At 33.7% G+C, this 144,179-nt stretch overlaps 1 protein-coding gene across 1 annotated transcript; it reads right to left on the bottom strand.

Moving 5' to 3' along the window:
* Nucleotides 1-35,362: 35,362 nt before the first annotated feature.
* On the bottom strand, nucleotides 35,363-139,628 carry TECRL (trans-2,3-enoyl-CoA reductase like). The gene is made up of 12 exons (XM_045998376.1): nucleotides 139,395-139,628; nucleotides 112,202-112,253; nucleotides 82,452-82,496; nucleotides 77,995-78,098; nucleotides 64,543-64,658; nucleotides 59,291-59,396; nucleotides 57,952-58,024; nucleotides 53,871-53,914; nucleotides 44,854-44,911; nucleotides 36,939-37,024; nucleotides 36,369-36,414; nucleotides 35,363-35,490 (listed from the first exon to the last, which is right to left on the bottom strand). The coding sequence occupies exons 1-12, from the start codon at nucleotides 139,626-139,628 to the stop codon at nucleotides 35,363-35,365; spliced, it is 1,092 nt and encodes a 363-aa protein (XP_045854332.1).
* Nucleotides 139,629-144,179: the final 4,551 nt, after the last annotated feature.

Below are 144,179 nucleotides of genomic sequence, written 5' to 3'. Positions count from 1 at the left end.
GATGAGCACGGGGTGATGTATGGAAGTGTTGGATCACTATATTGTACACCTGAAACTAATACTATACTGTATGTTAACTGGAATTTGAATATAAACTTTTAAAAAAGGAAAACAAATACAAAAAGTAAACAAGAAGGCAAGAATAACTTAAACAGAGAAGAGAAAAAAGTGAAGAAATGTAATAAGACAAAATTTAATGTCTTTGAAAAGATTAGTAATATAGACATAAGCTTGACATTGCCTAATTTAAAAATGGGTAATAAATACATAGTATAATTTGCCCTACCATTTAATAGAGTAATAAAGACAGTATATGATGGTGGGAAGAATGACTATAAAGGAGGAAAATCAAACAACAACAACAACAAAAAAGTAAATTCTTCAGAATGCAACATACATAAGTGAAATTATGAACTGATGGTAGATCCTAAATGTGAAAATCAATAAGATTAGGAGAATATTTTGTGACATAATGTGCAAAAGGGCCTCATAAATAATTCTTTATGAGTATAACTGATGGAATGAAACTGAAGGGTTTCATTTTAAGAGTGATTTTTTTTTCACTGAAGGACACAGTGATAGATTTTATAAACATATGACAGATTGTGAATAGAATTATAATGTCTGAAAATGAAAAGGGGTCAGTATACAAATGAATGAAGAAGTTAAGTGACTTAAAGACACCAGAATGGAATCAAATACATAAAGGACTTTGAAAGTTTACAAAAAAAGAAAACAAGCTGCAAATATGAAGTCATCCTTAAACTAACCAGAAAAATATGAGAATGAGGTATTGTTTATGATGTTAAAAGAAAAAAGAAATAATTATACTAATTGAGAGCATGTAGAACAAATAGACCTTTCCTAAAGCAGTTTTTAAAGATGCACTTCAGAGTGAAGGAAGATAGTTTCAAGTATAACTTAAGAGGTAAGAACAAATGAAGAAAAAATTAAATAGCATGCATATGTACTTAATTAATGGACATACTTTCTAAAATTATAGTAGTAACTTCGTTTAATTTGGAGGTTTAAAAGGAAAAACTTAAGTTCTCAAAGAAATAAGCACATAAGTGAAAGAAAATGATAAAAAATAATGTGTTCTAAGGTCACTTTATTTTTTATGAGAAGAATCCTCAACTTTGTTATTTGTAAAATTCCTGGCAAAATTTAATGTTTCAAAATTACAAAAAAGAGGGTAGAGCATACATTTCAAACTAGAAGATGAAAAATTTAAATAATAAAGAAATAAACCTCTAAACTTAAATTATGACTCCCTATGTAAAGGAAATAGGAAAATAGAAAGTACACAAAATAGAAAATAGGAAAATTAAAATGATTTAAATCCACACAAATATATGAATGACTACTGTAGTTGTAAATGGGCTAAATGCAGGAAATACATAAAAGTAAAGACAATGGTTGCTTATTGTGGGGAAAAAAAAAACAGCTATGTTCTGGCTATTACACATATACACACCTAAAGGTAAATATCATGAAAAGTAGAAATTAAAAAGATTTAAGGATATTCTAGGCAAATATTGATTATATGGCTATGTAAATATCAATATTTGCTTCTACAGAAAAAATGTTAATAATAAGTAAAGTCACTAGGTAAGGGAAAAATAATTCAACAAGAAGACTGAGCAGTATAAACTTGTATGTTCTTAAGATGATTACCTTAAATATTAAGCAAAAATTGATGCAGAGAGCAATTCATCATCTGATTCGTGTAAATAAATGCCCACTCAATCTGCTGTCCTTTACAGAGTAACTCAAAGTCTGAAGGGAGGGGAGATGAGCTAGATAGGTGTTGGGTATAAAGGAGGGCACTTATGATGGGCACTGGGTGTTGTATGTAAGTGATGAGTCACTAAATTCTATTCCTGAAACTAATATCATGCTGCATGGTAACTACCTGGAATTTAAATAAAAACTTGAAGAAAGTAAGGTCTGGATCAAATACAAAAACAATTAGTTTTGAAGTTCTGGAATGTTAACCAAAACTGGCAATTTCTGGAAGGTTGTCTAATAAGGATGGATGAAGAATGACTGGTGGGGCACCTGGGTGGCTCAGTTGGCTAAGCATCTGCCTTTGGCTCAGGTTATGATCTCAGGTTCTTGAGATCCAGCCCAGCGTAGGGCTCCCTGCTCAGGGGTAGTCTGCTTGTTCCTCTCCCTCGGGCCCTCCCCCTGCTTATGCACCCTCTCTTTCTCAAATAAATACATAAAACATTTTTTTTTTTTAAAGAATGACTCCTAATGGCTACAGGGAGGATATTTTGGGGATGATGAAAATCCTCTAAATTTAGATGGAGAAGCTGATTGCACAATTCTCTCAGTATTCTGGAAACCACTGAGCTACGTACTTTAGAAGGATGGACTTTACGATTTGAGAATTATATACAATAAACTGTTATGCTTTTATAAAAATAAAATTCCAAGGCAGAATCAGCATGGAGTGAATCTTCATTTCCCTTTGATTTTTAGCCTGATGTTAGATCTCAGCTATAGCACTATTTGGGACAGATAAAATTCTGATATTTTTGCCGTCTTTCTGGCTTAAGAATAAAAGAAAGAATTTAGGTAATGATGGCCCTTGGGAAGTGAGTACGTTTTGGAAAGGAAAGCCATCGATGTTGAGCCCACAGTCTGCTTTATGAACTGTGCCCAAGTTTCTGGTTTGACCCTTGAAACAGGCAAGCACAGAGCACGCTTCCGAACCTACTGAAGGCAGGGGTGGATAATAGAAAACAAACACATACAAAAATGAGATTCGAGCCAAAATGTCAACCAAAAATTAAGGAGAAAGACATTTTCAGATGAAAGGAAATCAAGAGAATTCATCTCCGGCAGATGTGCAGTGTAAGAAATGCTGAAGACGTTCTTGAGATGAAGGGAAATCATATGAGAGGGAAAACTGAATCTCCAGGAATGAATGAACAGCATCAGAAATAGCAGGTATTGTGCTAGATATAAATGAGTTTCTTTGTCTTAGTTCCCATAATATTCTTATGTCCTTTCAAAGCAAATTTACTACTATCTATGGATCTCATACATAGGACCTGGGTGACATAAAGGACAGTGAGTTTGGAATATGGATATATACAGTGGCAAGGTACCTATATTTCACACAAAGCAGAATAATTTAATGACGTGTACCATATAAAGTTAAGTGTGCGTATTGCAATATCCAGAGCAACAAATAGCGATAAGCACCAAATAGGCATAGCTATCAAAAACTAAAAAAGGAACTTAAAATAGATTAATAATCACAAAAAAGGTAGGAAAGGAGCAACAGAAGGAAAAACTGGAGGGGATAAATAAAGGACATTTTAAAATAGTATATACAAATAAAGCTGTAATAACAATTACATTTAATGTTAATGAAATAAAAATTGTCAGAACAGACAATAAAGAAAATTCTAACTATGTGCTATGTATGAGAAATGCCTTTTAAATACAAAAGAACAGATTATTTGAAAATAACTTAAAGGAAAATTCTGTACCATACAAACCAAAAGAATAAGAAAGATGGAATAGCTACATTAATATCAGATAAAATAAACTTCTAACATAAAAAGTAGTTTCTGAGATAAAGAGGAACAGAGTTTACCATAATAAAAGGAACGGTATATTACTGACCTCAAAACTTATTATAAAACTGCGTTAATCAAGATAAAGTGGTATTGGCATACAGATTAACAAATAGAGCTATAAGTTAGAATAGAGAGCCCAGAAATAGATTCTCACTTTTACAATCATTTGATTTTTTTTTTTTTTTTTTTTTTTTTTTTTTTTATTTTTTTATTTTTTTTTTTCCCCTTTTTATTTATTTATTTTTTTTTCAGCGTAACAGTATTCATTCTTTTTGCACAACACCCAGTGCTCCATGCAAAACGTGCCCTCCCCATCACCCACCACCTGTTCCCCCAACCTCCCACCCCTGACCCTTCAAAACCCTCAGGTTGTTTTTCAGAGTCCATAGTCTCTTATGGTTCGCCTCCCCTCCCCAATGTCCATAGCCCGCACCCCCTCTCCCAATCCCACCTCCCCCCAGCAACCCCCAGTTTGTTTTGTGAGATTAAGAGTCATTTATGGTTTGTCTCCCTCCCAATCCCATCTTGTTTCATTTATTCTTCTCCTATCCCCCTACCCCCCCATGTTGCTTCTCCATGTCCTCATATCAGGGAGATCATATGATAGTTGTCTTTCTCCGATTGACTTATTTCACTAAGCATGATACGCTCTAGTTCCATCCACGTCGTCGCAAATGGCAAGATTTCATTTCTTTTGATGGCTGCATAGTATTCCATTGTGTATATATACCACATCTTCTTGATCCATTCATCTGTTGATGGACATCTAGGTTCTTTCCATAGTCTGGCTATTGTAGACATTGCTGCTATAAACATTCGGGTACACGTGCCCCTTCGGATCACTATGTTTGTATCTTTAGGGTAAATACCCAGTAGTGCAATTGCTGGGTCATAGGGTAGTTCTATTTTCAACATTTTGAGGAACCTCCATGCTGTTTTCCACAGTGGTTGCACCAGCTTGCATTCCCACCAACAGTGGAGGAGGGTTCCCCTTTCTCCACATCCTCTCCAGCATCTGTCATTTCCTGACTTGTTAATTTTAGCCATTCTGACTGGTGTGAGGTGATATCTCATTGTGGTTTTGATTTGTATTTCCCTGATGCCGAGTGACGTGGAGCACTTTTTCATGTGTCTGTTGGCCATCTGGATGTCTTCTTTGCAGAAATGTCTGTTCATGTCCTCTGCCCATTTCTTGATTGGATTGTTTGTTCTTTGGGTGTTGAGTTTGCTAAGTTCCTTATAGATTTTGGATACTAGCCCTTTATCTGATATGTCGTTTGCGAATATCTTCTCCCATTCTGTCAGCTGTCTTTTGGTTTTGTTAACTGTTTCCTTTGCTGTGCAAAAGCTTTTGATCTTGATGAAATCCCAATAGTTCATTTTCGCCCTTGCTTCCCTTGCAAACAAAAGCCCAGGGCCAGACGGCTTCCCAGGGGAATTCTACCAAACATTTAAAGAAGAACTCATTCCTATTCTCCTGAAACTGTTCCAAAAAATAGAAATGGAAGGAAAACTTCCAAACTCATTCTATGAGGCCAGCATCACCTTGATCCCAAAACCAGACAAGGATCCCACCAAAAAAGAGAACTACAGACCAATATCCTTGATGAACACAGACGCAAAAATTCTCGCCAAAATACTAGCCAATAGGATTCAACAGTACATTAAAAGGATTATTCACCACGATCAAGTGGGATTTATTCCAGGGCTGCAGGGTTGGTTCAACATCAGCAAATCAATCAATGTGATAGAACACATTAATAAAAGAAAGAACAAGAACCATATGATACTCTCAATAGATGCTGAAAAAGCATTTGACAAAGTACAGCATCCCTTCCTGATCAAAACTCTTCAAAGTGTGGGGATAGAGGGCACATACCTCAATATTATCAAAGCCATCTATGAAAAACCCACCGCAAATATCATTCTCAATGGAGAAAAACTGAAAGCTTTTCCATTAAGGTCAGGAACACGGCAGGGATGTCCATTATCACCACTGCTATTCAACATAGTATTAGAAGTCCTAGCCTCAGCAATCAGACAACAAAAAGAAATTAAAGGCATCCAAATTGGTAAAGAAGAAGTCAAACTATCACTCTTCGCAGATGATATGATACTATATGTGGAAAACCCAAAAGATTCCACTCCAAAACTGCTAGAACTTGTACAGGAATTCAGTAAAGTGTCAGGATATAAAATCAATGCACAGAAATCAGTTGCATTTCTGTACACCAACAACAAGACTGAAGAAAGAGAAATTAAGGAGTCAATCCCATTCACAATTGTACCCAAAACTATAAGATACCTAGGAATAAACCTAACCAAAGAGACTAAGAATCTATACACAGAAAATTATAAAGTACTCATGAAAGAAATTGAGGAAGACACAAAAAAATGGAAAAATGTTCCATGCTCCTGGATTGGAAGAATAAATATTGTGAAAATGTCTATGCTACCTAAAGCAATCTACACATTTAATGCAATCCCTATCAAAATACCATCCATTTTTTTCAAAGAAATGGAACAAATAATCCTAAAATTTATATGGAACCAGAAAAGACCTCGAATAGCCAAAGGAATATTGAAGAACAAAGCCAAAGTTGGTGGCATCACAATTCCGGACTTCAAGCTCTATTACAAAGCTGTCATCATCAAGACAGCATGGTACTGGCACAAAAACAGACACATAGACCAGTGGAACAGAATAGAGAGCCCAGAAATCGACCCTCAACTCTATGGTCAACTAATCTTCGACAAAGCAGGAAAGAATGTCCAATGGAAAAAAGACAGCCTCTTCAATAAATGGTGCTGGGAAAATTGGACAGCCACATGCAGAAAAATGAAATTGGACTACTTCCTTACACCACACACGAAAATAGACTCCAAATGGATGAAGGACCTCAATGTGAGAAAGGAATCCATCAAAATCCTTGAGGAGAACGCAGGCAGCAACCTCTTCGACCTCAGCCGCAGCAACATCTTCCTAGGAACAACGGCAAAGGCAATCATTTGATTTTTAACAAAGGCACCAAATCAATCCTATCAAACCTTTTTTTTTTTTCATTTTATTTATTTTTTCAGTGTAACATTATTCATTCTTTTTGCACAACACCCAGTGCTCCATGCAAAACGTGCCCTCCCCATTACCCACCACCTGTTCCCCCAACCTCCCACCCCTGACCCTTCAAAACCCTCAGGTTGCCCCAACCTCCCACCCCTGACCCTTCAAAACCCTCAGGTTGTTTTTCAGAGTACATAGTCTCTTATGGTTCACCTCCCCTCCCCAATGTCCATAGCCCGCTCCCCCTCTCCCAATCCCACCTCCCCCCAGCAACCCCCAGTTTGTTTTGTGAGATTAAGAGTCATTTATGGTTTGTCTCCCTCCCAATCCCATCTTGTTTCATTTACTCTTCTCCTATCCCCCTACCCCCCCATGTTGCTTCTCCATGTCCTCATATCAGGGAGATCATATGATAGTTGTCTTTCTCCGATTGACTTATTTCACTAAGCATGATGTCCATCAACAGATGAATGGATAAAGAAGATGTGGTATATATACACAATGGAATACTATGCAGCCATCAAAAGAAATGAAATCATGCCATTTGCGACGACGTGGATGGAACTAGAGCGTATCATGCCTATCAAACCTTTTGAACAGTTGTGTTGGCATCCCCAACTCTGTGGGATGTCCACACAGAAAAAACAAAAAATAAATAAAATAAAATTTGACTCTACTTCAAACCACACTCAAGAAATAATTTTGAGGTTATAAATACATGAAAGATAATATTGAGATTAACTATAAATTAGCATAAATGCTTTTAAAGTAAAACATAAGATATGATCTTTATGATATCGAAGTATATAAAGTATATACAGTTTTCCTAAAGCAACTATAGAAGGAAATATATATATATATATAACATGTATGTATATATATTACTATATATATCTATGGTTATTTATATAACCAACCTATATGTATATAATAGATTATATAAGAATGTAATATATCTATGTAGGTTATATATACATATATATATTATATATTGCAAATGGCTAATTAGACTTCTCCAGAATTAATTTCATTTTTTTAAAGATTTTATTTATCTGTCAGAGAGAGAGCAAAAGCAGGGGGAGCAGCAGGCTGAGGGAGAAGCAAGCTCCCTGCTGACCAAGGATCTCAGTGGGTGAATTGATCCCAGGACCCTGGAATCATGACACGAGCTGATGTTTAACCAACTGAGCCACCCAGGTGTCCCCCATTTAAGAAATTTTAAAAAGCAAGTCACACACTAGAATAAAATTATCTGTAAATTATATATCTGACTAAAATTTATAACATACGGCTATACTGATTTACAGCATATAGTTAAAATACTTACAAGTTAATAATATCAATAGAAAACAATCCAGGGGTGCCTGAGTGACTCGGTCAGTTAAGCATCTGCCTTGGGATCAAGTTACAGTCCCAGGGTCCTGGGATCAAGCCCTGCATCAGGCTCCCTACTCAGTGGAGAGCCTGCTTCTCCCTATCCCTCTGCTGCCCCCACCCTCGGCTTGTGGATGCTCTCTCTCTGTCTGTGAAATAAGTAAATGAGACCTTAAAAAAAAAAAAAAAAAAAGGAACAACCCAATAAAATAAGTAAAATTTTAGCAGACACTCCGTCAAAACCATACAAATGTCCAGTAAACACATGCAGCATTAGTAAACATACTCAGCCATTAAGCAACGTAAATTAAGACCATAATGAAAGACCACCTCACATCCACCAGAATTAATAAAGTGGTAAAGACGTGAAACAACTGGATATTTCACAGCTTCTTGGTGAATATGCAAAAATGACCATATCTTTAGGAAAAATTTTAACCATTTCTTATAAAATTGAACATAAACATTTAAACATTTCTTATAAAATCTACACTGTGATCCAGCAGTTTCACTCATTGGTAGTTACTCAAGAAAATGGAAAATGAATTGGACTGATTTGTGCAAAGCTTTCTTTTGAGAGTCAAACTGGAAACAACTTTGGTATCCACTAATAGGAGATTGGAAGTATGTTTAGGTGGAAAATACACACCACCTGAATGCCTCTCAAAATCTTATGCTGACTGAGATAAACTTCTGAGCAAATAACCTGTTTCCATCTATATGGAGTTCTTAAAATGGATACATATGTAACAAATGTATATAGCTAAATGTTTATGGTTAATCTATGTGATCACTATAAAATTCTCTCAATTTTACTAAAGATTGAATATTTTCAAAATAAAAATCTTACAAATTGATAGAAAAAGAAACAAATTTACTATAAGGAATAGATATTTCAATACCCATATGTCCCACAGGGATTGCCATGCAGATAAAATAGCTTTTTTTTTTAATACATAAGCAGCAGCATTTAATATTGACAAGTACTCCAAGTTGATGCTTTCTTTACTTGGCTCTTAAGAAACCACGTATTATTTTGGGGCACCTGGGTGGCTCAGCTGGTTAAAGCCTCTGCCTTCAGCTCAGGTCATGATCCCAGGGTCATGGGATCAAGCCCCGCATCGGGCTCTCTGCTTAGCTGGGAGCCTGCTTCCTCCTCTTTCTCTCTCTGCCTGCCTCTCTGCCTACTTGTAATCTCTATCTGTCAAATAAATAAATCTTTAAAAAAATGTTTTAAAAAAAAAGAAACCATGTATTATTTTATTGGGGGGGGTCTTATTTTACTGAGAGCTACTTAATTTTCCTTGCTGAATCGTTTCATATTTTTGAAAATCTTTGTAGGGTTCTAGAATTAAGAGGTTATCTTCTATCTTCTGTTTACAAATGTTACCTTGGTAAACTCATTTGGCCTCTTGTCATAAAATACTGTCAAATCACAGTTGTGTATCTCTTGACCAGACCTCTCTTTTAAAACCCAGATTTTTTTTCTACTTAGTATCCCTATTATAATCTGGAGTCTAATTGTCATTAACACCTTAATATCCATTACTGATCTACTGGTGTTTTCTAAAACAGTCTATATCTGCAGCCCTTCCTTCCTTAGTTTATTACAGTATCATCCTTCCAGTTGATGAGGCCAAAATTGTTAGAGTCCTACTTTCTTGCTTTCTTTTTCTCGCAAACCCAGTCCCATTGACAGAGTAGTCCACTGCCTATTTTCAAAATATATTCAGAACCTGGACACTCTATCTCCAGGAGTCCTGTGCTTGTCTTGTAATTGTCTCTTCCCACCAAGTCCATTCTCAATAAAATGGAATTATCCTATGTTAAAAGAGAAAGGAGATAATGTCATAACTCATTGTCTCATGTGAGTAAAAGCCAAAAGCTTACAAAACTATCTAGCTTCCTGTGTCTTCTTTGACTTCATCTTTCATTACTCTCACTCAGGTTCAGTTACCTTTCTACAACTTGCTTTATCTCAGAATGGCTGGGGATATTCCCCGTAAGAGAATTGTACAGGCTGCTTCCTCTGACTGGAAAAAAGATATTTGGCTCCCTCCTTCACAGCTATGACATTTGTACATAAAAGTTGCCTTTCAATGAGGCTAACTTAATCATCTTATAGAGTGCTGCAATCCTTCAATTTCACCACACCCACAGATATTAATGATACTTAATTACCTCATTCCTCATTTTTTTTCCTCTCGTGATTTATTATTTCTAATTTATAGTTATTTGGTGAGTTTCTACGTTGATTGTTTCCTTATTTGTCTTTATAGAACACAAACTCATTGGGAGTTGGGATTTTTAAATTTCTTTTGGATTTTATTTATTTATTTGAGAGAGTGAAAGAGAGAATGCACAAGCTGGGGCGAGGGGTAGAGGGAGAGAGATGAGGGAAGCAGACTCTCCCGTGAGTGAAGAGCCCAACACAGGTCTGGATTCAGGACCCTGAGATCATGACTTGAGTCAAAACCAAGAGTTGGATGTTTAACCCAGGGATCCCAAACCTTCATGACTTTCACACATCTTCAGTGGGGCTGGCAAACTTTTTTTTTTTTTTTTTTGTAAAGGTCAGGCAATGAATATTTTGGAGTTTGGAGGCAATATAGTCTCTGTTTCAGTTATTCAGCCTGGCAGGTGCAATACTAAATCAGTCACAGACAATACATGAAGAGACGATTGTCACTGTGATCTAATAAAATGTAAACAATGCAACAACAATCTGGTAATAGTCCAGAATTAGTCAATGGACTTAGTTTGCTTTCATTTTAGCAAACTATGGTTTGTAGAATCATGCTGAAACAACCGAAAAGAAGAGAATCTGAGAATCTGTTCTACTTTGGATTTTCCTCTATTTCAACTCACACAACCACTGGGTGCCAAAGCATATTTTATCGCACTTGCCCACCTTAATCTTTCATCGCCTCCTAATTTCTGTCACACATTCATCTTCCTTCTGACACTAAGTGACTTAGATACTGCACTTCTGCTTTTGAAATACTCAGCTCATTTCCAATTAAAGTCTAATTCTACATATCAATTGACAAATTACATTGACTTAAGTTCTCACAATCTCTTGTGTATCCACTCATTACATGCTCCAAATATCCTCCCATACTTATTATGGAAGCCTGGTAAATGTGTGGGGTTCCCCTATGGTAAAATGTCAAGGGAAATAGTGATACATGAAATTCAAATTGATGCAGCCCCACATACTGAACTTTAGCTTGTCTAACAATTGTGAGGATTTATTCCCTTTGCTCCATGCTAATAATATAGCACTTACGGAGTGAAAAAGAGAAAGAATAAATGAAACTAGTGTTCAAAGAGCCTGAAGAATTTGTTAACATTCATATCTTGTGGACTTCACCTCTTTTAGGCAATGAAATCTCAGATTTATTTGGTTACCCTTAGAAGAAAACAAATTACTGTGACATTCCCAAAACATTTGTAATTCTATCCACAGGCAGCTTTAGAGCTTCTCCTTCATTAAGGCTGCATTCTGTAGCGGCTGTTGTCTGTTAAAGTCACAGTAAACACTGTTGACAACCAGCTGTTCCTTTCTTATACCATAACTGAACTGCTTAGTGTAGATCATTACTTGGCTTAAATCCACACACATTATTTTTGCCACTCAAACAATAAAAATATTAATCTGCAAATATTCCTAATGTAGATTTTGAGGAATATGACATACTTCCCTAAGAGAATTATATTTCAGGTTACAAAATCCATTCTTAATTATACTCGAGAGTTAAAATACTATTGAATATTGATATTATTACTGTTTCTGCTTGGAATAGTGACTGGTTAAGAGGATTTGCTTTTTTTCCCTTCATGTGACATGACATTATTAAAAACGTTAAAGCACTATCAGTCAACTACAGCTGTCAATTGTTCAATTACACTGAGCTTAAATTTTAGGCGTTTAAAATGAATGTCACCCTTCTTCTGAAGTAAATACTGATATTTTCATCTTTGAATTTAATTCATGCAGATATTTTTAATCTGAAGTTCAGTGAGATACGTGGATGTATTTTAGCATCCTTAAATCCTCTGAGTTCATATGCATAATTGTGCATGCCATTTTTTTTTTTCTAATGGGAATAAAAGTCTGTATATAGACATCAGTAGATAAAAAAAAAAATGGAATGATGAGCCAAAATGATCACTAATAGAAAAATGATTGCTATGACTTTAGTACTGAAAATACAACTTTTCATTTTTATTTATGTTTTAATTTGATTTTGGTAATTTAGACTTGGAAAATTATTCTGCTTATGGATTTAAAACCTTTACATTAACATTTAAAGATAATTTTGATATCACACACAGGATAGTGAATAATATTTAAAAGAAATGATAGTAGACACATGTCATTTGCTGAAATCAATACATAACATTATGTGACAAATAAATGTATTGTAAGACAGAATTTTTCATTATGTTTCTTATAATGACATATGACCCTGTGAGATAGGACAGTTAGAAAAACTTTTCAGGGCTGTGATGTAATCAAACTTTTCAAAGATCTGTGCCAGAGGACCAACTGATTTTTTTACTATATGCCATTTGTAAAATCCCCAACAAGTTTTTGATGGTTGCTTGAATGACTTTGTTCTGTAGATGGCTTTCTCTATCAAAGTATTTTTAAACCATAAACTCAAGCCTTTGGAGCCTGTTCATCTAGCAAATAGGTCTGGGCTAGGCTAGAAGAGAGCTAATAGGGCATATTTCTAATTATCCTTATATTGCATTCAAATTAAAAATAAAATAGAATCCAGTTTCAGAAGAGTGAATAGAAGGAAAGATGGTTAACCTTCCTATACCTTTAGTTTTATCATTTGTAAAATCTCTTCTAACTTGAAAATGCCATGACTTCAGTTTCAAGAAAAGTCTAGCAAATGAATCATAAAAACAATACTGCATTGATCAGTCTAATGGTTTGAATAGGATGTAATGAGTATCAGTGACCCCCTCTGAGAAATCAAGCTATTAAACTTCTAAGGTCAATTCCAGCCATCAGCTATTCAGATATTTTCACATCAGCTACCAGGTACATTTATTTCAGCAGAATCTGGACCTATATACCTGAATCAATAATATACAATGAACACAGAGGAATGATGTCTCAGGCTAATGAAGCAGACTTCATAAGCATTTCCTCAGGCTTATTGGATTGGCCAAAGAACAGTACTTGCTAAATTTTACACTGGGTGGGATTAATCACTCTTCAGTGCTATAGAGCAAGAGAAAAAATAGAAACTCCAGTAGCGGTATATCAGAGATATGAATTTTTTGAAGTGAAATAAATATGTGAGCCCTTCCAAGCTGCGATGGTCTGCTGAAGAAGAATAATATAACTTCTCTTATTTTTTAACTCTATTGAAACATTTGGCTATATATTCACTATTGAAATGTGTAGAAATTTTAGTGATGAAAATTCATTTTCATTTTGTTTATGTTTTATACCAGAAGAATTGACTCGTTTTTTCAGTGAAATAGCACAAATAATTGCTTATATTTAAAAAGATATTCAACAACAATCCTCAAAACTTTCTAAGATTTTTAATTATTGTAGAGAGATAAAGAGAGAGCACACAAGAGCAGAGGGGATAGGGCAGAAAGAGAGGGAGAGAGAGTATCCCAAGGAGACTCCTCCCTTGGTGTGGAGCCCCAGGTGGCTCCCAATCTCACAATTTTGAGATCATGACCCGAGTGGAAATTAAGAGTTGGACACTTAAGTAACAGAGCCACCCATGTACCTCCAATTGTCAATACTTTTTTAAAGTAAGATTAGAGATGCTAATGAGAAAGATTCCTCCATCAAAATATATTAGAAAGAAACATTAGATTAATGAATACAAATATAATATAAAGCACCAGGGATGGGCGCCTGGGTGGCTCAGTGGGTTAAGCCGCTGCCTTCAGCTCAGGTTATGATCTCAGGGTCCTGGGATCGAGTCCCACATCGGGCTCTCTGCTCAGCGGAGAGCCTGCTTCCCTTCCTCTCTCTCTGCCTGCCTCTCTTGTGATTTCTCTCTGTCAAATAAATAAATAAAATCTTAAAAAAATAAAAATAAAAAAAAAAAGCACCAGGGATAAGAATTACAAATGTTAAGAGCTAGAAATCATCACATCTGTTCTCTTTGCCATCAGTTATGGTCAGTTAGAACCATAGATCATCTTTACTGGTTTAACTGTATCTAAGTTTTTTGTTTTTGCTTTTGCTTTTGTTTTTTTAATACCACTCTTTTATTTAAGACCTTTGAGCATCATGGTTTACTTTTGCAAGGTAGGAGGTTTGAGCATTGATCATATTAATGATAGATAAATTGAACATCTAAACTGATTTACATTTAAAAACATATTGCCTTATTGAAGGAAAAAAGCAGATCTAAAATATGGGAAAAAGATGAAAGTGATTCTGTGTAAGAAGAATTACCATTATAAATAAACCTTTGAAAAAATAAATGCAGGGGCACCTGAGTGGCTCAGCGGGTTAAAGCCTCTGCCTTTGGTTCAGGTCATGATCCTGGGGTCCTGGGATTGAGCCCTGTGAGGGCTCTTTGCTCTGCACGAAGTCTGCTTCTTCCTCTCTCTCTGAATGCCTCTCTGCCTACTTGTGATCTCTGTCTATCAAATAAATAATAAAATCTTAAAAAAAAAAGAAAAAGAAATGCATAAAGAGGATATTTAGGTGTTTTTCCATTGTGAAGTGCAGTTCTCTCTTTTGAGCCTTTTCAGAGAACAGGAGAATAATTATTTTATATTACTTTTTAGATATCTGATCTAACTCTTAATAGAAAACCAAGAAAAATTATCTCTGTGATTACATAGCTGTTTTTGTTGCTGTTGTTGTTGTTGTTGTTTTGGGTTCCTTTTTGTATTTTTTTGTTTTGTTTTTTTTTTCCAAATTCCTAAAAGTAAGATAAGATTTTGCTTGGAGGAGGAAACTCAATCTTTAAAAACAGATTTAGCTCAAAAGTCTTTTATTTATGAGAAAGTATATTCAAAAACCAACTCTTATTGAAGGACAATAATTAGTAAATTAAAAATTTTGCTTTCAATTTTAGTATTTTTCCCTAAATTCATAATTGCCTATGTCTGAAAATCTGATGATGAGATAAGAAGTAGAAAGTGTTCTAATCTAAAGTATGACACCCTTCAAATACTGATTAAATTACCTGTACTCTATTCATGTAGGAGAATCATAACATTAAAACTGGAAACTGAAATGTTATTCAACTGTTGAAAGAATAGCCCATTATGTTACATGAAATAGTATATAGAATACTACTGACTATGAGGAATGAACTCATTGATGCACGAAACAACATAGATGAATTTAAATTCATTGCAAGTGAAAGAAGTCAGACTTGAAAATACACATATTATATGATTCCATTCATTTGAAATTCTGTGAAAATCAAAATTATAGTGACAGAAAACAGATGCCTGCTTTCCATTGTCTGAGGATGAGTTGAGTAGTGAAATCAAGGAGAATGATAACAGAATTTTTTGTCATGATGGAATTGTTGTGTATAATTGATTGTGATGGCATATGTTACATGACTGTATGTATTTGTCAAAACTCAGAACTGTCTACTAAAGAGAATGGATTTTTTTAATGGAAATTTAAAACAACAAATTGTTTTTCAGAGTCCATAGTCTCTTATGGTTCACCTCCCCTCCCAATTTTTTTTCTTTTTATAAACACATAATGTATTTTTATCCCCAGGGGTACAGGTCTGTGAATCGCCAGGTTTACACACTTCACAGCACTCACGATAGCACATACCCTCCCCAATGTCCATAACCCCCTCCCCCTCTCCCAACCCCACCTCCCCCCAGCAACCCCCAGTTTGTTTTGTGAGATTAAGAGTCATTTATGGTTTGTCTCCCTCCCAATCCCATCTTGTTTCATTTATTCTTCTCCTATCCCCCTAACCCCCCATGTTGCATCTCCATGTCCTCATATCAGGGAGATCATATGATAGTTGTCTTTCTCCCATTGACTTATTTCACTAAGCATGATACCCTCTAGTTCCATCCACGTTGTCGCAAATGGCAAGATTTCATTTCTTTTGATGGCTGCATAGTATTCCATTGTGTATATATACTACATCTTCTTTATCCATTCATCTGTTGATGGACAGATACTTAGCTATTTTCTGATATTTCAGTGTTATACCTCTGCAAATAACATATTCATACATGTCAATCCCTCATTCTCCATATTTTGAAAAGTTTCCTTAAATATATTCTTTACTGTTTACAACCTCTTTAAAATATAATGTCTATTTGTCTTCTGAAGGGATTAAATTGAATTTTGACACGTCACATGATTAATAATTATATTTTCCCTTATCCAAATTTGATGTTGTCACATTCATTTTCTCATTTTTATTAAAATAAAACACACGTAACATAAAATTTGCCATCTTAACCACTTAAAGTATACAACTGTACTATGCCATCAGAAATTGCCAGAAATTCTTTCATATTGTAAATCTAAAACTCCATACCCATTAAAAAATAGCTCCTCTTTCTCCTCTCCAACTAGACCCTGGAAACACCATTCTACCTTCTATGATTTGAACTACTCTAGACACTTCATATAAGTGGAATTATATAGTCTTTGTCTTCTTGAGACTGCTTTATTTCACTTAGTATAATGTCCTCAAAGTTAATCCATATTGTAGCATATGTGATAATTTCCTTCCTTTATAATGCTGAATAATACTATATTATAATATATATTTATATTATACATATATATTAATTTTTATATATGATATTTTGCTTATCTATTCAACTGTCTATAAATATTTAGGTTGCTTCCATATTTTAGCTATTGTGAATAATGCTACTATGAACATGGGTATACAAAGATATCTTTGAGACCTTATCTTCAATGCTTATGAGTATACTCAGAAGTGCAATTTTTTTTTAAGATTTTGGTTTTTTTTTAATTTATTTGAGAGAGAGAGAAAGAGCAAGTGGTGGGGAGGGGAAGTGGGAGAGAGATAGAGAGAAGCACCCTGTTAAGCAGGAAGCCCAACTCAGGGCTGTATCCCAGGACCCAGAGATCACGATTGAGCTGAAGTCAAACTGCTTAACCTACTGAGCTACCCAGGTAACCCCCAGAACTGCAATATTTTGAGGAAATTTGCTTATTTATTTTTCCCACACCAGCTGTACCATTTTACATTCCTGCAAGAGTTCAAAAGTGTTTCAATTTCTTCACACTCTTGCCAGCATTTATTTTCTATTTTGTTTTGTTTTGGTAGTAGTTATCTTAATGTGTGTGAGGTGGTATCTACTATAAGTTTGATTTACATTTCCCTAATGATTAGTGATGTTGAATTTCTTTTCTTGGGTTTATCTGACACTTCTTGTTCAACTCCTGTGTCTATTTTTGAGTTATAAGCCATCTATTTTTTTTGCCTTTTACTCTGTAAAAGTAAAGATGCATAAAACATTCTTAAATTTCATGAAGTTTGATTTATCTATTTTTTTTTTTTCTGTTGTTTACCATGTTTTGTTGTCGTATCCAAGAAACCATTGGCAAATTCAATGTTGTAAGCTCTGGCCTAAATTTTCTTTTAAGAGTTTCTTAGTTTTAGGCCTTACATTCAGGTCTTTGATTTATTTGAGTTTGTTTGTTTTTTTGTTTTTTGTTTTTTAAGATTTTATTTATTTATTTATTTGTTTGTCAGAGAGAGAGAGAGGGATAGAGCACAAGCAGGCAGAGTGGCAGGCAGAGGCAGAGAAAGAAGCAGGCTCCCCGCTGAGCAAGAAGCCTGATGTGATCCCAGGAGTCTGGGATGTTGACCTGAGCCAAAAGCAGCAGATTAACCACCTGAGCCATGCAGGCATCCCATGAGTTTTTTGCTTTTTGTTTTTTGTTTTTTTAATATGGTGATAGATAATACTCCAAACTTTATTATGTTTTTCTAATGTGAATATTCAATTTTCCAGGTGCCATTTGTTAAAAAAAAACCTGTCCTTTCCCAATGAATGATCTTGAGACCTTGTCAAATCTCATGTTACTATGTATGAGAGTTTATTTATGGGTACTTTATTCTACTCTACCGGTCTGTATGTCTATTGTTATTGCAGTAGTATACTGCTTGCACTTCTGTAGTGTAGTAAATTTTGAAATTAGGAAGTGTGAATCCTTCAACTCTGTTCATCTTTTTCATGATTTTTTATGGGTATCTGAGATATCTGGAGATTTTATATGGATTTTAGAATGGCTTTTTCTGTTTTAACAAAAATTTAAAAAAACTCTAGGATTTTGGAAGAGATTGCATTAAGTCTGTAGATCACTTTGGAGATAGTAATAACATCTTAAAATATTAATTTTCCAATTCATAAACATGGAATATTTTTCCATCTATTTATGGCTCCTTTAGCTTCTTTCAGTTATGTTCTGTAGTTTAAATCATATATGTCTTTTAACAGCTTGGCTAAATTAATTCTTAAGTATTTTACTTTTTGGTGTTTTTGTAAAGGGAGTTGTTTTCTTACAATCCTTTTCAGATTATTCGTTGTTTGTATATAGAGTGGAACTGATTCTTTAGCATTGAAATTGTGTCCTGCTAATTTATTGAATTTATTTATTAGTCCTAACAAGGTTTTTTTGTGGAATCTTTAGGGATTTCTGCATATAAAATCCCATCATCTGTGAACAGAGATAATTTTACTTTTTCATTTCAGTTTCAATGTCTATTATTTCCTTTTCTTGCCTATTTCTTCTTCCACTGCTGTGTTTAATTGAAATGGCAAAGCTGGTGTATTTGCCTTGTTCCTGATCTTAGAGAAAAGCTTTTAGTCTTTCAACATTGAGTATAATAGTCCCTGTGGATTTTTTATATATGGATTACATTATAATGAGGTAGTTTCTTTATATTACATAACTTGTTGAGTGATTTTTCATAAAAGGGTTTTTTTGTTCAATTTTTTGTCAATTTTTTTTCTGTAGCAGTTGAAAAGATCGTGTTTTATCTTACCTCTGTTAATCTGGTATATTACATTAGTTAATTTTTGTTTTTTGAACCATCCTCACATTTCCAGGAATAAACATAATGTTTGTTTTGTTTTGTTTTGTTTGTTTTTTTAAGATTTTATTTATTTATTTGACAGACAGAGATCACAAGCAGACAGAGAGGCAGGCAGAGAGAGAGATTGGAGGAAGCAGGCTCCTCGCTGAGCAGTGAGCCCGATGTGGGACTCAATCCCAGGACCCTGAGATCATTACCTGAGCCGAAGGCAGAGGCTTTAACCCACTGAGACACCCAGGCGCCCATCCAGGAATAAACATAATGTTTAAGTTAGGATGAAATCAAATGTATTACAACCAAGTATAATGCATGAAAAAAAGTAGACATATTAGAAATACTATATTATGGCCAAGGAAATATAAATGATTGTTCTGGCAGAGTGGAACTTGAAATACTTATGACCTGATTATGGAGAAAACTACATCCCAAAGTAACATACAAAAGCTTGTTTATAAACTTGAAAACTCCTAAGATTAGATCTTCAATATTCTCACCTTAGACACGTGAAAGTTATTATGGCAAATGATGAATGATTAACCTTATTCTGATAATCATTTTGTAACATATATTTGTATCAAATTACCATATTGCATATGTTAAACATATACAATGTTATATATCAGTTATATGTCAACAATATTAGGGAAAAATAATCCAACACCCAAAACCAAACGAAAACAAAACTGACCAGTTTGGTCTTAATTCTTGTATTGAGAAAGATCCAGTTAATGGATTTAATTAAGGGAGAGATACATCCAGATAAGCATATGTAACTCTATCCATTTTCTTGAAGAATGTCTATATTGACTAGGAGTGGTTTTAATAATGTCATAGAATATAAACATTACCAACCACAAATTATAGAGAAAAGAGCAATTTATGACATATTTTTAAGAAATAAGTTTCAAGATAAATTTTAAACAAATAATGTATACCTTCTATGAAAATGTTGATTCCAGCTCTACTAATTACTGACAGTGTGATTGTAGACAAATTATCCTATATATTAGAGAGTCTCAGTGTCAGCACTATTAATATTTTTAAATGGGTAATCTTCACTGTGTGTGTGTATGAGGGGAAATGTGGTTGGATGAATGTATCCTGTGAACTATAGGATGTTCAGTGGCATTCCTGGCCTCCACTGTCTAGTCATGATCTCTTATTCACAGCAAAAATGTTCAAAAATGTTCTCAAATATTGCAAAATGTTTCCTGGGGAACTAAGTCAATTCTGTTGTAAACCACTGCTTTATACCCTCTATAAACTCACTGTCTTCAGCAATAATATAGGATCTTATACTGAAATAGATGGTTGGGAATATTAAATTTAAATATGTTGTTCCTGACTGCCATTTAATGCTACTTATGTTATGTTTTCTTTATAATATATCTTAATATATACAGGTGGTTTGTTTACTTTGTGAAATATGTGTAAATTGTGGAGATAACATTTCATAAAGGATATTTCATTAATTAAATATATAAATACATTTTTCTCTCTACTTGTCTGAAAAATAAATCATGAACAAAGGAAGTTATGCTTATGTTAGATTCTTCTGGGGAAAAGAAGATTGAGAAGACATGATAAACTCAGGTCAGTAGGTATAACTCTGTGTTTTGAGATAATGGAGAAAGCAAAGCTCCAAGAAGAAACAATATTTTTTCTTATGCAATTTGAACCCATTGCATAATTCTCTTAAATGAAAAGAAAGCAATTATATGAATGGAAATAAATCATGAATGTAGGTGTACTTATTAGAACCATAACTGAATAAATAATCAGAGAAATAATAGGGTAGCTTTTGGAGCAGCAAAAGAGATGCTAAGAAGATAAGGGGTTCTCTAGTTCGCTCTTTAATACAAATGAAACTCCAAATTATTTATTTGCATCTCAGCTAGACTGTAACTGATTATGATCTACTGTCAAAGAAAGGGAGCTTCAGATGGAGATAAACTCTAAAAAAATCCTCTTATGTTTAGTCTCTAGTTATTGGAAGGGATAACTATATTTATGATGACTAGGAAATAATCTCTCCTGTAGAATTTTAGTGCATTAGTTTGTTTGGGTTGCTCTAGCAAAATACCATAGGCTGGGTGACTTAGAAAAAAATATTATTTCTCACAGTCCTAGAATCTGCAAGTCAGACATCTGGGTGCTAGAGTGGTCAGGTTCTGATGTGGAACATTTTGCAGAATGCCAATGTCTCCTTGTAACTTCATATGGTAGAAAGATGTGAGAGAGCTCTCTAGGGTATCTTTTATTAGGGCACTGATCCCACTCATAAGAACTCTGCTTTTTGGGTCTGGTCACTTCCCAAAAACTTTACATCATAGTATCACATTGGGGGTTAGAATTTTGCAAAGGAATTTTGAGGTGATATAAATATTCAGTTTATCATATTCAGACTGGGTTAAAATTATTAAAAATGAGTGTGCTTTGAAAATTCCTTGTTTTATATATTAAGAATATACTTGATATTTCAGATATTCTCAATTTAGACCACAAATGTTTTTATAAATGAAATTAATTGATGAATACATCTTTAACATTTATGAATTTTAAGTATTATAAGTGTATAGCTATAATTTTATTTCAAAGATGTTAACTCCAAATTTAAAAAAATAGAAATTATTTCTATCAAGAAACTAAAAAGAAGAAATTCATAGTTTCTTATAGTAAAATGCCAAATGTTTCTGAGTTTGGAGCTCTAAATCAGTTACAAACATAAACAGACATTAATCTATTACACACATGAGTACACACACACATACACAAACATCTTTATATAGGTATTTTTTAAATTTTTAATTAATGAGTCCGCTTAAGAGACAAATTGTCTTTCAGAATATGGAGAATGTTTTAGGAAGTTCCTGGCTCAGGAGAATGTTGCTGTAATTAATAGGCACTGCATATAGGTTGTGCGGCCTAGAAATCACTGAATTCCTAATAGAGCTCAAAAATGATATTAAAAGGTAATATTTAATTTTCAGTTGCAAACTGCATTGTAGAATTTAGCATAGCTTGTGACTTATGTCCTAGACTCATTGGAATCAAATAATAACAAACTAAAATACTGTGAATATATACATTTTTTTAAAAATTTGATAATCAAATTTTTCTATTTGAATTAATATTCAAATAAGTTTATACTCCTTTATAGTTTTGAGCTGCCAAATGTTTTTGAGACCTTAGGGATGGATTAAGATTTTTAATCTTCTTTTCTGTAAGAATTGCAAATTTATCAATTCTCTCATTAAAAGTAAAAAACTAACCTCAAGATCAAGCATTTCACACATATAAATGGCAATCTCCAAACGTAAATCTCCTTTGTTGTCAACGAAATGAAAAACAGTCTTATCAATTTTATTTGGATGAATTTTATCTCTTTACTGTTACTGATTTTATTTTGTACTATGAAGCTCATGTTGTTATTTAGGGGACGTTTTTCTGTTCTACTGTTTTATCATTTGGAATTGCCAATGCAAGTCTTTAATAAAGTTTTTCCTTCCAAAAATCATTTTTTATTCTATGTATACTTCAAAAATACCTCTACTTCATCAATTATTTTGTGCTAACTAAATTGTCCCACCGCACTGTATAACTTTTCCTCATACCCCAAACAAGGGTTTCTTTTCTTTTTTTTTTTTTTTAAAGATTTTTTATTTATTTGATAGAGAGAGATCACAAGTAGACAAAGAGGCAGGCAGAGAGAGAGGAGAAAGCAGGTTCCCTGCTGAACAGAGAGCCCGACATGGGACTTGATCCCAGGACCCCGAGATCAAGGCCTGAGCCAAAGGCAGCGGCTTAACCCACTGAGCCACCCAGGCGCCCACGAGGGTTTCTTTTCTAATGACCTTTGTGTTCCCTTTGATTTCTATTGGGAAAACCAACCGAAATTAGCATTGTAATTTTAGTTATATACCAAAAAATTAAAACATATTATTGTGGTATTGGATATGTAAGGCAAGTGAGCCTTATAGGAATAATAGATATAGATATAGATACAGATAGTATAGGTATTATCAAAATAGACCCATGTCTAGACTCTAAATGTACAACTTGTAGAAAATGATTTGGGTGCATCAGAAAAGCAATATCATTTCCTACTAAAATCTGAATTTTTTTCAGTAATATATTCAAATTTTCAGATATGCAAACAAGCCAATGTTATTTGCTGATCATATATATTAATAATGTAGTGTGCACTTTTAAATATTCATAAAACTAAAATTTATAAAATTAAAGTAAACTTACATAAAATGTGCACACATTGCAACATTCACATTTTTCAAGTGTACAAGAATTTACCAAATTAGACCATATGCTGTGTAACAAAGTCTCAAAATTTCAAAAATAAAAAAAGTAAAGAAATCACTTAGAGTATGTTTTCTGACCACATGGAATTAAGCTAGATTAAACAAAACATCTAGAAAAGAAGCCTAAATTCTTAGAGACTAAAAGTCTTCTCTTAAAATTTTTTTTAAAGATTTTATTTATTTATTTGACAGACAGAGATCACAGGTAGGCAGAGAGGCAGCCAGAGAGAGAGGAAGGGAAGCAGGCTCCCCGCTGAGCAGAGAGCCAGATGCGGGGCTAGATCCCAGGATCCTGGGATCATGACCTGCGCTGAAAGCAAAGGCTTTAACCCACTGAGCCACCCAGGTGCCCCAAGTCTTCTCTTAAATTATCCATGAGTCAAATAAGAAAAACATAAATTAAAATATATTTTTACTAAAATGTAAAATGTAAAATAATAAATGCATGACATATCACAACTTTGGTAACACATCAAAAGCTGTGGTTAGTGAAACATTTATTATAAAATTGAAAAAGTTAAAAATCATTTTAGGTCCATTCTGAGAAAGGTAGAAAAGAAAGAACAGGAAAAAAAAAAAAAAAAAACTAAAGAAAATAGAAGGAAAAATATGATCATTACAATAGATGAAGAAATCATTTGAGGAAACTCAATACTCCATCATGTGGGAATCAAGGGCAGGCAGCCCCAAAATAGGCCACTTTGACATGAACATTATTTTGAGTTAAAAGCTATCAAACCCAGCAGATTAAAGAAAATCTCTTTACTTCCCCTGCAATTGCCTCCTTGTACCAGGAAGAGAGCTATTAACAGAGATTCCTCTTTACTAAGAAATTTATCTGCACAGTAAGACAACCTTTGTTTTGGAAATATCTCCTTTCACCTTCCTGACAAGGGTCTTTCTCCCCTTTGTATTCTCTGTTCCCCTACTCCTCTCTGAGCATATGTAAGTATCATGTTGCCTGTCTTTGGAATTTCCATATCTATGTGGAGTCTCCATTTGTTTGCTCTCAAATTTGATTTGCTCCTATTAATCTGCCTTATGTCAATTTGATTCTTCATCCAGCTAGAAGAACATTGAAGGGTAGAGGAAATTCTTCCTCTTCAACAATCATAAACATTTAACAAACTAGATATAGATGTAATATTCCATAGTCTGATAAGGAAGACTTACAAAAACCTAAAGGAAACCTTATAAGCAATGATAAAACTTTGGAAATGTTTCTAAGTAAAAATGAAAATTATCTCTCATTTTATACAATATTGTACTGAGAATATATATATTTGCACATTGCATGATTAATGCCTAGAAAATCCAAATTATCTCCAGAAAACCATTAGAAATAATGTAGCAAATAACAACAACAACAACTAGAATAATGCAAATACTTAAAGGTACTTTTATTTTTCAGATTTTTATTTATTTGACAGAGAGAGATCACAAGTAGGCAAAGAGGCAGGCAGAGAGAGAAGGGAAAGCAGGCTCCCTGCCGAACAGAGAGCCCCATGCGGGGCCTGATCCCAGGACCCTGAGACCATGTCCTGAGCTGAAGGCAAAGGCTTAACCCACTGAGCCACCAAGATGTCCCATACTATTTCTTTTTTAACTGACAAGTGGAAGATTAGAAAGAAAAGATAAAACTTAAAATAGATAAAAATACTTGTTAAAATATATCTAATGAAATTTGTAAAGATCTCTACATGGAAACAATTTTATTGATAGAAAGTAAAGACCATCTAAATAAATTGAGAGATTGTGAATTATCAAACCCAGTATTGCAAAGATCAGTTTTTCTTAAATTAACCTATAGATTCAATAAAATTTCCATTTAAATTCCAGGAGATTTTTTAAATTTGCAAAGTGGTTCTAAAATTCAAAAAAAAAAAAAAATTATGGCCCAAATATAACCAAACAGTCTTTAAGAAGAGGAAGGAAAGTGGGGTTAGGACAAATGTCATGTGGAAAGATGATTAAATGAAGATAAGGTAAAATTAGTGCAAGGTTAAACCTGAAGCCAAGCACAAAAAGCATGTCTAACCCAAGGAATAAAATTGTGGACCCCTAAAATAGACTTACATGTATAGTCACTCAATTTATAAAGATATACATTGGGTTCGGTTAGGGTAGAGCATGAATTCATCTACAATACCTGGTTGCTTAGTATCATGCAGGTCGCTGGAGGCAATGGAAGGTTTTGGCGAAGGGCATAGACCTTTGGAATGCCAAGGACTGCATGATAACTCTGCTGTAGGAATGACCCATGGAGTTGCCTTCCCCAAAGCTTTCTTAGCCCAAACAGCAGCCCTGTGATCTAAGAAATGTATGCATTGTCACCTAGGCAATGTTTAGCAGAACTCTTAGAACATGCAAATTAGCACATCTAGCTTTCTTTACTGTAAACAGATCCTCCTAGTTCCAGTAAAACCCCTTGATGCACATCACGTGCTTGAGAAACAGTGTTAAAGATTTAAGATTATCCTGAAGGACCAATAAAGGTGGGAACAAAAAGAACAAAGGGTTTTCATCTCTGACCATTGACCCTGTTGTCTTCTCCTCTCTTTGAAAGCAAATTTGGAGTACACTTCCTTCCATCCACACAGGGAATACTGGCCATTCCTGGCAGGTAAAAGGCAATGGGTGTTTTTTTTCTTTATAAATAGTTTTAGGACATTAACTATCTGTAATAAAAATGCATTTTGGCCTCCATCTTAATCTGAATACAAATCTATCCATTCCAGATAGATTAGAGCTCAAATGTGTAAGATAAAATATTAAGGTTTATAATAGAAAACATAGCCAAGCATGTTTGTGACCTTGTAGGAGGCAAAAAACATTTGAAAAAGACACACACAAAAAAACAATAACTATACAAGAAAATGATTAGACTACATTTATATTAATGTTGCCATTAAAATATGCATTGAGGGACTAGAAAAGCAACTTACAGAACAAGAGAGCATACTTACTAGTTCATAGATCCATAGAGAAATAAAGAAACAATAGAGAAAATATAGATGGGTATAAAACAAGGAACTCACAACTTAAATACTGAAGACATCCTACATATCAATAAGAAAGAAATTCAATAGCTTTTTGGGTAAAAGACAACTGTTCGCAAAAGAGGATACCGATATGACTATTAAGCATGTGAAAAGGTGCTTAACTTCATTAGCTACCAGAAAAATACAAATTAAATACACTGTGATATACAGTACATATTCAACCAAATGCAAAATGGAAAATACCATATGTTGGAAGAACTGACTGTGTGAAAGCTATTTATTAAAGCTGAAAAATAAGGATACCCATTACACAGCAATTCAGCTGCTAGATACATACTCAATCAGCCTATATATATATATGTATATATCCAAAAAAGTATTAGTATGTTCATAGCTGAACTATTTGTGATAACCTAAAACTAGAATTTACCTAAATGCCCATGAAAATTAAACTGATAAAAATATCAAATCAAAATGAAAAAGGTATCACAAACAAATTAGAAGAAAAATATGTAAAAACACATGCAACAATACTTATTAACCTTGTATGATTTGAATAAAAAAACACAGGAGTAAATCTTAATACTTGCAAAATTAATCTGTGCTATTAGAAGTCACATAGTTTTACTTTTAGGATGGATAGGGATACAAGGTGCGTAGTGGGTAGGGTATTCAGAGCTGCTGGTAATATTCTCTTTCTACAACACTCTAAGTACATTTAATTTGAAAAATTAGTTAATACTTAGAAAAACGATAATTTTTGGTTATATGTATATAAACAAATTTCAATATAAAGTTCAAAAAAAACTTTAAAGGAGTTCATATTGTAAAATAATGTATGCAGATATTTAGCCATATAAAATCACATGAAAAGTTCAACACATGTTAAGTTGATCAGTGATTATATGAACATATAAAATATGAGGAAATATATTTGGAAAAGATGCTAGAGAAAGAAATGTAGGAACCAGCCCATGAAGAATCTGGTATGTTTAATAATGGTTATTCTTTTCTTAATTTATAGTGAAACAGACCATACTTGTACATGCAAAAAAAAATATAGACAGCATAGAACAATAGAAAAAAAGATTAATCTTCCTAATCCAAATAATTCTTAATATTTTGATATCTCTTTTTGTGGTATTCTTGTTTTTATATTATTACTTAGTATATAAATATGTTTGATCTTTTCATCTTTGGTAATTTATTTTTTTTTTACTTTGGTGTTGTAAAATGCCTGTAGGTTTAGATAAAGTGCTTATCCAGTTTTACACTCTGTTTTATTTATTTAATCTCTCATATGAGGATGTAATTATGCTAATTAAAATTCATAGAATATATATTTTAAAGCTACATGGTACTCCATGATTTAGAGCATGAACTGATTTGTTAGATCCATTACCCATTTAGTCCAAACCTTTAATGTCTGCTTATGTATTGTAATTATGCTTATGCATATATATTACTATGCCTGTATCAATACTTTCCAGATGAAATTCTGGAGATTGAAATATTATTTGACGCACAGTGTTAGTTTGAATATATATCCTAATTTTAATATATAATAATAGCCTGATTGATTTTGTTGAGAAAATGACTGGAGGTTTCTTTGGACCTAAAATCAATAACAAGATTTAATTAATTTACCTGAATTTATTTTACCTGTTATAGCACTGTTTGTCCTCATTATGTCCAGCTTTTTGTATAGCAATATTATATGGCTAGTCATTCCAGAACAGTCTGTATTCATGGTTGCACAGTTCAGACTGGTCAATACATATGAAATTGTTTATATATGGGACCTATCAAAATTTTCTGGAGTGGTATCTTCTGCAGGGACAGTTTATGTACCCAGAAAAATGAGTTTTTGTGTCCTTCCAGGCTTTTTAGAAAGATGCATTTTCAGAAAGATGCAGTCCCATAGGCTTTGATAAAGTTCTGCATATTCTAACAGAATGTCATTCAGGGACATGTTTGGCAAACACAAGTGTGTTAGTGGTTATGGAAAGCTCTTATGCTTACAGATTAGACTTACTGATATGGGAATGGTTTTACCTCTGTTTACTCAGTCCAGTAAAAGGACTTCATTTTATTTTTTATTTATTTATTTGACAGAGAGAAATCACAACTAGGCAGAGAGGCAGGCAGAGAGAGAGGAGGAAGCAGGCTCCCTGAGGAGCAGAGAGCCCTATGCGGGGCTTGATCCCAGGACCCTGGGATCATGACCTGAGCCAAAGGCAGAGGCTTTAACCCCCTGAGCCACACAGGCGCCCCAGTAAAAGGACTTCTTAAAGATTCGAAATCTAGGTCCACCTTGCCTTCACTTCAACTCTTCCCTAGAATCGATAATGTCCCATAGATGGAGGTAGGGATCTTCTGAATTTTCTTCTTTATAAAATGAAAGCAAAACCCAGAGCATCCCATAGCAACGAAACATTTCTCCTTTTGGATATTACCGGATTCTTCTAAATGTCCTCCTGTGTCATCTCTTTATCCACAACTTTTTGCACACAAGAAACAATTTTAAAGGGGCACCTGGGTGGCCCTTAAATATATATATATATATATATATATATATATATATATATAGTGACTATAGGTGACTATATATATATGTGTATATATATAGTGACTATAGGTGACTACATATATATTATATATATATATATATATATGATTTCCTTTGTCTAAAATATTCTTTCTGCCATCTTTCACCTTGCTAAATACTCTGAATGTCTGCTAAAAGATCATCCCCTTACAGAGTAAATTCTTGACCACAACATCTGCCTCATCTTATCCCTCATATGCCTATTTTACTTTTTACTTTCTAATAACACATAAATCATTTCCTTATAGCATTGATCACAGTCTAAATTAGTTTGTCACTCATTTATTTGTTATATTCTAATTTTGTACCTCAAATAGAGAGCTCCAAGAAAGAAGATATTTTAATTTGTTTAGGAAAGCTCAGCCCTGTATTTTAGATACCACATACTCATAAGTATATTTAACAAATTAGTAGAAGTTATGTTATATAAAAGGAAACATTGGCCATATAATTCAGACATGGATTTTCTGGTATGTAGTTTTTGAGAGCAATAAGAATTGAAAATAATTTGAATCAACAACAATTTTCTACAAGAATATTCGGAAAGGATGTTATAGGTTACTTACGTCGAATATCTCATTTTAGAGATAGGAATACTTATATCTAAACAGGGCAAATTTTAGCCAGTGTCAGATATTTCACAATAATTCCTAAGGGATTGACTGCTCATTTCTATAAACTTTATAAAGTAATAGTCTGTGAATTTTTTTAATCCTTATTGGATTATAAATCCTATTGTATTCTCTTCTGAACAATAGATGAAGTGCAATGATTTCCTCTACTTGGCGCTTCTGTCAGGAAGTATGAAAAAGCTTGTGGAAAATAAATCATCTGGTGAATGGTTAGTAAGGAGGAAATCAGGAGAGGAAGAATGAACTGTAAGAATGTATCTTAGAAATAATACTGATTTTCAGGCCAGTAGAATTACAAGATACACAGGAAATTATTCTTTGTGATTGTTTTGAGCAATTTCTTTTTAAAGATTTTATTTATTTGTCAGAGGGAGAGAGAGAGAGCACAAGCAGGGGGAGGAGAAGGCAGAGGGAGAAGTAGGATCCCTGCTGAGCAAGGAGACTGATGCTACACTGGATCCCAGGACCCGAGGATCATGATCTGAGCCAAAGGCAGATGCTTAACCAACTGAGCCACCCAGGAGCCCGTTTTGAACAATTCTTATATTTGTTGTAATTAATAACATTTTTCCCCTACCAGTCTTATAGGACCTCATTTCTCAAATAGTCAAAGTGTATGTAAATATGTCTTCTATATGTCTTCTCAATAAAATCAATCTGGGATGATTATAGATTCATTTTTTTAAAATATGTCTGAGCATTTTTTTCTCACATATTTTAAGCACCATTATCAAGCTAAAGTTAAAAACCAAAATCTTATTTTAGCAGGGAACTTCTGCCTCTGGAAATGCTTTTATGCATTTTGTCAACCAAACCCCCTCTGAAGGAAGGCTAATTATAGGCTTCAATATGCACCTGGGTGAAAATTAACTTTTAAGCAGCCTTTAAAATAAATGGTTTTTAATTATTATCATTATGCCAAAGCTGCATAAATGCCCTTAATTGTGCTTATAAAGTAACATTTGCTATAATCACCCTTAATATCCAGGAGGAACATAAAGGTTTTCCTTTCTTCTTTACTAAAATAAAAGTAGAAAGAACCCTTATTATCAATTCACAGGTCATTTTATCTTATGAGAATAAATGTTTTAATTGCAATATGTCAACTACTAAAACTTAACATGTACTGAATACTAGTTACTTAAAATTGAACTTAAAATACTTTGAAAATATGATTAATTTCTGAAGATTAAAGGTCAATATACAAGATATTCAACTATAATGTTGAATTTTCTGGTTTGATAATGCTTGGAGATTAGACATAACCTTTCTATAGGGAAGATAAAACATGCACATTTATAAAATAAGAATATGCTTCATTTACTTAAAATTATTTGACCTGACCTATTTTTTCTCTTAAGAAATGATAGTGCTTAAAATTGCTGTGTGTGTGTCTGTGTGTGTCGGTGTATGAGTCAGAGAACAACTTTTGGTTTCACAAAGCTTACTAAAAAGCAAAATGCACTACAGGTCTATTTTTATTCAAAATTGGAGGCAAGACATTTTTTTTAAACACATGCAAACAAACTGAAAACACCTATAAAATAGCAGCTTGAGGTAGACATGATGAAGGGGTGGAGAGCAGAAGCAGTATGCTGTGATAATTTGGGGTAGCATAGCAGCTGACTTAACTTTTGTTGTTTTCTTTTCATTATTTTCTTTCTCCAGCTACTTTTTATAAGAAATATGTGAGAGATGAAGATGCGATATTTTAAAAACACTGTTTGCAAATTTTTATTTGGGATTAGAAAATGTATTATTCCAGACAATGATTCAAAAAGTCACTATTAGTATAATTATTAGATTAGATGAACTATAGTATTTTGATATATGTAATCACAAATCCAGTACCAATCAGGAAATTCTGATTGTAATTAAATGTAATTACTATGTAATTAAATGATTAATTACATTCATAAAACTGAAATATGTTATTGGCTACCATTCTTAAAAACTCCAAATGGGTGGTGCAAAGCTATAGCTTGACAGTGTTCTTAATAATTATATTCTTGGTGTAAACGATTTGGATGATAGAGGCTGAAATCTGTGATTACATTTTTGCCCTCCTGCTTAAGTTTATTTCCAGCCTTTGTTGGGAATGGGACCCTTATTTGTGAAGACATAGTAAGTTCTGAGTTAATGGAGGGACCCATTTTGTGAGACTCATTTGCAAACCTGGTCTTTTCTACATTGCATAGTTTCATCCTCCTAAAGACCCTTAAACTGAATTTCATCCTCTTAAAGACACTTAAACTGATTTGTCTCTAGATGTGTAGAAGGGAGTTATAAAACATCAATTAAATCAATAAATAACTATGAAGATATTGTTGGACATGATTTTATAGATCTATAACCATTAATGATATATTTTGATTTTTTAGACTTTAGGGGGTTTTGCTCTGTTTTTATAAATGGTATATTCTGCAAAAGTGATCGAAATGAAGAGCAATTTTAAGATATTAACAAATGGCCTGAGAGAAGATTGAGCATATGAATCAGATTCCCAGTTCCATAATTTGAACAGGTGTTTACAGCTTGAGGTAATGTCCATTGATTTTTTATTCATGCAGCCAAAAAGAAAAAACAAACAAAACCTCATAGTATCTTTAGATGTTTAAAATCAGAGTGTAGATGATATTTGGAGAACTTATGTATTACTTTGGAATAGTCATGAAAATACTACCATCAGGCTATTTTTATGTTGTTTTTATTAACCATGAAGGGCTGGTAGGTAGTTCTATATTACTATGTCAGTTAATGGAGAGGAAATACTCATTTTACATGTTTCCATTTGTGAAACATAGAAATGAAAGACACAGACACTGTGTCCCTACAGAAGATTTTTTTCTATTCAGTTTTTCTTCAAGCAAACTTAGCTGTTTGAACATCTCATTTGTACAGTATCCTTTTTACTGAGGCATCATAACCACTCCTCCATTTTAGAATAACAATATAACTGCTGAGTTACTGATTCATTTAGAATAATTATTATTCTTTTTTTAAAGATTTTATTTATTTATTTGATAGACAGAGATCACAAGTAGACAGAGAGGCAGGCAGAGAGAGACGGGAAGCAGGCTTCCTGCTGAGCATAGATCCGGATGCTGGCTTGATCCCAGGACCCTGAGATCATGACCTGAGCCGAAGGTAGAGGCTTTAACCCACTGAGTCACCCAGGCGCCCCTAGAATAATTATTATTCTTGTTCATTAAGGATAATCCTATAGTCTGCTTTGAAATCCTAGGACCCAAGATTGTGTTTTGTTTAATTTTATTTAAGTTTTTATTTACTTCCAGTTAGTTAATATACAGTGTTAAATTAGTTTCAGGAGTACAATATAGTAATTCAACAGTTCCATATACTCATCATAAAAAGGGTACTCCTTGATCCCCATCACCTGTTTAATCCATCCTGGCCCCAGGAATATCAGAGGGTTGTCTTTCCCTTTGCTTGTTTGCTTTGTTTCTTAAATTCCACATAGGAATGAAATCCTATGGTGTTTTTCTTTCTCTGACTCTTTTCACTGAGAATGATGCTCTTTAGCTCCGTCCTTGTCATAGTGAATGGCAAGATTTCTTTCCTTTTTACGGCTGAATAGTATGTCTGTGTGTGTGTATCTGTGTGTACCTATACCTATATTCTTTATCCATTATATCATCAATTGACAGACTTTGGGCTGCTTCCAACTCTTGGCTATTGTAGATAATGCTGCTGTAAACATAAGTATGCATATGTCCCCTTGAATTAGTGTTCTTATATTCTTTGGGTAAATGCCTGATAGTGGGATTATTGGTTATATTTGCAGCATTAATGTGGATAACAAAATGGTGTAAATTTATCAGGTTCTCTTTATAAATTTTTTAATCTTATTTTTTTTCAGTGTTCCAAAATTCTTTGTTTATGCACCACACGCAGTGCTCCATACAATGCGTGCCCTCCATAATACCTACCACCAGGCTCAGGTTCCCTTGTTGAGGCAGTGATTCCTCCAGGAAATAAAAATTAGAAAGAAATAAATTTCAAAAAGCAGTTCATAACCCATTAACCAAGATGTGATTCCCAACTGTACGGAAATGATTGATATGAGATAGACACGAGGGAATGTAGCACCATGGGAAGAGAGAGATCTGTCCTATATGTATCCCATTCTTCCTGCAGCATCAAAGAGCTTCTAGTCCTGTAAGACTGTTCAAACTTCCTGGATTTGTATCAATTAGGATCTAGTTAAGAATACATAATATATTCTTTGTCTTTCACAAAGATAATTATCACAGGTGGTTGGTTACATAGATGTATCCGGCGTATGTGGTTTAAAGCATTAGTACCTCCTTTTAAGACTTTTGCATGATTCTGTGCTACTTTGCTGAATAGATATTAGGGAGTTCAAGTTTGTTGTCTTCCTCTGAGATATTTTAATGCTATACATTTGGGAATGATAATAAAGCTTTTAAAATGGTAAAAAAATGGTGCTTTTGTTATTTTTTGAATAATTTGACACACATATTAATGATAGATACCCACAGATGAATGCATACCAACATTTACCAAAGATATTTAGGCAAATATGCATATAATCTAACAGCTTTGATGAGGATATTTTGATACATATGGAGAAAGACTCTAGAAATTAACAAATCTAAAGAATCCCAATTTAAAAGTGAAAAAAACTGAAATTAAAAAAATATATATATTTAACTGATTTTTCTATCAGTCATCTCCTTATGGCATAATATACATGCATAATCAAATGCACACTCACATATATGCAAACAAGCTTTGAGGGGACATAGGGCATATTTCCACTCTTAATCTCAAAAGATCTTCAATGTACTCTGTCATCTCATATAATCAATTTGAAATATACAAATTTTAATATATACTTATATATAAACATGGTTTATATGGAAATATAAATATATATTTAATATGCAGTATGCATTCAAATGATTTAGTAAAAATGTCTAGAAAATATTTTAATTTTTATAGTTTCAGAATGGCAACATAGAATGTGTGTATGAGTAAATGAATATGATAAATTACATGTTTAACTTTTAATATAGGTAGAATTTTCATAGGAAATTGAAATGTACTTCTCAATAACATATTGAACAATAAAGAAAATAATAAATTACTATCAAAACGTGTAAAATTCAAGTGACTTAAATGTCACAATTTTTTTTTAACTTTAGAATTCCAGTGTTTGTCTTAAGCAAATAGTATTATGAAATATTGAATGAAGTAATAAAATCTTGTTTAAAGATCAACCTTTTGAAAATATATTGGGTACTATTTTTTATTAGTCATATTTGTAGTTTCTACTTTTCATTTGCCTCAGGTTTATTCCTCTAAATTTAGCTAGATTCTACCATTTAATACTTCTACTCAGTAAAAGTACTATAGTTGGTTTTTTTTTAAGATGCTGTTTATTTATTTGACAGAGAGAGATCAAAAGTAGGCAGAGAGGCAGGCAAAGAGAGAGAAAGGAGGAAGCAGGCTCCCTCCTGAGCAGAGAAACCAAAACAGGACTTGATCCCAGGACCCTGAGATCATGACCTGAGTCGAAGGCAGAGGCTTAACCCACTGAGCCACCCAGGCACCCCTCAGTAAAAGTACTGTAGTTTTTGAAATTCTGTTAATTATAGTCAACAATTGCCCATGTCTGATTTATTGAGATTATATACTCTTCTTCTATACACTTTTCCTACAGTATGAATGGAATCATTGCTGATTTTCTATGCATATAAGAATTGAATTTCTTCAAATAAATCTTATGTTTCTTTTGTGCCCACAGAGACATCTGGATACTCATCAGAAGTGTAAAAATCCCAACTAGAAAAAAAAAAAAAAGGAAATAATTATTCTTTCTTATTCCTATGATAGATATAGCAAGTTATATTAGAAAAAAAAACTATCGTATATCTCTTAAAATATTTCTCAAGTACTTCATACTTCCGTATCAATTTTCTTTACTCATATTAAGTGCCTAACATAATATATGTTCAACTATTTTTATGATTGAATAAACATAGAAAGTACATAGCAGAGGTCAAAATAAATCCACATTTTTTTTTTATTTGCCACTGCCACAAAGCATTTCCAAATAAGGAATTTTTAGCTCTCGGAATTTTTCAATAGTAGTTTCCTGTATGTATGTAATATACATCTGCACACACACATGCATATGGCAAACTGCATTAATTATGATTCCAAAATTTTATACAGTGGAACAAATAATGGATGAAATGGATGTAATACATACCCTTTCCAATACATGCAGCTCATTTCAATTTAAATCTCCTATGTGTGTTAAATTGCCCAGCATTTAAGATTATACCCTCATGCTCCCAGCCTTCCCTTCAGAGACATCATGGACACTTGAAGGACACAACACATACACATGTCTGTGTTCATGCATAAGAGAGAGTTTCAAGTGAAGTGCATTATTACGATCACTTCTGTTAACAAATTATTGCTGCTTAATAAATATGTTTGGGCTACATTTTCCAGGTTGGATTAAGCCATGGTTACCTAGATAATTTTGTTTCATTATATTTTAATACGGCTAAAAATATCCAAGATAAAAATAAACATAGAAGCCCAGAATCCTTTTGCATAAATGTCAAACTTTAGCACTATAGAAATTTGTTCTCAGAAACCACTTCTCCCAAAGGTGCATTTACTTAAATATCAAAAAACCTAGGTCTTACCTGGCAGAGTTTGTGTCATGATTGTGAAACTAATCCATGATCCAATCTGTTAGATTAAAACATAAATTAATAAATACCTATGATTAAATGTAGTATTTTTTTCACTTGTGATATTATATAGGTAATGTGAAAGCTTAAAACGCAATAAAAAACTGGGTAGAAGTAAATTTCCCCCAAATAATACTTTTGTTGTTAAAAAATGATAGTCATAATTCCATAAAGAGCATCATAAAACAAAATGAAAGATATTGTCCCAAAAACTTTGAAGATATAAAAAGGAATCCTGAAACATCTTAAGATATTTTATATGAAGATTATGTTTTTTTAAATAAATACATGTGAAAATATTCATTTTTTGCAGGGAAAACTGTGGTTAAATGTTCCAATTTCCTATGCCTATAACTTGAATTGAAATAATATATCATAATTTATATCCCTGTGCCAAATATATAGATAAAACCTGTATATAATCATATATATTAAACTTTAATATATATGTAATTACATAAACATATGCATTTAGTATATCATGGGATAAAGTTTAATTATTTACGTAAATAAATAGCATACCTCGTAGGTGTAGTTAGGACATGAAACCAGGAAAAACATCCATGTGAAGGGGTTATAATTTGGACTTGGAAAACATGCATTAATTCCTTTTAGAAAGAAGGGTAGAAAATATCAATGATGATACATATTGCAAATTTAATCATATGTCTTATATAATTCTAAATTCCCTGGAATAACTTATACTACATAAAATGTCATCACGTATTTATAGAAACCTATTTCCTAAATGACTCAGAAGAATCCCAGTTTCAAATGTTATGACCTTTTGACTCAAACAGAATATCTGTCATTTTCTATGTCTATAACTATGTTACTATAAAATTACAGAACATGCCATGATAATCAGTTCTTTAAATTCCAATATATAAATGTTATTTTGCATAATAGATGCAGTTGAATTGCATAGTGAAATAGTAAATGTACTTTAACAATTGCCTGCCTCTTCTCTTTTAGTATCAAAGAAGATGATGTTTTTCGTTGAGATTATTAAATACTTCAAACCTCCCTTTCTATTTAATTAATGAAAATCCAAGGGGAATTTTACAAGGATGTCATTTATATTAGAAAAGTGTGAAAATCTCTCATAAGAGGATTACAATGAATATCAGCATAGTTAATATTCAGAAATACCACATAAATTACTTCTGCTTAGCAATCAGAACTGTTATTTACAGTTTTCATTATACTTAGCATATTGCCACTTGATTTTTGTGATTTTTTTTGCCTTCTAATTTCTTTCAAGAAATGTTTTAGGTAACAAATTTATAGTGATTTCAAGTTGAGCTTTGAGCAGTGACATTTGTAAAAGTAAATATGAATTATAAAATTACTGTTTATTCTCCATAGAAAATTTAATCAGATAACACATCAACTAATCTCTTTTAGCTATAATTCTAAAGTCATAATGAAATGTCAGTATGTTGTTTTCAGAACTGTAACTATTGTTAAAATATCAAAGTAAAAAATATATTAGGTACTGGGCAGATTTCATGTATGGCTTATTTCAAGATAAGGATAAATACATATACCATTTAATATTACAGATTCTCTTGATAACGTACATGCAAGTGCCTTTTTGTAACATCCATATATTCATCAGAAGAAAGGTGATTGAGGAACCTACTATCCATGTTATAAAAACTGCATTTCAGAGGTGGAAGATGCATAAAAGATAATCTGGGTTAAACCTAGTTTATGACTGTTCAGCCTCTAGTGGTAGTGAAAATGTTCAGGGATTCACAAACATGCATTGCTTCTAGTTTGTAGATTTGATAACCAATATGTCTTGGGACCCAGAAAAATATACGTATATAGATACTATCTCCTGTATCTATTTACTGTTAATGTTAAGATGTAAGTCTAGAGGTTATTAATTTAGTACTTGCATTCCCATGAAAGTTTTTCTCAATCAATAGTTACTATTTCTAATAGAACTTCTATTAAATAAAAGTCAGAAGATTTTTTACATTGCAGTGCTGCACTCCCCAGATTCTTCTTCAGGTATAAGAGTTTATTCCACAGCTTCAGGAATAACTGCTGGCAGAAAACTTTAAACTCTCAGCACCTTCTGTGAAGATTGTCAGGCAGAAGGTTTCAACCTTACACAAGATCACACTCACTCTTTGGTGTAGCCTCAATCCAATATTTGACCAGTGTGGTAAGTTAAAGATTCAACTCAGAATAACACCGATTGTTCATTGCACCTGTAGCATGCCCCATAGGTTCGTCTGAAACTCCCCTTGAAATTGCAGACTCTCAATTTTCTCCCCAAAGATGACTTATTTTTTTCCCATTCATAAAATCACTCTCTAAGAGACTTCCTGAATGCTAATCTCCACTTCAGCATCTGCATCCCAGAAACTAAACCAACAGCATTTTTTTTTTTTTTAGAATGCATTTTAGGGGCGCCTGGGTGGCTCAGTGGGTTAAACCGCTGCCTTCGGCTCAGGTCATGATCTCAGGATCCTGGGATCGAGTCCCGCATCGGGCTCTCTGCTCAGCGGAGAGCCTGCTTCCCTTCCTCTCTCTCTGCCTGCCTCTCTTGTGATTTCTGTCAAATAAATAAAATCTTTAAAAAACAAACAAACAAAAAAAACTTGCTTTAGAATGCATTTTAAAGTTGAATGACCTACTGAAAAGCCTGCAATGACTCCGTCGTTAATAGTAGGTCCCATACAGATAGCTGCCGGTACAAGAGTAGCTCTGCAAATGTAAAGCCTTTTACCAATGGTATGCTGGCATGCTACACTGGTGGAAAGGAATGCTTTATTTGGTCCAATGAAATTAAGTGGTGATTACTCTCAGTGCTCTTGATAAAGGCAGCTGAAACTGAAATTGACAATTGGCAATTAAAATCCAGCTGTGAGAAAGATAGAAGACCTCATCAGAGAAGCTCTAATCTCTTGCAATGAGAGAAAGACAGAGAAAGCTGAAGACCAGGACAAGGACTTACTGAAAGAGTAGTCAGGCTTCAAAGAAAAAAGAACTCTGATCCAAACTAGGTCTGCTAAGCCAAGGTGGTTGTTCACAAAATCTTGGAAAATATAGATTTCCATGAACTCCCTGAACCTGCAGAAGTCATCCACTCCTCTCTATTAAAAGTTAGAACACTCCCTTGCGTAAAGGCAATACATATGCCACTATGTTGCAAGAAAACCCTTCTAGGATCTACTCCATGCCCTCTCTTAACTCCTATGTTATAGGCTAGGGTTACAATACAAAATAACCTAGATGTGGTCTATATACACAATGGAATACAATGCAGCCATCAAAAGAAATGAAATCTTGCCATTTGCGACGATGTGGATGGAACTAGAGGGTATCATGCTTAGTGAAATAAGTCAATCGGAGAAAGACAACTATCATATGATCTCCCTGATATGAGGACATGGAGATGCAACGTGGGGGGTTAGGGGGATAGGAGAAGGATAAATGAAACAAGATGGGATTGGGAGGGAGACAAACCATAAATGACTCTTAATCTCACAAAACAAACTGGGGGTTGCTGGGGGGAGGTGGGGTTGGGAGAGGGGGAGGGGGTTATGGACATTGGGGAGGGTATGTGCTATCATGAGTGCTGTGAAGTGTGTAAACCTGGCGATTCACAGACCTGTAACCCTGGGGATAAAAATACATTATATGTTTATAAAAAAAAAAATTGGAAGGGGAGGCGAACCATAAGAGACTATGGACTCTGAAAAACAACCTGAGGGTTTTGAAGGGTCGGGGGTGGGAGGTTGGGGGAACAGGTGGTGGGTAATAGGGAGCGCACATATTGCATGGAGCACTGGGCGTTGTGCAAAAACAATGAATACTGTTACGCTGAAAAAATAAATAAATTTAAATACTGAAAAAAAAAATAACCTACCTGAGTTTGTTCTGGATCTGATAAGGGAACAACAACAAAACAAAAGATTATGCCCCAGTGGACGTACAGAACCCAGCTACCATGTGCCAGCATATTATGGGAAAATGTACTATGACTGGGGTGCTTAATGAGAAAGGCAAAATATAAAATTGGACAAGGGTAGGTTGATTATGTTGACACTGTCTTCTGGGATATAGGAAATCATGTTCTGCTGAAATGGTACAAACACACTAATGTGCACCTGGAAGCATGAACAGATGTAACATGAACAGAGTAAGTTAGCATGAACAGAGTAATGGCATCCAGTAAGTGAGGAAGAAATGTTAGAATTCCATGGCAAGCGGGGAAAAGGTATCAAATGGTCTGGAAAGCAGGGATCCTAGATTAGTCTATATAAGGCTGAAAAAGGAAGACCTCTTTCTATGGGATAAATTTTTTCGTGTTCCATATCCCCATGTTCTTTTCTATGTTCTTAGAACTTAGAGCATTTTCCCAAGCTATAAGGAATGTTTCCGTGAAAGGGGCACACCAACGCTAAGATTAGCGTTGTTTTTCTGCAGTTCCAGTCTGAGTATAAGTGATATCATCTTAGAATTAGAATGAACTAGTAGTGATTGAGATTTAAGGATCCATACTTCCCCTTCTCCCAAATCAAGGCATTTCTAGTGGCAGCACTTAGCTGTCATAAGCCAGAATGTGTAGTTAATTCAGAAGAAGTTTGATCCACAAAGCATTATGGCTAGTTAAAATAATGAAACGTTCGTAGTGACTAGCTGATGTTTACTCAACACCACTATTTCTGAATTTAGGCAAAATAAGAGATGAATAGAGATGAAAAGAGATTTGGGGCAGCTGACGTAATATAAAATCCTTTCCCAGTTTTTGGACTTCAACCAGTTGTAAGACACTAACCTCATTGGTGGAAGACTGGGACCTCAGGAAAGAAGACCCTGCAACACTGAAAAAAGTATCCATGAAAATTTTATCCTCTAGTTGAGGATCTAGTAGGGGCACCTGAATATCTGGCTCAGTCAGTTAAACATCTCTTGATTTCACCTCAGGTCATGATCTCAGGGTTGAGAGAACAAGCCTCATGTTGGGCTCCATAATGGGCATGGAGCCTGCTTAAGAGTCTCTCTCTCTCCTTCTGCCCTTCCCCTGACTTTAAAGAGAGAGAGAGAGAGAGAACCTAGGTCATGCCAATAGATAATCCCTGAGACATTAAACAAGCATGTTGAGTGTAAAAGGAATCTACCAGTTTGTGGAGAAGAGAATTAGCACAAATCAGTTGTTTTACCAAGACCATGTACAGTGGTTAAGGCTGTGTGCTCTCCCACAAGAATGTCTCTTTTAAATTTCCCCCAGAAAGAGGCCTACTGGCATCTTGACAGGGATACTACCAAAAAGTATACAAATTGGATCTGTGAAAAAAAAAAGAAAGAGACTGTGATGGTTTCTGTGATACACTGTCAAGATCCCTAGCAGGTATGATGGACTTCTTCCCTAAATGCTGGGAGTGCCCGTAGCAGAAAGTTTTCAACTATCAGACCCTCTGATAGGATGATTTTGACTAAAGAGAGCTGCCTTATCCTTGGTCATTCACATTTCCCAGAAAGATCCACACCTAAGTTACCTTTTTTCTACTTATTCCAACGTAAGACACAAGTCAGCAAGATTATCCTAGCATCAGATACCCCTATAGAATTGACTGAGGCCACCATGAGACAGCATCAATTTCCACTTAGCAAAATTCTCCTTCCTTTCTTCTTTTCCATACTCTGTAATAAACTTCTTTTAAACTTACTCTATATCAGATTGTGTCTACTGAGGAGCACATTTTGTGACATCTTATTTAAATGATAAAAATTAAATGATCTCCCTAAACATAACTTAGGACTAAAGCACGTCTAAGGAAGAGATATTATTATAAATTTCAGTTAATACATAATGGGGAGTAAAAATTCAGGAGTAGCAGAAATTTTTCAAAGCCAAGAAAAGAACTGGTATTTTAAAAAAGGAGTTTATGTAAGAAAACAAGAATGTACTGTATTATAGAAATCTTGGATTCATGATAAGAAAAAGAAGGTCTACCCTGAAAAATGGTCTGATATCTGATAGGTCAGAACACTGGATATGAAGAACTAAAATGAGATGAAATGATTTGGAAGTAGTGAGACCAGAAGGTTTTCATCTTAGAAAACACTGCTTCCATGAATACAAAAGTAGTATCAAAGAGCAGTACATGGGGAAGACATTGCTTGGAGGTTTGGAGGAGAAGGAAAAGAAGAAAACAGTTCTGGGAATTGTGAGGTTAGGAAAAAGGAGTGTTTAAAGAATCAAAAGAATCAATAAAGAAAACCCCATCCCCTCCAGAATACACTTTAGGGACTCTAGTTCAAGCTTCCCATCTGTAAAAAAAAAATTGTCATTCCTCTTTGAGGACAATCCATACACTTGAAAATGAACAGACGTTGATCGGCATTCATATAAGCTTTCTTTCTTTTTTCTTTTTTTTTAAAGATTTTATTTATTTATTTGACAGAGAGAGAGAGATCACAAGTACGCAGAGAGGCAGGCAGAGAGAGAGGAAAGCAGGCTCTCCGCTGAGCAGAGAGTCCAATATGGGACTCGATCCCAGGACCCTGAGATCATGACCTGAGCTGAAGGCAGAGGCTTAACCCACTGAGCCACCTAGACCGGCCCTCATATGTCAATAAAATAGGGAGTTATTTTCTCCATGCTGATAAAAACATCCCCCCAAAAAAGAAAATTGAAAAATTTTAACAGAACATGCCTAAACAGAAGCACTTGCAGATACCAGAGAACATAACTATTAAGAATTCCAAAACTCAAAATAGATATGGCCAAAAGAGAAAGAAAAAAAGATGAAAGGTGATTGTATTCAAGAAAGAAATTGTAGAAAAGGAAAAAAGACTCTCAGTAATACAGACATTTAGATTTTCCTAAGAATGGAATGTTCAATAGAATAGGGAATATTAATTAGATGAATAAAAACAGCCAAAAACAAACAAAAAGCTAAATATAGAAAATGAAAGATATTAACATATATTTACATATGAAGATATAACTTATATATAATTTACCCCCTGACAAAGCCCACAATGCAACAAACAAATTTTAAACTTCTAGAACTTAAAAAAAAAAAAAAAAAAGAAAGAAAGAAAAAAAAAGACATGAATCAACCTCCTGGAAGATTGCATCATGTTTTTGGGAAAATTGTCCTGAAATTATGAAATCTAAAACATATCTGAAAAAATTAATAGATTTAGTGGTAAAGAAAAAGTCTTTGAGTCTCAAGGCAAAAGGACAAAATCAATTAATAGAGAAGACAAGATTGGATTGGCATCTGCTTTCTCAAGAGCTACATACAAGCAAGATAAAAGATGAAGTAAACACTGAAGAAAGGAGTCTTTTTCACATGAACAATTCCAAAGTCATGTTTGACTTCAGAAATATAATGACTGAAAATTTTCATTTTCAAGTCATGATACCATAATCCAAATAGATGAAGAGACTTGAGCAAAGTTTTCCTTTGTAATTCTATATATTATATGAAAAAAATTATTTTGGAAAGTGTTTCACCAACCTGCCAGAAATGTGCAAGTCAAAAAAATGTTAAGACAACCAGGTAGATGTTAAAAAACACTTGAGGCAATGCACCTTTATATTTGCAGCTAGACTGATAACAGCATGAATTCCAAATGTTGACCATTGCTATTTGAAATTATAATTAGGGGCGCCTGGGTGGCTCAGTGAGTTAAAGCCTCTGCCTTCGTCTCAGGTCATGATCCCTGGGTCCTGGGATCAAGCCCCACATCAGGCTCTCTGCTCAGCAGGGAGCCTGCGTCTCCCTCTCTATCTGCCTGCCTCTCTGCCTACTTGTGATCTCTATCTATCAAATAAATAAAATCTTCAAAAAATATAATAAAATAAAATAATAATTAAATTATGTATCATACACAAAAAACAGTATGGATCCATACCTATAATTAAACCTGAATGAGAAGATTGATTTATGAAGAATATCTTTATATAAACACTGTGAATTTTGTGAAATATTTTAAACTAACTACTAAATTCAAAATGTCCTCCCTGGCATTGCTATTTCAGAGCTATTGAATTTGTCAAAAAAAGATGACTTTTATTAGAAAAAAGTTTAAGTCACTTGAAATACAGTGGGATTATATAAATTATAATGTAAATTAGATCAAGACTGAGAATTAAGCTAAGAAATTGGCATTTATCCTGGATTTTGTACTGCCTTAATTCTTAACCATCTGTTTGTTTTTTACAGATTTAAGTGAGATTGTCATTTGATGTGAGGGGCATGCACATTTCATTTTAGAGAAACCATTATTAGAAAATATGATTTAGTTCAAATATTTGAAAAAACTAGGCATACAGGAGCCAGAATTGGGACATATTTTCTTTAATGTTCCCAACTATTGCTTTAAAAATTGTTTGCTAAAGGCTTTTAAAAATAGTAAGTAACATTGTTTAGAGAGATAAAGAGAAAAAGGGACTAACCTGTATGATTGGGATGAGCCAAGATTACATTGATGAAATGATTTCCGGCTTCACAAATCTGTAAAATATTTTAAACTTTTCAGTGTGATCTATATGTTCCTCTTTTAAAATCATATTCTATAGGGGAACCTGGGGGGCTTAGTGTATTGGGTGGCTGCCTTTGGCTCAGGTCATGATCCCAAGGTCCTGGGATCTAGCTGCAAGACCGGCTCCCTGTTCAGTGGGGAGTCTGACTCTCCCTCTCCATCTGCTGCTCCCCTTGCCCCTTTCCCTGATCCTTCTCTCTCTCAAATAAATAAAAATTTTAAAAATTAAAAATTATATTTTATAAACTTACCAATATTCATGTGATATATTAATTCCAAAGATCCAAGACATATATTATTACTCTAACTGCAGGGAGAAGGAAATTTGTATCCTAACAATGATGAAAAAAGCCACTGTAGATGTATATTGAATTAACATAATGAGTCACATTGAGCTAGAAATTTTGAAGATATTATTGATCCCTTTTGATAACTAGGTTAAAGTTCCTTTGTTAAAAATCAGGTTGTGCTGATTATATGAAAACTTAACCTATTAATCAAGTATCATATAAGAAGGTCAGGGAATACAGATTTGGAGTAGGTACACAGGCTCTAAATTCATTAGCACAGTAGCAACCCTGTTACTGCAATGGTGGTGGTATGATGCCCACCTGGTTTCAATGTAGTTTAGAAAACTGAGTGTAAACAGTACTGTCCTACAAAGACATGCGCTGCTTGTCTGTGATCCGGCCTTCCCAGTCAATAGGCCACCATGACCATCTAAGAATCTTAAGTCTTACTGACATCTCCAGGGTTGGGATTAATAATGTTCTCAGTTTGCAGCAGCCCTAGTGGCTCAGGCGGTTGGGGATCTGATCCTGGGGTCCTGGGATCCAGTTCCGCATGGGGCTCCCTACTCAGCAGGGAGTCTTCTTCCTCTGTCTCTGAACCCCTGCTCGTGATCTCTCACTCGCTAATAAATAAATAAAATCTTTAAAAAAAAAGTTCCCAATTTGCAGTGTGTCCTCAGAAATTAGTACCCTTTCTTTTGTCATATATACGCATCATCTGATTAACACAAGGTATATATTCAAAATTTCATATTTTGTTTATTAATAACAGATTGTTATCCAAAACCGTTATTGCTTAAAGTCGTCCAAATTTTCACTATAATAGAACCTATAAATTAAGCATGTTTTTGATTATGTGTCTTTCATGCTATTTTTTTTTTTTTTAAGATTTATTTATTTGACAGATAGAGATTACAAGTAGGCAGAGAGGCAGGCAGAGAGAGAGAGAGAGGAGGAAGAAGGCTCCCAGCCAAGCAGAGAGCCCGATGCGGGGCTCGATCCCAGGACCCTGGGATCATGACCTGAGCTGAAGGCAGAGGCTTTAACCCGCTGAGCCACCCAGGCGCCCCTGTCTTTCATGCTATTACTCTCTTACCATATATCTGATTTTGTTCTCTTCAACAATTTCTGTATGGATTTCTTCACATGTAATAGTTTTGTAAGAAGAGGTTCCAAGTTTCTCAAATCCTCATTAGGAATAAAAGCTGAATTTTACATTTTCAGATAATAATTTTATAGTTGAACTTATTTATAGGTGAATGTGGTTAAGAGTGTGAGCCGTTGTTGGATGAATTTGTGCTCAAATGCCTCATCTTTTACTTTTTAGAGATTACATGATTAAGACATCTGAAATTCCATTTCTTCACCTAAATGCTAATATTACTTCCTGTCTCATGATGGTTATTTTAGGATGATTAAATGAAATCAAGTGTCGGATATATGAATTACCCAATAAAACTGTGATAATTTTAGTTACCAATGTCATTAATTAAAAACTTCTTCAGAGAATAACTCTACATTGATTAATCTTCTCTATATTTCTATCTTACAAAATGGTAGTACTACAAAACATGTAATTGCTAAATTAATAATTTGTCATATTTGTTGTCTTCCTATCTTTTGCTCACCTTTCAGTCAAATCTCATGTCATACTTATTTTTCACCACTCACAGGGCCAAATGCAAAATGTCTTATCAAATTATCAAATCATATTTTATCAAAATATGATAAAATGTCTTATTAATAAGCCAATTAACTTACCAAATTTTTGTGAACAAACAATATTTTAAAAATTATAGTGTTTTTCAGGAGTGTCTGGGTGGCTCAGTGGATTAAAGTCTCTGCCTTTGGCTCAAGACATGATCCCACGGTCCTGGGATCTAGCCCTGCATCGGGTGCTCTGCTCAGCAGGGAGACTGCTTCCCACCTCCCCCACCCCCTCCGCCTGCCTCTCTGCCTACCTGTGATCTCTCTCTGCCGAATAAATAAAGTCTTAATTAAAAAATTATGTTTTTTCTTCTGATAAGACATATTCATTTTATGATTATCAATATTTTAAACTCACTCAACCACCAAAGTTTTTTTTTTTCTCTTTCCTACTTTTCACAACACAACTAAATACAAAACATCAATCTTCTACCCAAAGTATAGGCCATGGAAAAATGAGCATTTAGGATTCAGTTAGACCACTAGCCATATACTAATGTCATAATTTGTCAGTATGTGCCCCTTCCCCATAAGACCACAAATAAAACATAAAACACAAATAAATATAAAAGAAGGAGATAAAAAAGTGGTAAATAATCCAACTTTTCATCTGCTATCTACAGATAAAATGCATATCTATATACATTCTAAGGATAGAGAGAGAAAAATCAGCTATATCTATATGTTTAGAAATAGTTTTTCATCAATTTAGCAAATCTGTAATGTATTTTAAAGAGCAATTGTGGGACGCCTGGGTGGCTCAGTGTGTTAAAGCCTCTGCCTTCAGCTCAAGTCATGATCCCACTGTCCTGGGATCGAGCCCCATATGGGACCCTCTGCTCAGCAGGGAGCCTGCTTTCCTCTCTCTCTGCCTACTTGTGATCTCTGTCTGTCAATAAATACATACAATCTTTGAAAAAAAAAAAAAGAGCAATTGTGACTATTTTCAACTTTCACCTTAAGCACTGGCTTTAAAATTCTGAAGAATGAATGTGTCCACTATAGCTTAATTGACCTGGATAAAAGTGGTTGATATAATTTTCTCTTGGGTCAGGCTGAATAAGATTAGGAAATTCAGTCAGTGCTGTAAAACTCAATAGAAGGTTCTATCACTGAATAAAATTTCAGAAGCACATTAAATGTGAAACACTGGAACATTTTCCAGCATGACTTATACATTTCTCCTGGATTAATTCTTCACTAAATCTGATATCTTCATTTGGCACATTATATATAAACACAATGATTTCAAAAATAAAGTTTGAAGAAGTTGCTATCATTAGGTTTGATTTTTACTTTACTTAAATGTTAAATTATCTTATACAGTAAAACATACAGATGTGTTAGAAGAAGCCCAACTTGCAGAGATCCACTTTTATATAATTTCTCTAATGTTCTTTATTGCAAGCTTCAGCAGCTGAACGTTCTCTACTATATCAGTGAAAACAATATGTCTATAGAATAAAATTGAGGGGCCCCTGGGTAGCTCCCTTAAGGGTTTACCTTTGGCTCAGGTCATGATCTGAGGATCCTGGGACTGAGTCCTGCATCCAGCGCCCTGCTCAGTGGGGAGTCTGTCTCTCCATCTCCCTCTGCCCCTACCCCTGCTGTGCTCTCTCTCTCCCGCACTCTCTCTCTTTTAAATAAATAAATGAAATATTTAAAAATGATAATAATAACCTCAAACTCAACACTCAAAAAAACAGATAATCACGTCAAAAAATGGACATTGGGAGATAGAGAGAAGTGAGTTGGGGGAAATCGGAGGGGGAGACAAACCATGAGAGACTGTGGACTCTGAGAAACAAACCGAGGGTTTTGGAGGGGAGGGGAGTCGGGGGTTTGGTGAGCCTAGTGGTGGGTATTAAGAAGGGCACATATTGCATGGAGCACTGGGTGTAGTGCATAAACAATGAATCTTGGAACACTGAGGAAATACAATTAAATGAAAAAAAATAAAAATAATAATAATAAAATCTAAACACACTAATACAAAATTTGTAACCATCAAATAGGCTCTGTCATTTTGTCTTAGTAAAATTGCTTTGGTTTCCACAGTAAAAATAATCTTTATTCTGAGATCTAATAGTATTTTTATAGCAATGAAAATGATCTATATTATTTCTGTATATATTTGCTCTCCCGAAAGATTTACATATGTTATCACTATTATTAATTATTGGCAGATATAAGTTTATAATTTGAGCAACGTAAATTACATTTAAAAAATTGAATCTGCTAAAATATTTCTCTGATAATCAGGTTTGTTTTGAATTTCACCTATTGTAATTTTCTCTATTTCTAATGATAATAATAATTATTATGTCATGTCTTATTTACCTTAATATTTCAAGAATAAGGAAAATCTTGGATTACTCTATAATTATGAAAAGTTTCATCACGATATGCATCAACTATTATAATCTTGAGAAGTTAGTCTCTAAAGGATAAAACACATTTGCATAGACATGCTATTTGGTAATATAGGCCAATATTACACTGTTTTTGCATCAGAAGTTTTATAACTAATGATAACATATCACTATGATAACATTATAAAAATTTATTCTAATTCCTAATCTCTACTTTTTTAAGTTAGGAAATACATTTATATACATTTCAATTAAAAAAGGATAACATACATTGCGTTCCAGAATAAATATGTACTATGTTAATTATGGGTTTTTCAGAAAATATATATACTAACCAACACTTTTTTCATTAAGACATTTTTTTAGATCATTTTATAGCAAAATCAAAGGGATGGTCCCAAGATTTCTCATATAGCCCTTGCTCCTAAACATGCGTATCTTCTTCCATTATCCATGTCCTCCACCAGAGTGGTACATTTGTCACAACTCGGGAACCTACATTGATACATTATAATCACGCAAAGTCCACAGTTTACATTAGAGTTCACCCCTGGTGCTGTACATTCTGGGTTTGGATAAATATACAATGCCACATATCCATCATCATGTTATCATACAGAGTATTTTCACTGTCCTAAAAATCTTCTATACACCTCTTATTCATTCCTCTCTCCACAACTCTTGCCAACCACTGATCTTGTTACTGTTTTCACAGTTCTCTCTTTTTTTTAAATTTGGTATGTGATAAAGTTGGATTCATACCGTATTTAGCCTTTTCAGAGAATTTATTTTACTGAGTAATATTCTTTTAAGCTTTCCCCATGTTTTCTCATGGCTTGATGGCTCATTACACTTTAGCACTGAGTAATATTCCATTGTCTGGATGTATCATAGTCTGGATGCATCATAGTCCGTTCACCTATTTTGGCACATCTTAGTTGCTTCCAAGTCTTGGAAATTATGAATAAAACTGTTGTAAAAACATCCATTTGTAAGGTTCTTTGTAGACACAAGTTTCTGCTTCCTTTGGGAAAATACCCAGGAGCACAATTGCTGGATAATATGGTAAAAGTGTATTTAGGTCTGTAAGAAACTGCCAAACTGTTTACCAAAATGGCTAGTTCATTCTGCATTCCCACAGCAATGAATGAAAGTTCCTGCTGTGGTTCCACATCCTTATCTTCATTTGGTGTTGTCAGTGTTCCAGATTCTTGGCCATTTTAACAGTCGTATAGTGCTATCTCATCTCAATTTGCATTTCCCTGATAGGATATGATTTGGAACATCTTTTCATATGCTTATTTGCTGTGTATCTTCACTGGTAAGGTGTCAGTTAAGGTCTTTTGCCCATTTATTAATTGAGCTGTTTGTTTTCTTATCCTTGCATTTTAAGAATACATTATATATTTCTGATAATGATCTTTATCAGATGTATCTTTTGCAAATATTTTCCCTAGACTATGCTTTTCTTTCTCATTCTCTTGACATCATTCTTCACAGACCAGAAGTTTTTAAGATGAATGAAGTCCAACTTACCAATTATATCCTCTGTGGATCATTCTTTAGTGTTTTATCTTAAAAGTCATTATGGTACCTAAAGTCATCTAGGTTTTTCTCTTGTATCATCATCTAAAAGTTTTATGGTTTTGCATTTTGTATTTAGGGCTGTGATCCATTTTGAGATCATCTTTGTGAAGGGTATAAGGTCTGTGTCTAGATTCTTCTTCTTTTTTTTTTTTTTGTATGTATATATCTAGTTCCTCCAGCAACTTTTTTTTCTTTTTCTTCTCATGCTAATTCTTTTTTTCTTATGCTAAGAGGATACACATATCAACAAAACAAAGTACAGGAAGTTGTGCAAACATTAGCAGAAAAATTAGCATTTTTCTATAAACTTTATATTATACAAGATTGACCTATGAATTTCCTTTTTTCCCTTCTACATAATAATGATTATCTTATATATTGATGATCTTAATATAATATTAAAAGCATTTGACTTAAACATAGGTGTTTTTCTTTCCAAACCATTTGCATATACATTTCTTATGAAAAATGTGAAAGGCACACACTTTGGCATTCAGTTATTGTGAATGAAAAAAAAATTAACCTTGAAATATATAATGTTATGTTCACAATGATACAGTAGGCATCCTCAATTTAGGTGATATATGTGCAAACTCAAACAACTCCTTTGTTTATAAATTCTGTATTAGAATCAGTTTCCTAAAACTTATATCTTAATATCATATTATTTGTGAAAATTAAATGTGTTTTGCCTATATGGAACATTATTAAGAAATTCAGGGCTAGCAGGACTTTTTAATTTGTCATGACAATTTATAATTTTAGGAGATTGTGTGACCCTCTGTCTCATTTCTGAACTTTTAATTGCAACAGAATACAATTGCATTCAAAATTTTGACTTTTACGTGAGGTTTTTTTTTTTTCATATAGATAGTGTTGTATATATGAACATATATATATGTTATTTTTATATTAATTTAAGTCTACGAATTTAACAGTCAATGTTTGTTATGTGCTTAGAAATGTGGAATTAAAGTTATCACACCTATTGTCTGTATTGAATTTAGACAATGCTACTATTTATCACTATTTGTTTTGATACCTTGGCTACTTACAAGATAGCAACTGTGATAAAATTTTATGACTTGCCTAATTTTCCTCCTTCTTATTTTTCCCCATTTGAAATGTATTTAAAAAAAAGTACTGATTAATAAAATCATGTGTGAAGATTAAGTACTGGTAGCTTAATTAGGAGGCAACGTCTTCAAAAGTCTGTGTGGAAAAATATATATTATAAACTATTAGAATTTTGCTTGTTTTCAATTATGCCTCTTTTTCTCACTTAAAAAAAATACTATAACTGCTATGGCAAGTGTTTTAAAATGCAGTAATTTTCTTGCAGTGCCCGGATGGAATAGTCCGTTAAGCATCCGTTCTTGGTTTCAGCTCAGGTTGTGATCTTGGGATCGTAAGATTGAGCCCCATGTCAGGCTCTGTGCTTAGGTAAGAGTCAGCTTGAGACTCTCTCTCCTTCTCCCTCTGCTCCCCCACCTCAAATAAATAAATCTTAAAAAGTAAAAGAAACAAAAAACAAACAACAAAAAAAACTTATAACTTTTCATAAAAGTTTTCTTTTATACTAGAAACATGGATTCACAGCTATACCACCTTAGAGAAACGGAAATAAATCAAGAATATTATATAAAATGGGAGATGTGTAAATATTTATACAGAAATAACAGAAAATAAGTTTCAAAATGTATAATGGCTAACATTATAAGGAGGAGAAAAATGAGGGAAAACAGATATGAATTTAAAATATATAAAAATAAAACCCAAATATGTGGTTATTGCTTTGTTTTTCCACTAATTAATTCTTCCAGTGGCTCAAATTTACTGAGTAGTTACTATATAGAGATTATTTGACTCGATACAAGTGGATCAACAATAAAGACATCAAAATAAACAAACTGAAACCTTGCAATTATGAGCAATATACACATGTGGAATGTTAAAATGTGGTGATATATTGACAATATATTTGCTTAAGAAATTAGGAATAAAGAAATGATTTTTGTTATTCATTCAAGCAAGGAGTATTTCTGTCATGCACAGAACTAGGTGCTTAAAATACAGAGAAGGACCTGCCCCTGCCACAGCCAATAAGTAGAGGATGTTATTAACTAAAGTATTAATTAAAATGCACACACACACATACACAGGTAAGCATGAGAACTTTTAACAAAGTGGTGTGATCTGTGCCTTGTATGAAATGGTGGGGTATAAGTTATGCAATACCAGCTTCACAAAGGATATAGACTTATATATAAATCAAGGGAATTTATCAATACATCAGGAACCAGGAATCATGGGAGTTAATCAATCAAGGACAAGAATGAAGAAGAACATAAATAAAGAATAGAAGCATGGGTTGTATGGTGGAATTATATGGGGTATGAAGGAAAATCTGTGTTTAATGAAATAATGCATTTTGGAAATAATAATCTGTTGTATTCAGATTGATATGTTCCCCATTCAAACAATGCATATGTAAAGCTAAATAAAATAATCTAAATAACTGGATTGAGAACACTTAGAAAAGATATTTCATCCAGAAAAAGCAGACTGTTTACATTCAGAATAAGTTAAGTTACCATTATGCCAAAGGGTTTTTTAGATGTTCATCTGTTAGGCTCATAATACTTTTGCTCTTAGAGGTTTGTAAGTGTATAGACAATAGGAAGAATTACTAAGTAGGATTTTTTTCAAGTTCTACTAGATTCCCAATTATTCTAATCATCCTTCATAGGTGAGTAGAACATTTTGATTAAGAGATTTAGAGAGCTAAAAAAAAATTAGAGAGCTAATGGCTTGATTCAGGGTAATCATTTGACTTACTCCACTTAATATCATTAAGTATATAATATAAAAAGAGATCATATATTCTACGTGAAATCCTCAAATATAATTTGTTTTGCATTCTTAATAGCACTACAATTAGAGCATGAATAGCAAGTAATATAAGTAATACATACCAAAAAACTGATAGCAGATACTATGACTTGCCGGTTTCCAAATGCTAGAAAGTAAGAAAAGATGATGTAATGCAAACATTCATATTTTGGATTGCCACACTACAAACATAACTAAAGCAATGTTGATTGGGTATTACTACCCTCTAATCCAAAGTACTCTGATGTATGTAATTGACCCTTTGGGATAATACTTTTGCAATCTGAAGGGATAAAATTATTTTTGCTTTCACATAACACTATTTTTCTAAGTCACCTAATTATGTTTGAAATACAACAGGAATCTATTTTTAATTTGTATTATTAAACTCTTTAAAGGCAGATTTAATCTTTCATTTGTTACCTTAACGGCACATAATATAGCATAATATAAGATGGCACCCAATGATAGCTCTTTTTTTAATGTTTAACAACAAAAGAAACATGCTAATAAAAACAACTTTTTTTTTGCATTGATATTTTATGATAGGTAATATTTTAAGTATTTTTTAAATTTTTCTGCTAAAAACAAATAAATGAGGCAAGTATTAATGTTCTGATCTTAAAAGAAAAATATGTTATGCAAATTCCCAAATAATATAGAATAAGGAGTGAAATAGAATTTAAGACATTGTCCTAAAGTTACTTTGACCATGGTAGAGAAGGTGAAATATACAAAAGTACCAAAAATAAATTTTTTGATAAGCTCATCATCTGTATTAACAGTTGCATTTCCTTTTCTTTTATGTGTGTGTACATATAAATTGTGTTTATGTAAACCCATTTACAAAATTACAATGTCTCATTTTAAATCTTGCATATTTTATAAGAATATATTTAAAGGCTTTCCTAATATTATTAAACTTTTGTGATAAAAGCTTAATGTGTAATGTGGCTAAGTTTAAAAACATTAAATATTATCTAATAGCTGCATAATTAGTGCTACTATAATTTTATATATGATAAGTAATACTGCTTCAAACATCTTTCTTTATAAGTCTTTTATGGAAGTTCCAGTTCCATGGGCTAGAATGTTAGAGGATAATTTAGTCAAAAGTTATATAAATATCTATGTATGGATATACATCATATATATGCTATATATGTTATATATGTGTATCTATGTGTAGATAGACATATGCACATATATAAAATATGTGGAAGTATTGGAAGTTTTGTTTTTACAAAGTGTATATATCTAACTATGAAATAAAATACATTAATACATTAATGGAAAAAATTTGGAAAATGGATAAAAATGTAAAAGAAAAAATACATTAAAATCACATTATCCATGGTAAATCAGTTAAAATTCAGATTTTCCCTTGGGAATATACATATTTGTTATGTACACAAAAGTGTTGAACACTTTTATAATCACTTATTCCTCAATATTATATTTGTCATACTACTAAGCAACATTTGCCATGTAATTAAACATTCTTTTCCAGCTAAATAATATATATATATTTTTTTTATTTGTGCCTATTTCTAGACTAGACTTCATTCATTCAATAATACTTATTAGGAAATGAACAGGCACTACACTGTGTGCTTGTGATAAAATCAATTATAAACTAAGCCAAAAGCAACTCTTATCTTAGTAAAAATTACTGTCTGACAAGAAAGCAAATAATCATAAGATAACAAAGGGAAATTTGCAACCCTGATAAGTGTGACTAAGAAAGATCTATATAGGATTTAATGTGAGAGCTAAAATGAATGATTTAATCAGGGAGATCAAGGAATGCTCTCGAGTACAAGGATGAACTCTGGTTTAGAAGTTCAGAACATTTCACGTAGCAGGACAGTAAAGACATACCTTGTTTTCATTTTTTAATGAGAATAAATAATGATATGATAAAACAGGTACAGGGACAAAAAGTATAATTTTAAATATTTTTAGTTTTTATTTCCAAAAAGCAAAGTTACAGAGAGTGTAATCTGAAACAAATTTTCTAGAAAAAAATTTTAGCAAAACTTTCTGTAATTTTTTAAAAAGATTTCATTTATTTATTTGTCAGAGATAGGGAGAAAGAGAGAGTGAGCACAAGTGGGAGGAGGGGCTAGTAGAGACAGAAGCAGGGTCCCAGCTGAGCAAGGAAGCAGAGCTGGACTGCATCCCAGGACTCTGGGATCACAACCTGAGCAGAAGGCAGAGGCTCAACCAACTGAGCCACCCAGGTGTCCCAAAACTTTCTGTAATATTTTTATAATTTTTATAATATTTTACATTTTGCAAGAAAAAAACAGGTTGTTTTTCTTTGATTGCTGCTGATACTAACATTTATGTATTAAGTTTTCTGAACATATTAACTGCCAATTTGCAGTTAATGGAATATTTCTGCCAATGGAAGTTTTGAATTATGATAATTTGTTTCTTATTTACTTTTAAATATTTTCAAGAAGTATGAAAAATGACTTCCTTAATGATATATGTGGTGGAAGTACATAATATGTTGTTTTTTTTCAAGTTAAGGTGTGTAAATGTACAGATGTTATTAATTTTATGCAGTCAAATCTGTTGAGAATAGGGCTATACATGGTATTCATTCACTTTCCAGTTGGAATCAATATTGTAATGTTACACATGTTTTCACAGAATTTGGGGCCTGTTTACATTTTATGCATTTAAGAGTCTTGAGAAAAATAAAATTAGACTTTCAAGTCCTCATTTTCCTAATTGTAATAGAGAATATTAACACGTACATAATATTTCTTATAATAAAAGAAATAGAAATTTTACAACTATTGACAAACATGAAGTTTTCAGTAAATATTTTGCATATGTTAACAATAATCAGCTTCTATTATTTTGCATCACATATGTGAATGTTGGGATGCCTGGGTGGCTCAGTCGGTTAAGCGTCTGTCTTTGGTTCAGATCCTGCTCACAGGGTCTTGGGATTGAGTCCTGCATGGGGCTCCTTGTTCAGCAGGGATCCTGCTTCTCTTTCTCCCTCTGCCTGCTGCTTCCCTGCTTGTTCTCTCTCACTCTCTCTCTCTGACAAATGAATAAATAATTAAAAAAAAAAGACATGAATATAGTAGCATTTTTCAGAAGCTCCTCTTAAACATTCTATGGAGCAGAAATATCTGTCTGTAATGTTCTAAATTTAGTAGGTATATCTCTGATAAAATATTTTTAAAAACTATTTATAAGATATTAAGAAATTTTCCCCTTCGGTATTCATAGTTGTTAGTATTTAGAAGAATTTAAGTTTTAGAAGAATTTAAGTTTTGAACATCGCAGTGATTTACTTTTAGCATGTGCAACTAGATTTGCTGATCTTAGTAAAGATTCATTGTTGGTACTTCAAGCACAGATATTAAGATGGTTTAACTTATTTTATAAAATCTAAAAAAAACCCTGACTATTCCCTTTATTTCCATGTCAAATTTCGTAAACACCAGAAATAGACCAGAAAAAATAAATTGTCAGTTACCTGTGAAACTTCAACCCTATAGCACTAGAGCCCTGTGTGGGCCTTGAGGACTGCAGTAAAAGCTGAAGAGAGAAAAGTCCACAGCAAATAAAAGAAATGGAATTCTTTGATGAGGACAGCTACCCACATTTAGGAATTGAGGATTTAGGGTTGGTGCATTCGTGCTTTCCACCAAAGTGCTTCATCTGAGTCAATGGTCAAGACATTTAATAAAGTTATAAACTTTATGTTACAGAAACAAATTGCTTCTATTTTTTCTTATTGAATTACATTTAATATCATAATTCCATATTTATTGTCTATTTTTAAAAACCTGATAGGTGAATTTATGTGATTATGTGACTATATGGAATTTTTCTTCTTAATCTTCATTCTTTCATTTTGCTATCTGTCATTTTAGGAGGTTTACAATCAACTCATATTTTTGCTAGAGTTCCTACAGAGAGAAAATAAATCAAAGCATGTCAGTCAAATTTGGTCTTTTAAGTCTACAGAAAAATGTAATGGAGTGTGATATGGAAACTATTTAAAATTGACATTTTTTTCATTATTTGCTTCTTTTTTTAAGTGAGCCAGGTTGCTCATCATCTCTGTGTAGTTTGGAAGAGAGTTGATGTTGTCAAATCAGTATTGTTTCATTAGAAAGAAATCTTACATACACGGTGGTGTATACTGTGGGTGATTAATGTAGTAGGCAATCCAAGAAGTAAATCCCCAATAAAAGGCACAGCCCTACAAATAAAACATAATAAAAGTTAGCGAACATATATAGTCTATAATATCATTTAAAATCATCCCATACACCTACATGACACACTGAAGCTTTTTTTTTTGAAAAATGGTATGAAAAATGGTATGCTGTAAGCAAGATAAATGCTATGCCTCCTTACCCAATAAAGTAGCATTTTACAAGTACCTATTTGATATCACTAAGGAAAGGGATTACTTTGCTCAACCCTTATTAATATAAATGGGTACTTAGGATATAAGGCAAACGTAACAATACATTTTAGAAATATTTTTCAACAGTGGTCTTTGACTATAAAGCAATAAATATGGATGAAGTAATAAAATAATAAATAATGTATTACATAAAATATACTAATATTCATTTTCCAACAGTAAGTGAATAAAATAATGAATTATTTAATCATTAATAAAACATATCTTGACAGACTGTAAAGGGAAACATCCTAGTTCCAAAAATCCTAGACTATAATACTGATCTTGTACTGATATGATAAATTTTAATATGTTCTGCCAGAATAGAAGCTAGTCTAAATGATTTTTGAGGTTTCTAAGAGTTTTGGATTTTTTTGTTTTATCACCATGACAACAATAGAAAGAAAGAGGTATTTGCCAAAAAAGATAGGAAATTTTTAATAAGGAAATATTTCCTATGGAAAGTAAGCTTTAAATTGGAAATTAAAATAAATTGGAAATAGAATTGGAAACTTGAATTGCAGCATGTCATCCAATGTATATTTCCACTTCAATATTTCATAAAACTTCCCATTTTCTTGACAGCTACTTGATGGGATGGTTATTAACTCCTGAATTCACCATTTTTTGAAGAACAAAGACACCGTCATCCCACTGACAGCTGTCATAAATACACAGTGTTGTTTCATCAATGTTATCGCACAGATGTATTTTTACAGGAATGTTCATGTATGACATCCCTCGTCCTCAAGCAGCATGTAAAGAATCTGAATTCAATGCTAAGTGTTTCCAAAATTAAGGGTGCCTGGGCATGCATGGCTTGTAACAAAAGGACACTGCAAATCTTTTATGTAGAGTTATTGGTTGAACACTGCTCCAGTGAAATAGGTCACTCGGGAAGTGGCATTTCAGGAGCACATGTTTAAGATAGGATGACACAGTTGAACAGAAAAATCTAAGCAGGAGGAAAATAAATATGATTGTATCATTTTACACATGACCCAATAAACAAAATTTCCCCATAATAATTAAAATTATGAAACATATCAATCCCACCTTTATCAAATTTTTCAAAGGCGTATGTCCTGCAGAAACTTTATGAACAAATAAGGTTTCCAAAAGATAGCGGATATAGTGTATACAATGACAGAAGCAAGCCAAGCTAGAAAGAAAATAAAATATGAACAGAGTAAGTTCCCTTCCAAAGGTCTGACTTGCCTTAGACATAAGACATTTTTTGTTAGTTTACTAAAATGTTATATATTTATTAACGTATAACATATTAAATTAACATATAATTTATTATATGTTTCCAATAATCAAAACATGAATGCTTATTTTAATACATTTATTCTAGAAATTTCTAAATTTATTTCATGACAGTATTGTCACAACAGTTTCTATAAATTTACTTCTGATGACACTCAAAATATTTTATAATACCAGTCATAATCTGTATGCTCACACCTACTTCAGCAACATATAATGATTATAAATGTACTCATAACAAAATGCCTCATGAATGAAGCAGAAAATGTACAAGTTTTTTTTCTAAAGCTGACACACAATGTTACATTAATTTTATATGTATAACATGGTGATTTAAGAAGTTTTACATTATGCTATGATCCCCACAACGTACCTGTCATCTATCATCATACAATGCTATGATAATATCATTGACTGTATTCTTTACACCATGTCTTTCACTCCTGTAATGTATTTATTCTGTAGTTGGAAGCCTGTATCTCCCATTCCCCTTTACCCATTTTTCCTGATTCCTCAATCTTCTCCCCTCTGCCATTGAAGACAACATGGATGGACCTACAGGGTATTATGCTAAGTGAAATAAGTCAGATTGAGAAAGACAAATAGCATATGATTTCACTCATGTGGAGTCTAAAAAATAAAATGAATAAACACACAAAAAAGCAAAATCAGACCTATAAATACAGGGAACAAACTGATGCCAGAGGGAAAGATGTACAAGCTTTAAAAATATTCAAGATCTACTTAGAATTCATCTGACATTTTATAGTATTCAGAATAATTTTTCCTTGTCTGGTTGTCCTTTGGCAAGAACCATACATTGAAAGGTTTGAATTTCATTTATTTATGGAGTCAGTGCAGTTTTTGTTTCCTTTAGTTTGTTTTATGTTTGTTTTTCCCTACCTAACAAATTGCAGTATTTTCTTTGTCTTTTTGTGTGTTTCTTTTTGTTTCTGCTTTCCAATTGAGAAGCTATTGTTACCATCTATAAATTGCTTTAAAAGTAAATGTCAGATATGATTTACAGAAGTATATTTTATGGCTTATGCTTAAAATATATTTTTGTTAGAATCTGTATTGATTTTGATAAAAATATAAGATTTCAAAAAGTGTGGTTGCTATTCAAGAACATCAATATGGATCAAAAATTGCACACTTAAACCAATAAAGCTTGAACAGAAAAATCAGCATATCATTTACTCTATGTACAAACACTGAGTCTTTATGGGATTTTATTTTAACAGAATGAAATATGATTTTTGGTTAATAATAATAGTGACTTTTGGGAAAACGAATAGATAAACATAAACCAACCTTCCTAAATCATCAATGAATTTACTACTCCTCACTAATTCATAAAAATATGTGTGCACCTATTAGGGAAGAGACATTTTCTGTGTGTATTTCTCTAAATAATAGACAAATTCTGTGGTAAATCAAAGAACAAAGTGTGGATATCCAGGGGCAGAGCTTTCTAGACAGTAAGACAAGAAAAAGGAAAGGTTGTGATTTAGGAGAAGGTTTAAGAATTGTAGGTTCAAAGGATTGTGAAGGGAATCAGTTTCTCTCCTACCTTTTTTGTTCTTCATAGGAGTATATACTTGAATGATAAAATTTTCCTCTTTCTAAGGAAGCATAAGGTGAGGTTATGTCCAGCTATTTAGCAGAGCATTAAACGAGAAATTTTAGTTCATGCTATGATTAAATTAGTTCGCTTAGTTTTCTGACGTTATATTGGCATAGTGCACACAGCTGTATCTTACTCTTTGGATGCATGTTACTTTCATGGTTCGTCTCCCCCTCCAATTTCCCCCAACTCCCTTCTCCTCTCCATCTCCCCATGTCCTCCGTGTTGTTTCTTATGCTCCACAAATAAGCGAAACCATATGATATGCTACTTTGCACAGTGCTGGTAACTCACCATGTTTGATTTCATTCCAAATATTTCCATTTAATTGTGGTTGACTTCCCTTCAAATATCCACTCTTTCTCTGTGCAGTGCTAAACTAATTGAATATCCATGAATAGGTTTGGGTCTAGTTCTTTTTCCCAATCATAATATTCAAAAACATCTCATCCCTTATCACATATGTTTCAAGATAGGAGTGCTGTGAAAGAAAACAGTCTTGGGGTCACTGGCTGGATGTTGATTAAGCAATTGACTTCCACTGAGTTCATGGTCTCAGAGTCCTGGGATTGAGCCCAGGGGCTCCCTGCTCAGCGGGGAGTCTGCTTCTCCCTTTTCCTCTGGTCCCTCCTCCTCTCCCAGCTCATTGTTTCTCTCAAATAAATAGAATCTTGAAAAGAAGAGGAAAAAAAAAAAAAAGAAAAGAACAGAAAAGAAAGAAAAAAAAAAGAAAGAAAAGAAAAGAGAAAACACAACCTCAGTTTTATAGAACTATGCCAGGTTTCTGGTGTGGAAGAATATGAAGACAGCGTTCAAATAAAATGCTGAACACATAAGAGATTTTGCTTCTAATGGACTTTGAATTGCAGAGGTAGAAGAATTCCAGGAATTGGGAAGGACTTGGTGAAAGCAACACAGAGAACTGTGGGGTTTATTAAGATGTATGAGAGAAGAGGGATGGCTTGGAAGTATGAGGTTAATAATGTGGGGGTCCTAAGCAGGGATTTAAGTGTCCAAATAGACGTATCTTCTTGCATTCAAGGCAGATGGTCCAACTGTGTGTCCTATGTGTAGGAAAGGTTTCCAGGACTGCTCTTCCATCCCTGATGATGCAGTTAGAAGTCCTTAGGGAGGTGTGGTCTCAGCCTCAGTGCAAGCAGTTCATTTGATCCCTATGGCAAGAGAGACCTTGAGAATTTCAAGTATGTGTCCTCTATCTTAACTACTGTTGATTGAATAAAGTTCAAATAGGTTTAACTGGATCCGTTTCACCAAACTGTGCATCCTCTTTTCATTACTTGATGGGGATGGAGGTAATATAGGAGATACTGCCTTAGTTCCAGTGTGCAAAGATTTCTAAGAGATCCAAAGAACTTTGTGGTAGTTGAGTCACATATAGATCTAAGCTAGCAGAAAAATACTTTTGAACTCTGTGAAATGATTCAAAGCCATTTTGGAGAATTAATATTAGAGTGTGGGGCAAATGGACACAGCATTTGAAATTTGATCTTCTTAACTTTGAGAAATAGTAGTCACCCATCCTAAAGTAGGGTTGCCTCAGAAACCATGAGATTATTTTATAGATCTCTGCTAGACACTTAAATTTCACAAGTAGTTTGTGTGTTTGTGTGTATCTGCTCTGAAATGATTTCCTACAAAATTAACATATTTGCTATTTTGGAACAACATAGTGCAAATTTTTATCACTGAGATGTTATAAAACATTCTGTGTTTGTGTTTAAGAATAGTAACCAACTGTCAGTCAACTCCCTTAGAATGCCACTAGGAAAAAAAGTGGTCTTTTTTTTTTTTCTTTTCATGATGCGTTATATATCTAGTAGATGTAATGTGTTGATCTAACATATGAGTACATTTATATTGTCTTTATGAACTTTCCACCCCAGACTTTCTAAACAAATTGGTCATTCCCTTATTCCCTTCACTAGAGAGAAAATTGATAATGTTCTACGAGGCCCTGAACAACTTGGTCATTATCCCTAAGAACCAATTTCTCCCGCCTCTCTTTGCTTCTGCCATACTAGATTTATTTTTGCTCCTACAAAGCACCAAATTTCTTTGTACCATAAATCATGTCCACATGAAATTTCCTTAAATTTGCTATTTAAAATCTGATTCATTGCTCCAGAAAACAAAGAAATAATTCAAATGCCACTTTCTTAGAAAAGCCACCTCAGAACTCCCACCCAGGTCAGGATCCTCTCTTTTATAACCTAAAATTTCTCAATGTGAAATAAATATGTTTGTAATTGGTTCATCTATCTAATCATTCAAAACATTTTTATTGAGTATTTCCTGTAAATCAGGTAATGTTAAGCAGTGAAAATAAAATGGACCTCAAAGTACATCCATTATAGAACTTTATAGAGGGAAATATACAAACAAGTGATTACGTGAACATATAATTCTAAAGTAATAAATTGTACAAAGGAAGAACATTTCAGTGGCATATTTGCATTGGGAAGAATAGGAATAGCTATCATGAGTAAGAAATACTGAACTTCTATTTCGAGTTTATGTAAGAGAGAAGAAAGAGGTTACTGGGATGGAGGAGGAGGGATAGCAGGTGTAAACGTCTGAGTGAAAGGGAATATGGTTGGTATCAGAGACAAGAAAGTGCGGCTGTGGTACAGAAATTAAGTGTAAAGGAAAGCTCTATATGAGATGAGGAAGTTAGGAGTCATATCACTCTCTAACTTTTAGTATCCTTATGACCTATATTTTGTTTCTTAATTCACTTAGAGTTTATGCATTAAATCAGGTTCTTTTTTATCTTTTTAACAAATTGCTAACACCACATCTCAGTGTAGTGTCTTGAATAATAATTATTCTCTTACTTTTCAATTTGGTAGGTGAAGGGAGAGAGAGACACAGAGAGATTATTCTCACAGTATGTTATATATTCTGCTTTGATAATCGCCCTCATCTTTTTCTGTACTTTACTTTTACTTTTTACTTTAAAGTAAAATTTATTTTGAATTTTGACTTCTAAAGGTAACTTATAAAACCCTTTTGTGTTTTCCTGGTTTTTTTAGGTCATTGTTTCTTTCCTATAAATGTTGCCCATGAAAAGTACATGTTTTATTATTTTACTTAGTTTTATATCTTGAGCCCTTTATATATGACCTCACAACTTTATAACTTTAAGTTTCTTGTGATATTTCTAAATATCCAGATTTCTTTTACTGTGATCATTATGAACTAACATTATCTACACTTTAAGGTATACTTAATAGTTCCTTGTATATAAATTTACAAGCTTATGTGGATACATTATTTAAAGTTACTTAAAATATATTTTCTTAAATGTACCTCATTTAATTTGGTTTGTAAACAAACTTTAAAATTTTATCTGTGTACTAATTTATCTAGAGGTACTATACATATTACTTACTGTACCACTGGATGACGTAATCTTCTGGAGCTCTCCTTCATGTCATATATGTATGGGATCCTCAAATAAAAGAGGAGATATATCAGCAGAGGTCCTGTGTATTCAGCCAAAAATACCTGAAAATAAGAAGTTGATTTAAATCAAAAAAATAAATTTTTGTAGATATTATTAAGATTTACATAAAAACACAATAAGCATGTCTACAGATTTAGTCTACTGAATGAACTTGTAAAAGGGACACATAGCATTATCTGTTCTTTAAAATAAATTATACTAGGTGCTAATATAATTCACAAGAAGTCTTCCTCACAGTAACTAGCCAAAACTTAAGGAAAGGACAATTATAATTAGTAAATTTAAAATAAAAACAAATATTGAAACTAATGTAATTATTTCTTCATAATTTGTACACAGTAGTTTTCATTTAACCAACAAAACTATTATAAACATATTTCTGTGTGTCTCCCCAGACCCATTTACACTCCATCTTCAATGTGAACTGTTCTTATCACTAAATGGAATTAGCCTCAGTGACTTTTTTTTTTTTTCAATTTACACAGCTGGGTCGTCTTGAATTTAATTGATTTGACATTGATTCAAATTAAAATAATTTAGTTCTCTCTTCTGGAAATTTTAGATTAATTCTAATGAGTCTGAGTAGATATTTAAAAGGATTGCCTTCTGAATTCTGGAGCTGAGTCAACCATATATATGGAGAGAGATATCTGATCTATAGAGAGATAATCATTAAGATTTAGAAAAATAATTGGAAACAAGGATGTTTGATTGTATAAAGATTCACTGGCTAACTGGCTTTCTGATAGTTTTCTAAATCTGTGATGGTCCATTATTAGTTTTCTTTTGATGCTAAAATCAGGTTAAAGTCACTCTGGAATTGATACAGAAAAAGGAAAATAATTTATCTCTGAGTGTTCAAAGAGGAAGAATTCAGACATGACAATGATAAATTCAACTGCATTACTGCTTTGCTTTGTCTTTGACAATTTTCATCATTTTCTAAGAAAGAAAAACTTAAAGCTGCACATGTTTTACTCAAATATCCAGGTGTGCATGTTGATTAGAAATTATGTTATTTCCCGTGAGAAATTTGTGTAACTACATGATTAGAATACATGATATATATGCATGTTTTTTATATATATAATTATGTCTGTGTGTATGTATACACACAAGTATAAACATTTTTATATGTAAGTTTCTTAAGGTATACTTTTTCCATCCCATTAGCCATGGAAGACTTTTATATGAGGGTAAATATGCAACATCTGATTAAGTCCGTGTAAAGCAACTTTTTTACTGATACACTATATTAATTTAAGGCATACAACATGCCTGGCTATTCAGAGGTAAAGAAAAGTATTTACCACTTTTGCATGTCTGATAATAGAGTTCAGTTAATACTTCTGAACTAATTATTTTATTACAACAAAAAGTTTAAAATATTTATTTCAATGCCATCTGATATAGTCAAGTTAATTTTGAGCAAATTCTCTAGTAATATATCAGTAATGAAAAATGTTATGAAAAATAGTTAACCTTGACCACATGTCATTCTTTATTAAGTTAATAAAAATGCTATCACAAATATGAAGTTTCTTTGGATCAGGAAATTAAACCACAGTCTTATCTCCATCATACCCTAAAAATAAATCAGGAGAACCTGCTGGTTTACAGTAAAGGGATGCCCAATATTTTATCATAAATATTATTCATGCTGAAACATGGAGGTTAAAACAGTACTAAAGTATGAAGGCTATATCCTGACCTGAAAGCAGTAGAGAATGATAAGAAATAACATTTGGACAATGCATCTTTCAAAAAAAGGTCCTTTTGGGTGCAAATAGGAAAAAAAAAGGGGGGGAAAGGAATGTTTTATTAAACTTAGAAAATAATCAGAAAATAGTTTTAAAGTAAATAAAAACAAGGACCATATAGACAAACATAAATAAAACATATTTCTGAAAAAAATTTTTTTCTTCTCCTACAAAAAAGAAGCAAATCCAAAACCAAAGTCAAATAAACAAACAAATATGCCAGTTATAAGCCCTAGGATATCAGATGAATTTACAAAGACGAGGAAGTCCATTATAAACCAAAAGTTTGGTAGAAGTTATATATTCAAAATAAGCCTATATACTTTCTTCTTACTTTGAAGATAAATTTTTTTAACATCTATATTATATAATATATAATCATAGTTATATATAATGTACATTTATATGTATATATAACATAGCTATATCATAAGTTATAATTATATAATTACATATATTACACTACTTTTAAATTCCAATTTATGTCCAATATGAAATTATTTTCATGCTTTGCCTTTATAGAATGATCACTGTATTAAACTAATGTGCTGCTTTAAATGTAAAATTTAAACGGATAGAAGGCATAGGATACAAGGCATCCTAGGTAACAGATTTTTTTGGAACTTCTGTGGAATATTCAACTTGGGATGTCTAAATCAAAAAAGGAAGAAGACAATAAGATGTTTTAGAAATGTAATTTGAAGCACAGAGCTGCAATTGTTGAGAACTGATTAGAATCTTTGTGCTTAGACTGGGCTTAATGCATTTCATCTTCTCGAAGAAAAGAAAACTTCTTCTTGCTATTATTATTGGAATGGTGTTGGCTTTACTTCTTTTTTAAAATTGCAATTGACAGTTGAAAACAAAATAAATTGCATATTTCACAGTTGTTGAAAATTACTGACAAAATAAAGTGGTGCCATCCTTAATCTTCTAATGATGGGAGAGCTATTTAAATGATGAGAGAAATTCTCAACAGTGATACCACTTTGTACTGAATGAGAATCATTGAAGTTAATATAATATTAAAAGAAGTTTTTGTTTTGTTTTAATTCAACCATTATATTAATAACATGTAATGGAGAATCTTATTCTAGGTTATTCAAACCATTGTAATGAGATCAGCATGAAAACTTGATCAAAATGTTTTTCAGGGTTCAAAGACCTACTGAGTCATTGAGAATTAGAAGGTCAGGATTTTTTAAATAGGACTCAAGAATAGTGATTGACTCTAGGATTTGAAGTCTGATAGCATCCTAAGAAGACTAAATATTTAGAGGGTGCCTGAGAAGGAAGGGACAAAAATTGTTGGTTGGCATCTTTTAAAGACAGATATGGCCTTATAAAATCTCCAGGATTTGGGTTAAGGCCTAGAACCATGATGAAGCAGAAGGATATCAGGCACTAAAGCTCAGCCTGAAATCGTTTCAGCCATTAATTGGATTAAGACAACCTAGACCAAATGCCATTAGTCTACCTGCAGGATGATAAATCAGTTTGACAGCAGAGTAACATGATTCTAGGCCTCAAGATATATTTACAAGTTGTTCATGGGTGCCTGGATGGCTCAGTTGGTAAAGCAACTGCCTTCAGCTCATCATGATCTCAGAGTCCTGGGATCAAATCCCACATAGGGGTCCCCTTTTTCTAAGGGGAGCCTGCTTCTCCCTTTCCTTCTGCCTGCCACTCCCCCTGCTTATACTCTTTCTCTATCAAATAAATAAAATCTTAAAAAAAAAAGGACACCAAGTTGTTTGTATATATTTTCTTGCACTAGGTCAGAAATATAAATGTATAACAGGAGTAAAGATACTATAATCATATCCAAAAGAAACAAGAGATATTCAAAAGAGATAAACCAAAGATCTACATAGTAGAATTATGAGACACATTTAAAAATTATCTTTTATATACTCAAAAAAAAATAAAAAAAAAAGTTTGAGTATTTCAGCAGATACTTGAGACCTCTGGGAAGAAAAATATGGAATTGAAATATGAATCCCAGGAAGAGAATACAAAGAGAACAGTGGAAAACCAGATGCTAAAGTGATTATGATAATTTTTCAAATTAAATAGTTATACCAAACAGCAGACTCAGATAGCACTATAAACCCAAAGCAGGATAAATAGAAACATAATTGTAACTGTGTGCATCATAGTCAAACAGTGTCAAACAAAAGATGAATTTAATTTGAGCCAGGGAAAAGACCATTATTTCAAAAGAGCATAGTGGACTTTTCAACAGAAACTTGTGAGTCAAAAATCAAAATAACAAAATTTTGTAAAGTGAAGACAAATATAACTGCTAATATGGAATTATTTTTTCCACAAAAGCATTCTCCCGAGGGGCGCCTGGGTGGCTCAGTGGATTAAGCCGCTGCCTTCGGCTCAGGTCATGATCTCAGGGTCCTGGAATCGAGCCCCGCGTCGGGCTCTCTGCTCCGCAGGGAGCCTGCTTCCTCCTCTCTCTCTGCCTGCCTCTCTGCCTACTTGTGATCTCTCTCTCTGTCAAATAAATAAATAAAAATCTTTAAAAAAAAAAAAAAAAAAAAAAAAAAAAAAAGCATTCTCCCGAAATAGTTAAATAAATACATTTTAGGATGAACCAAGTTGAGAAAATTCATCAACAGCAGAACTAGAATAAATCACTTAAGTCATTCCTCAGGAAGAATGATAATGCTCACAGATATAAACTCAGCATTAGAAGAAATAACTAAATTAAAGTAAAAATTATAAATCTAAATAACTATTGACATATATTTTATAGTAGTGGATTTTTATTTAATAGTACCTAGAAAACTAAAATATGCCACAATAAAAGGTTAGTCAGGAAGAGATTAAATATCATAAAGTCATTCAATTATCTATGAAGTATCTTCACATCAGTAAATCTAAATTAAACAAATTTTATTAGTGTTCAATATTTTAAAGATGTATATTATAATCTCTTGGGTAATCAGGATAGTTGGTAAAAAAGAATATATAGCCAAAATAACCAAGAGGCTAATAGAAAATAAAACATGACAACGAATTCCAAACGGGGGAAAAAAATAAAAACAGAACAGAAGAATTGTAGAACACAGGAAACAAATTGAACGAAAATACTAAGCTTGGTGATAAAATTAGGTATTTCTTTACAATAAAAATAGACTCTGATTAAGATGTAAAACATAAAAAAGCTATTAAACTATTAGAAGAAAACATAGGAGAAAATTCCCAAATCTGGAACAAAGCAAAGGGTTTTTACATATGGCAGCAAAGACAAAATCCTTAAAACATTGGCAACGTACACTGCACTAAACTTGAAAACTTTTTGCACAAAAAAAAGAAAAGAAAAAAAAAGACAACTATAAATCTTATTCAGAGAATGGAAAGACAAGCTAAGACTGAGAGGAAATATTTGCAAACCACTTACCAGACAAAATACTTTATCTAGACGATAGAAGGTACTCTTAAAACTCAAAGTGTGTACCAGATAAATAAAAACTTATGTTCACAAAATGCCTACACAAAACTGATAACAGTTTTATTTATTGTGAAATACTGAAAGCAATCCAAATGCCTGTCAGGGGGTGGAGGATAAACAAACTGTTACATTCATACACCAAATATTACTCACCAATGAAAGGAACTGAGTATTGATACATACAATAAACATGATGGATCCCAAAGGCACTACACTTAGAGAAAATTAAACATCAATATAAAAAAATTGAAAAACTGTCTAATTCTGTTTATAGCATTTGACACATGACAAAAATATAGAAATGAAGAACAGATTGGTGGTTGCCCCAGGATATGGAATATGGAAAAGAGTGTATAAATATAGAGATTAATATGAGATAGTTCCTTTGTGGGGATGGAACAATACTGTACCTGATTGTGGTGGTAGATATCTGAACCTTTGCGGGATAAATTGCATAGAACTATAGGACACACAGGAATGAACATAAAAATGGTGAAAAGTGAATTGGCTCTTTAATTAATAAGATCTATATAATGAGGATTATTATACTAACCTTCTATCCTGTCTTTCATTAAGTTCAATGAGGCAAATATTTTCTCAATATTCCGTGATAGCACACTGTTACTTGATGAAAAATATAATTAAAATCTTAATTTTGACCTTGCTATAGAGATTGTATCTAAAAAAAAAAAAAAAAAACAAGAAAACCCAACCCTATGATAATGCTTTTATTATAGAAGCACGTTTTAGTATTTTATAAATGTACAAGAATGTTATGAGTGGTAAATATTGCTTTTATTGTATAATTTAGTAGATATAAAGTGGGTATGATTGCAATGTAATGTGTATATTTTTAGCATTTAATAGGATTGACTCATTTGGAGCAAAAGATGGTGTGAACAATAAGGTTGATTTAAAAATATTCATCCTATTTCCAGAGTTCTCTTTGTCACCTAATGACTTTTCTTTCAAATAAGCTGTAATTTTCTAGTACAATTGTCCTAGAATTCCACCTTAGCACTTTACTTTCTCTGCTCAGTGCTTATCCAAATGATGCAGTTGGAATTTCTAATGAACTCACCATTAATGTCACTAGTTATGACAAAACTTCTGTAGACAGAATTCCCTTTTCATCATAAATGTGGACAAAGGCGATGAATATTTTAACCTTTGAATATCAGAATGTGCTTGTCCAAAATCTCCTTTAGTAAAGGTCTGTTGATATCACATTTAAGTATTAAACCTCTTGCTTACATAATTCATGCATTAGTAGGCTTTTTTATAAATATTGTACTTTACAAGGATTCAGGATACTCTAAACTCAGTTTTTTTATGCAACAAACTAATACTGAAAAGCTCAACCAAGGAACTTTTACAACTAAAGGAACTACTTAACCAATAACACCAAAACATAAATAATGAACTAAATACAGAAAGATAATGTATATTAAAGGAGAGATTATCAGAAAAATAAAAGCTATGACAATATTTTAATACATGCAAACTTGAATTTCTCTATTTGAGAATTAAATTATAACAAATAAGCTGTCCTGTGTTTGCAATAAAAAATTGAGTGTATAAATGGAAAAGTTAAAGCACTATGTCTGATTATGTGGATTGTTAATGATGACAAAAAGAAAAACTATCTTAATATATAAACTATCTTAATATATAAAATATTAAAAGTGCAATCCCATAATCCCATCACAGATATGAAATAGAATGTAGTTGGAAAAACTTTAAAATTCTAAAAAAATAAATAAAACAATTGAATTGAAAAAATAGAATGATTTCACTATCCTTTGTATATCAGTGTCAAAATTATTTATCAAATTAACTCTTTGTCACAAAATGTCAGCTAGTATTTCCTCTTGCTACTAAAGCTATTCCATCTCTCAATTCCATAACTTGTGAATAGTTCAATGCTTGTGAACTAGGGTCAAGTATTTTCTGTTTCTTAATCCTCCATATCTTGCACATGCCCCTCTGGATCACCACGTTTGTATCTTTAGGGTAAATACCCAGTAGTGCAATTGCTGGGTCATAGGGTAGTTCTATTTTCAACATTTTGAGGAACCTCCATGCTGTTTTCCAGAGTGGTTGCACCAGCTTGCATTCCCACCAACAGTGTAGGAGGGTTCCCCTTTCTCCGCATCCTCGCCAGGATCTGTCATTTCCTGACTTGTTAATTTTAGCCATTCTGACTGGTGTGAGGTGATTTTTCATTGTGGTTTTGATTTGTATTTCCCTGATGCCGAGTGACGTGGAGCACTTTTTCATATGTCTGTTGGCCATCTGGATGTCTTCTTTGCAGAAATGTCTGTTCATGTCCTCTGCCCATTTCTTGATTGGATTGTTTGTTCTTTGGGTGTTGAGTTTGCTAAGTTCCTTATAGGTTTTGCACACTACCCCTTTATCTGATATGTCGTTTGCAAATATCTTCTCCCATTCTGTCAGTTGTCTTTTGGTTTTGTTAACTGCTTCCTTTGCTGTGCAAAAGCTTTTGATCTTGATGAAATCCCAATAGTTCATTTTTGCCCTTGCTTCCCTTGCCTTTGCCGATATTCCTAGAAAGATGTTGCTGTGGCTGAGGTCGAAGAGGTTGCTGCCTGCATTCTCCTCAAGGATTTTGATGGATTCCTTTCTCACATTGAGGTCCTCCATCCATTTGGAGTCTATTTTCATGAGTGGTGTAAGGAAGTGGTCCAATTTCATTTTTATGCATGTGGCTGTCCAATTTTCCCAGCACCATTTATTGAAGAGGCTGTCTTTTTTCCATTGGACATTCTTTCCTGCTTTGTCGAAGATGAGTTGACCATAGAGTTGAGGGTCTATTTCTGGGCTCTCTATTCTGTTCCATTGATCTATGTGTCTGTTTTTGTTCCAGTACCATGCTGTCTTGATGATGACAGCTTTGTAATAGAGCTTGAAGTCTGGAATTGTGATGCCACCAACGTTGGCTTTCTTATTCAATATTCCTTTGGCTATTCGAGGTCTTTTCTGGTTCCATATAAATTTTAGGATTATTTGTTCCATTTCTTTGAAAAAAATGGATGGTATTTTGATAGGGATTGCATTACATGTGTAGATTGCTTTAGGTAGCATAGACATTATCACAATATTTATTCTTCCAATCCAGGAGCATGGAACATTTTTCCATTTCTTTGTGTCTTCCTCAATTTCTTTCATGAGTACTTTATAGTTTTCTGCATATAGATTCTTAGCCTCTTTGGTTAGGTTTATTCCTAGGTATCTTATAGTTGTGGGTGCAATTGTAAATGGTATTGACTCCTTAATTTCTCTTTCTTCTGTCTTGTTGTTGGTGTACAAAAATGCAACTGATTTCTGTGCATTGATTTTATATGCTGACACTTTACTGAATTCCTGTACAAGTTCTAGCAGTTTTGGAGTGGAGTCTTTTGGGTTTTCCACATATAGTATCACATCATCTGCGAAGAGTGATAGTTTGAATTCTTCTTTGCCGATTTGGATGACTTTAATTTCTTTTTGTTGTCTGATTGCTGAGGCTAGGACTTTTAGTACTATGTTGAATAGCAGTGGTGATAATGGACATCCCTGCCGTGTTCCTGACCTTAACGGAAAAGCTTTCAGTTTTTCTCCATTGAGAATGATATTTGTGGTCGGTTTTTCATAGATGGCTTTGATAATATTGAGGTATGTGCCCTCTATACCTACACTTTGAAGAGTTTTGATCAGGAAGGGATGCTGCACTTTGTCAAATGCTTTTTCAGCATTTATTGAGAGTATCATATGGTTCTTGTTCTTTCTTTTATTAATGTGTTGCATCACATTGATTGATTTGTGGATGTTGAACCAACCTTGCAGCCCTGGAGTAAATACCACTTGGTCATGGTGAATAATCCTTTTAATGTACTGTTGAATCCTATTAGCTAGTATTTTGGTGAGAATTTTTGCATCTGTGTTCATCAAGGATATTGGTGTGTAGTTCTCTTTTTTGGTGGGATCCTTGTCTGGTTTTGGGATCAAGGTGATGCTGGCCTCATAAAATGAGTTTGGAAGTTTTCCTTCCATTTCTATTTTTTGGAACAGTTTCAGGAGAATAAGAATTAGTTCTTCTTTAAATGTTTGGTAGAATTCCCCTGGGAAGCCGTCTGGCCCTGGACTTTTGTTTGTTTGGAGATTTTTCTTTCAATCTCCTTACTGGTTATGGGCCTGTTCATGTTTCTATTTCTTCCTGGTTCAGTTGTGGTAGGTTATATGTCTCTAGGAATGCATCCATTTCTTCCAGATTTTCAAATTTGTTGGCATAGAGTTGCTCAGAGTATGTTCTTATAATTGTCTGTATTTCTTTGGTGTTAGTTGTGATCTCTCCTCTTTCATTCATGATTTTATTTATTTGGGTCCTTTCTCTTTTCTTTTTGATGAGTCTGGCCAGGGGTTTATCAATCTTATTAATTCTTTCAAAGAACCAGTTCCTAGTTTCATTGATTTGTTCTATTGTTTTTTTGGTTTCTATTTCATTGATTTCTGCTCTGATCTCTATGATTTCTCTTCTCCTGCTGGGTTTAGGGTTTCTTTCTTGTTCTTTCTCCAGCTCCTTTAGGTGTAGGGTTAGGTTGTGTACTTGAGACCTTTCTTGTTTCTTGAGAAAGGCTTGTACCGCTATATATTTTCCTCTCAGGACTGCCTTTGTTGCGTCCCATAGATTTTGAACCGTTGTGTTTTCATTATCATTTGTTTCAATGAATTTTTTTTCAATTCTTCTTTAATTTCCTGGTTCCTTCATTCTTTAAAAGGATGCTGTTTAGTCTCCATGTATTTGGGTTCTTTCCAAATTTCCTCTTGTGATTGAGTTCTAACTTCAGAGCATTGTGGTCTGAAAATATGCAGGGAATGATCCTAATCTTTTGATACTGGTTGAGACCTGATTTGTGACCCAGGATGTGATCTATACTGGAGAAGGTTCCATGTGCACTTGAGAAGAATGTGTATTCTGTTGCTTTGGGATGAAATGTCCTGAATATATCTGTGATGTCCATCTGGTCCAGTGTATCATTTAAGGCCTTTATTTCCTTGTTGATCTTTTGCTTGGATTATCTGTCCATTTCAGTGAGGGGAGTTTAAAGTTCCCTACAATTATTGTATTATTATTGATGTATTTCTTTGATTTTGTTATTAATTGGATTATATAGTTGGCTGCTCCCAAGTTAGGGGCATATATATTTAAAATTGTTAGATCTTCTTGTTGGACAGACCCTTTGAGTAGGATATAGTGTCCTTCCTCATCTCTTATTATAGTCTTTGGCTTAAAATCTAATTGATCTGATATAAGGATTGCCACCCCAGCTTTCTTCTGATGCCCATTAGCATGGTAAATTGTTTTCCACCCCCTCACTTTAAATCTGGAGGTGTCTTCGCGTCTAAAATGAGTTTCTTGTAGGCAACATATAGATGGGTTTTGTTTTTTATCCATTCTGATACCCTGTGTCTTTTTTTTTAATGTTTATTTATTTATTTGATAGAAAGAGAGATCACAAGTAGGCAGAGAGGCAGGCAGAGAGAGAGGAGGAAGCAGGCTCCCCGCCGAGCAGAGAGCCCGATGCGGGGCTCGATCCCAGGACCCGGGACCATGACCTGAGCCGAAGGCAGAGGCTTTAACCCACTGAGCCACCCAGGCGCCCCTACCCTGTGTCTTTTGATTGGGGCATTTAGCCCATTAACATTCAGGGTAACTATTGAGAGATATGAATTTAGTGCCATTATATTGCCTGTAAGTTGACCGTTACTGTATATTGTCTCTGTACCTTTCTGATCTACTACTTTTAGGCTCTCTCTTTGCTTAGAGGACCCCTTTCAATATTTCCTGTAGAGCTGGTTTGGTGTTTGCAAATTCTTTCAGTTTTTGTTTGTCCTGGAAGCTTTTTCTCTCTCCTTCTATTTTCAATGATAGCCTAGCTGGATAGAGTATTCTTGGCTGCATGTTTTTCTCGTTTAGTGCTCTGAATATATCATGCCAGCTCTTTCTGGCCTGCCAGGTCTCTGTGGATAAGTCTACTGCCAATCTAATATTTTTACCATTGTATGTTACAGACTTCTTTTCCCGGGCTGCTTTCAGGATTTTCTCTTTGTCAGTAAGACTTGTAAATTTTACTATTAGGTGACGGGGTGTGGACCTATTCTTATTGATTTTGAGGGGGGTTCTCTTCACCTCCTGGATTTTGATGCTTGTTGCCTTTGCCATATTAGGGGAATTCTCTCCAATAATTCTCTCGAATAGACCTTCTTCTCCCCTCTCTCTTTCTTCTTCTTCTGGAATCCCAATTATTCTAATGTTGTTTCGTCTTATGGTGTCACTTATCTCTCGAATTCTCCCCTCATGGTCCAGTAGCTGTTTGTCCCCTTTTGCTCGGCTTCTTTGTTCTCTGTCATTTGGTCTTCTATATCACTAATTCTTTCTTCTGCCTCATTTATCCTAGCAGTGAGAGCCTCCATTTTTGATTACACCTCATTAAAAGCTTTTTTGATTTCAACTTGGTTAGATTTTAGTTCTTTTATTCCTCCAGAAAGGGCTTTAATATCTCCAGAGAGGGTTTCTCTAATATCTTCCATGCCTTTTTTGAGCCTGGCTAGAACCTTCAGAATTGTCATTCTGAACTCTAGATCTGACATTTTACCAATGTCTGTATTGATTAGGTCCCTAGTCTTCAGTACTGCCTCTTGTTCCTTTTTTTGTGGTGAATTTTTCTGCCTTGTCATTTTGTCCAGATAAGAGTATATGAAGGAGCAAGTAAAATACTAAAAGGGTGGCAAAGACCCCAGAAAAATGAGCTTTAACCAAATCAGAAGAGACCCCAAATCATGGGGGGGAGAAAGGGGATAAAAAGAGGTTAAGAAAAAAAATTTTAAAAAGAAAACAAATAAAGATAAAATATAAAAAAGAAATAAAATATATATATATATTAGATAAACTAGTTAAAAAAACATTAAAAAAGGAAAGGGTAAAAGTTTAAGAAAATTTAGCAGAGAATCATGGGGAGAAAGCCATGAGTTCCCTGCTTTGCTTTCTCCTCCTCTGGAATTCCACTGCTGTCCTTAGTATTGAACCTGCTTTCCTTCATAGATGAACTTAGTCCTGGCTGGATATTTTGTTGATCTTCTGGGGAAGGGGCCTGTTGTAGTGACTCTCAAGTGTCTTTGCCTGAGGCTGACTTGCACCGCCCTTATGGGGGCCGGACTAAGTAATCCCCTCGGTTTCGCTTTTGGGAGCTTTTGTTCCCTGAACGCTTTCTGTAGAGTTCCAGAGGATGGGAATGCAAATGGTGGCCTCCCAGTCTCTGGTCCGGAGGAGCCGAGATCCCGGGGCCCCACTCCTCAGTGCGCCCCCAGAGAACAGTGCCCAATCACTCCCGTATCCACAGCCTCCAGCCACACTCCAAGCTCACCCAGCCCGCGACCCGTTCAAGGTAACCCCGAGCTGAGAGTTCAGTCCTCGGCTCTGTCTCTGTAGCCAGCTTCTCTGTTCTAATACCTGCGAGCTCTGCAACACTCCGACACCCCTGATCCTTCTGTGACCCTGCAGGACCTGGGGTCACGCTGACCCTGCGTGGGCTTTACCCCGGTTTAGCCTCTGGAGCAATGTCCCTCAGTGGAACAGACTTTTAAAAGTCCTGATTTTGTGCTCCTTTGCTCTGCTGCTTGCCAGGAGCCGGCCCCTCCCCCCGCAGTCTATCTTCCCCTCGTTTTGGATTCACTTCTCCGCCAGTCCTACCTTTCAGAAAGTGGTTGATTTTCTGTTTCTAGAATTGCTGTTCTTCTTCTCTTCGATCTCCTTTGGATTTGCAGGTGTTTGCAGTGTTTCGATAAGCTATCTAGCTGATCTCCTGCTACCCTATGCAGTCTCAGCCTGCTACTTCTCCGCCATCTTGACTCCTCCCTGGGTTTGCATTTAAAAAAAAAGAATTTATTCTCCTTCCTCCAACTGTGCATTTCCATGGCTCCAATTCCTGTATAAAATTTTGGCCACAGTTCATCGTAAGAATGCAACACTTAAAATGTCATTCTGTACAGTATTTATTTCATTATGAATTTATTTGATAAAAATTATTCTGTCAATAATTTTTTCCTATCAAAATGTGGGACATGTATATTGCATTTCAAATTGATACTTACTGTAGTCCAACTGACCTGCTGACCTAGGTCTGTAAAATAAAGCGTGACAATGGAGGAAGCAGCAATGCTCTGAATGGTTATGTAATCCTTCAAAAAAGGCCCACCTTAAATAATAAGGAAAAATATTTTAATACAGTTTCAAGGCATAGTGATTTTAACAAACAATTTTTAATGTGAATACTAAGGATAAATCATACATAGAAATTGCAATGTATAATAAATATTTAAAGTAAAACAAAATGTAAATGAACCCATTTTATAAAATATCTAACAATTTTTCAAATATACAGTAGTTTCCCACCTCTACCTAAACAAAGTGCAGCCTCCATCTAGCTACTATCCTGTTGTGTTCTGAAAAAATGTAATATTAGATAATATCATAATAGAATATGATACAAGGTATTTTTAAAGCATAATTTGGTAGGGGCCACCTGGGTGAGTCAGTGGATTGAGTGTCTGCCTTCAGATCGGGTCATGATCTCAGGGTCCTGGGATCAAAGCCTGTGTTGGGCTCCCTTCTCAGTGCATGTCTTTCTCTATCTCTCTCTGCCACTCTGCCTGCTCATGCCCTCTCTCCCTCTAATATATATATATTATATATATTTTATATATAAATGTAGTAAATATATATAAATATATATATTTTAAGTATAATTTGGGATGTCAGTACACATAGAAGTCAACTGTTCTCTAAATTCTTTTATTATATGATAAAATAGGGTAAGTAAATTTTAAAGGTCATTGCAAGTATGAACAGAGTGACTTGATGTATGTTTTAAAAGATCTCTATGGATGCTGTGTGGAAACTTGGAGGAAGGGAGGTAAGAATGCTTAGGAAGAAATTCATCAAGAAGGAATTTTTTGGATTAAGATGGCACTTGTAGGGGCACCTGGGTGCCCAATGCGGGGCTCGATCCCTGGACCCTGGGATCATGACCTGAGCCAAAGGCAGAGGCTTTAACCCACTGAGCCACCCACGCACCCCAACCATGTATTATTTAAATCTGCATGAATAGATAAGTGAGAAGAATTCAGGTTCAAAGTACTAGAATCCTGGTACTGTAGTATAAGAAAGATTGCTGGGATGACGATGGAGAGAACCACATGGCAAGTAAAGCAAATAGCCTCTTGGAACTGTAATGGCCTATATAATGCAACAAGTAGCAAGGAAATAGGAATCTCTGTCATAGAGTCACAAAAAAAAAAAAAGAAAAAACAAAAAACAAAAAACAAAAACTTCAGACAATAAGAATGAAAAAAAGAAGTAAAATTTTCTAAAAGTCTTAAGATGAGAATTCAGTTCAGCCAACACCTTGATTCTGATACTCTGAGCAAAGAATCCTGCCATACTGTGTCTTCAAGCTGATAAATGAGTGTTATTTTAAGCTTGGTTTATGGTGATTTGTTACACAGCAATAGGAAGTTAATGCAACATGAATCAAGGTAAAGACTTCAATATACAAATGGCCATTATCATTTTGACAATCATGTATAACAACAAGAAATGTTAATAAAGACGACATAATCTGAGATCTCTGTACCACCTGAAGGTGCTGAAAACATCTTTCCAACATACATCTACTGACACCTTGGGGGAGGGGATTAGTTTCTACTCCTCTACCACTCTTGGTGACTTCAAGGAACAGACCATTGGCATATTTTTAAAATGAAGTCCCATCAATATGACATTTGAGTAGAAGGAGAGAATCCAGGCAGATCATTAACCACACTACTCAGACTGAGTAAACAGGGAAACCTGTCCTTGGCCTTCTATGCCTATGTCCTTTACCAAAGGGAAAGGAATGTGTAGGGCGAAGAACATACTCCTAAAACAAGAACCAGTGCCATGGGTATCAGGCTTCAGTCACTTACGTCCCTTAAATTTTCTGCCCAAATTGTTTTAAACAAATTTGCTGTTTTGGGCTTTTCTTCCCCCCAAATGGGCCAGATGCTAGGGTATATACCTAGGGGTTTGTCAAGGCTCTTATATAAGTGGCATGGGTGATTAGAGCCAGGGCTAGGAAGGAAATGACCAAGTCTACCCACGTTTTACCTTTCTATTGTAGAAATCTAATGATTTTAAGTGTTAGAAATTCAGCTCTGTGCTTCCAGAACATTATTAAGTATATTGATCAAGGTAGGAAGAAAGAACACATTTTAGTTACCAGTTTCCATGACAGTTGTATTACAGTTGTGACTGTAGGTCCTTACCCTTCCCATATCCACACCATTTACAGTATGACTTTTAGTATCTCCTATAAGAATTGATGCCTATTTCTGCACTCCCTTGAATATGGGTTAGACTAGTCAATCACTTTAGCTAACACAATGTAGGGCAAGGGATATGACACTTCCAAGCCTGGACCTTAAGAATTCTTGAGTGCTTATGTTCATTTGTTTGCACCCCTGAATCCACCATGAGAACAAGTCCCAAATATTCTGCTGAAGCATGAGAAACCAAATAGGATAGAGAGGATTGGCTACAGTCATGGCCATCCTAGACCAGCCAGTCACCAAGAACCCACCAGCTGACTGAAGCTGCTTTAGTGGACCCACACAAGTAATGCTAAGACCAGCTCAGCTCAGCTCAGCACAACCACTGAGCTAAAAAAAAAAAAAAAAAAAAAAAAAAAAAGTTGTTAATTTGCTCTTAAAGTCTGTTATTTTCTTTTATGTTTTACTGGTGTCTTTTGTGTGAGGAAACTGTAAAGACTAAATCTGCATGATGTCCTTGTTCATAGTATTAGCATTCTAGGAAATATATTCTGGCAGGAAATATATGTAATATTTAGGCCTTACCTTGTTTTAGTGTTAAGATTTTTTTCCCTAATATTAATACTTATAACATTAGTTATAACTAATTGATGAACTATCTACCATGTGTCAATAGTATAGTGCTTTATAAATATGACCTTATTTAACACTTATTAAACACAAACCAAACCATGGGTTAAGCTCTTTATTAGCTCTACTTTGTGAAAGAAGATTCTATAGATAGGTAAGAAGAGTCAGATTTCAAAATTCTGTGTTACTCCAAACAACCTCTTCGTACCACATCCTGCTTAGCTTGCTAAAATAATTGACCCTTTGGCTTTTTTTCAAATATGTCATCACATTTCTATTCAAGGACACTTAATGGCTATATTTCATTCAGATCATACCCTGTACATATATGGAAAGGGAACAAAATAAATATATGTGAGGAGAAAGTAAAAAGTCACATTCATTAGGAAGAATGAACAGAAATTTCTAGTTTCTTGTAGTGTTCTTCAAATTGAACTATATTTTATATTGATGCTTAGGACATTCTAGAGTCTTCATTATATGAGTCAATTTAGAAAAAATACTATATAATTTTATGTTATATGAACATTCATGTGTTAAAAGGCGTTTATATAGTTGGCATATACTGGGCCCTGCAAAGGCAAAAATAAGGAAGATAATGAATCTTCTCCTTTAATCTCTAGCCAGATAGGAATTCGTCTTGCACATTTGAGCTTGGAAGAATTTGAGATCATCAAGAAAGTATGACTTCCAAGAATACCATGATTCCTATTTCTTTAGCATAGAGGTCTTGGAGAAACCTGGAATGTCTAAGAAACAATGAAAACAAATAAAACACCTCAGAGAGATGTGAAGAAATCATCATTAGTCCTTAAGTAAAGGTAATATTTGAGAAATGATGGCCTGAGTATTAGCAAAGTTATCAGAAAAAAAGAAAAAAAAAAGCAGCTCATCACTATATGGAAAAATTTAGTGACTGAAATTCCTTAAAAGGTGCCTTTTGTAAATTTACTGTTACTGACTTCGAGTAAGTATTCTTCCAAAATTTATATGCTACCACAGCTCTTATTTAACAAGTCCAAATTTAAGGTCAAGTTGATGTAATATCACTGACAATGATTCTTAATAAGAGTAACTTTTAAGTATATCTACTTATAAATTTTTTGAATGGAGAATAGGATTTAATAGTTTGAGAAACTTGAGGCTTAATACTAGATATGATATCTTCCCTAAAATTCATTCATTTTTGCTCTTCCTTAGCTCATTTATTCTGCTGTAAAAAAGAAAGAAAGAAAGAAAGAAAGAAAGAAAGAAAGAAAGAAGAAAGAAAAGGGAAGGAAGGAAAAAATTATTGAGCAGTATCCCTGAGAACATTTTAAGTGATGATAGAATGAGGGAATAAAGCAGTAAAACTTTTACAAACAGAATGATGTTAGCTCAGATGCTGCCTCTAATGTACATGATGGTGGATGTGTGAAAATTATCTCCTTGAAACTAAAATTTCTCATGCAAAAAATGAAGCACAAACTTATGTGGAGAATCAATTGACATAACTGACTTAGAGCACTCACTACAATGCCTACCATTTAGTAAGTGATAAATAAATATTAGCTATTGATGACAGAAAATAGATTCTAAATTAAATAAATAAACCAGTGAAAATTGATTCTTACCTTGTTCTAGCTGCAGGCCAACTCGGGAAGGATACCACTTTGGACCTTTCCATGAAAAAGAAAGCATTTAATTATTAGCCCAAGTGCATACACATTTTAAAATCTATTATTTCTTTGGGTAGATCGCTAGTAGTGCAATTGCTGGATCATAAGGTAATTCTATTTTAAACTTTTTGAGGAACCTCTATACTGTTTTCCAGAGTGGCTGCACCACTTTGCACTCCCAACAGTGTAAGATGGTTCCCCTTTCTCTGCAACCTCATTGACACCTCTTGTTTCTTGTCTTGTTAATTTTAGTCACTCTGACTGGTGTCAGGTGATATCTCATTGTAGTTTTGAATTGTATTTCCTTGATGATGAATGATATTGAGCATCTTTACATCATTTCAGGTGTCTGTGGGCCATGTGGATGTCTTCTTTGGAAAAATATCTTCTGCACATTTTTAATTGGATTATTCATTTTGGGGGTGTTGAGTTTTATAAGTTCTTTATATATTTTGGATACTAACTCTTTATCAGAAATTATCATTTGCAAATATCTTCTCCCATTCTGAAGACTGCCTCTTAGTTTTGTTGATCGTTTCCTTTACTGTGCAGAAGCTTCTTAGTTTGATGAAGTCCCAATAGTTTATTTTTGCTTTTGTTTCCCTTGCCTCAGGAGATGTATCTAATAAGAAGTTACTATGGCCAATGTCAAAGAGGTTACTGCCTCTAGGCAGTAACCTATTACTCCTCTAGGATTTTTATGGTTTCAGATCTTACATTTAGGTCTTTAACCTTATGATCCAGCAATTACATTACTAGGTATTTACCCAAAGAATATAAAAATACTAAATCAAATGGATAACATGCACCCCAATGTTTACAGCAGCATTATCTACAATAACCAAATTATAGAAACAACCCATGTGCCTTGAACTGATGAATAAATAAAGAAGTAGTATATATGTTGAATGGAATATTACTTGGCCACAAAAAAGAATGAAAGCTTGCCATTTGCAATAATGTGGTTGGAGCTAAAGAGTATCACATTAAGTGAAATAGTCTGAGAAAGACAAATACCATATCATTTCACTCTTATGTGGAATTTAAGAAACAAAACAAATTATCATAGGGCAAAAAGAGAAAGAAGCAAGCCAAGAAAGAGACTCTCAACTATAGAGAATAAAGTGATGGTTAACAAAGGGCAGGTAGGTGAAGGGATTGGTTAAATAGGTGAAGAGGATTAAGGAGTGCATTTATGATGAGCTCCAGATGTTGTATGTAAGCACTGAATCACTAAATTGTATACCTGAAATCAATATTAGACTGTATGTTAACTAGCGGGAATTTAAATAAAACAAATGAATAATCCAATTTAAAAATGAGCAGAATATATGTATATACATTTTCCACCCTACGCCAAGAATCTAATAGTTTATTCTGGAAGACAGATTCAATCTTAGGAAGTGCATAAAGTGTTATTCAGTGTCATAAGTGGAGATAAATCTTGGCAGTGTGCTGATGAGCATGGTGGATAGCTATGATAAGAGCTTTAGGGTTTTTCTGTTTTTGTAATTTTTCTAATTTTTTTCTAATTTTCTGTTTTTCAATCTGGGGACTGGCTACATAGATGTTCAATCTGTGGGCATGTACTAAGGTATATGACATAGAACTTGTGCACTTCATGTAAGTTATTCTTCAATACAATGCTTAAACACCTTCATTTAAAACCAAGGAACATTGATCTTATTTTTTTATATTGGTACCTGAAAATGGGTTATTTTCTTTACCAAGAGTAATGCACACTACTGGAATAATATATATTATTGACTTTTAATAATTATAAGCCCATTGATCATAGCAGACCATCACTTTAGTATATTTTCCTTATATTGTCATTAGGAATAAATACATGGTTTGCTAAAGAATTCTACCTGGATAAGAAAATCAAAATACATTTACCAAATACAGCCCTAATAGAAAAATGGATCACAATTACCAGAATATATTTATTTTCTCATAAAATGAATTCTGCTATCATTTTAAAGATTTTATTGAAAATTTAATTCTTAACTTTGATATCCAGTATAAAGCAAATTAAGTCGGTTTATAATAAATTAAAAGAAGAGTACCATCAAAGGAACATTCTACATTGCTCTTTTGTTTTCAAAACATTGTTTTTTAAAGTGGTAATAAGAATGATGATAATAAGACATAACTAGACTATCTCAATGGATTCTAAATTTATTGCAAAAAGACAATGTATATATGCACATTATCATGGACAAATAACTGTAAGTCAAAATTGTAATCACATATTTAAAACTATTTAAGAGGGGTGCCTGGGTGGCTCAGTGGGTTAAAGTCTCTGCCTTCGGCTCAGGTCATGATCCCAGGGTCTTGGGATCAAGCCCCACATCGGGATCTCTGCTCAGTGGGAGCCTGCTTCCTCCTCTCTGCCTGTTTCTCTGCCTACTTGTGATCTCTGTCAAATAAACAAATAAAATCTTATAAATAAATAAATAAAAATAAAATAAAACTATTTAGGATATCCAACAAAATGTGATAATAGCATGACAAATGAGCAGACAAAATTTAACTTAGATATTAATTTTTTAAATTAGAGGATATGAAGGTAAAGACACTTTTGTTTTGTACTTGTATTTACTAATAAAATTATTATTATTTATATAGCCATTGGTTGTTCTGGAATGTATACTAACCTTATTTGCTGAAAGATATTTTTAAATAATTATTTTTGTTATTCATAGTGAAAATCTGCTACCAAAGAAGATACGATGAAAATGCATACAACAGAGACTTCCATAGTTTTTATTTATTTTTTTTAAATTTTATTTATTTATTTGACAGTCAGAGATCACAAGTAGGCAGAGAGGCAGGCAGAGAGAGGGGGGAAGCAGCCTCCCCGCTGAGCAGAGAGCTGATGTGGGGCTAGATTCCAGGACCCTGAGATCATGACCTGAGACGAAGGCAGAGGCTTAACCCACTGAGCCACCCAGGCTCCCCGAGACTTCCATAGTTTCAACTGAGTTTTGAATATGGGTAATTGCAGAAAATACAAATATAATTGGAATCCATTTATATTGAACAGATGGAGATTGAGCACCTATGACAAGTGTATGTAAAAGCTCCCAATTTATGTCTATTTAAATAATATGCACATGAGATCCTGCTTTCAACAGCACTTTGTAATGCCTCCTACGGTGGAAATGAAAAACTATCATTCTAAGCCCATAGATCTGTCTATGAACTAAATGACTGAATACTGGCTGCACCCACAATGATACATCAGAGAAATTAGAAATTCTAAACACTTACTGGGAAACCCATGTCCTTCTAACTCTGTCAACATGGATAAACTATAAATGTACTTTTGGAATAAACTTGGCATTTATAGGTTGTGACCTTTTAACAGTGTGCCCTAGTGAAAAATAGTTATTAACTGATTATATAAGCCTTTAGATTGGTTTCAGTTACCTTTTCAAAAAGCAGAGAATACATTTGCTGAAATGTTCTGTGCTTGTTGTGGGAAGGTAGAATAGGTTTGAAGAATGGCAGAAAAAAGGCAATATAAATGATAAAGAACATATGTTGCATAAGGATTTTTAGCATGGATGAATAGTCTAAAAGATTATATTGTGGAATACATTAAACAACTGGCTTACAAATGAATTATAACTACATAGAGGATCTAATGCATCTGCCAGTCTCCAAAATTATCAAGATACTAAACTTGATTTGTGTAACTTTTTTTTTTCATATTCTAACCATGACTTATAATTCATTTCTTGAAAACTGAAAGTGTTTATATCACTAAGGGATAACATTTTATTTTATTTTTTTTACTTTATTTTATTTTAATTCATTTGTATTTTTATTTACTTATCTGAGAGAAAGAACACCAACAGGGGTGGGCAGAGGGAGAAACAGACTTCTTGCTAGCTGGGAGCCTGATGCAGGGCTTGATCCCAGGACCCTGAGATCATGACCTGAGCCAAAGGCAGATGCTTAGACAACTGAGCCACCCAGGTGCCCCAGGGATAGCATCCTAAATGAGTAATATATGTAATTCAATATATATGTACTTAAAAATGTAGTTAAAATATATTTATCTTGGGGCACCTGGGTGGCTCAGTGGGTTAAGCTTCTGCCTTCGGCTCAGGTCATGATCTCAGCGTCCTGGGATTGAGCCCCACATCGGGCTCTCTGCTCAGCAGGGAGCCTGCTTCCCCCTCTTTCTCTCTGCCTGCCTCTCTGCCAACTTGTAATCTATCTCTCTCTGTCAAATAAATAAATAAAATCTTAAAATATATATATATATTTATCTTAACAAAGTAGTATTTTCCAAACTGTTAGTTGAAAAATTGAAAAATGGAATTAGTGTATTATTCTTAGCATTACTTAAAGGAATAGAATAGAATATAGTAGAATAAGTAGAGATGGGTCATCATGACACTGGATGCAATGTATTGCAATAAATTCTAGATGGGTTAAATATTGTTTCTTGAACTTTTGCTCAATAGTTTAAATTGTATAAGTACATTTTATTTTTATAAGACCAATAATAATTTCTTATTCTGAATCATCATCAAAAAGTTTTGAAATCGGTGAGTCCTAGAACACTTAGGCCCTCACTTATAACCCTCAATAAAACTTGCCCTTTACTCTGACCCTTTTCTTGATTCACCAATCCCAGTAGGAAGAATAAGTTCTGAGAGCAGTTAGGGATTAAAGAAAGTTAACAAATGTGATGGAACCTCCATATTGAACCACAGAGACTTCTGAAAATTAATGAAATTATGACCAATTTTTGTTGTTTACATCTTGTGTTCTTTATGGCTTGTGTGAGAAAAAATAAAGAATAAACAGAAAAATAATATAGATCTAAGAAGTATGCTATGCAGAGCTGGCTCTGTTCAAGAGTATAATGGAAGAAAGATGAAGTTCTATAAGCTTCTACATGGCTCAGTTTAATTCCTCAATATTCCAGAACTGGTTGTAGAAGAAAATAAACAGATTTGTCTGATGTATTCACTGTGACCTGCCACTAGATACTAGTGTAGCAATCAAAGCTAATCTTGGAGATGACATTTCCAAAGATTTAGAAACAATGAAGTCTTATTTTCCAAATAATTGATATATACAAGATAGGAAATAGATTCTAATTGTGCTGAAAAATAACAATGACCTCTGTCAGGGGAAAAAAACAAACAAAAAACAAAAACAAACAAAACAAACAAAAATCTAATAAGCCTCAAGAAAATGTAGCATTATTATTTTTTAAATAATCTCTAGGCCCAGTGTAGGGCTTAAACTCACAACTCTTGAGATCAAGAGTCACATGTTGTACCAAACACTCCAAGAAAACAACATTATGAATTAAAGTGTATCAGCTGTTATTTCTAATAAATCTCTTGAAAGAAAAAGTAAATCGTATGTGTATATAATTATACAGTATATAACATAATAATATATTTGTATAATTTATCCTTGTTTATATAACACAGGAGCTTATTTGACAAAATACTGAATACAATTTATAGAAATCAAATTTATCATCAACTTATTTTTAGTAATAACAAAATAATGGGATGATAGAATAGACAACTAGACCAGGCAGAAGAGAGAATTAGTTAGGTGGAAGATGGACCAGAGGAAATTACTCAGAAACTAGAAACACGAAATGATTAAGAAAATATGAAACAGCTTAAAAGAAATAGGGGTTAAAAGTGAACAATATATTAGGCATATGCAAACATAAGAAAAAATATTAATTACAATGGTGAACTATATATTCCTCCCCATACCTCATATTGAGGACAACTAGAAAAGTATGGAAAATATTTTCTCAAATTTTCCACAAAGTAATTGGAAACATGAAGAATTATGAAACCAAGTTCTGGGAGGGCAGAAAGTCCAGAAAGCTAAGTCTAGCAACTGAAGTCACAGTTCCCTAGAGATATCAGCTTTTATGGGAAGAAACAGCTGAGAAGGACTTCCCACAAACCCACAAGCCTAAGGGAACAGAAGGAATAGACTACATCCCCAATTGAGAGGTAGAAGCCCTGGTAAAAGCATAATATCCCAATTGGTTTTGCAAAATAAGGGCAAATTAAAAATAAGTCAGTTCCTACAAGAATTGAAGCTGAATTTTGAATCTTCTCATTTCCTGTTTGAATTCAAGTGATCTGTAACCTCCACAGTCCTGCCCAAGGAAGCAAAAATAATTAACCTCTGGAGGTAGATAACTCCATCCAGAGTCTGTTATTATCTTTATGTATTTTCACATTTTTCAAATTTTCATGGATGGCAATTAAACTGATACCAGATTTACAAATAGCAACAATAAAAGACATTGGACAATTCTTCTAAATGGAGTATCTTTTAAAGAAAACAGGGGCGCCTGGGTGGCTCAGTGGGTTAAAACCTCTGCCTTCGGCTCGGGTCATGATCCCAGGGTCCTGGGATGGAGCCCTGCATTGGGCTGTCTGCTCAGCAGGGAGCCTGCTTCCCTCTCTCTCTCTGCCTGCCTCTCTACCTACTTGTGATCTGTATTTGTCAAATAAATAAATAAAATCTTTAAAAAAGAAAACACAAGGACATTACTAGAGTGAGAAATCTTACACTCAGTAGACCCATTCTGCCTGTTATTAGTTGAATACCTAAAGGATCAACTTTTAGAAAAATTAAGTTAATTCAAGGATGAAAAGATAAGGTAAACTAAACAATGTTGAAAAAAGGAAATGGGGGGCGCCTGGGTGGCTCAGTGGATTAAGCCGCTGCCTTCGGCTCAGGTCATGGTCTCAGGGTCCTGGGATCGAGCCCCGCATCGGGCTCTCTGCTCTGCGGGGAGCCTGCGTCCTCCTCTCTCTCTGCCTGCCTCTCTGCCTACTTGTGATCTCTCTCTCTGTCAAATAAATAAAAAAAAAAAAATCTTTAAAAAAAAAAAAAGAAAAAAGGAAATGGCATATATGTGGATACTTCTATATAAAATAGCAGAATACATATACATATATACAATTCATTTATATAAAATAATATAGATAACAGTAATAATAACGTATATGCATATACAGAAACAAAATACTGGGCAACAATAACATACAAAATGGAAAGCACCACCTAAAATTGAAAGCATTCTTAAGACTTAGATAATTCTAAATACCTTGGATTATTTAGGAAGAATATAGAAACATTGACTAATCTCAGATTTTGATAAAAAGATTTTTCTTTCTTATTAATTTATTTATTTGTTTGAAAGGGATAAGGAGGAGCAGAGGGGGAGAGAGAGAGAGAATCATATGCAGGCTCCACACCCAGAGCAGAGCCTGACATTTGGCTCAAACTTATGACCCTGAGATCATGAGTTGAGACAAAATCACGAGTCAGACACAACTTATTGAGCCACCCAGGATCCCCAAAAGATTATTTTTTTAAATTTTGACAGTTTATTGTAAACATGTTTCTATTAAGCCAAACTTTTTCTCATTAATAACTTCCACATATTTTCCTTTTTCTAATATCCAAAGTATACAATTGTCTCTTTTCCTCTCAGTCAAAAGATATGGTCCAACTGGAAAGTTCTCATATGTGCAAAATGAAATTAAAATATAGGATATATCAATCAAATAATAGAATGCTAAGTAGGAAACATGATGTCATGACAGAATGTCCTGTGCTCTTTGCATTGTCTCCTTGGTTACACTGCTTTACTAATTAGTACTGCTATAGTCCTTCCAAACAATATAATCCTATAAGAAAGCCTGAACAAAAGGGCAGACACATGAATTTTGTTCCCTTTTTTATAATAAATAAACACCAAACATATTATACAAAGCTCCTTATGCACTGAAATACTGGCTGTTGATTTAATATTGTTGAGTCAGTTGTTTTATTTGGTACGAATGATTCATTCAGTACAGTACTTCACTAGAACTAAATGGACCATTCTTTCCCTTGTAAACCATTTATTTGCAGTCTTATAAATGCCAACTACATAATTAAGTGTTCAAGCTAAAATAGAATCAAGGAAGCCAGTAAGATATGATATGTGTGATAGTGTTTATACATCTGAAAAATAAAAGAACCATTTCTTATTTCATCCCAACAACAACAAAAAGTTTTAACACTAAAGCTGGTGCCAACCAATGTATATAATTTTGCTGACCTTGAAAAGAAAATGTGTCTGCTAAAGAATTTGCTATTATGAAGTGCTCAAATAAGAAAGACAGAGTGCTATCACACTGTATAATCAGCAATCACAAAGCAAGCCTTCTTCAGGAAAACAGACATGGTTCTAAAAATGGAAAATTTAAAAGCTTCATAAAAATATTCAGAATTATAAAAGAGAGCATGAAAGGAAGAAGCATAGGTAACAAGCCAATTTCACAGTAAATACAAAGCATAAAGCAAGAATAATGTGGGGCCAGGAGAAAAGCACACAGAGTATAAACAGACTATTCCTTTATCCTCACCGGCTTAAATTCATAACCAGTTTGTTCTCCAAATTACCCACCATACTTCTAAGAAATTACCAGAATTGATCATCATGCCTATATCCCCATTTACATTGGACACTATTAGCTGTCAAGTCTCCCAGAATATTTATCAGCATAATGATACTTCTTCCAATTTTGCCTTGCACAATCACTAATCAGACCCAATTGTCCACCTCTCCATGCCTTCTAATACTCCCCGAATGCACTTGAGGGCACTTATAGTCTGTCAACAGCAAAAACTTCTAAACGATCAATTTCCACTCAAAAACATCCCTCCATCTTCTTCCTTTAATAGAAAACTTCTCTGCATGATTTTCAACTAAGTATTTGTTCTTCACACTAAACCCTTCCAATTAGAGGCATGAAAATGTCTTAGGAAACCTACTTGCCATTAAATGTTGTTTCCAAAATATTTTCTTCCATTCTCCTTGTGGATTTCATATAATCAAATCTAATTTTATTTCTTTTTGTTGCCTTCTCTCTTGGACTGGTCTTTCCACTTAAAATATTCATGACTTTAGCTCACAGCATGCTCTCCACAACTACTCATTTATCATTGTTAGTGATTTCATTTTATTTATTTATTTGTTTGTTTGTTGACCACATACTGATACACATTACACACACACACACACACACACACACACACACACATTTTACAATAATTTTGCTACACATACCCTCAGGCACTTGGGTGGCTCAGTTGGTCAAGTGACAGCCCTCAGCTCAGGTCACCACCCCAGGGTCCTGGGATTCTTCAGGCTCCCTGTTCCCCCTCTGCACCTCTTCCCACAAGCTCTCTTACTCTCTCTCAAATAAATAATCTTAAAAAAAAATAAATAAACCCTCAATATTTTATCTGGATTCTTGGGAGTTTTCTAAAAGATAATTACATGTTTATTTTTGTTTTGTTTTGAAGATTTTATTTCTTTGACAGAGAGAGACAAAGTGAGAGAGGGAATACAAGCAGGAGGAGTGGGAGAGGGAGAAGCAGACACCCTGCTAAGCAGGGAACCTGTCCCTGGGACCATGACCTGAGCCCAAGGCAGACACTTAACGACTGAGCTACCCAGGTGCCCCAAGACAATTACGTTTTTGCAGATATGCAGATAAGACCTTAGTTCTCTTAATCTCTCTCTCTCACTCTCAAATAAATACATAAATAATCTTTAAAAAAATAAAAATACCCTCAGAATTTTATCTGGATTCTTGTGAGTCTTCTAAAAGACAATTACGTTTTTGCAGGTAATACCTTTGTTTCCTTTCCGTGCTTAAGACGTTTTCAGCGCCACTTTACGGAGCTGGTTCCAGGCTGTATAACTGGGCTGCTGGACTGTCACCACCATAACCCACTGACCAGCCATAACATCACTAAAGCAGGACCGCTAGACATGATGTAGGCACTTAGTTGATGTTTTTTGAAAAACATTGCATCACCTATGAATTGTTCCTGCTGCAAATTTGGATCTGAATTCAACAAACCTTTGCAGCTACCTTGTAGTTGATAGCAAACACACGGAGTAGAGGGGGAATAAGCAAAATGACACTATGAGGAAGCAACACAATTATGTGAAAATTATCCGGGGCGCCTGGGTGGCTCAGTGGGTTAAAGCCTCTGCCTTCAGCTCAGGTCATGATCCCAGGGTCCTGGGATCGAGCCCCGCATCGGGTTCTCTGCTCAGCGGGGAGCCTGCTTCCTCCTCTCTCTCTCTGACTGTCTCTCTGCCTACTTGAAATCTCTGTCTGTCAAATAAATAAAATCTTAAAAAAAAAAGAAAATTATCCAAGGGAATGACCTAGTCACTTCAATAAATAGTATCCAAAAACAAAAGCAAAAAAAAAAAAAAAAAAAAAAAGCCAGTTAGAACTGAAGATTTCTATACTTGTTCTTAGCCAAAAGGCCAAGAAGCAATGGAACTGAAAATTTCTAAATGTGAAACCTGGAACTTTGGATCGTGATTTGAACAAACCAAATTTAAGAAGGTATTTATGAGCCAGTAGGGGAAATCTGAATATGGATTAAGTACTTAAATCTTTGGTTATTTTCTTAGGAATTATAAAGGCAAGGAAATGTCTTTATTTATTTATTTATTGATTGATAGATATTTTATTTGAGAGAGACCACTCATGGGCAGAGGTGCAGAGGGAGAGGGTGAAGCAGACCTACCTGCTGAGCAGGAAGCCTGTCATAGGGCTCAATTCCAGGACCCTGAGATCATGACCCAAGCCAAAACCAAACATTCAACCGACTGAGCCACCCAAGCATCCCAGTGTCCATATTTTTAGTAGCAGCTGCGTGTGTGTGTGTGTGTGTGTGTGTGTGTGTGTGTGTATGAAATGACAGCAACCAAAAAGGGAAAACTGAACAGGAATTAACAAATTCAATAAATGTTGAGTGAGGATTAATGGAAATACACTTTTTTTTTTTTTTTAAAGATTTTATTTATTTATTTGACAGAGAGAGAGGTCACAAGTAGGCAGAAAGGCAGGCAGAGAGAGAGGAGGAAGCAGGCTCCCTGCAGAGCAGAGAGCCCAATGCAGGGCTCGATCCCAGGACCCCGAGATCATGACCCGAGCCGAAGGCGGTGGCCCAATCCACTGAGCCACCCAGGCGCCCCGGAAATACACTGTTTTAAGAATTTTGTTCTTCCTATTTCTGTATATCTTTTAAACAGTTTCATATTAATTTTTTTAAAGATTCTATTTATTTGACAGGGATTACAAACGGGAGTGGGTGAGGGAGAAGTAGGATTCCCACTGAGCAGGGCACCTGACACAGGGCTCAATCCCAGGACTCAAGGGTCACAACCAAAGCCAAAAGCAGAGGCTTCATGACTAAGCCACTAGAGGCCCTTCATATTAATTATTTTGAATAGTAGATTGAGAGATACCGCATTCTGCTGCATAAAGGAATGAAATAGAAGAATGGTTTTTGGGATAATTTAAAATTATCTAATTTCTTAAAAATATTAAAGTATTAAATAAAATACAATTTTAATGGGTATTCTTCATAAATTAGTTATGCCTGAGTTTGGAAGAAAGCATTATGAAGGATCTTTTGTTTATTTTTTAAAAACATTTTATTTGCTGAGATGCCTGGGTGGCTCAGTTGGTTAAGCATCTGCCTTCAACTCCGGTCCTGATCCCAGGGTCCTGGAATGGGATAGAGCCCTGCATTGGGCTCCCCACTCAGCAGGAAGCCTGCCTCTCCCTCTTCCTCTGCTCCCAACTCCAGCTTGTGCTTGCTCTCTCTTTTACTTTGTATCTCAAAAAAAAAAAAAAAGGACCATGGGCTTAAGTCCAGTGTGCCTTCAGTGTGCCACAGGAGTGCCTTGTAACTTTGCAGATCTGGATCTCTGTTTCGAGAAACACACAGACAGCAGTGGCAGAAGCAGCATAGATGTTTGACATCTTAGTGCGCTATCCGCTTGAGGAACAGGGAGCTCAGTAATTCAAATCTTCATGTAATGATGGTTATTCACACAGTGACTGTCTTTGCCCGACACATGTGACTACTCAACATCCAGGATATCACAGAGGTAGTCTTTACCCTGAGTGCTCTGCAGAGCAGGAGACAACATCTAGTGAGACCCTGGAGCAATCAGTCATGGGTTAGAGACTTTTCCCTGAAACTACACAGGTAACAGCTGATGCTAGAATCTATAGACACACAATTCATTCTACAACCTGCAGATAGGCCTAGACTGAGACACATGACCCAGAGCCACATTAGAGAAGAGCTCAACCCTTTCCTCTATCCCTAAACGCCAATAATTATGAAAGCATCTGACACAGGACAGTTAAATTTAGTCAGTTAAGCACCTGCCTACCCCTCGAGCCATGATCGTAGGGTCCTGGGAATGAACCTCACATCTGGCTCACAGCAGCACTGAGAGCTCCTCCTCTTGCTGTGAATCAGCAGCATCTTGTCCGTCCTCTGCGCGCCACCCAGAACATCCTGTTTACTGCTGAGCTCTGAATCTCTGTTGGTGATTTTAGTATAACTTGAATTTCCTGTCCTTTTGTTCCTCAATTTATTCAAATTAAGATTTTTTATCTACTCTCTCACTCTTTCCCTGAGTCTTATGCTCACCACTCCTAAACACAAATTTCAAGCATCTTACTTTCTCATCACAGCCATTTCTCCTTCCTATTGACTTAAACTACACTTTCTAACTAAAATATTCTTTGATTCTTCAAGTACTTTCCGACAATTGCATACTATTACTTTTTTCCCCCCAAACGTTCATTCCTCTCTAAGCTCAATTCTAGGGCCTATGGCTGCAATCACACACCCTAATCAATGATTAACTACTTTGCACTACTTTTCCTCTGCCTCACTCCCTGGCAAACAGTAAATCCTGTTTTACTCAACTATTTGAGTTTCTGTATAAAATTTGAGTTTCTGGATGACTCCTATACAGAAAGAATCTCCCTGATGCTATCTGAAGCCCATATCTTTCCCAGTTACTTTTCTTCATTACTCTGTTTTTGATCTTCCTATCTAAAATGATTTTACGTACTTCTAAAGATGTTTAGTATACATTTTTCTTTACTGTTGTACAACTTCTGTGAGAACAGACATAATTTTTTTTAAAAGATTTTATTTATTTATTTGACAGAGAGAGATCACAAGTAGGCAGAGAGGCAGGCAGAGAGAGTGAGAGGGAAGCAGGCTCCCCTGCTGAGCAGAAAGCCCAATGCGGAACTCCATCCCAGGACCTGAGATCATGACCTGAGCCTAAGGCAGGGGCTTAAACCACTGAGCCACCCAGGCGCCCCCAGACAGACATAATTTTTATTACCATTGTATATGCAATGATTAGAAGATTGCCTGACACATAGAAATGTGATTTTATAAGATTTGCATTAATATATGGCTTTTTATTGAAGAAGAATTGGTAGACATTTTATATATATATATATTTTTTTTAACCAAATGTGAAATTAGTTATTACATAACAAATACTTTTCTCTATGTAAAAAAGTCAGTGTTTCTTTGCTAGTTAACTACAAAGTTTGTAGACATTCACGGTCTATACTCCTTACTATAATCTAGCAGGCGTCATATTATTTAAGCAAGTTATTACTTTATTATTATTATTATTATTATTATTATTATTATTATATTATTAACTTTAAGCAAGTTATTTACTTTTCTCATCTGTTAAGGGAAAAAACTTCTAAAAATATAACCAAGGCATCTAACTATTAGGGATGTTGTGAGTGTTAAATGAAATACTATTTACAAAGTACCCAAAACTACTACTAACTAATTTAAAATGTGATATTAACTTTAATTTTAAAACAAAGCAACATAAAACCTTTCAATCATCTGTATAGATATAAGATTTTCTGCTAACAAATATATACATTCTTGGAACACAGCTTCCGCAAAATCATACTCTGAAAATAATGGGTTATGTGAAGTAATTAGGGGTATAGTATTTAAAATCTGTATCTCTGTATTGTGATCACTAAGAGAAACCAATAATAATTACAATAAAAATACCACACAGTTGAAAAGATGTTTAAAATAAATGAAAAAATAAGTGACAGAAAATGTGTGGCTTTACCTTTTTTTTTAATAAAGTAAAAGAAAGGTTGATGGAATTGTGTGTAAGAAATATTTTCAGCAGCTGAATAACAATAAGAGGCAAAGAAACAATCCACACTTCCAAGGTAGAGCACATGGGCAAATTGAGCCAGGTATGAAATAGGTATTGTGATATAGTATCTATTTGTCCACAAAGTAATGTGTTCAAGTTGTATTCTGTGCATTTAACTACTGTTTGTTCCTCCTTCAAAATGATAGTATGCTCAGAAAAAAAATGTATATGAATAATTGTAAGTTCCACATTAGACTAATATTATTCTCCTATTTATCAATCATATGTGAACTGATTATTGTCACAGAAAAAAATATAGCATGTAAATAATCAAATAGAAATAATCTCATAATGAAAATACAGATGTTATCTGGGAATAATACCAAGAAAACATTCCTCACCCCACCCTTCAAATTATCTATTAAATAGAATTTTCTTTGCTGCCACCAAGAAACATAGACACATGTAGATATATAGAGAGTGAGAAAATTTTGAAGGCCTTATATGCGATCAGGAGCTTGAATTTGATGCCAGAGGGATAAGCAGGGATAAGATACTAGAGCCAACAAGTGTGTGAGAAAAACGTATCCAAAAGACTATTATTGGCATCTGCATGAATAATTACACAGATTTGAACTGTGACTCTGAGAAGGTAATGTGCTGATTTCAGATATACCAATTGTACAGAATTGGTATTTGTCTTTAGTAGCTGTCAGTTATTTAATAGTTAGACACTACTTTCAGAAAACTGTATTTTAACAACGAACCCAAGAATTTAATTAAATAAATAAAGGCATATATATACATATGGCTGTATGTACATATACCTGCGCAGTCACACGTACCTATGCACATACACATATAGTTGCTCCTATAATTGGGCTATTTCGTTTATTTTGGGGCTAGGCAAGCACATTAATTTGCCATTTCCCAAACCCAGTAAACCCAGTAGTTCAAATATAAACAGAATGCCTAGGATGAGTATGGTTTCTCATTATCAAATTGTGGCAAATAGTGAGAAATCCAAAAACAGTTTTCAGCAGAGGCAGATAAATAATTCAGAAGTTTAAAAATCTTCTATGTTAATAAACCTTGAGCATTTTAATGGCATTTTTACATTGCAAAATAATTCACTATGAGCTAAATATATTGTCCCTTGAGCTACTTCATTTCCATTTTCATCCGTTCTTGAAATATGGGAATATACCTTGAATGTTTCCAGATTGAATCTATTCCTTTAGCTTTGTGTGTCAAAATTCTAAGAAATTTGCTGAGGTGTCTGCAAAAAATACAATATATTGAGTAGCTACATTGGCAGTTTATTATACGGTTGAAAGTTCTGGGAAAGAGTTTTAATTTCATTCATTCATTAGTGTTAATTTCTTTCTTTTTTTTTTTAAGATTTTATTTATTTATTTGACAGAGAGAGATCACAAGCAGACAGAGAGGCAGGCAGAGAGAGAGAGAGGGAAGCAGGCTCGCCGCCGAGCAGAGAGCCCGATGCGGGACTCAATCCCAGGACCCTGAGACCACGACCCGAGCCGAAGGCAGCGGCCTAACCCACTGAGCCACCCAGGTGCCATTAGTGTTAATTTCTAAACCATGGGAATTGTTGAGAGCACACACAAAAAAGAAAAAATGTGTCAAATTAAATGGAGGAATGTTGAAGACAGAACTTGGGAAATACTAGCTTTTAAGAAGCCAAACGAGAAATCCTCAAAGAGTCTGAGAATGAAGGGTGAGAGAGAAGAAAAAAAAAAAAAAAAAAAAAAAATCTCTCTTAGAATCAAGTGGACAGTGTTAGAATCAAATAAACAGAAAGAGACAATAAGAGCGGTATACCAAGTCAAATGCAATTGAGAGTTCAGGTTACACATAACTTAAAATGATCTACGGCCCCAACAAAAGGGAAACTGCCAGTGACCTTAGAAAGGTCTTTGGCATACTGACAAAGTAAAGTGTTTTGAAGTGAGTGCTGAGTGATGGAGAAAGGAAGAGTCATGGAATTGCTATAAGGGGTATGCAAGTTGGGAAATTCTTGCTGAAAGAATTTTTAGAAAGCTTTTGAAGATACAGAAAAAAAAAAAAAACTCAAAGGAGTAAATCTGCTAAGGATTTGGGGAGACAATTGTCCAGTGGAGCTAAGAGTCTGATCTGGATTAATCTGTAAGAGAGCAGTTTAGGTAATATACAGAAGAGTTTTAAGTTAGGAACTGAAATGGATCAACCAGTAAGAGCTCAGTTTAAATAGAGGACAAAATATAATTTAAGCTACATGTTAAACCAGAAGAAAGATAGTGTTCTAGAGACTATATCTCTCTGAGTTCCAGAACAAAAGAGTGAAATGTTTAGAATTATAAATGGACAAGTTGTTTGTTTGGCTTCAAATATTAAATTATAACAAATATCAAATCACATGGTGTGGACAAATGGCAAGTAGCTAAAGCAGAGTGGAAGTGAAAATTCCAGAAAAAGCAAGTAGTTTTGAGACTAGCATATTGGATTATTATCATTTTAGATGTAATTTCCAAAGTAATGGCAGGGCTTAAAATGAAGGGGAAATCTAATAGCCAGAATTTATTAGATCCCTCAAAGAAAATAGAGAAAGTTTGGGTAGGGAAGAATGAATAGTAATATACTAGAATGACATGCATCTTATAGCATGGAAATTTTATGTGAGAAAAACTTTATGTCTTAAATTTTTACAGTAAACTAGATAAAAGATGAGGAATTTGAGAAATAAGACAGAGGATCACAGGGGAAGGAAGGGAGACATGAAACAAGATGAAACTGAGAGGTAGACAGACCATAAGAGACTCTTAATCTCAGGAAACAAACTGAGGGTTGCTGGGGCAGGGCGTGGTGGAAGGGATAGGGTGGCGGGGTGACGGACACTGGGGAAGGTATGTGCTATGGTGAGTGCTGTGAATTGTGTAAGACTGATGAATCACAGACCTGTATCCCTGAAGCAAATAATGCATTATATGTTAATAATTAAAAAAAAAAAAAAGATGTACTGCAGATTGTGACAAAATTATAGATTTTACTTGATAAATATTTGGTCAACCTCAAAAAGATACTATAAAAATGTCTAAAATATTCTTCCTACATTAAAGCTTTGACTCTTTAACATTATTTATGTACATCTTGGAATTTTTTAAAAATTTATTTGAGAGAGAGAGAGAGAGGGAGAGAAAGCATGAGAGACGAGAAGGTCAGAGGGAGAAGGAGACTCCTTGAGGAGCTCAGAGCCCAATGCGGCACTCGATCCCAGGACTCTGGGATCATGACCTGCGCCAAAGGCAGTAGCTTAACCACCTGAGCCCCTCAGGTGCCCCTATCTTGGAAATTATTAACATTAAGTTTTTAGACTAAAAAGACACTAAAAGGGAATTAGGATAAACTATTGTTAAGAACATAAAGCTATAATGAGTTTTGACATGTTAATAAAAATTAAAAAAATATTTCTAATTATATTGTTTGGAGTTTCTGAAAATGTTTTTTCTACACTTAAAATGTTAGTTAAAAGATTTCTTTATTCATATAAATGCATTTGTTAGTTTTTTCAAAACAAATTTTAGATCATCTATTTAGAAGAAATTCCCTAGCCTTTAGATATTGTTTTGTAAAAAACAATGAAAGAAAGAAAATAGCTCTATAAATTCACTAATAATAATATACGATTAGAATATAAAATCCTAAAAATAAAATATAATTAAATGGTGAGAATTTGGTACTCCATCCCCTATACCAGGAAAAATTACAGATTTTTTTTTAAAGTTAGGTGAAAAATAAAACTATAACTTACAAGTGTGAGAATAAGGCATAAATCAAGACCTCTAAAGATTAGATGATGAAACTAATACTTCTGAATAGGCTACACAAAAGAGAAAATACACCAAAATAAATAATTAATTTGAATAATACAAACATTTTTTCTAGCAAAATTGGGGGAAAGTGTTTATGTCTTATATACTAACCCATAAAGATCTTCTATCTTGTTAAGATGCAAAAACATCAAAGTAGGTAAAGATATGGGTTAAGACCATGAACAGACAATCTCCAGAAAAAAATATATTAAAATCTCAAATAAGAAAAACTTAATTCACCAGTGATTCAATAAATACTAATTATTTTTTCCACACATCAAATATCAAAACTTATTAACTTGTTAACATCCAGGGCCATTCAGGAAAGGAAGGAAGGTCTCTAAGCTACTGTTTTAAGTCTATAAACTAGGAGAAAAAATTTGGCAATACATGTTAAGATTTCAAATAATCTTTGTTTTATGAGAGCAATCTTTCTGTAATTATTTTTTATTTTATTTATTTATTTATTTATTATATTATTTTTACAAATACACCTAAACAAGTTCACAAACATGAATTATTCTGGTCAGTATCTTGATGTATAGTACATGGTAAATGTTCAATAAATATTTTTCAATGTTCAACATTGTTGAGTAAATAAACATAATGTTTCTTTATTATAGAACAATTTGAATGTGTATCCAAAAAAATGTCTATCAACCATCCAAAGTATATCTCCAGTGAGGATCAATATATGTTTACAAAAAAATATATCTAGAAAATATGTTGATGGAAAAGCTATTGGAGAACATTATGTAAGATATGTGAAATTGTATGTATAGTCATAGAGAAGAATCTCTAGCTTTTAGTAAAGACAATAATATTCTTTGTGAGTTTTGTATTTTTGGAAATGTATCTTATATGTTCATTATTTTATTATAGTATAAGGTGAAGCTATGGTTATCTTGCAAAAATAATCTCATTAATTGAATCTGATTCTTTGCCAACAAAATACGTACATATCAAACTGAAAAATGTTACATGAAAATGAGACGTTTGAGGGTACCTGAGTGGCTCAGTAGGTTAATCATCTGCTGTTGGCTCAAGTCATGAACCAGGGTCCTGGGGTGAAGCTCCAAGTATGGCTCCCTGCTCATCAGGAAGTTTCTTTCTCCCTCTTCCTCTCCCCAACTCATGCTCTCTCTGTCTCTTAGATATATAAATGAAATCTTTTTTTTTTTTTTAAAGAAGACATTTGCACACTATCTTTTGGGATTATAGAAACTACTGTGATACACTTTAGCACATCTGAATTTAACAATGAGATTATTTATTTTTCAAAAGACTTGCAGTAAGATCCAAGTAACTTTAAATATGACCTATTTTATGAAACATGCAAAATTATAGATATTTTAATCAACTAGATAGATGACAAAATATATAAGAATAACCCATTTTAGACATTTTATTGTAATAATGAAATATCATTATTTCACATTATTAAACATTATTAAATGTTCCAATATGAGAGATGAAACAACTTACAAACAAGATCATACCTCATGCACTTTGGGAATTATATTAGTTATGATAGTTGTATTACATGAAACTTGACTGGCAAATGGGCATTGGTTCCTACAATTTAGTATCCTAAGATTCTTCAAACAATAATGCATCACATAGGTAAACTGAATTTTTGACACTTCTATGAGTTTCTGATAACATTAAGTACACAGCAATGTAAATTTGACTAGTATTTTAAAGTAGTCACAATGAGAAGAGGTCTATTTTCAACACCTGGTGTATTAATATGTGCCAGTGTTGACCCTATGATTTGAACTGAAGCCACAAAAACAATTTTGGCTAAAGTAAGGAAGTTAAGAGAAGTACTTATGACAAGGGCTTTTAGTCAGTTAAGACAACAGAGAAAACAAAATTGTATTTTTCTATATATCATTAGCTGAGTTTTACAATAGAAAGCATTAATGAGGTATCATAAGAAACCACGTTCTGCACAATACATTATTACACTTTGTGGTTGCAGTACCTATGTACACTATAATGAAATAAATGTCATATGTAGTTCCTTTTCAAAATATTATCTCAAAACATTTGCAGTTCCTAATATGTTAGTGGATGATACATTTTTTAGTTCTTTTTTTTAATCTCAACTTGCCACTTTTGAACAAAGTAATCCTCAATATCTCTAAAATTTTTTTTAAGATTTCATTTCTCTCTCTTAATATATAAGTTGTTGACTATTTTGAAACAGACTTAAGAAAAATAAAGTTGGATATATCCTGTCAATTCCTATTAAGAATCAAGAGAGCAGGGGTGCCTGGATGGCTCTATGGGTTAAGCCTCTGCCTTCAGCTCAGGTCATGATCTCAGAGCCCTGGAATCGAGTCCCGCATCAGGCTCTCTGCTCAGGGGGGAGCCTGCTTCCCCAACCTCTCTCTGCCTGCCTCTCTGCCTGCTTGTGATCTCTGTCTGCCAAATAGATAAGTAAATATATCTTTAAAGAAAAAAAAAGAATCAAGAGAGCATCTGTGACCATACAGAGTAACATTTACTAACATTAATGTAAAATAAAATTTTAATTATTTTTTAATGAATGAATTCAACATTAAGCAATTCTGGAAAATCATTCAATTTGTGTGTATGTGTGTATGCTTGTGTAGGCAGATGTGTTTCTGTATGCCACAAAATCTTGATGGTTAGACAATGAATATTCATCTATAGCAGTACAGCATAATACCTGATAATTTAACTTGAATGAATATTTGTTGAAATAAGTTGAATTAAATAATTTTTGTTACTCAAGTAGCAAAAAGAAAAAAAAAGACTTTTTTAAAGATAAAATTGAAAATACAAAAAAACTGGGTGCCTGGGTGACTCAGTTGTTAAGTGTTTGCCTTCGGCTCAGGTCATGATCCCAGGATCCTGAGATGGAGCCCCACTTTAGGCTTCCTGCCCTGCAGGAGGCCTGCTTCTCCCTCCCCCACTCCCATTCCTCCTGCTTCTGTTCCCTCTTGCTGTGTCTCTCTCTATCAAATAAATAAATAAGACCTTTATATAAAAAAAGAAAATACAAAAAAACCTAAACTATAATTTTGTGAGACAATCATGTGGAAACTTGAAAAATATTTCCTATTTTTTAAATTACCAAATATTATTTGGCTTCAAATTGTATTGATTCTCTCTTTATTGAAGAAAACAACAGTAGGTGGAATAAAATTGTTAAAATTATGTATATAGCATGCTTAATAAAGAAGAGATAGTTTGAAAATCCTATTAAATTTTAAATGGGTTCAATATGATTTATAAAAATTCACTCCTTTCCTGAAATATTTTTGCATGAGACTCATCTAGGACGTGGTTAACTAACATATCTCTTTTGTTATTTCTAGCTCAGGGAGACCCATATAATCTATTTTTTTATGTCAAGTAGCACATTCCTTAGAATTTCTTCAATGACAAGAACTTCAGTATTTTTTAAATTTTTTTTTCAGAACACCAGTATTAACAGGATTTATTAACTTATCTCAATCTTGAAATCTAACTGTAATATTAAAAAATCAGTGAGATGTTTGCCCATGACTGAAGGGTCTTACTGGACTGTGGTGATTAGATTTCTAGAGGGGAACTAGCCACTTAATTCCCATAACTTTCACAAAATGTAACCTAGACTGTTAACCCAAGACTGAATAACCAGCCAAATTGTTCCATATCTTTATCTAAATTCTTGGTAAGACTCATAATTTCTACTGCTGAGGAAACTATTATAGAAAGAATATTAACTACTTATAGAGTTAGTAGTTAGCTTTTTAAAGAAAAACATTCTGCCACTTCTTCCCGTGGTTACATTTATCATTTTTCTTTCTCCTTTCATGGAGAGATCAGGGAATTCTACAGCCTTGTCCAGGAGGCTCCTTTCAGGTTGCTTAGAGACTACTCATCATACTATACTCATGATCTATATCATAAATCCTTCTACTGTGTTATCTTTGTTTTGAGTTATTCTCCTTGAACCTTTCAAAATTTATCATTGTTTATGTCCCCTGGCCTCTTGGCAAAGAATTATATGCATTTCAACTGTCACAGTAAATGATACATCCCTTTACGTGTCTGAAACTGCTATTGGTTTGCTAATTCCATTGTCTTTTCTTGCTTCTCTCTCCTACTCCCCTCACCCTGCCCTGATCCCAGGCTCTCTCTGGGGACTCAGAGACAAGTAGTCCAATAAATTATAAACATCATTGAAACTTTGTATGGTGATACCAACTAATAGATAAAACACAGGCCATGGGTAAAATGACTTGATTTGTCTTTCAGAGACTTCTTTAATGACACTGAAAGAGCTCACTAGATACACTTCAACTGATTTGTTATTCACTTTTTACTTTAGCTCATATATCACTATTTCTGAGATCAGTCTCACAGGAGAAAATTCCATTTAAAATTTCAAACCATATTTGCATTCATTCCTCTTATTCTTTTTTTTTTCCATTTTATTTATTTTTTCAGCGTAACAGTATTCATTCTTTTTGCACAACACCCAGTGCTCCATGCAAAACGTGCCCTCCCCATTACCCACCACCTGTTCCCCCAACCTCCCACCCCTGACCCTTCAAAACCCTCAGGTTGCCCCAACCTCCCACCCCTGACCCTTCAAAACCCTCAGGTTGTTTTTCAGAAGCACATTCCTCTTATTCTTATTAACATTATTAATCCTCATTCATATTAACTGTTGTTTTTAACAGCTGATCTTACATGGTGCCATGTGACATTAGACAGAGATGTCAATTTTTATAACCAAATGTGAACTATGCATAGAATTATAGTAATATTATTCATTACGTAATTTCTAAAACTAACTTTCAAGTTAGTTCTGGGGAATAATGATGACATTTCTGAAGTAAAAAACACGGGTAATATCTGAACTTCTTCCTGGAAAAACAATTTAAAACTATGACTCAGTAAAATAGAGATAATGGAGATTAGTGGTTTGAGTATAGTCATATTCCCTGAGTTTGAATTCCAGCTCTGCCATTTATTAGCTATGTGACCCTGGGCAAGTTATCTAATCTTTTTCTAAGAATTTTATCTGTAAAATTAAAACTAAAATACTACTAGATAATCATAAAATTGTATTTTTAAATATTTGCTGCACAGAAATATTCTTACAATATTAGTACCAAGGAGTGACTATTTGGTAAAAGTTGGCTATATTTATTTTCCTTACTATAGACATCAATGCAAAGGAACTAGACTAAGACATACAAAGGTATTATAAGGCATGATCTTTGATAGCAACAACTCAACTTTGATGTTGGCTATAATATTTCAATTAAAAATGAAAGTATAATTAAGAAAAATCAGATATTTTCATGGAGAACAAAAAGGAATTTATAGCTTGATGATTTAGTGAATTTTGTAAAGATAGACAGATTATCCCAAATAACATAGAAAAACATGAACAAACATGAGGAAGGAAGAAGGAGACTCTGAGACAATTTAAACTTAATAAACAATTTTTAAAGTGATTCAGATATCCAAAAAGAAAAAATGATGCTGTAATCATTGACAGCAAGTATGAAATTTAAGAAGAAGAAATTCTTTTGAAGGAGAATTAGAGGTTTTAACTATTAAGGGGCAGTTATGTAGAGAAAAAGCTTATAGGTTTTAGAAATAGATTTTCCAATAAAAATAGATTTCTGCAGCCTAGGGTTGGTAATGAAAGCTAAGAGAGCCATGTCTTTGAGGAATAATGTTTGAAGAGCACAAGGATACTAATAATTGAGAAACCTTGATTTGAAGAAAAAAGAAAAAACAATAACAAGATAAACATTTCTTTTCATTTTCCTTGCCCTTCATGGTTTCCTCTAACTATCTTAAACACGGTTGTTTATCAATTTTGACAAATATGTTACTGATCCATAAAAAATGGGTGAGTAGAAAAATTCATGCAATACCATTCTAATTTTATGGTGGTATTATTTCCGACTTTTGGAGGGCTTAAAACATCTATGTTGGGTTTTGCAACCAATTTCAAAATGTCTCAGGGGGAGGGAGGGTGTTCCTCCATAACTACCTGTGGTTGGGATACCACCATGGCATCCTACAATTTAACCAAATTCTGACTCTGTATACCTCGAGGTACCAGTAGATTCCACAGGTTAAGAGTTCAGTCCTATAGGGCTGCCTTTCCATTACTTCAAATGCCAGTTGCAAGTCCAGTTTGTCACCTGTTCTTCTGACCAACTGCTTATAAAGCAAAGTGTCTCATGGTCTCTTCCTCAGGTATCATTAATTTGTGAGAGCTGCTAACAGAACTCAGATAAATATTTTACTTATTAAATGATCAGTTTATTAGGAAAGATATAACTCAGGAAGAGTCTGGTGGAAGAGATGAATACAAGGATGGAGAAATGTCTCAGATCTTCAATGATTTGTCTGAAAAAAACATACTTCCTGAATCTCCACATGTTCTCCAGAAGCTCTCTGAAATCAATCCTCTTGGCTATTGACAATTGATTCAAACTTTAGACCTTCCCCTGCCCAGAGGCCTGGGGGTGAGACTGAAAGTTCCAAACCTCTTGGCAACAAGACCCCATTCTTAGGTGTAGTCCAAAATTTGCCTCATTAATATTACAAAAGACATTTTTCTTGCTATCATTACTTAAGCTATCCCAAGGTTTTTAGGAACTCTGTGCCAGAAACTGGAATGAAAACCAAATATACATTTCTTACTATAAATCAAAATGTCACAGCATCCTAATTTTTTCTGATAATTTAAAAAGAAACATGATCTAGAAACACTAAAAAGCATTTACTACCTATAATTTTCTTAAGAAAAAAAAAAAGAAGTGTTCAAACCTTAGTGTCAAATAAGGATCCAAAATATTTCTGATGAATTATCTAGAAAGAAATTATTCATCAAGTGTTTGGTACAAATGCACATATTAATCAAAATCTCATATGGTTAATCTTGTCAATCATATACAAATTTTGATATAAGCTTTGAAATATAAACATTGATGTAACTTTGAAAACATTTAACAAATCTTATGCAATTTGTTATTACATAAAGATTGAATCCCATTCAGTATTCTTCAAATGTTCATTAGATTTTATATCTCACCAACTTTAAAACTGTGGATTTGTCAATGTTCAATGAACAAAACTTTCAGAGTCTCTAAAACATAAGAGAGTTTTAAACAAAGATTAGAGCAGAAGGAAATAATACAGAAACAAGCAAAAAAAAGTAGAACAGATCAACAAAACTAAGAGCTGGTTCCTCAAAACAGGTAATAGAACTGATAAAACCCTAGCCAGATTTATCAAAAAGAAAAGAGGAAGGACCCAAGTAAATAAAATCACGAATGGAAGAGGAGAGATCACAACCAACACCAAAGAAATACAAATGATTATAAGAGAATATTATGAAAAATTATATGCCAACAAAGTGGGCAATCTGGAAGAAATGGACAAATTCCTAGAAACATACAAATTACCAAAACTGAAACAGGAAGAAATACAAAATCTTAATATAACCAGCAAAGAAATGAAATCGGTAATCAAAAATCTCCCAACAAAAGTCCTGGGAAAGATGGCTTCATAGGGGAATTATACGAGACATTTAAAGAAGAGTTAATACCTCTTCTCCAAAATACAAATGGAAAGAAAACTTCCAAACTCATTCTATGAGGCCAGCATTACCTTGATTCCAAAACCAGACACAGTCCCCACTAAAAAGGAAAATTACAGGTCAATACCACTGATGAACATGGAAACAAAAATTCCCAAAAGATACTAGCAAATCATATCCGATAGTACATTAAAAGAATTATTCACCTTGATCAAGTGGGATTTATTCCTGGACTTCATGGCTGGATGGCTGGTCCAATATTCACAAATCAATCAACATGATATACCACAGTACTAAAAGAAAGGATATGTGTGTGTGTGTGTGTGTGTGTGTATAAATTTTTACTTAAATTTTAGTTAGTGAACATATTGTGCAATATTGACTTCAGGAGAAGAATTCTACTAGAAGAAAAAAATATATATATACACATATATGTAAATTATAAATATATACACATATATACATACTTAATTTTTTTTATTTTAGAAGAGAGTTTTATTTGAGCCTAAGTTAGGATAGTTGCCAGGGAAACATGCTCTTCACAGGGAAGAAAGTGCTCTGGAGAATGAAGAGTTTTTGTAGGGTTACATACTTTGTACTTCTTGTAAAAGTTCAGAAGATTATAGATTAGCACATAGGCAGGAATCACAAATTTTAATGTTAAGGAATGCATTCATTGATACCCATGGAATAGATAGTTTTCCCTTAGGCTACTCATTTATAAGCAGGTGTACAAGGTATGCTGAGGGGGGTCATTAATCAGCCTTTGGTTTAAATGAAGTTTATATACAGTCCTGTTAACTTAGAAAGAAAGCTAAAATGGCTTCCCTTGTACACCAGATCTTTAGAGAGTTTTTTTCCTCATTTATTTTAATTATAACTATGGTATTTACCTTCACCAAACAATCACAGAAGTCATCGTTCACAATAAGTGGTTGATGGCTAGTTCTTTTAGAGATTATGCATGAAATTATAATAGTATTCAGAGCACCTTATCTTGTTGTGATTGCAAATCACTTTTAGCTACCAAACCGGTAAAAGTTTTTAAAGATTTGAAAAAAAAAAAGGTGTTTTTTAAAACTATTTAGATGAAATCCTACCTTTATACAACTTTGTACAGTAAAGGTATTGCCTAATCTTTACTTTAGATTCCTTGGCTTCCTTCCTAAGACAAGTAATGACAGAGTTCTGAAGGATATATTCACTAGACCTTTGCTTTTAAAAATCTTTAAATTCTATTTATTAATATATCTTCTATTTTATCCATGCTATTGCATCCATTAGTCTTCTAAAGAAATCTAGACTATAGGAACTTAAATACTTTGGAGTGTGATAAAGCATAACAAAATAACTTGTAACATTTGGGCAGAATTTTTCCACTATAATTACTTGTTATTCTGGCAAACATTTTGATTGTTGATTGATCAAAGCCACAAAGTGGAATATAACATTACAGATTTAAATTAGTACATACACAGTGGCCTGTGGCTTTTTAAAAAGATTTTTATTTATTTATTTGACAGAGATCACAAGTCGGCAGAGAGGTAGGCAGAGAGAGAGAGAGAGAGAGAAGGAAGCAGGCTCCCTGCCAAGCAGAGAGCCTGATGCGGGACTCGATCCCAGGACCCTGAGACCATGACCTGAGCCAAAGGCAGAGGCTTTAACCCACTAAGCCACCCCGGCGCCCCTGCCTGTGGCTTTTTATAAGTCTTACAATGTTCTAAAATATTAACAATTGTTCTAATAAAGTCATATTGTACCCCAAAAGAGAATGAAATTAAATTTAAAATAAAGAAATCATGGAATAGTTATTGATTTGAGTAACATGAAATAAGGTTATGCTACTCAGCTTTAATATGCAATAGAGGTGTTTTTTTTTTTTTTTTTAATACTTTACTTATTTGACAGAGAGAGAGCAAGACAGAGATAGATCATGAGCAGGGGGGAGGGGTAGAGGGAGAAGCAGACCTTTCTGAGCAGAGACCCAGATGTGGGACTTGCCCTAAGACCCCAGGATCATGACCCGAGTCGAAGGCAGACATTTAACCATCTGAACCACACAGGTGCCCTGAGTTTGGTTGTTGTTGTTGCTGTTGTTGTTGTTGTTTTAATCTCTTGAAATCTTAGAAGATATTTACATAGTTTTAGTCTGAGTGTCACGTAGACTTCCATGGTTCTTAATTTTTCAGCTCAGCCCTAACAAGATTTAATTCTTCTGCACAACCTTTGTGAGAAAATGAGGGTAACAGAACATGTCCTATAGGGCCGAGAGTGTGATGGTCTCTGAGAGTCTCTAGGAGAGGCTTCAAGATACAAGCAAGAACAATCATCACAAGTGTGAATAAAGGCATGTGTGGAGGTACAGAAAGACTGAGTATTGCAGCTGAAGCATTTCATAAATTTTTTTGGTAATTACAAATGAGAAGAAAAGAAATAGATGAAATTGCATGTATGTGAACACATATAATTTAAAGTTTCATTAGAATCTCTTTTTCATGAAACCATTGTTCTTTCCCTCTTATTTTAACAGCTAATATTTTAATTGTGGTTTCCTTCCTATTCTATTTCTTCACTAGTTTGACTGCTGTGGTATTATCAGAGTAATCTAAAAGATGACTCTTAAAACAAAGGCTGAACTAAAAAATTACAAAACCTGGAAGAGGAAAAGATAGCCACTTTACAGGGCAAGAAAATCACCGTAAACAAAGTTTGAAAATAGTACTGAGAAAAATGTAAAGTTAAACAGAATCTCCAATTTGATTTACTTACAGGTAATTCTCTGTAATGTAACACAGCAAAACATGTTTTTGTGCTTTGTAAAACTTAAAAACCAGTAAGTTTTTGAAGTAAAATACAATGAATGAAAATTGTTTGAATACTATATTTCCTTTTTTATTAAAGTATGACTGACACATAATACATCATTTTCGGGTGTGCAACATACTGACTCAATACCTATGTATATTATGAAATGATCACCTCGAGAAGTAAAGTTATCATCTGTCACCATACAATGCTTTTATGTCAACTATATTTCTTATGCTGTATAACACATCTCTATGTGTTATTTATTTCATAAATGGAGAATTGTACTTCTTAATCTCTTTCACCAATTTTATCCATCTCCCTATTTCCCTACCCTCAGGCAATTGGAGATTCTGTTTAATGTATCTACCAAATAATAAAAAGCAAGCAGAAAAGTGGTACTAACACTAACAATTTACAATGGTAAAAATGAAACAAAACAAAGTTATATCTTGATTGCCTTAATACTTTATGTTTAGGATATTTAAAACCCAATAACATTGAATATCTTAAGTTTCATAAATATATTCAAATAATAGTAGTCTTATGTATGTAACAACAATTGTTAGATTTTTTACAAACTTACTTCTTTACTTTCTGACATAGAATAAATTTTTTATTATGATACCTCTGATGCTGTTTATTTGCAGACCCTGCAGTTACAATAGGAATTATTAATCTTATAAAGAAGGAAGCACAGTCATCAGAGGACTGGGTTTCCTGGAGGGAGAGTTCTCCTTATTTGTCTTTTATCTCCATTCTTTTTTCTCTTAGGTGTTTTGACTGATCCTGATTTCTGGTCTCCCTGAAATTTTTTTGACTTTGTTTTTGGTTTGACTTTGTTTAAGTTAAGAATAAACTTTATCAGAAAATTATAAAATAAAAATCTAATTTAAATAAACATCATATAAATATTTCTAAGTAAATAACAAAGAGACCTCTTAATGAGGTAAATTTAGCTATTAATAAAAGTAAATAATATAGTTTTAATTTACTGTATAAAGAATTCCTATGTGAAAGAGATTTGACCAGTATAAATACATGGAGTAAAATTTTTGATTAATATTTTCCTTACATATAAGTAAATACTTTGTCTCAATAACGTCTCTCATAAATAGAATGTTTCCTGTTATAACAAAAATGTTCAAATATGAAGGAGAAAATGATTTTGTGAAAAACTAAGAGTATTGTAGATTAGAGTTAGATATGAAAATGCTCACAGTCAAGAGGTATATACCATGTTATTTCTGAGTTTCCTATAAAAATATGGTTTCCATACACTTTTCCATTCTAATAAGGAACTTATTCTTACAGATACATTTGAACTAATTTGAGAAAACTGTGACATAAATTCTGAATTATATATAAAACTTACATTCTTTGTGGAATTTTTGTTTAACATCGTGAATAGTAGAGGTTTGCACCACCTAAAAAGGAAAATAAAATATTTAGAGAAAAATATTTATTTATTTCCTGTATTTTAAGAAGAAAACAAAATTTATTAAAGTATAAAATTATTATGAAATAACCAGGGTGTTTTGTTTGACTTTTTAATCATTCCTGCTTTGACAGCCTTGAAATATTGCATCTGTATGTCTTTTTTAAATTTTGTTTTTGCATGATACAATAATGGTGCTAATTTATGAGCTTCTCTAAATGTTAATCTCAAAAATATATTTTTGAATCTTTTTTGACCATAATATTCAATTTCTGTTTTCCAAACTGGTAAGATTACCAATTAAAATATGACCAAATTTACGAGATAGACAGAAGGTAAAAGAGTTTGTAACAGAGGAGTTTCAGTATATGAAGTTGATTTATATGGGCAAAAGAGGGAAATGTTTACTTCAGAATATCATAAGGAAAAATATCCTATCCAAAGCCCCTCATTGGTAACGTTATTAAATATCCTATCCCAAAATGTTATAGTTCTATCAAAATTCACGTTACATATATTAGATGTATAATTAAGTTGGTTATTGTTATTATTTATTCATGTTAGATATATGGATTCATCAGAACTATAAAATGTATGAGGATGAGAGTTCTATTTAAACACCTCGAGCCATCACAACAATTTTTTAACCATCTGACTTTGTTCATATCGAACATGCAAACTGAAATTTTTCTTTACCCCTGATCCCTTTAACTGGCTTATTAAAAACAACAACAACAACAACAGTAGTTGAAGATCTATGGCAAAGGACATATCCACGACCATATAAGAAAATATATTTCCTTTCTCTGAACACATGTAGACTATTGTGTTCCCAGTGTATTTTATTGCTACACTTAAATCTTATAGCTATTTTGGGAAAGTGAAGTGAAGAATTAAAGTGCATAAAGAATGGCACATAATAACACTCCAGGCAATTCTAATTAACATTATTATATTATATTTAATACTTAAATAAATATTAAAAGTATAACAATGAACGCACTGATTTTACCATATTCCACTCTCTTATTAATAGACCTATAACCAAGGGTGTGCTACATTATTCACAGAATTTTTTTTTCTGATTTCTTCTATGCGTATGGTTTACTAAATAAAAATGTTGTAAGATTGAAGCACAGAATGACTGATGATATTAATTCTCATTTGGGTAGTGCTGTAAACAAGCAAAGGACCTTAAAGAATCTTTTTGAAAATTCCAAATATTTCATAACATTGCTCTTGTTTGGAAGATGTTAGAAAATGTTTTTAAAACAGTTTTTAGAGAGGGTAATATATATTTATATACTTGAACATAACTATATTTCATTTTAATATTGATAATTTAGCTTTATATATGAATTTTATATTTTAAAACATGGTGCTTCATTTGAACATTGTTCATGGCTTTATCTTACCATTACTTAATCACAAAACAATTTTATATGTTGCTTCCTCTTATTAGGATGCCTAAAATCCATATACTATTTTCGAGAGTATCAATTATTTGTCCACCCCTCATTTCAAGAGCCATCTGATCTGGAAAAACAAATAATTTTCATCATCAGTAACTCCTTAGAGTTCACTGTTACTCAGCTATCACTTGATGAAGGTATATTATCTTTGTTTACATGCTAGTTGTTCCAACTATCTCTGAAGACCTTGAGGACAATGACCTGGTGTTATTGTAGTCTGTGTTTCAACATCTAGTGCACCATATAGCATGTAATAATGTTTAAAGTCGCTTTTGTTGAAATAAAAAATAAAGCTGTGAATGCAAAGTCATGTGAAAACAGAAGTTTTTAAATCTGGTATGAAAAGTCTTTCTCAAGTACATTTCTGGGGAAAAGCTACATGCTTTACCAGAATAATTTAAATGAAAGTCTTCTAATTTGATATTTGCCTTTTTTCTCTGAATTTGCAAATTTTCAAAACGAAGATTATACTTGCCTGAAAGAAACCTACATGCAGAAATGGGTTGTTTCTTGCAAGCTTTTAACAAAGTTTTTAATTTACTTTTTAAAAATTACATTTGACTTTCACATGTTAGAAAAGTGCTGATTTTGAATAAATCTTTGAGAACTGCCCTAGCTGGAGCAATTTTAGTCAAATACAGAAGAAAAAAAAAATAATTAACTATTAAATGATTCAGACAGTATTGCTCAATTAGCCACAAGACTGTGCTTGATCAACTCCTCCAGCCCTTCAGTTGTACTCAGAGCACACAGAGAGGAAAAGATGATAATTAACAGAATATATAAGACTTTCTGATTACTAAAATCCATGTCTCTGTAGCTTCATCAGGAAGTTTATTCATAATAACTTCTACTTTTTAGCAAGTTTTAACATCTCTCAAAAAAGACAAACTATCATCACAATAATTTATTCACTTTTATAAATCACAATTAATTGTGCAGATGGGAGAGATAAGTATTCTGACATCTGAAATCCTGAAATTCTCTTCATTAATGTTTCTTTCTCATTAGAGGAAATTAATCTTAAAATGTTAAGTAGACAAGGTAAATGGTGTTCGTTAGTTGAATCAAAATTTACTTCTAATTCCAACTGATCATGATTGAGTTTTGGGTCATTATTACTTTATCCAACAATCTAAATTGATAGAGTTTTTTTTTTTTTTTAAGATTTTATCTATTTATTTGACAGAGAAAAAGAGATCACAAGTAGGCAGAGAGGCTGGCAGAGGGAGAGGGAGAAGCAGGCTCCCTGCTGAGCAGAGAGCCCACAGGGAGCAAGATGTGGGGCTCAATCCCAGGACCCTGAGATCATGACCTGTGCAGAAGACAGAGGTTTAATGCCCTGAGCCACCCAGGTGCCCCTAAATTGATAGACTTAAAGCTTTTCACATTGAAGTAAAATCTAGGATTTGCTTGAATTTGCCACTTACACATATACTGCAATATTACACAATTAAACTCTTTTGTACTATTGCTACTTTTTACAACTAAATTTTAGCTACTTTCTCAAGAACTCCTTGAAATGAACAGATGTCTTCAGAATACTGCTTATCCTGCTTAAAGAAATGAAAATTAAGGGAAAAGGAAAAACAACAACTTCTTTGAAATTCATTTGACAGTTATTACAATGCACAAACCAAAAACTGTCAGTAAACTTTGTTTAGAAAAGAAATGTGTCCAACAGTAAAGACAGAAAACAGAATAAAAGATGAATTGAATAGAAATGAATAAATTCAGAGGCATGAAAATACACACACACACACACACACACACACACACACACATACAGGCAAGATAGCTGGTGCAGTTTTGCTAACTGGCATGAACTTTTTGTTCCTGGTTTTTGGGATACATAGAAGAGTACTAGCTTAGAGAATCATATTTTAAGATTAGTTAATTCAGGAAGGCGAAATATATTCCTCTAAGAATTTCCACTGGAAGGTTTTACATTAGCTAATGGAATACGTACTTGCATATACTGCATAGATTTTAGTTGGAATGGATAGGAAGTACTCTGAGTGAACAAATATTATTTTACTAATAAATAAACTTCAGATAATCACTTAAATATTTTTATGATACATTTTCAGCTTTATTGAGGTCGCATTGAAAAATTAAATGATAAGATATTTAAAATGTGCCATGTGGGGATTTGATATACACACTCATTGTTTGTTAAAGAATTTCCCCCATTGACATTGGGAGATGGAGAGGAGAAGGAAGTTGGGGGAAATTGGAAGGGGAGGCGAACCATAAGAGACTATGGACTCTGAAAGACAACCTGAGGGTTTTGAAGGGGCGGGAGTGGGAGGTTGGGGGAACCAGGTGGTGGGTAATAGGGAGGGCACGCATTGCATGGAGCACTGGGTGTTGTGCAAAAACAATGAATACTGTTATGCTGAAAATAAATAAATAAATTGAAAAAAAAAAAAAAGAATTTCCCCCATTGAATTAATTAACACATTTATCACCTCATATTTTTTGTCTATGGTGAGGACATTTAAGTTCTACACTTTCATCAAATTTCAACCACACAATACAGTGTTATCACCTATAGTCATTAGGTTATATAATAGATTCTCTGACTTTATTCATCTTATAACTGAAATTTTGTACCATTTTGCCAACCTCTCCTTATTTCCCCCACCCCTCAGCCCCTGGAAACCACTTCTACTCTGTTTCTAGGAGTTAGGTGGTTTTTTGTTGTTGTTGTTGTTGTTTTCTTTTTTTTTAATTCCATTCAAAAGTGATATCATCCAGTATTTGTCTTTTTCACTGTGACTTATTTAATTTAGCATAATGCCCTCCAGCTTTATCCACATTATTGTAAATCACAAAAATTCCCTTTTTCTGGTTGCTGAATTGTATCCCATTTTATACACACACACACACATATACACACCATATTTTCTTTATTTGTTCAACTGTCAATAGACACTTCTGTTGTTTCCATACTTTGGCTTTTATAAACAATGTTGCAATAAAATGGAGCAACGGGTATTTCTTTGAGCAAACAGCTCTGGTTTCCTTGGATATATATCTCAAAATGGGATAAATGGATCATATGATAGTTCCATTTTTAATTTATTTTATTTTATTTTTATTTTTTGAAAGACAGAGTGCAAGTGTTTGGGGACAGACGGAGAGGGAGAGAGAGAATCTTAAACAGGCTTCATGTCCAGCTAGTCTGAGGTGGGGCTCAGTCTTACAATCCTGAGATCATGACCTGAGCCAAAATCAAGAGTCAGGCACTTAACCCACTGAGCCACCCAGGCATCCCTATTTTTTTTTTTTAATGATAATTCTATTTTCATTTTCTTGAGGAATCTCCATACTGTCTTCCACAATGGCTGTACTGATTTACATCCCACCAACAGTGTACAGTGTTCCCTTTACTTCATATCTTGGCCAACACTTGATATTTTTTGTCTACAGTTGCACGGTGATATTATATTGTGATTTTAATTTGCATTTTCCTGATAATCAGTGATGATGAGCATCTTTTCATGTCTGTTGACCATGTGTATGTTTTCTTTGAAAAAATAAAAAAACTATTTTAACCTCCTTTGCAAATTTAAAATTGGATTATTTGTTCTTTTGTTTTGAGTGGTATGAGTTCCTTGTCTATTTTATAAACAAACCCCTTAGTGGACATGTGGTTTGCAAATATTTTCTCCCATTCCATAAGTTGCTTTTTCATTTGGTTGATGATTTCCTTTTCTGTGATTTTTTTATTAAGTTTGATGTAGTTCTTCTATACAGTTTTAAATGAAAGAGGAAAAAAATGACAGTGATATAGAAAACTTCTGTCTTTGTTGTAAGTTTTTCTAATGATTATAGATCTTTAGTAAGGAGCTGATAAAATCATGAAATGATATTTACCATTTAAATTATCACTTTTTAAGAAAAGGTTTAATCATGCTAATTCAAGTTTCATTAAATGCAGTCTCGAAATAGGTTGTGCCACAAAAAGTGGTTGAAAACAACACACACTGCACATTTGTCACAGACTGGCTGATGGATCTACTGTGCATTTTCCTCACTCTAGGATCTATACTGAAGAAGCAGACATCATATGGAACATTGTTTATTTCCTAGGCAGAAGTTGAAAAAAAAAAAAGTGGTGAAATTAGATTATGTTCTGAAAGCTTCCCTCAGGAAATAAATGCATGCCTCTCACCCTCATTTCACAGCACAAAACAAGTTACTTCAAAGAAGTAGGCAAGTTTAATTTTACCAATTTCCTGTGTGAGAACCTGCCAAAAATTCTTAATAAACAGCGCTAATGTTTATCAGAGTTTATCCTTCCAATCATCAAATATTTGACCCTATATCCCTTACATTGCAAAATATACACATTATGTCCTCATCTATGTATTTATCTTCTTGATGGATAGATATAGACATATAGGTAGGTTAAATATTATATATTTTAAACATTGTTTCTTAAAAATAACTTTTATCAATTCCTTTCAAAAGTAGTTTTGAAGGACAAACTTCTAGAATGCACTTTTCTCAAAGGCTTAAATGTAGAAAAAGCAACCATATAATTTATAATCCCAGTGGAGACAATTTTAAGTGTAAACCTTAAATACAGCATGAAACTTGAAATAAAAAGTATAATACCGGTAAGGAGTTCTACCACTTTCTCTTCTGAACATAAAATGCCCTAAACAGCTATTATGAACCTAAAGAATCTGAGTATTACTGAAACCTAGAATTTAGATCAATTTCAATGCTTGGTATACACTATTTGCTATTCTTTCATCTATTACTTTGATATAAATCATCATGTTTCATCACTGATATGCATTTGCTAGCTAGTATAATATTTTAATTAAACCATGTATCTCATTTTTGTTTTAAATTAGTATGTAATGGAGAAATCACATTGAAAACCATTAAGAATACTGCTAACAGTCATAACTAACATCACTGAATGCTTAATAAGCATCCACCACAATTCCAAGACCTTTACATTTACTAAGTAATTTAATTCACATACCATCTTTATGGCTTCAGATATAACATTATTATCCTCATTTTACATGAAAGAAAACTGTGACTCTGAGTGGTTTAGTAATTTATCTGGGGACACAGGTAACAAGTTACAAGAATGGACTTTGAATGCAAATATCCTGGTTCAAAACTTACTCTTCACCATGGTACATGACAAAACAGAGTGGGTGAAAAAGGTGAAGGTAGGGGAATGGAGGAAAATGTATTGAATATTTATCATTGTAAACACTGCTTTATGAACTATACAGATAGGCACTTGGTCATCATAAGCCATCTTATGAAGTAAATAACACAGACTTCTTAAAAGATGAAGAAATTGTAGTCATGAAATATGAATGTCTTCCTGAAGTGACATGACCAGTAACTTAAATAATATGGATTAAAAAAAAAAAACAGAGAAAGTCTTCACTGTCATATCTTGCTATTCATAATATTTATTCCAAGCACTATATTTTAGATATTTATTTTACAAATTAATCGCCAATATACAAATGCAAATAACATTTTTATTTTATTAACATAAGAGGATCCAAGCTAACAACAATTATGATACGTAAATATGTGTGGAGTTTTTTGTCTCATTCAAAAGTATTAATTGGGGGTGCCTTGGTGGCTCAGTGGGTTAAAGCCTCTGCCTTCAGCTCAGGTCATGATCCCAGGATCCTGGGTTCGAGCCCCGCATCGGGCTCTCTGCTTGGCAGGGAGCCTGCTTCCTCCTCTCTCTCTGCCTGCCTCTCTGCCTACTTGTGATCTCTGTCTGTCAAATAAAAAAAAAAAAGTATTAATTGAGCGCCAACTATGTATCAGTAAATTTTCTATGTGTCAGAGCAGAAAAACTCTCTCTCTCTCTCTCTTTCTCTCTCTCATTCTATTTTAAAATAATAACCAGTACTTACGCAGTGTCTTATATGTACCAGGTGCTTTTCTAAACAGTTAACTCATGTGAACTCCTTACAACCCAGAGTTAGGTCCTGGTTGACAGAGCCGAGACTGATGCACTTATCTATTAAGAGAGCTGTGTCCTGTCCCACAGCCAATAAGAAGCAGAATGGGTTAAATATAAGTAGTTTTATACCTGAAAGCACTTTCTAAAATACTATGGCACAATGGCACACATTGAACTAATATTCAATTATAATTAATATTTAAGAAATGAGATAGAGAATAAATACATATGTAATATATTCAAGGATGATAAGTTCTAAGAAGAAAACATAAAAGAGGTAAGATATCAGAGTAATGGAAAGAAGAAATGTGATTCTAATAGGAAGAAAAAGATATATGAGCAAAAGCCCAAACTAGAAAACAAATGCCGATAGCTTGAAGAAGAGTCTTCCAGACATGGTAACATCAAGAACAGAAACTGTGAGGGATCACCACATCCAGAGTATTTGAGAAACAGCAAGCAGGCCAGTGTGTTTGGAGCAGAGTGAGTCAGGAACAGCATGGTTAAAGACATGACCAGAGAGATGAAGGTGGGGAGTAAGGAATAACCTTCAAGAATATGGGATTTTCTTGGATTTTCTTCTGAGTGATATATGTAGCTGTTGGAGGGTTTTCATCAGAGCAGTCACATAATGTAACTCAAGTTTTAAAAGAATCAATCTGGCTTCTGTGAATTGAACAGAATCTAGGTGACAATTAAAATGATAATGCAATAATAAATGATTCATCTATAATAACAAATTGCAAGTTCTATTTCACTTGGCGATGCTGTGGAACAGGTATGAGCTATAAGTACAGAAGATACAGACTATAGTATATTTATTGTTTTGCTACATATGCGATGGGGGTTTGGTAGATCAGTTGGTATATTAGAAGTGGTAATGATTTGAACTAAGATGGCAAAGTTCAGAGGTATATTGTATATAGAATAAAATGATTTACTGATTGATTGAATGTAGTACAGAAGGAGAAATTCTAGAGAATCGAAGCAGATTGATAAACTAAGGTGAGACTTTCTTTGTCAGCTCATTAAAGAATTAGCTTCACACGTGAATTCTCTACTGGTGGAAACACTTTGATCATCTGCAATTGCTTGCTGAGTGTTAGTGTCTTCAACCTCCCAAATGAATAACCATGAGGCAACAGCAGGGGCCCATCTGAAAAAATATCACATTCCATCTCACATGCATTATGTATTATAGAACTCCACATGTTGGTCCCTCCTTTTAGGATGGATGTGATGGTGAATGATGTGAGTATTTAGAAAAGACATAATCTGGCAGAGGGGATATAGTGTCACTGTGTGCAGAAGAGAGCTAAGCTGTGAGTCCAGATTTTTTCTATTATAGCACAGTATAGATCCAAGAAGAAATAGCTTGAAAATTAAGTATTTAGTGGGATTGTACTTACATATTTAAATCATGACATACATGGACCATTAATTTAAGTTGCAGGAATTCTATTGCCAATAAAAATCTAAGACATTATGTTACCCTGAAACTAATAATACAGTATATGCTAATTAAACCCGATTTAAATAAAAAAATCTAAAAAAGACGACATTGTATCTATGCAATGCCAGAAATGCTGATTGAAAGTAAAAGCAAACAAGTACAATTATGAATCTCTTTTTTTATAGTTGTAGAAAAATGTACTTAATTTTTTTCTTCTCATTTTGAAATTAAGCAGATTTCACTTTAGCAATCAACAGCTCAGGGTTTGTGGCTGTTCTTTCTGCTTATATGCTTCTTAAAATGTTGAGTTAAAATTCCTGAGAAACTACTTTTGCCTTAAGAGATACATAAAATATCTCTTAAGGCAAAAGTAGTTTCTCAGGAATTTCAGTGTGAAAGCTCTTTGAAATATCCTAACTGTACAAAAGTAGTAGAATATGTCCAGAATGTCTCAGGCATTCTATGTTAAAGTCTTTATTAAATTAAATTCAGGTTTCAAATGGATTTTATTAAATGAAGTTAATGAGATAATAAATAGATATTTAATGGCACAAAGATCAGTACTGACAAATGAAGGACTTAGTTATATAGCCAGTAATTCATGAAATGTCTTGCTAAAAGAAATTATAATTACATTACATTTTTATTTTTAAGAAATCAAATAAGCAATAATTAAAAAGTCAGAAACGCCCAAACATGAAGTAATATAAAATGTTTATTTTGGAGGCAGTGAAAATGTGTAATAAGGAAATTTCGACTACAATAAGAAAAAAGACAGGTGATTATTAATACACGCTTTTCACAAAATGATGTTAAAATGATGAGTTTATAAGGCAGAGGTACAGCTTTCTTGACTTAAGAGTAAGATAAATTTTCAAATAAAATATCCAGTATGTTGATGGAGTAGGCAGTTCACAATAAATCTCTCTAAAAAGAGAACTAACTTCTCGTAGGAAAAGAAATGAGTGTGACAGTCATAGGCTTTATGTGGTGACAGACTGGGCTCAGGTTACTTAGCTGAATCCCAGTAGATCAACAGGGATTGAAAATTATTTGATGACTGTCAGTTTAAAAATCCACTAATAAAATATAACATATTAATGTTATGGAGCTTGAAAAGTTTGCACATTTGAAACTCTTAAGTGGGTAGAGAATTTTTCTTTGCCTTCCTTCCCAAATTCTCCAGAGGTATCTCTATAGCTATACGCCTTCGTTAAAGGCTGAAAAGCTGAGGATATAAGGCATTTAGAGGAGATAATTTCTACTTTAGGAGATTGCTCTTTACTGTTAAGAGATACCCTCGGGATGATCCGTCAGATTGCCCTCACTGTTTATAACTGGAGGAGGTTTCTAAGGCCACTCGGTTTCTGCAGTAAAAAAGAAAATCACCCACTTGGACTCAGTCAGCAGTTCCTTCATGCCTCTGTTTTGGCTTGTGTCCTATTATCCTGTGCTGGACTACTTACGTGTGATTATCCATCAAAATACAGAGACTTTCCGAGGAGGAAAGAACATATTTTTGTTTGGTTTGGTTTGTTTTTCATGATGGTGTTCCCAGGGTCTATTACAGTTCAAGATTGGTATTCTTCAATATATATGAAAAAAAAGAAAAAGAAAAAGAAAAAGAAAGAAAGAAAGAAAGAAACAGGAAAGAAGGAAGGAGGGAGGAAGGGAAGAGAAAGTTCATATTTGGGGCGCCTGGGTGGCTCAGTGGGTTAAGCCACTGCCTTCGGCTCAGGTCATGATCTCGGAGTCCTGAGATCGAGTCCCGCCTTGGGCTCTCTGCTCAGCAGGGAGCCTGCTTCCCTCTCTTTATCTCTCTGCCTGCCTCTCTATCTACTTGTGATCTCTGTCAAATAAATAAATAAATAAAATCTTTAAAAAAGAAAAGAAAGTTCATATTCTAGGATTCTGCCCTTGAAAGATATTCTTGTAGGAACTTGATGATCCATTTTACACACTTTATGGGTAATACCACCTTAAAACAATGATTGGCTCCAAACCTTTGAGCTGTTATCATGTAGCCACTCAAATAGCACAGTTTTCACAGCAGATGCTAAAATGCAATATAAGCATACATAAATCTAAGATCACTCACATTTATGTATAATTACACAAATTCTAACAGAAATATAAATTTGATCACTGCTATATTCTGTGTTGTTAAGAAGCACAAATGCCTATTGCGAGGATATTAAAAGGCTTAAATGATAGCAATGTCAGTTTCCACATTCTGCAATATTATACCTTCAGACCTCTTGCCCTGAGGCCTTTAGATAATTAAAAAAACTAAACAAAGCAAAAATGGAATGTTGATTTCTTAATATTTCCTTAAGTTATTCCTCATTTGTTAAATACAACTGTTATGAGTTACAGTACAGGAAAGAAAGTTGTTATTGGATAATTTTGAGTAGTAAGGTCTATAAAAGGAACAATTAAAAATAGTATTTTGTATTTAAGTAACATTAAGTTCATAGCAACTCATTCAGTAATGATTTTGATAGCTCTTTCCTGGACTACCCAAAAGTACCAGTAACATGTTAATTTGGACAAGGTACATGCCTAAAATATAATTTCTTTTAGTTTATTTAGAGAAAGGAATCAAAGAAAAGCACAAGGATATCAAAGCAAAATTATTTCTCAGAAATATGTAAGCACAACTTTTAATCTTTTTTTGTTTGAACTGTTAGATCATGAAAGAACTAGGGACCCCTTCATCATGAACTTTCTGATAACCAAGACCCTCTGCTCATCTTCAGGTTTTTTCAAGAGTTCAGCTAAGCTGAGATATTGCTGCTTTGGTGTCTGTTTTGTTTGACCAAGCAGCCTGCAGTGACCTTCACCTGACACTAGGCACTCAGACAAGGACAGGCCCAAGATAGCAACCCTCAGAGTCACAACTAAATGTCCATTCTGACCGAACGTTTCCAACAGCCCTTGGGACTAACAGTCTCCCCTGTTTCTCAATGACTTTTTTTTTTTTTTAATATTTTATTTATTTGACACAGAAAGAGATCACAACTAGGCAGAGAGGCAGGCAGAGAGGCAGGCAGAGAGAGAGGAGGAAGCAGGCTCCCTGCGGAGCAGAGAGCCCGATGTGAGGCTCGATCCCAGGACACTGGGATCATGACCTGAGCCGAAGGCAGAGGCTTTAAGCCACTGAGCCACCCAGGCGCCCCTTCAATGACTTTTCTTAATGTGCCCCTATGGTAAGACTTCTTTGGGGCTTGCTAAAACCCCATCTTTTGGTTTGAATTGACTAACTCAGACTTAATCCAGGAATCCCTCGCACTCCACTCAGATACCCTAATAAAGACACGTGCCTTAGGTCCTGTCTGTCTCTATCTGCACCCTGTCTCCTCTCACCTCCCGTGTAGCTCCCTGAAACCCGCTGGATACTTCCTCCAGAACCTGTGGGTAATAAACTTCTTTATCTTCATTTCTCTTGTGGTCTGTTGTCAATCCTCAGCTCACCACCTGGAACCCTGTGTTCCACTAGTGTGTGTTAATTTGACAAATTCATAACAGGTTTGGATATAGAAGATTGCCTTGATTCGTTACAAGTTCAAACAGCAAAATCCCTGTTAAACCAAACCTAACTGAAATAAAATAGTAATGGAATATCATATTCCCTTTATCTACAATAAGATAGTAATGAAATATCATATTCCTTTTACCTATAATACCACATTCTATTCTATTGTACCCAGATGTATACATTTGTCTAATCTATGTGGATCATAACAACATTAGATAGAAACTACAATATATTTATTACATAACTATTCTCTTTTGTTACATAAAGGGTGTTGTCTAGTAAAGATTAAATCAGAAATATATGTGTATGTATTTATTACTTTAAGGCTCAGATATGTCTTAAAGATGTGCCCCAAAATTTATATTTGATTTAAATTGTTTTTTACTTACTCCCTAAATATGGGTTATATGTATATACAGAAAGAAAATAAGTTAACTTCAACACTTTTATTACAGTGTGAAAATTTTGTTAAACCTTCCTTCATTTTATAGTTTTTAATATATTTAAATGATATGAAAATTTTTGTTTTAACATTTGCAGACTTTAATTCGTTAGCAATATTCAAGGTTCTGTGCCATAGTATTTTTTTATGTAAATCTCTACTAGACGATGGCATTCATTCCAATGATTCTAGTGACATAGCTGGTCTCATTAAAATTGTAAGGGAAAGAAAAATAAGGACATTGCCCAATGTCACAGGCTGGTTAAGTGTGAGAGGTGCCTGAGGATCATCAAAACCCAAACAAAGCCCATGGTGCTATGGTGCCTCCTAAATGTGTCAGTTCTGAACAGGCTCCCAGAAGATTTGCTTCTCAGTTTTACTAAGTTCTCTATCTTCAGTCTTTCTTTTTTCTTTTCTTTTTTTTAATAAAAAAAAAATATATATATATATATATTTTTTTTTTTTTTTTTTTTTTGACAGACAGAGATCACAAGTAGGCAGAGAGGCAGGCAGAGAGAGAGAGAGAGGAAGGGAAGCAGGCTAAGCAGAGAGTCCAATGTGATGTAGGGCTGATCCCAGGATCCTTGGATCATGATCTGAGCTGAAGGCAGAGGCTTTAACCCACTGAGCCACCCAGGCGCCCCTGTCTTCAGTCTTTCAATTACTCAGTCTATCTTCCACATTGTCACTAGATTTAATTTTTTGAATGTTGTATTTTAAAATATTATCTCCCTGATTTGAAAGGAAAGAAAAAGGCCAGATGCTAGAAAGTCAACTAGGCCTCTATCCTCCATCCCAGCCAAACCATCTATTCTGTTTGTTCCATTTTGCATCATCACACCATCAACTTAATTACAGTAACCCAGAAAGCTTGCTTACCACTTTTCTGCTTTTTTGCCTTTGATATGCTAATTCTTCTTCCTGGAATGCTCTTTGTCCACCACTCATTTTATATATATGTATATATATAAAATGTTGATTTTTCCATTTTTCCATATATATAAAATCTGTTGATTCTCCCATTTAGTAAGCTAGCTTATTGTTATATATATATATGTGTGTGTGTATATATATATATAGACACATACACACACATATGCATATGAACTGAGGTATAGATGGCATGCAATATTATGTTAGTTTCTGGTGTACAACATAATGATTGGACAATTATATGCATTATGAAATGCTTACCACAATACAAAGTTATTTCAAAATTATTTATTATAACTCCTATGCTGTACTTTTCATCCCTACTGCTTATCTGTTTTTTAACTAGAAGCTTGTACTTAATCCCACTCACATAATTTGCTTATCACCCCACCCTCTGGCAACCACATTTGGTCTCTGACTTTACCAGTCTGTTTCTGTTCTTTGTTTTGTTTTTTAGATGCCACTCAAAAAAGTGAAATAATATGGCATTGGTCAAGAAAAGAGCAAAATGTCCTCTAGGTCCAACGATGTTGCAGCAAATGCTGAGATTTCATTCTTTCTCATGACTGAGTAATATCCTGGCACTCGTGCAAGTGTGCATCTGTGTGTGTGTACCAACTTCTATATGATTTCAACTGTCCCTGGACACTTTGGTTGCTCCTAGACCTTGGCTATTGTAAATAATGTTGCAATAATCACAGGAGGGCATATATGTATGTGTGTGTGTACACACACGTATGTCTGTATATATGTGTGCATACACATGCATGTGTGTATATATACACGTGTGTGTGTGTGTGTGTTTCCTTTGGGTAAATACCCGGTAGTGGAATTATTGGATCATATGGTATTTTTATTTTCCACACTGGTTGCACCAATTTAAATTCCCACAAATAACACATGAGGGTTTCCTTTTTTCCACATCCTCATCAACATTTGTTATTTCTTGTCCTTTTGATACTAGCCATTCTGACAGGTTTGAGGTGATATTGTGATTTTGATTTGTATTTTCATGATGATGAGTGATATTGAGCATCTTTTCATATGTCTATTGACTGCATGTCTTTTTTGAAAATATGTCTCTTCAGGCCTTCGGTCAATTTTTAACTGTATTATTTGATTTCTTGTATTGAGTTGTATGAGTTCTTTATGCATTTGAATACTTATTGGATATGTCATATATCTTCTTCCATTTAGTAAGTTAGCTTACTGTTTTGTTGATGAAGAGACTTGCTCATTGTATATTCTTGTTTCCTTTGTCCTTGATTAATTGACTGCATAAGTGTAGGTTTATTTCTAAGTTCTGTATTCTGTTCTGTTGATCTATGTGTTTATTTTTGTGCCAATACCATACTGTTTTTCTGTTTTGTTTTATTTATTTATTTTTAGTATACTGTTTTAATTACGACAGCTTTGTAGTAGAAATTTCGGTTTGTGATACCTCAATGTGCTAAAAATGTGCTAATTCTTCCTGGGATGTTCTTTCTTATTTTTTTTTTTTACTTTTTGAACTGCATGTATTTATTTATTTAAGAGAGAGAAACAGTGCATGCACAAGCAGGGGAAGGGATAGAGAGAGAAGCAGGTTGCCCTCTGAGCAGGGAGCCTGATGCAGGGCTCAATCCCACGACCTTGTGATCATCGCCTGAGCTGAAGACAGAAGCTTAATTTACTGAGCCACCCAGACACTCTTTGGGATGTTATCTCCACCTTACCCATGCTAATTAATTGTAACATATATATTTTTAAAATCCTTTTGAGTCCCTCCTTCCACTCAATTTAGCTTTTCTCATCTTCATGCCTAAACCTCTATCAGATAAAAAAGTATTCTTTCTCTAGTCTTCATAATACAATTTGTGTTAAACTTGTATATGCTATTTGCCATGTTATAATTTGTTTTAAAATTTGTAATCTATCTTTCCAATTTGACTCATGTATATCGGGGCAAGGAAATATGTTTAATTTTCAGCCTCAAGTAATCTAAAGTATAGTAGCTATTCATAAAGTAACTATTTATCTAATTTGAATATCATATTTCTTGGATATACATTTGACCTTTGAACAACATTGGTTGGAACTGTGTGGGACCACTTGTTCACAGATTTTTTTTGCAGCACGGTACTGTACATGTATTTTCTTTCATTGTGGTTTTCTTTTTTTTTTTTTTTTTTGGTTCCTTATTTTTTTTTTCCATTTTATTTATTTTTTCAGCGTAACAGTATTCATTCTTTTTGCGGTTTTCTTAATAATACATATTTTCTTTTATCTAGTAACTTTGTTATAAAAATGCTGTATATAGTACATATAATATTCAAAATATGTGTTAAGCAACTATTTATCTTATCAGTAAGGCTTCCAGTCAATAGTACATTATTAGTACTTAAGTTTTGGGGGAGCTAAAAGTTAACATGGATTTTCAACTGCATGGGGGTCAGTACCCCATGTCCCCAAATTGCTCAAAAAGTCAACTGTAGTTACAATTTCATTGTTAGTTTCTTTATATATACTGTTATCTGTGTCTTATGTACATTTTTAAACCTGCATTTCTAAAATTAACTATCTTAATTCAGCTTTGACTTAATAGGAAACAGGATTTCTTTTAATAGTATAATACTCCCCTCATAATTTTCTTCCCTAGCATTAACATTTCTCTTTTCATCCTATATTTACATTTCCTAGAAAAACAGGATTTATTTACTTTCTTTGATCTAAAGACATGTTATTTCAGCTATAATTTTTGTAGTATATTTATAATTCAGGTGTTTGGAAGTTATTATTTTACCTAGTTATTCAAGAACATACAATTTTTAGAATGAAATCTAAGAGGAGCCTGGCTATGACATGTTCCAATTTTGCATCCAATGCATATTTATTGTACAATAGCATTTAGGTCATTTCCATGTCATGTAGCTCAATGCTTCCTAAATTATGTAGGACAAAATATTACTCCTTAAGAAATTCTATGATATATTTGTCAAATTCAATGAAATAAATTGCTAGAAAAAATGAAATTCTGATAAACTAATTATATTTCTCATTATAAAAAAATATATGATTGAACAAGCACAGAGTTAATCTTTCAAACTGTTGGGATAGTTTACAAATGTTCATTTTCAAATAGTAGGTTATTTAATGGAAATTTCAGCCAACAGTCTGGGACAAATAACGTATATGCTTATCGGGGATCATAAATGGCACACAAAGAAGTTGTCATTTCAGTTTGATCATGAGGAGTGGGTGTAAACTAGACAGAAGACTGTGACAGAACATTCCAGGCAGAGGAATCAAATTTTACCCAAACTCAAAGAATGGAAATTTACAATATTTTTCGGGGGGCTGGTGAGTAATACAGAATGTTAAAAATGGAAGAATGAAGGAGGGTAAAACATAAACCAAAGTATGTGAATCAGACCCCAGGAGTCAATATAGAGTTGAAGAATGGAGTTGAGACAATAAAGTTTTCGAGACTTCTGCTGCCTATGAAAGAAAGGCTTCCTAGGAAACTCAAATTTCACATTACCCATAGAGTTTCGTCTAGACTGGATTTTCCCCCACAGCATTGTACCTAAATTGATCTGATTAAACTAAACAATGAACACTATCCCACTTAGTACAAGGGGTACTTGTTTTATTTCTTTTTGCTTCTCAGCTGTATCTACTGGTCTTTCCCTTCTCACTGAAGTATTTCTTTTAGGTTTCTGTGAGGAAAGAGTCACCATATTTCTTCTGTCTCTCCGGAAACTTCTCCTTATTTTCTTTTTCAATCCCCCCTTCTATTTAAGATCTGAACATACTGGAATTCCTCAGGCCTCTATCACTGGTTATTTTATTGCCTTATTCATTATATTGTTCTTTCTAAATTTTTATCTTCTATACTACAGTGACTGCAAGAGACACCTAGACATTTATAATCCCCAAGTCGACATATTTAAACAGAACCACTTCCCTGAGTTCTAAAACTTCAAACCCAAGTGCCTGCAGGTTATCTCTTTTTGGATATTTCACAAAGACCTCAACTTAAAAAGAACAAAACTGAGTTCTTGCTTCCTACCTGCTTCTCTACTTGTCTGCATTAAAAACAAGAAAGCAAACAATTGCACACTCGAAACTAATATTACACTGTATGCTAACTAACTGGAATTTAAATAAAAACTTGAAAAGGATAAAAAAGAAGCAAAAAATAAACAAACACCAATAAAAATGACTCTGCAAATTACACCGTTCTCAGGATCTCAGTTGCTCAAATAAGAGTTCAACATCATACTTGCATCCTCCTTGGCTGTTATTTTTTACAAGCAAGCAAGTCCTGTTCTTTATCTCCCATATCTGTCATGTTCTCCTATTTCTCTTCCATTGTATTCACACATAAACATCATTCCTCCAAGGAAATTCTCCTGTTTCACAGATTATATCCCTTTGTTTACTACTTCCAATGACTTTGTTTCCTCTCACTGTGTAGATATCTTTGCAGTTAACATTACTTATACAGTGCTTGGCTTCCACAGGAAAGAACAGAATCTATGAGAATAAGAATTGCATCTGGTCAAGTTAGTGCATTATCTTGAACATGTAATAGAACACTAGGCATATGTCTTAACAAGTACCTATTGAATTAATAAAAGGTTCATTGTGAGCCTATAGGACATCAAAATATAGAGAGAATTGGAGAACCAGTGAATCTGGTAAATTTCAACTCTTCTCTTTCAAGATACATTCTCCAAAACTTACTCATCTATGTTTGACCTTGTAAAAGAGTATCACTGAATTTCATATATTACAGGAATTAAAATGACATCTTCTTTATACCTTCACCATATAAGCAGTTTTCTTACATGGTGATATATTTTGAAAATGGAAAATGTAGACATAATTTAATTGAATACACTCAATAGTTTATATTTGCTTTACAAATGCTATACCTGAATAGTTTTCTAAAGTATATTCATTTTTCTTTACTATATATTGATGTTCAAATTTTATATATCCATTGGCATCTTTCATGGTGTATCATGGTATAAGTACCCAGTGCATATTATAAGATAGTTGGATATAAGATGCTAGAAACTGATGCTACAAAGATGGCCCCTGTGACCATACTTCCTAATTTTTTAAAAGATTTTATTTATTTATTTGACAGAGAGATAACAAATAAACAGAGAGGCAGGCAGAGAAAGAGTGAGGGAAGCAGACTCCCTACCTAGAAGAAAGCCTGATGTGGGGCTAGATCCCAGGACCCTGAGGTCATGATCTGAGCTGAAGACAGAGGCTTAACCCACTGAGCCACCCAGGTGCCCCCATCCTAATTCTAATGCTTCCTAATCATTTCAGAATGGAATCATAATGACTGTCATAAAAAATGACTGTTATTACAGTTATAATATGAATTTAATTATCTTCCTCATCAGTGGAAAAATAATATTACTGATATACTGCCACTGTCTAAAAATATAGCATTCATTTACAGAAAATCAAACATGTGGTGGACACATTGCTATGTTTTTCATATTTACAAGAATATAAAAACCCTAGATACTCCTGGAAGATACATATTTTTTGTGCTTTGATTTGTAATTTACCCTACTTGTAAAACCAAGAATTAGACTAGTTAAGTAACATGTTACAAGGATAAAACAATAATAATTTGCACAGCTCAAATACAGACACAAATGTCTGACTTCTGTGTATAAACCACTGCATTACATTGCCTTTCCTGGCATTATGTATTTGTTAAATAAAATAGGTTCACTTTTTCTGAAAGAAATCTAAGGCAGGGAAGATGATACTAAAATATACTAGGATCAAAGCACACTGATTCCTTTGGAATTAGAATTTCATGGTGTAGTATGGAATTTCCAAGTATATACAAAAAAAAAAAAAAAAGGAGTGGACACTGAGGCTCCTCTGGGCTCACAGAAAGTGATTATGTTAATTACTTATTTGGGGAGGAATCATTCATCTCAATTCTTTAATTTTTAATGACATAAACATGTTGAGCATATCTGTTGCTAATTTATTATTATATAAGATACTTCAAAGATTTTTTTTAATTTCTAGGTTTGAATGTTAATTAATGTTATTTTATATAAAAAATAGATATAAATAAACAAAAATATATAAATAAATAAAATAATAAATAAATAAATAAAATAATATATAAAAAATATAAAATGTATATAAAAATAATAAACTTTGGAAACTTTTTCCATATCAAATAAGAGAAATAGATATCCTTCAAAAATAGCACCTTTAACAAAACAGATGAACTTAGGGGAAAGGAAAAACAAAAAGGGAGGCAAATCATAAATGAGACTCTTAACTATAGAAAATAAACTGAGGGTTGCTGGAGGGGAGGTTGTGGGGAATGGGCTAAATGGATGATGGGTATTAAGGTGGGCACTTAAAATGAGCACTGGGTGTTATATGTAAGTGCTGAGTCACAAATTCTACTCCTAAAACAAATATCACATTCTCTGTTAACTAGATAAATTAAAAATAAAAATCTGAAACTTTAAAAAAGGAAAACAAAAAAGATGTTGATTGAAGAATTAAAAAAAGAAAAAAAAAAAAAAAGAAAGAAAATAAAATAGCACATCTGTCCTGAAACACATTGTCTGTATCAGAAGTCAGAATCAGATGTTCTGTCTCAATCATGAAATTAAAGAGAACATGAGAATTTGGGCTAATGAAAGTCATTAGTATCTGTCAAGTGGTAGCATAGAGTAGCTAAGATCAAAGCCCAGAACAGATAGATATTGGCCAGTTCAAAGTTTGGTTCTAATACACACTAAGTTCTTCAAGTCTCTGTGCCAGTGTTCTTCCTTTATAAATGGATGAATAGTAATACTTTCATCCTTTTTACAATAAATGATGATAAAGGGCAGAGATATTGGATTATATTTCAAGACAAAATAAAAACATGTTTCTATTAAAAATTTGCTTTATTTCAATTCAAAGTTCATAAGCTTCAATGCTCACAATAAGAAACAGGAAGAAGGGGACTGAGGTGGAAGAAAAGAAAAAAGAGACAGCAATGGGAAGAGCAGATGAATGAGAGAGGAGGAAAAGAGGAAGAAGGAAAAAGAAGAGAAGGAGGAGGAAGGAGAGAAATGGAAGAAAAATGATATTGTCACTTGTATATACATGAAATTCTAAAAACTGCCATGAAGATATTTTAAGACAGATGCCCTTCTCATTTTATAAATGCACAAATTGAGGCCTCTATATTGTTAGCTGCATGCTTCCCAAGGTAAAATACTAAGTGGCAGCTTTCGAAATTAAGAATTCTTGGGCGCCCGGGTGGCTCAGTGGGTTAAAGCCTCTGCCTTCGGCTCATGTCATGATCTCAGGATCCTGGGATCGAGCCCCGCATCGGGATCTCTGCTCAGCAGGGAGCCTGCTTCCCCCTCTCTCTCTCTGCCTGCCTCTCTGCCTACTTGTGATCTCTGTCTGTCAGATAAATAAATGGAGAAGCAACATGGGAGGTTAGGGGGATAGGAGAAGAAGAGATGAAACAAGATGGGATTGGGAGGGAGACAAACCATAAATGACTCAATTTCACAAAACAAACTGGGGGTTGCTGGGGGGAGGTGGGATTGGGAGAGGGGGAGGGGGCTATGGACATTGGGGAGGGGAGGCGAACCATAAGAGACTATGGACTCTGAAAAACAACCTGAGGGTTTTGAAGGGTCCGGGGTGGGAGGTTGGGGGAACAGGTGGTGGGTAATGGGGAGGGCACGTTTTGCATGGAGCACTGGGTGTTGTGCAAAAACAATGAATACTGTTACGCTGAAAAAAATAAATAAAATTTAAAAAAAAGAGAATACAAAAATAGAAAAAAAAATAAAATAAAATAAAGACAAATAAAAAAAAGAATTCTCAAAATTTCTAACTAAAGTATTAAAATTGCAACTTTTATTCAGTCTGACTACCCTATAATTCTCTCCAGTATTTTCTGGTAAAAACTGATATTTTTACCATTAGAAGGATTAGGAAATTACTGAGTGCTTTCCTGTATTTATAACTGTCTTTCTTTAACATACAATGGTTTATTAGTTTCAGGTGCACAATACAGTGATTCCACAATTCCATACATCACCCAGTGCTCATCACAGTAAGTGTACTCCTATAAGTAGTCTTTAAAATGCTTTTTAAAGTTTTGACATAGAGCAAATAAAATAATAAGAGAAAGAGGGCTCTTGAGGTCAAGTTCCCTGGAGAAAAGATTAAAGAAAAAAGAATGGGAAGATATTGGAAACATTTATCAATCCTAGCTTTTAGAGTTCTTGCTGTGCTCTTGAATCATCAATATATCACTAGATAAGCTTCTGACATTTTACAAAATAGAAGTGAGACAGGGATAGTGAGCAACTGAAAATAACTCACTGTTAAAGTTTTAAAAACTATTTTTCATATATTTTTATGGTCCAATAAAAACAAGAATGATATTTATATTTTATGTCAGCTCCCTATCTTATCCTTGATTAGTCATATCATTTTAATCACAAATGGGATATAACTAAATTAGTTAAATAAATATTCCCATCTACATTGTCTGCCTTATGAAAAGCTTATTAGCTTTTTATTATCAGAGCATGACTGTCAGTAAATTATACACTAACACAAAGTAAAATCCTATACATCTTTGTTGGGGGAAAACCAGAAAGAACTTTGGCATTTAGTGAAATGGTTTAATCAAATGTCTTTTATTGTGAATATGTTTTTTCAATAATAATTTTATTTAGAGTATAGTAAAAAGTACTTTCAAGTATCCTACTCCCTCAACCCAAAGTATCGCTTCTAAACATGGGTGCATTGTCAAATCCACACATTTCTTGAACTGGCATCATTTATTCAGTACATGTTGGTTAAACACTTTTCTTGTGTATGTTTCTTAAATACTTTCTTTGTGCCAATCACTGTTCTAAGTGGTGGAGATACAGGAATTAAAAAAAAAAATCCCAGATTTTGTGAAGTTGGAATACCAGGAGCAGGGCAAATAATAAACAAAAGGAAAAAGGAAAAATAAGCAGTGTGTTAGAGGGTATTAAGTAGCAGCAAAGAACTAGGACAGGAAAGGGTAATAGATAATACTGGCAGATTTTACTATTTAAAAAAAAGTTGTTAGTAACAACCCCTAAAGAAAAAGTGACAACTAATCAGATCTAAAGAAGACACTGTCTGATTTTATGTAGGAAATGATAGTAGCTGACATGGTCTAACAGGCTAGTCCTAGCTGCTGCGTAAGCAATATACTGAAGGTGCTAAGAACAGAAGTGGAGGAAAGATTTAAGAGTGCTAGCGGTAGAGGTGGTAAAAATTTGTCAGTTTGGATATATTTGAAGGTATCACTGAGAAGATGGATTGCGTGTGGGGGGAGTGAGATTAAGATAAGAGTTATGATGTCTCTTAAGTGTTTGGCTTGAGGTATTTGAAGGATGTAGTTGCCACTTAGTGACTCGGGAAACTCTGTGATAAAATCTGGGGGTGAGACCAAGTGCTCAGTTTCAGATACGCTCTGTTTGAGATGCCTAGCAAACATCCATACTCATGGAAAGGTAGTCCATAAATAGATGCCTAGATAGATGCATAGGTAAATACATACACAGTGGCATACATAGATGTCTACATGCATGAACAAATGAATTTTCAGTTCAGGAGAAAAGGAGAAGCTGCAGTTACATATTTCTAAGTCATCAATAGATAATATTCAAAGCTATTGGACACAATAAGATGAATTAGTAAAGATGGGGAGAAGTTCTGATGACCGAGTTCATGACAATCCACAATGCATTAAGTCAGATGATGAAGCAGCAGCAAGAGGAAAGGGAGAAGCAATGAAGTAAGTTTTTAAAAATATGTGTTTATGATCCTGAAATTCACATAGGAAAAGTGTTTTAAGAAGGAAGCCATGCCTATCAGTAGCAAATGTTGCTGACACACTAAAGTGTGAGGAATAATGTTTGGATTTAGCAAGGAATTTACCACTAACTCACTGGTGATCTTGGCAAGTTCAAACTCTGACAAGCTATGGAAGTAAATCCTTGAATGGAGTAGGTTTAGGATAGAATGAGAAGAGAGAAATGTGGGTAGACAATATGAACAGGATGAAAGTAATCAGAGAAATGGGCAGAAGGTGGAGAAGATAGAGAAGGCAAAAGGTTTTGGTTTGTTTCTTTGGTGTGCATGTGTGTGTGTGTGTGTGTGTGTCTGCGTGCGTGTGTTATGTGTATGGCATTAAATAAAAGAACCTGATTCAGTGTATCTTCTTTGACCCCAAGAATTCTCTCAATGCTTTGTTTCATGAATATCCTTAGAAGACACCTTGTCAATTTTGAATTTTAAATTAAAGTATCTAGATACAAACTACATTTCCACTAGAGTTCAGCATATATTACTAAAATACATTCATTCCACTCAAGGTCTTTGAATATTTATATCTAACCTAAGCATTATAACAATTCATGTCAATGGGCAATTACCAAGAAGTCAGATTTAAAGTCTGTGCCAGTATCACAATGCTCATCACTTTTTTCTTGAATATTTATGCACATTAATTTTATCTCTCCAAATGATTATTAAAACTAAGAAAAATATAGCTTATTCCATATTATGTCCAAGGCACCATGCTAAGCATGTTACATATATTTTCCCTATTTTTCAGTCTAAGCCTACAAAAATATGTTTTATTAACCTATTTTCTAAATAACGTGGTGGTGATCAGCAATTCAGCAACTTCCCTGAGCCTTGATAAATATGATTGATGCAGCAGGGATTCGGTCCGGATATACTTAGTTCCAAAGTACATGACCTTTAACTTTTACCGCTTTTCAACACAGTACTTACTGAGAGACCGGGACTCAGTCATAAACAACACTGATTTAGTATACTGAGTAGAGCCAAGAACAGTTTAAGGCACTTAAGATGACCTTACTGCTAATATAGCTGTTACTTTGTCCAAGAAAAACAGTATCTTGAACAACAAACAAAAATCAATCTTTCTCATGTTTATAAATTTGAACTTTCAAGAGTCATGGAGCAAAAAAATATATATATACATTAATCCAGATATTTTCTTTTAAATGTCTTCCATTATTGAGACAATTTATCAAATTACAAACAATAATGAGAGAAAACAAAATCCAGTTCTCCTGACAAGTCAAACACTTCTGTATTGTAAGTTGCACATCAGACGGTATCATTGTGCAATAAAAGCCGTGTGTAATCCAGAAGTAATCCCCTTATTGGCCTACTGATGTTCCCCAAAGGTTTGCCACTGGAGATCCAATTACCAGAACTATTCAAATGCAGGCAAAATTTCTGAACCAAAATTCCTAAGCCAAATCCTTATCTCTAAAAAAAAAAAAAAATTGCCGGTTCTCTGCCTGCTTATTTTATTTAATGTATGTATGTATGTATGTATGTATGTATGTATGTATTTTTGCAATAAATAACTGAAAATGTAAAACTCCATGTTTTACCTTCAGATACAATCTCAATATCAAAATTTAAATTTATGGGAAAAATAGTTCGCAGATGTTTAGCAGATTCTCATTACTTTAAGGTAGATTGTGCATCAAAGTTTAGACACATATCAGAAAGGACACGAAAACCAGTCTCATTTTAGAATCTTGGTCTTTGGGAATCCTTGACCAATTTAACATCCATTTCATTCATTATCTTTTTTCCTTTCATTTAATAAATGATAATAACGAACATTTTTATTTTTATAAAATAATATTTATATTATATATTTATATATGTATCATGTTTAATATTTATATATAATATATACTATATAAAATATATACTATATAAAATGTATAGTATATATTATAGTATATTGTATATTTTATATATTACATATTTTATATTATATATTATAATAAATATATTAAATATATTTCTATATATGATGTGATGTACATTATATTATTCATAAAATATAAAAATGAAAAATGAAATGGAATAATAAAATAATAAAAATACATTATTGTATTTTTCTTATGAGTTTTAAATTTTACTGAGGGACATAATGCAAACATTAGCAATCTGGATATTTGTTTTAGTTTGTTTTCTAATTCATGTACGATATTTAAAACCCCAAAATTTTATTGAGATATTAAAATAGAAATAAATTGTAGCATGCATGAAATTCATAAGTGTTATTAGCCATACATATTCATTATTTATATATGATTCTAGCGGTACTATAGAAAAAGAATGTGATTTAGAATCGCACAGAAATAATTCTGAATCTCTTGCATTCCAGTTCTGACCTGTATGAACCTGTAACAGTTATTTTTTATTTCCATCTGTAATTAAAAGTTAATGTCACCCAACAAATAGATTGGCCATAGTGTAATAACTACTAAGTGAGAAAATACATATGATCTTCTGCAATTAAAAGCAGTAAAGAATTTTGTCTCTTGCCTTCTTATCTAGAATTATAGGTTGAGTATAGTTAAAAGAAATCAGTGACTGGATTTTATTTTAGAACAATAATAAAAAAAACTTCTCTAGGATGTCTTTAAAGAAAAATAAATGAAGATATATTGTTTTTAAAAATCCAATCTTTCGCAATAAATTAAACTACCAGTGACTTTTCAAACTTATGAAAAACTGAAATGTTTTAGATATTATATACACATATGTATATCCATGATGTACACATATATTTATGTGTTAATTTTCTAACATAGGAAGCATGTAATTTATCTTGCCTGAGTGACAGATTTGTGATATGAATATAAAAGTTTTGTGATATGAATATAAATATATGAATATAAAAATGTGAATATTAAGCAAGACTTTTTTAGTAGATTAAGCACTTTGAAATAAGTAAACTTTTCATAAAAAGTGAAATGCTTATTTTTTAAGACAAGTAACTCCAAATATTTTTATATGACTAGACTTTATCATATATGCTAAATATTTTTTAGTAAATTTAGCACCTTTTGCTTGTTATTTTCTATGAGCACTAATAAAACTCTATGGTAATTTGAATATGTAGTTAAGTACATGGAGAGAATAACCTAGAGAAATTTTGTTATAACGCTGAGAAGTTGAGCACGGAAAATTTTACCTCTGGACAATGGTCGGTGTTAGCAAGAAAAACCAGAACCTAATAATTATTGGCTACCATTTAAACTGATTGTGAAAGACACAATAAATATCTTCTACTGGAACAGTATATGAAGTATATATCCTACCACCCATAAAACTAACATTAAAAGTCAGGAATATATTTTGAGACAACCTTCTCAGCATAAATTAACAGGTTAGCAATCTTTGGGGCAGACGAGAAATTCAATGAATGAATATCACTTACCTTATCCACAATACATATCTGCTTTCTTGTTTGAGCATCAAGTATTTCGATCTCAAAGTGCACAGTTTTTGAATGTTTAGATACTGGAGCTGATTTTAGAGGGCCTGCTGAGAGCACAAACTGCGACAAACAGTGAAAGTTTCTCAAGTCATTCCTCAGCATGGACCTGGTAACTCCTCTGGAAAATATTTCTCTCTTGCGTTCCGAAGTAAGGGACTTGTGCCTTTTGAACATTGTGTGAACTAGTAGGAGAATCTGTCATGTCAACAGAAGACACTTGCAAGTGTTGCCTCGCACCAGTTTAAATACTGCTGGTGAAACCAGGAAAGGTCGAGTGCTATGCCTTTCCAAGAGTAAGTTTTATTTAGCCGGCTTCAAAACAATGACTGATCTATTGCTATATATAACGCACTATTGTAAATTGCCGCAGAGTAGAGGATTACTTTACCAGCATTCCGATTATCTCTGACTTTCTCCTTTTACCTCTGCTTCTTAATATGGTCACTACTATCTCAAATCCCAAAGCAAGAAAAGAGTGGAAAAGAGTTTTTATTATCTTTGAATTCTGTATGCACTAATCTTCAAGTACATATATTATTATTCACACATTCGCATGTAGATGTATTTAAAATTAGCAAAGGACTATCTTTTAGATAAATTTAAAAACACCTATTGCATAATTACATAGCAATTTTTTAATAAATGCTGCCTAATATAAAGATTTATGGCATGTTTTAAATACATATGCATAAATGCAAATATATAAACATATTTAATATAGAAATATCAAACATGTTATATATAACATAATGTAACGTAAATAATATATATTATATATACACAACTGTGTATATACATGGTACAAATGGATGAATTCTTCACTTTATACAGGGAATAGAAAGATGGCAAGTCATCCATGAGATTAGAATATGTCAAAAGCCGTTTTATAACTTGAGGAAAAAGAAGTACATTTCATTTGAACATTTCTACACATTATATATTATTGGCAAATCTCTGAATTTATATAAAAAATGAGTACTTAACACCACGTGTACCACAACAGTAAACTATGGCAAATTGAAATCTCAAAATGAACAACAAAAAATGTTAAACAACCTGGAGAGATTTCTGTAAAATACTCCCAAGTACTCAGATACCAGTGTATCTGATGGACTCCTCGGTGGCTCCATCAGTTAAGCCTCTGCCTTCAGCTCAGGTCATGATCCCAGAGTCCTGGAATCGAGTCCCGCATCAGCCTCCTTCCTAGGGTGTCTGCTTCTCCCTCTGCCTGCAGTTCTCCCTGCTTAAGCTCTCTCTGTCAAAGAAACAAGTAAAATTTTAAAAAGGAAAAAAAAAAAAAAAGAAACACTGAAAAATATTCAAAACATATTGTCACTGATTCAAAGGGATATTATAGGAAAGTCTTCTGAGATGTCATTTTTAATGATGGCATGAAAAGCAAAATGGTTAAAATTATAGAAACCTGTGGAGTTCCTTGGTGGCTCAGTCCATTAAGTGACTGAGTTGAGTTCAGCTCAGGTCTTTATCTCAGGGTGGTGAGTTCAAACTCCATATTGTGGGGCCTACTTAAAATAATAATAATAATAATAATAATAATAATAATAGAATGGTGAATCTATACAGCTATGAGGCAAATATTTACTTTTATCATCAAACAAACCAATGTATTGATTTTTTTCTAATGTATTGATTTTTAATTTTGACCAAACATTATGCAATAGAGAGCCAATTACACATTGTTCAGTTATCATTTTCATCCTCTGGACAACCATTATACTCAATATTTAATCTTTTGAAAACACAGAAGACAGGGATATATGTATCTGTGTGTGTGTGTGTGTGTTTGCATGTCCATGTAATTACACACACATTCACACGCACATGTATCATGCAATTTCATCATCCCAGTTGAACAGAACTCAAACTTGGAATCATCCTTAACATCTCCCTTTCTCGAACACCTCAGTTCTAATCCATCAGAAATCCAGAACACAGGGCGCCTGGGTGGCTCAGATGGTTAAGCATTCTGCCTGCAGCTCAGGTCATGATGCCAGGATGCTAGGATCGAGTCGGGCATGCCGAGCAGGGAGCCTGTTTCTCCCTCTGCCTCTGCCTCTCTCTCTCCGTCTCTCATGAATAAATAAATATCATCTTTAAAAAAAAGAAAAAAAAGGAAATCCAGAACACAGTCTTTTCACCACCCCATGCTACCTTAAAAACACCAATCACATCTGTATTGCTTTTCCAAATTAATCTCCCTGTGTCACCACTGGCCAATCTAGAATCACTTTTTTTTTTTTTTTTTTTTTAGGATTTCATTTATTCATTTGACAGACAGAGATATCAAGTAGGCAGAGAGGCAGGCAGAGAGAGGGGCAGAAGCTGACTCCCTGCCAAGCAGAGAGCCCCATGCGGGGCTCGATCCCAGGACCCAAGTTGAAGACAGAGGCTTAACCCACTGAGCCACCCAGGTGCCCCTAGAATCACTTTAATACAGCAGCTAGACTGATCAGGGTCTATGCTAAAGCAGATAATGCAATAATCTGCTCAGCACACAGCAGAGTCTTCCTTCTTTATGAAACAACAACAACAAAAAAAAAAATCTAAAGTTCTCTGCAAATGTCTACAAGGTCTGCATCATTGGTACCTTGTTATATCATTGATCTCATCCCTTAAACCATTACAGTGCTTACAATAGTGTCTGGCACACAGTAGGTGCCCAATAAACATATATATTTACAAACAAACAGTAAGTATATCTTGGAGGTGTAGGCAGAATGGTGTGATGCTAACAGAATGCTCAAAAACTATTGTCTTAAATTGAGATGACATAAAAACAACCTGTATGTCTCCTCAAAAATAGTTTCTGTTTTTAAAAAAGAATAGTCTGAAGGACAAATTGAAAGAGCTCCCACTGACAAAGCTGGAATAATTCAAGTAATGGAATCTAACTCAAAGAATATTATAAATATCCATGAGTCTGTATTTATATGAATACATTATTAAAAAATAATAAATAAATAAGTAGGGATAAGGGATAATTTGCCTTACCCAACAATTACAAATAATGTATATGGAGCAACATGGACGGGACTGGAAGAGATTATGCTGAGCGAAATAAGTCAAGCAGAGAGAGTCAAGTATCATTTGGTTTCACTTATTTGTGGAGCATAACAAATGACATGGAGGACATTGGGAGATGGAGAGGAGAAGGAAGTTGAGGGAAATTGGAAGGGGAGGCGAATCATAAGAGACTATGGACTCCGAAAAACAACCTGAGGGTTTTGAAGGGACGGGGGTGAGAGGTTGGGGGAACCAGGTGGTGGGTAATAGGGAGGGCACGTATTGCATGGAGCACTGGGTGTTGTGCAAAAACAATGAATACTGTTATGCTGAAAAAATAAATTAATTAATTAAAAAAAATAATGTATATGGATACTTTCCTCCTGAGTGTGGGTTTCACTTGTAGACACACTTGCAAAAAATAATAAATGGAAGGGAAAATGGAAACTTTATAGGGGAGAAAACTGGCAGGCAGACAGCATTTCAACTGAGAAGTCAAGTTGAATATCACCATGCAGAGTTATGCTGCTTTCATGTACACCCACTAATGTCATGAGATAAAGATGCTTCCCCCTTTATTCTTCTAAAATTCACTTTCTCATTATAACCATGAGAAAACATCAGACAAACACAAATTGAGAGACAGTACTTAATAGTCTTCAAAACTGCAGACACTTGAAAAATAAGGAAAAATTGAGAAACAGTAATAGATCAAAAAAGAATATATGGTAACATGACTAAAAAAATGCCATGTCATTGAAATTGTTTTCTGGAAGAGAAAAAGAAATTAGGAAAAATGATTAAAAGAGAATAACAATTGTAGTTTATGTGATAGTGTTGTGCCAATGCTAATTTCTGAATTTTGATAAAATACCACGGTTGTACAAGATGTTAAAATTAGGGGAAGCTGGATAAAAAGTACACAAAAAGCCCTCCTTACCTCCTTTACAATGTTTTTGTAGAACTATTCCAAAATACAAAGCATGAAATAATCACACACCATCACCAACATGTAAAATAAGGAATGGAGAAAGAGAAACAATGGAAATGAAAGACATCTTAATGAGTGAACTGTGCCAAATCGCTCAAGTGAAAAATTTGGGGAGAGAACAAAAAATTGTTCAGAAATTATGCTATTCCTTATTGCATTATGTATTTTTGAAGCAGTTTTAAGAATAAAATGTTTTATATTTGTTAAGTTGTGCTTATAAGATTATTGCTAAATAGATCCTAATGAAATAACACCCCTAATTAATATTTGTTTAATATTAGACCTGGGATGCACCTTGGTAAAATAGATTCCAATTTAAAATATGTTTAAAATTGAAAAAGTTGGGGCACCTTGGTGGCTTAGTCGGTTAATCATCTGCCTTAGGCTCAAGTCATGATCCCGGTGTTCTGAGATTGAGCCTCATGTTGGGCTCCCTGCCCAAATATATAAACAAGCAACATGTGTCTAGGAAATAACATTTAGTGGAAATAGTATGGGCTCAAGAAGTTACTTGTAAATAGTTACAGGATCTCAAGCTTTCTATTATCTTCACACTTTGATAATGTTATAAATTTCATGAAATTTTTATGAAGTCAAATAGGACAATGCATGTGAAGTACGTAGAGAAGTTTCTGAAAACTAGAAGGCATTCAATATATACTCACAAGAGTTTCATGCTCTACTGACCAAGCCAACCACGCACTCTCAAT

The sequence above is a fragment of the Meles meles genome, chromosome 2 (assembly GCF_922984935.1).
Source record: "Meles meles chromosome 2, mMelMel3.1 paternal haplotype, whole genome shotgun sequence".
Taxonomy (NCBI): domain Eukaryota; kingdom Metazoa; phylum Chordata; class Mammalia; order Carnivora; family Mustelidae; genus Meles; species Meles meles.
The sequence above is the reverse complement of the archived record's forward strand: the minus strand, read 5'-3'. Positions and strand labels throughout refer to the sequence as shown.

What these genes read in the sequence shown, in the direction of transcription:
- TECRL (XM_045998376.1), bottom strand. Translation starts at nt 139,628, where the DNA reads ATGTTCAAAAGGCACAAGTCCCTTACTTCGGAACGCAAGAGAGAAATA. An exon ending in AGATATGTATTGTGGATAAG is followed by an intron (nt 112,254 to 139,394) that starts GTAAGTGATATT and finishes TTTCCTTTTTAG; the next exon opens with GTGGTGCAAACCTCTACTAT. An exon ending in CTTTGAAAAATTTGATAAAG is followed by an intron (nt 58,025 to 59,290) that starts GTGGGATTGATA and finishes TTTTATTTGTAG; the next exon opens with GGCTGTGCCTTTTATTGGGG.